The sequence below is a fragment of the Perognathus longimembris genome, chromosome 11 (genome assembly GCF_023159225.1).
Source record: "Perognathus longimembris pacificus isolate PPM17 chromosome 11, ASM2315922v1, whole genome shotgun sequence".
In the NCBI taxonomy this organism is placed as follows: Eukaryota; Metazoa; Chordata; class Mammalia; order Rodentia; family Heteromyidae; genus Perognathus; species Perognathus longimembris.
This window is the reverse complement of record NC_063171.1, coordinates 38,093,477-38,236,866: the sequence shown is the minus strand read 5'-3', so window position 1 is coordinate 38,236,866 and position 143,390 is coordinate 38,093,477. Positions and strand designations below refer to the sequence as shown.

The following is a 143,390-nucleotide window of genomic DNA, read 5'->3' as shown; positions in this document are numbered from 1 at the left end:
TGTTGTCTGAAGCAAAGTCCAGAGGCAGGTGGGGGATGTCTTCATGGGGGACAAAGCACTCTGCCATGGTTAAGAACAAGTGTCTTGCTATCTTTTTTTTTAATGAGCTCTGACTTTTATGTGTGGTGCCAAAAATCTCAGAACAACCTCTGAGTCTGTTTCTCCTCCTGCACATCCCTAGGAAAGTTGGGGCACAGTTTTTGGCTGCTGGCACAATGGTGATTGAATTCCTAGAGGTGCTAGCTAAGGGCACCCCTGGTGCACTCCCTGTCTAGAATTCCATCATCCCATGGCTTTCAAGGCATGATACTGTCTATCTCATATTTGGTTCACTTCCAGCTACCTTGGAAGAGAGACACAGCCCCAGACAAACAGCAACCTCTCCTGCATTTGATCAGCCAGTGACCCACTTGTGGGCATGCAGGCACTGGAAGCCACCAGCCAGAACTTGTTAACTGCACAGTTGCATAAGCTCTGTTGTCCATACACACTGGCCATGACGCTTCTGCAGAAAAGACTAACATTCGTCCAGTCTCTGTCAGAGGATGTGAACAGTGCTCCCTCGAGGGGATCTAAAAGGACTGTCATGTAGGTTCTGATGTCCAAGAGCTCCAGAAAAATCTGAATTCCCTTCTTCCTTAAGTGCGCACTTGGAAACCTTGGCTCCCTTTGGACTGTGCCATTCTGCCTCAGTGGCGAAGACTGAAAAGTCCAGGTCATGAGACTTCTCTGACCTTCCTTCACATCCATCCCACCACGTGTCCCATTCTTCGGTTTCTGAATCCTATTCCCCTGTCTCAGTCCATGCTGCTAGCTCATTCACAGCTGCAGGGCTAAGAGGAGGTCATCTAAAGCCTGTCTAACACTCTTCCTCACCTTTATTTCATACTCACCTAGCTTTAGGTTCCTCTCCTTGACCTCCAGGCTGGGGTTTGTTCCCTGGGCTGGATCTTGGAGCTTACTGCTCTGCTCCCACTACACCCAGAAAATCTTGGTTCTGTGAGTCTTAACCTTGCTCATAGCCCCAATTTCATAAACAGGCTTATTTATTTATTTATTTATTTTTGCCAGTCCTGGGGCTTGGACTCAGGCCTGAGCACTGTCCCTGGCTTCTTCTTGCTCAAGGCTAGCACTCTGCCACTTGAGCCACAGTGCCACTTCTGGCCATTTTCTGTATATGTGGTGCTGGGGAATCAAACCTAGGGCCTCATGTATACGAGGCAAGCACTCTAGCCACTAGGCCATATCCCCAGCCCCATAAACAGGCTTATTAATAACCAGTTCTAAATGAGGCCTTCCACAGTGAGGAGAGCAACAGAGACATCACCATAACTACCCCTAGAAATGGGTGCCAAACACTTCTGCCCACTGCATTGTGGGACCAAGTGTTACAAATGCCCGTGTCCGGTGCTTCCAGGGATGCAGAACACACTTATACAAGGAACACGAAGCAGGTACATTAGATATTAACAGGCAGTGAAGGACCAAAGAAGCCTTTTCTATTTGGAGCTGGTCCTCCAAGGCTCAAGAAAGCTGCTTCCATGGACAGATGGAGTTTTGCCTGCACATGTCTCTCTTGTACCACAGCTGGGGAATGCTAAAAGGCATCCAGGATTATTTCCTCAGGGCAATGTGACTCACTGGCACTGGGAAATGCTTTGAGGATGCCCTGCTTCTAGGGGAATAGAGGGATGAGCGCCAGGATGTCTTAGTCAGTTCTCCCTAGCTCAAGATACTAGATTTAATAGGAAAGACAGGAAGTAGGTGTAGGCTGCTTCAGCATTTCCTTTAGGGCTTAGAATACTGCATTCTCAGCACAGTCTTTTTTTTTTTCTTTTTGCTTAATGCTAGGTCTCTATCACTTAATCCCTAGCTCCATTTCTGGCTTTTTTGGGGGGGTAATTAATTGGAGGTAAGAGTCTCATTGACTTTTCTACCTGGGCTAGCTTCAAACTGTGACTCTCAGATCTCAGCCTCCTGAGTAGCTAGGATTACAGGTGTGCCCAGCTTCTTCTACAGTTATTCTTGAGAATTAGAAACAAGAGAGAATGGCTATTTGGAATGAACCCAGACCACCAGGAGAACTGTGCTAACAATGTAGAAGTATCACTAAAAGGTGGGAAGTCCAATTTGGGGAGGGGGGAGCTGGTGGCTCACACCTTTAATTCTACCTACTCAGGAAGCTGAGATCTGAGAATTGTGGTTTACACAGGAAAGCCCATGAGACCCTTATCTCCAATGATAATCACCAAAAGCTGGAGGTGCAGCTGTGGCAACACCCACGTCCACACTTGAAACCTCAGTACCAGTGCAAAAATATAAAGGAAAAAGACATACAAGGTCATTTCTGTCTAAACCAACCATACCCCAATAGTCTACATTCTATCTACACACGACGTAAATAGGAAATGGTGTGAGATGACAATGCAAAGGGAATTTACAAGGCCATGCGCCCTCAGCCAAGGGAGCAAATGTTATGCCTTTTGTCCTCCAAGTGACAGGTTCTCAAGAGAAACACTCAGAAGTTAGTGGGTTGGCAAGGGGAGACCGACATCTCAGTCTCTGGTTGGCTATCTGCTGATGAGCTTGTGGATCTAGTCTCTGTGATCACTGGAGCAGGGAGAGTGGGCTGACAGGGAAAGGATCATCATTCCTTCCCTTTGGTCTAGCAAGGATGTGTGAGGCAAATAAACAGTGGAAATTAGTATGAGTTTCTTGTGAGTCAAATAATAGGATTTGAGCTATTATATTGGTACTTCCCACTCCCCCTCCCACTGAAAAAAATCCTTTCGAAGCCAAGGGAGACTAGTTATACTGTCAAGGTCAGGAAGTTAAGAAAAAAGTTAACCTGGAGCATATTAACCATCAGGAGATTGTGCACTGGGGAGAGCTAACTAACTGGGGAGAGGAAACTAACTCATCTGCCTAGAAGCAGGAGTATTTGAAGACTTTAGAGACTGAAGATATGTATCCATGACCTGTCGGCCTTTCCCTGAGAAGCAGAGACCAACGGATTACTGCAATTACAAGTGCAGTTAGACAAAACGATTTTTCTTTCTTTAAAAAAAAAAACAAAGTAAGCTTCCTCACTCTTCCTAATTCTTCTCCCAGTCTCAACACAGTATTTTAGAAGAAAAAGGAGACTTCTATTAAACTTTCATAATTAAAGAATACCCTTTAATTAAAGGATAGAACACATCACACATCTAAATCAATCTCACTGCTTAAGTCGCCTGGTGCTAAGGGGAAAGAAGCGTAAAGCTGGATATGAGATTGAAGTTTTAAAGTGGATCACACTAGATTGGACCCCTAATAATTAACTAGACAGAAAACTATAGAATCTCTCAGGATTGGGAAGGGAGAACCGAGAGCTTGGTGAAGGCACTAATTAATACCACAGCAAGATCACGTACAGCTGACTTTAGAATATTCATTAAATTGTTTTTAATATGCAAAAGGCCCTCAAGGTAAGAGGCAGTCTGGTGTATTAAAAGAACAAAGGATTGGATAGTATCTGCAGATGATAGAGGGAAAGGAAGGAAGGCTGGAGGACAAGAAAGAGGTTAGGCAATGACAGCTTAGTTAAGGGGTTTGGATTTTATTCTGGGGGCAAAGGGAAGTTATGGTATGTTTTAATGACCAAATTAGCATTTTACAAAGACCAATTACAGGTTGAGGGAGAGGCCAGACATGGAATTTAATCAAGCAAACTGGCCTGTGAATGGCTGATGAGACACGTGGGAAGAATTCAGGTCATCACTAGGAATTTGAATGAGAGAAGTCAAGGGAGCTTCTCTTTCCTCATCTGTCCTTGTAGCTGTCCCCAGAAATGCTGCTCCCCTTCTTGTTCTCTTCATTCTAGCTTAAGAGTTTTGCTTCTTTGGAGCACTGTGCTTGGGGAGGCAGATTGGCCTAGAAACTGCTGCCTTGAAACCCGCTGCTGTGGGCCTCTAGAGTCCCCTTAGCAGAGGGAGGAGGCAAGAGGCACCCCCTGTAGCATGTGGCTTCACAAGTGAGGAATCTTGAACTAAAGAACTAGGAGCTTCCCCTGAGCTTTTTTGCTTAATGCCAGTGCTTTAGCATGTGAGCTACAGCTCCACTTTCATTGTTTTTTTTTTTTTTTGTTTTTTTTTTTGGTGGTTAATTGGAGACAAGATCCTCAAAAGCTTTCCTGCCTGGTCTGGCTTTGAACCATGATTCTCAGCTTCGAGCCTCCTGAACAGCTAGGATTACAGGCTTGAGCCCACAGGTGGCCTGTTAGGTCCTAACTTTTAGGTGACTTCCTTAAGACCCCACAGATGGTTTGTTACAGAGTCTGACTTTCATCCACAGCTTTTGGGCACTTTCAACAATACTTCATTGCAGCTTCCTTAAATTGACACATGGGAAGGAATATAAAGATAAGCACAGAAACAATTGGACACAGGGTGAACTAACCCAGCAGTGATACTCACTAGACACTATGTTGAAAATGAACTATAGCACTTTGGGGGGAGGGGGGAAGAGGGGTTGGGAGGGAGAAAACTGGGAGAACGAGGGAGAGGGTGACACTATTAAAAAATGAAATGTACTCATTACCTGATTTATGTCACTGTAACTTTCCTGTATATTACCTTTGTAAAAAAAAAAAGTCCTGAGAACTGAAAAATAAAAAATGAAAAAAAAAATAAAGGAAATACTTAAATACAAAGCCTAGAGCACAACAGAAGAAACGGCCAGGAAACCAAACTGTGTGCAGCTGGTGTTGCACGTGCGCACGCGCACTGGCCTAGGGGGCCTGATGCGCATGCGCTGTGTGGAGGAGCACCAGCACTTGGCAGAGGGCGCCATTGTCACTAGCTCGAGGCCCATCTTTTACGAGGAGGGAAAGAACTAAATAATTGTTTGTCGAACTAATCTGCCTACGGAACCCGCTTTTCGATTGTGGAACTCAAGCCCTCTGAAACCCTTCTTTTAGACTTAGGGAGGATGTCTTAGGGTCTCACTGTAAGCTTTGTACTTTGGAGTCCCCGAAGGAACTTGGCTAGAGAGGACAGGAAGAAGCAGGGGACCACTTGGCCAGCGCGGGGCGCTATTGGTATTGTAGTTCTTTAGCACGAGATCTAGTCTTTGGAAATTAAATATAACCTCTGTGTGTAGGCAGGGACTGTCTTTTTTTGTTTTTGTTTTTTTTTTTAAACTATTGCATTCCTTATCCCTATCATATAGTCAGTGCTAAATACATTTTTCAGTGCTGAAGAATAGTGGATGTGACATGTGTTTCTACCAAGTCCCTTTTAAACCTTGCTTCTCTTTTCTTTTATCATTTTCTCATAGCATGCTGCTGTCACCCATGAATGCATAGTTGTTGCTTAGTGAAACCTCATATACTTACTGGATATGGATGCTTCCTTTTGGTAACAGGATATATTAGAAATACCTAGCCAGCGCTGGTGTCTCACTCTTGTAATCCTAGCTACTCAGGAGGCTGAGATCTGAGGATTGTGGTTCGAAGCTAGCCTAGGTAAGGAAGTTTGTAAGACTCTTATCTCCAATTAACCACTGGGAAATTGGAAGTGGAGCAGTGGGCTCAAACTGGTAGAGCACTAGTCTTGAAGGAAAAAGCTTAGGAACAGAGCCCAGACCCTGAGTTCAAGCCCCACAACTGACAAAGAAAACATACAACAACAACAACAACAACAAAAACTATGTATTTTTTCTTTTAGCCTCATAGTAAGCCCAAAGACTATATTATTTGGGTTAATATTACATGAAGATGGAATTTCCATGGTAAAATAGTTTCTTGGTCACACTTGGTATATACATACAGTTTTTGTAAGGATGAGTGAAAAAAGAGAAGAGGCTTGATAAGAAACATCTCAAGTTGGAAGCCTTGTTTTCAGCTGATTATATGTATTGTTGTGAAGTCCTTGCATGTCAAAACACTACAGTGTGAAGTCTCAGTTCAGGAGACACTAAAAATCTTCCTCTCTTTGCTCCCTGCTCAATTTCTGTCATCTTTCCAGGTATATTAATTTTGACACACCTTCTCTAATAGATGTAGGTGCCCTGGAGCAAGACATACTACAGATCATTTCTTGTTTACGTCCATAATTCTTTGCAAAATCACATTCTCTATAATGGCCTCTATTTTTGTCAGTATCTCTTTTCCATTTTTTACATTTTCATGTCTGAAAAACTTCTGTGGGACTCAGGAACTGGAATTTAGATTCTTTATCACTAAATAGTCCCCATGATGCATTTCCTTTTCAATTGAAAAGTGAAAGGACTGAACTAGCTAAATGCTGAAGTCACTCCCAGCTTGTGTAATAATAGCTGTTAAGTCTTGCTACCTCCCTCATATTGGGAATTCCCTGGGGTTGTACATTGTATCATTCTTGAGTATTCCCAGGTGACTCACACAGCCCTATTTAAGGAAAAAAAAAACACATTTGGAAAGGAAGCTCTATAATAGAAGCAGAAGCAAAAATGAGAAGGATGGTTTTACTCAAAATGGTATTTTTAAGGTTAGTTTCCTTGTCAGATTTCCTACAGAATGTAGCCTACAATTTTTTCTTGTGGATTATTCCCACCCTCCTTCCTTTAGGCTAAGTGATTCTTTGCGGGGGGGGGGGTGGTGGAATGGATTATTAGCATTTCTGGTACACTTGCTGAGACCCTCACTGATGCAACATGAAGATGGCTAACAGGGAGCCACCTGCCAAGTGAGCACTATGCTGGTTGCCAGTGGCTCCAGTCTGTAATCCTAGCTACTCAGGAGCTGGAGATCAGGAGGATAGCAATTCAAGGTCATTTGGGACAAAAAGTTTGCAAGACCCTATCTCAACCAAAACTGGGGTGCCCCAGCTATAAAGTGGTAGAGCACTAGCCTTGAGCAAAAGAGCTCAGGGACAGTGCCCCGGCTCTGAGTTCAAGCCCCACAAAACAAAACAAAACAAAAAACCCGAGTAGAGCAAAATGAGCTGGAGGCATGTATCACAGGATAAATCGAAACTTCCCACTTTGCCCTGACTGTGCCTTCTTTGTCTTGGTGCCTCCTTGCTGTGAGGATGCTATGGTGAGAACTTTGCTGTTGGGCCTGGGATGTCTAAGTTATCATGATCAAGGACAATAAGACCACAGCAAAGGGTCCCCAAATTTCTGCTTTGCTTGACTACAAGGGGGAGGGTTCTCATACCTTACCCCCTTTCATAGTTAATCATTTGCAAGAGCAGGGTTCTGATGGAGAAGATGGAGTGGACCACGCTGACCTCCGGGAGATGAAACATTCTCTAGGTTAAGAGAAACACAGTGCAGAGCCACTGAGGTGGAAGCTCCATTAGCATTTTGAAGGGCAGTGAAGAGTCAAGTGATAGTTACCACATGAGTGGGAAAAAAAGGGGGTGGTTAGGGACCAGATTGCACAGAGCACAGTGAGGGCTGTACACTTTACTTATGGTGGAGGTCTGATCCTTTCGGAGGTTTTTCTGGATGATGTGATGTGATGTGATGTGTGTGTGTGTGTGTGTGTGTGTGTCTGTGTGTGTGTGTGTGTGTGTGATGTGATATATTTTAAAGTTCTTTCATTGGCTGTTAAGATTAAAGGCAATATGCTGGGCATTGGTAATCATGCCTGTAATCCTAGCTACTCAGGAGGCTGAGAACTGATCATTGAAGTTTGAAGCTAGTCTGGGCAGAAAAGTCCCAGTGAGACTTGTTTCCTCAATTAACCACTCAAAAACTGGAATTGGCGCTGTGGCTAAAAGTGGCAGAGCACTAGCCTTGAGCACAAGAGGTCAGGGACAGTGCCTAGGCCATGAGTTCAAGCCCCACAACCAAAAAAAAAAATAAGGCAACGCAGAGACTGCCTAGTGAAGAGGCTATTGCAGTAGGCTGAGTGAAAATGTCCAGAAGACTGATACTGATATAGACCAAGGAAGTGATGAGAGATGTAAGATGGTGATGGATAGTTTTTTTTCCCTTTAATTTACCGGTCCTGGGGCTTGAGTTCAGGGCCTGGGCACTGTCCCTGAGCTTCTTTTGCTCAAGGCTAGCGCTCTACCACTTGAGCCACAGCACTACTTCTGGCTTTTTCTGTGTATGTGGTGCTGAGGAATTGAACCCAGGGCTTTATGCAGGCTAGGCAAGCACTCTACCACTAAGCCACATAGCCAGCCCAATGTTGGATAGAGTTTAAATGCAAGGAGCTGATGGGTTTCCTGATGAGCTGAAATGGAGGTTGAAGAAGAGGATGCTGGCAAAATTTTTGTCCTGAGCAGTCGTAACAATGGAGATGGCAGTGATTCCAATGAGAAAATTGGTATAGGGTAGGTCTGAGGATTGGGGGAGGATTCAGAAACTTTAGTATGGATATGTTGGGTACTTTCTTATTTATTTTTGTTTATTTATTTATTTATTTTGGCCAGTCCTGGGGCTTGGACTCAGGGCCTGAGCACTGTCCCTGGCTTTTTTTTACTCAAGGCTAGCACTCTGCCACTTGAGCCACAGCATCACTTCGGGCTGTTTTCTGTATATGTGGTGCTGGAGAATGTATATACAAAGCAAGCACTCTTGCCACTAGGCCATATCTCCAACCCCTTGTTGGGTACTTTCGACCAGTACAGGTACCAAACATATGCACCACCATGATCAATCTGAACATCTCTATGAGGAGGAATGAATCGTCTCTACTTCCAGAAAAGGAAATTGAGATGCAGGGAATTCAAGAGGCTTGTACAATTTAACACAGTCTGAGAGAGCATTGGTGTTGAGACATGGACTTTCTAGGTGGCTATGTATATTCTGTCTTTGTGTGTGCGGGTGTGACACGCTGGTATCTGGACTTGAACTCAGCGCCTTGTACTGTCACTTGGCTTTTGCACTCAAGGCGGGTGCTCTACAATTTGGGCCATAGCACTACTTCTGGTGTTTTGGTGGCTAATTGGAGGTAAGAGCCTTACGGACTTTCTTGCCTGGATTGACTTTGAACTGAGATTCTTAGATTTCAGCCTCTTGACTAGGATTATAGGCCTTCCCCTTCCCCACCCTCCAGGTTTAATCTCTTTGTTCTCAGCTTTCCCACAGTTTGTAGTAAAGCAAAAGAGCCAGAAAAATAGAGACAGGCTTCATTGCTCATCAATGTGCATGTGTAATACACTTTAAAATATATATAGTTTTTTTTTTTTTGGCTAGTCCTGGGGCTTAAACTCAGGGCCTGAGCACTGTCCCTGGCTTCTTTTTGCTCAAGGCTAGCACTCTACCACTTGAGCCACAGCGCCACTTCTGGATTTTTTCTGTTTATGTGGTGCTGAGGAATCAAACCCAGGACTTCACCCATGCTAGGCAAGCACTCTACTGCTAAGCCACATTCCCAACCCCACATGTAGGGCTTTTATATTCATATATTGCCTTGGAATATATTGCCTTCTGACAATCTTGAAAAAGGTGGGGAAAAAACCCTCAGTTAATGTGTGTGTATATCGTACGTATCCTCCTAGACCTTTTGTATTCACATGAAAGTGCTAGTCGTTTTTTTAATCATTCTGTTACTTCATTGAATTAACCTTACATTATGAAACTTAAAAAAATATATCAGATGCTAAAAATTTATACTAGGTGATAATTCATGATTAGAAGAAAAGATTAGCCACTGTGCTAATTCTTTGATAGGAAATTATTTTCCTACAGATGAGTGTTTGATAACAGATTCTTAGAAACCAGACAGAAAAGTCATTAGGCAACATAACCCAAAGAGAAAATGAAGTTCTGCCACTAAAGGTCAATCAGAAAGGCCGGCTTCCTGAAATGACAGTGTGAGGGGATGAGAGGCAATACCCAAGCTCATTAAACTTTCCGTAGCTAAGACTCCCTAGTCAATGAAGTAGACTTGTTCCTAAGCACTACTGCATTCAGCTGTTCTCTCATTCAATAGTACTAGGTATTGTGCTGAGTACTGGATGATAGAAGAGTAAAGAAAACTGATCGCTGTCTCCATAGAGAGTAATCTCTAAGGAGAAGTAAAATGTACAGTAAAGATTTAGAGTCAAGAGCTGCTAAGTCCAGACAAAGAAAGACTTATTTGACAATGGTTGGGATTCTGTGGTAGGAAATGAAGAACCATGCTAAGGGCACAGAAGTGTTAAAATTAGTTGTTGAGACAGAGTATGAAGGTGGAAGAGGCAGTCTCTGGGGTTGGAGAGAGGAAGTGTTTACCTTGAGAACCTTGTTCAGTGGGAAACAGAACTTAAGATCTGTCTAGTGAATTGAGAAAAGTTAATTTCATTTTCTATGCCTAGAGAACTTACTTTTTTTCATTGTATTAAGGACTTAAATAAAATTCTGCAGGAAGACAGAATCTTGAGCATTTTGGAGGGCACTTTTGTTACAGTGAGGAGGCTGTTTACAGACAACACATATGGGGAACAGATGCATGAATACTCTTCGAATTGAGAGGGATAGATTTCAGGTGCTTCTGGCAGTCTAAGAACACTTGATCACAACTGATCGATTCTAAGATCTGTTTCTCTGGACTGGCTTTGAGCTTCAATCTTCAGATCTATCCCAGTCTCCTAAGTAGCTAGGATTATAGGTGTGAGACAGTGACTCCTGGTCAGATTCATCACTCTAAAAAGTATTGTAGGGAGTCATTTCAATCTTTTTGCCTAATTTTACGTAATGTCATTGTGAATAATAAAATTCAGGCATTATTGTTTGCATGGTTGCCTGGCCTCACTTGAATATTGCAGCCCATTCCTGCTCCTCCAAGCACACCCTGGATGGGAAGGAGGAGGAGCTAAGGCCCCTTTCCCACAGTCCCCTGCCGGAGTGGAATGATGTATTGGCTAGTACCTAACAACTTGGGCTCTGGGCTCAAATCCTGCTAGTCTAACTGTACAACCTTGGCAAGTTACTTTGCACTTATAAGACTTGATTTTCTTATCTGGAAATGGGGCTAAAAAAGTAGTTATCTGAATGTGAAGAGCTTAGTGAAGTGCTTCCCCACAGAAAAGTATGAACTATGAATCATTACAGCTTTATACCAGGAGACAATTTGGTTCCTTACAGCTCAACTTGCACTCTTTGATCTGTGACATGGATGACATCTCACCTCTTTTGAAACCCGCACTGTGATTGCAGGCTCTGGGTGAAACAGGAATGGACCACAGGGGTCAGGGTCAGAGCAGGGTTAGAGCTCTGTTAGAGGAACCTGGGCAGAAAAATCAGTTTCTACACTACTGGGCAGAGAGAGCTTTTAGTTCCTGTAAGAATGCAGGCCTATTTCCATGTGGGGTATGAGTGAGTACCCTGGTCAGGAGCTGGAGCAGAAGGGCAGGATGAAATAGTGAATTGAGGAGGAGGAGGGGACAAGATTATCGGAGAAGGAAGGAGGAATGTGATGAGCAGCTGGCATATGTGGATACTGATGTAGGGCAGGGTTAATTGCCTGTCTCCGACTTACCACTACATCTCAGTTATAAACTTAGATTTCTAGGCTCCCCAAGGTCCAGATCATGAAAGATAGGTCCATGGGATTAAAATTTTGTCATCATACCACAGTGTGTAAGAATTGGAAGACCCATTCTAAGCAACCATCTTCTTAGCTTTACAAATGGCAGTTGACCATACAAATCCAAATAAGGGCATCCCTATTTGTGTGTGTGTGTGTGTGTGTGTGTGTGTGTGTGTGTGAGAGAGAGAGAGAGAGAGAGAGAGAGCACAGTTCATAAAACATCAGATAATCCTTTATTGGACAACTCTAACAAAGATGCCAATTTCTTATTCTGTGTTGAACTGAAATTTGTCTTTGGGCCTTTGAAAAATAATTTTGTATAAACCTAGGTAACTGTAACTGGAGGTACACTTTCTGGCTTCATATTGGTTGGAAAACAAACAAACCAAATCAAACCAAACAATCTACCCCAGCTCCTGCCTGTAAGTCTGAAAATAATGTTAGTATTAGAAAACGCTAAGATGCAGAAGAAAGAAACAGAAGGGCTCATCATTTTTAAAGCAAGCTTGGAAATTAAGAATGCAGTTAAACACTGGATCGTGACTTATAGAACCACTTCTCTTTTTTTACTTCTATCTTTAGAATTTCCTTCCCATCCATGATTTGGACAATTTAGTCTTCGAATCTGATTGCTCCACCCCTCGTTTTTAACCAAAATAAGATTTCTGTGGTATTTCAAACTCTTTTGGGGGGACTCTAAGTGCAATAAGGTAAAATGGGTTTAGGGCTGCCTTTAAGATCCCAGTCTAGAGCAAGAAGCAGGAACTTATTCTTCACGACACTTACTATAATGCAGTGTCAGGGAAGGCAAGCGTTAATGTTAGCAGAATGGGAGGAACCAATACCAGGAAAGTGATTCTTACCTTTTGGGGCTCCTGCAGCCGGTTGAAGGGAAGGTACCAAGGGAGACAGATGAGTGAATTTTTCTGTACTTTCACTATGTGCTGGGAGGAGAGGTTCCCCAAGCTAGCTGTGAGCAATGAGTGGAGATGGAGACTGGCCTAGCTCCATTGGTTTGCATGGCCAGGAAAGACTCCCCTGAAAAAATGATCTTAGATCCTGAGGTCTGAGCAGAAATAACTAAGAGGTTAAGGGCAGGAGAAAGGCAAGCAGAGAGAACAGTTGGTGCAAAGTCCTTGAGTGAGAAGAAGCTGTGTGTAGTTGATTTGGGGGACTGAAAGCATATCAGCATTTAAAGTACAGAGTCAGTGACACTGGGGTGCTAGACAATGCTCAAAGGTAGGCTAGTGCAGGGCTGGTAGGATCATCTGGGTCATGCAAATTATTTTCTCCTCCCTAAGAAGAACATTTCCAGAGCAAAGGCACAAGTTGGGGTTGTTGTGGAGGTAGAAATGTAGAGAGAAGGATCCATTTAAGCGATGTGAAAAAAGAAAGTGCAGTAGATACAAATTGGTGATGGAATGGAGAAAAGCAATGTGGGGATGTGGAGAGGTGATCTCACTTGCCAAGGAGGAGCTCTTTCTCACGCTGACCCAAGGCTTGGAACCACTGTCCTAGGCACTGTTTGCTTTCAGTGGGACAAATCTTATTATTTCTGTTCTTTCAGACAGCAGCTACTATTTGGAGAGTGAATGGGTAAGCAGAGGGGAAAGTGGGCAGGCAGAGAAGCAAGGTGGAAGAAGTGACAGGTGGAAGGAAGGGATATAAGGGTCCAGGCATACATCCTGCTTATTTCCATTCATATTCCAGACCATTGCAATGACATGAATATTGCCACAGAGCTAGTAACACGACTATTTAGTTTCTCAGTCCACATGCAAGTTATGTTTACTACTATTCTGTAGTCCAGTAAATGTACAGTCACATCTTGGTGAAGAAAAAATATATGCATTAACTGAAATATTTATGGCAAAAACATATCAATGAACATTTGAGCTACTGGGGAAATGCTGAAGATAGATTTTTCTTCACGTAGTGTTGCTACAGATTTCCAATTTGTACAAAATACAGTACCTGCAAAGCCTAACAAAGTGAAGTGCAGTAAAATGAAGTTTGATTGATCTCCTCAAAAAACTGGGTCAGGCCAGGCATTGGTGGTTCATACCTGTAATCCTTGTTACTCAGAGGCTGAGATCTGAGGATCCTGGCTCAAAACCAGCCTGGGCAAGAAGGTCTGTGAGACTCTGAACTCCAATTAACAACAACAACAGCAACAAAATCTGAAAGTGGAGTTGTTGCTCAAGCAGTAGAATGTTAGCTTTGAGCTTAGGAACAGTGCCTAGGCCCTGAGTTGAGGTCCAAGTCCAGCACACACACACACACACACACACACACACACACACACGCATGTGTGCACATGACTCTTTTAAACAATTTTATTGTCAAGATGATGTACAGTGGAGTTACAGTTACATACATAATGTCGTGAGTACATTTCTTGTCCAACTTGTTACCTCCTCCCTCATTTTTCTCCCACTTTCCCTTCTCCCCAAACCCCCTATGAATCTTAACCCATTGTCCAATCATCTCCATGTATCACTGAGTAAACTACTTTCAACGCTTTTATTATAAATGCTATACTTACATTGGCAGAGATTTGGGAAAACAAAACAAATGACTTCACACATTGCCTTTCCACTTGGTCTTCACTACCAAGCCAAAGGGATGCTTTTTTTTTTTTTTTTCAAATTTTTATTATCAAAATGATGTTCAGAGAGGTTACAGTTTAATACGTTAGGCATTGGATACATTTCTTGTACTGTTTGTTACCTTGTCCATCATACCCCCCCAAAGGGATTCTTGTTTTTTCCTTTCCTTTATTTTTATTTATATTTTTGGGCTTGAATGCTGGACCCCTGCACTGTCCCTGAATTTTTTTTTTCTCCCAAGGCCAGAACTCTACCACTTGAGCCAAAACTCCATTTCTGGGCTTTTTTGTAGGTTAATTGGAGATAGGGTCTCACAGGCTGGCTTGGAACTACAGTCTTCAGCACTCACTATTCCTGAGTAGCTAGGATTTCAGGTCTGGGCCATCAGCACCAGGCTTCCTTTATGTTTTTGTCTTTTAATTATCTTTAAGGAGTTGTACAAAGGAGTTGCCATTTGATAAAGCTTATGAATACAATACAGCTTGATCCCACTTTATGTCCTGCTTTCAATGGTGGTCCTGCATGCATGCCCGCGGCCATCCTCAGACCCTTGCTTCTTGGAAATAGTGGGCGGAGACAAGTTGGCTGCGAGAAACATGCAGTTGGAGCTGTGGCCCCAGGACTTGGGGCTCGAGACTGCAGCCCTGTTCGGCTGGAATAGCTGAGAGGGAGATGCCAGCCAGCCAGAGCAGCGGTGCTGCCTGGGGTGGGCAGGGCGGGCGGGCGAGGGCGGGGACCCGAGCCCTGAGGTCAGAGCCCGGGTCTGGGCGGAGCTCCGAGAGGTTCCCAGGGCCATAGTCATGGGGTCCCTGCGGTGCTGGCTGCTCTGGGTGCTTCCCCAGGTTTGGGGAAATTCTAAGGGTGAGTGGAAGGAGGGATAGAGAAGAGGGAGCGGGGCTGGGAGTGAAGAGGTTGGGGGGATGCGGACTGGGGTGCGCGGGGTTTGGGCTCAGCTCCAGAGCCGGGCGCGCGCTGCTCCACCAGAGCCACGGCCACCACCCATTCGCACCCCGCGCCCCTCTCCCCAGCTCATCTGCTGATTCCTTCCCTTCCCTTCTTCCTTCTCGGGTGCTCTTGGCGCTCTTTGGTACTCGCTACCTCACGGTTCCCCGCGCCCCAGTCCTGGAAAGCGGGCTCCCCTTCCGCATCCTGCAGATCTCCTCCTTCGTCAACAGCAGCTGGCAGCGCACCGACTGCTCGGCCTGGCTCGGGGATCTGCAGACGCACCGCTGGGACAACGCCTCGGACGCCGTCGAATTTCTGAAGCCCTGGGCTCGAGGCAAACTGAGCCATCAGGAGTTGGAGGAGCTACAACAGATATACAGGGTTTATCGAAGCAGCTTCACCAGGGACATATGGGAATTTGGCAAAATGCTACAATTCGACTGTGAGTGGAGAGATGGGACGCCTGGGCAGGCACTCAGGGGGAGAGAGTGGACCCAGAACCCTGCGGGGAGACCCTCTACTCCCCACCCCGTGAGAGAGTCTTACTTTCTTCGCTTCTGCCTGGAGAGGTTCCATTTTTGACTTTTGAAAATAACCCTGTTTCTGTCTGGGATGATTCTCCTCAACCATGGGTTGCACTAAAACCCATCTGCCCATTTCTTTACTTTCCTTCCAGAGTTTTTATTGCTTTTGTCCTCCTCTCTCATCTTTTTCTCTCTCTCTCTTTTGTCTCCTTCCTTCCCTCCCTTGTGTGTGTGTGCTGGTAGTAGGGCTTGAACTATCCCTTAGCTTTTTTTTGTTCAAGGCTGGCACTCCATCATTTAAGCAATACTTCCATTTGAAGCTTTTTGGTGGTTAACTGGAGATACGAACCACATGGATTAACCTGCCTGGGTTGGCTTCTAACAGCCATCCTTAGGTCTCAGCCCTAATAGCACGAGCTATAATAGGCACGAGCGCCTTCCTTTCCTTTCCTTCTCCTTCCTTCCTTCCTTCCTTCCTTCCTTCCTTCCTTCCTTTCTTTTTTTTTTTTTTTTTTTTTTTTGGCCAGTCCTGGGCCTTGGACCCAGGGCCTGAGCACTGTCCCTGGCTTCTTCCCGCTCAAGGCTAGCACTCCGCCACTTGAGCCACAGCGCCGCTTCTGGCCGTTTTCTGTATATGTGGTGCTGGGGAATCGAACCTAGGGCCTCGTGTATCCGAGGCAGGCACTCTTGCCACTAGGCTATATCCCCAGCCCTCCTTTCTTTTTCTTTCTTTCTTTCTTTCTTTCTTTCTTTCTTTCTTTCTTTCTTTCTTTCTTTCTTTCTTTCTTTCTTTCTTTCTTTCTTTCTTTCTTTCTTTCTTCTTATAAATCTATGTCCATTCCTCTCTGCAGACCCTGCTGATATCCAGGCCTCTGCTGGCTGCGATGTGTACCCTGGGAATGCCTCAAAAAGCTTTCTGCAAGTAGCATATGAAGGAAAATATATTGTGGGCTTCCAGGAATCTTCTTGGGAGGCAGCCCCAGATGCCCCGGCTTGGGTCAAGTTGGTCATCAAAGTGCTCAATGAAGACCAAGGAACAAAAGAAACAGTGCAGAAGCTCCTCAAAGACTGTCCCCACCAAGTCAGAGGCCTCCTAGAGACAGGAAAGTCAGAACTGGAGCAGCAAGGTCAGTCTGCCATTTTTACCCCACGCTCTACACTGAGGGTCCATCTAGGCTTTTCAGCACACAGATTCTCATCCCTTTCAGCAAAAGAAGGGGATAGATTCGGCATGAGGGTATATTCAGTTTTCTGGCTATCACAGGGAACCACTTGGGTTCTGTGAATGGAACTAAAGCACTGGGGACAGAACTGAAGCCAGGTCTTTGAAGGATGCATACAGAGCAGGGACAACGGGATCAGAGAAGGAGGGGAAGGAGTATCAGGGAAGGCTCTTCTGGCAAAGGTGACAAAATGAATGAAACCTGCCAGGAATTTTCATCTCCAGAAATAGACACGGGGGAAATATGAGCCTGCAGGGAAGCCTGGTCCTCACTTGAAGATTTCCCCATTCCTTTGTTGGGAACAGTGAAGCCCAAGGCCTGGCTGTCCAGTGGCCCCAGTGCTGGGCCTGGGCATCAGCAGCTGGTGTGCCATGTCTCTGGCTTCTACCCAAAGCCCGTGTGGGTGATGTGGATGCGAGGTGAGCAGGAGCAGCCGGACACTCAGCACAGTGACGTCATGCCCAGTGCGGATGAGACCTGGTATCTGCGAGCAACCCTGGATGTGGCTGCTGAGGGGGTAGCGGACCTGGCTTGTCGAGTGAAGCACAGCAGTCTGGAAGGGCAAGACATTGTCCTCCACTGGGGTAAGAATAAAAGGGAGTAGGGAGTGCTCCAGTGTAGAAGTAGGGAGGGATGCGGTTGTCACGGCTCGTTTCAGAGATGAAGCCTTTACTAAAGAAGGCTAGAAAGACAGAATTCCATAGATAGGAAAGAGGAAACAGATCAGAAACTCAAAATGGTTTGAGATAAGGTGTTCTGGATACAAGAAGAAATGAGACCCAAAATGACACAAGTAGCTGGCAAATACAGAATTCCAGGATGATTCAACTCCCAGCAGAGAGGGACTAGAGACTTTAGGGAGGCAGGTGAACAAAGGCAGTGGTTTATCAAATGCTTCCTGTGTGGGGGCTCATCTTTACTACTCAACCTTTGAAGCAAGAACAATTAGTCTTTATTTTACAGATGAGGAAGTGGAAGCTAAGACAGTCATGAGGAAGCCACTGTTAAAATGTCCAAAGTTCTATTGAAAAAGCAAGAGCAGGATATAGATAGGGATTCCAGTCTGCCTTGCTACTAAGTTTTACCTCTACGGGACACAGTTGTCTGCTGGAGTGAGCTGATTGCCATGATGCTGAGAAAAAGAATATTCTAATGAGGAATGGAAACAGATGCTTTAAGTGGCAACCTCAAGCACGCTTAGACCCGGGGACTTGACACTGGGAGGAGTCCTCTGCTAGGAGACATCTTTTCTATTTTCTCTCAAAGCAGATATAAGCCACACATCTGTGACCTCGATTGTCTTGGCAGTATTGGCATTTCTGGTCCTCCTTGGGGTCCTTCTAGGCTTAATCTTGTGGTTTAGGAGACATCGGTAAGTCTCCCCTTTTAATTTGCTTCTTCCCTACACTTTTCTCCTCCACCCCCCTGGCTTCTGTTTTCTTAATGGCTTCTTCCTTTTTGATTGTCTCCTAGCTTGTATCAGGATATACTGTGATTCTTCTGGCCATGCCTGCAATTCAGGAGACCTCCATTTCCCAGGACTTCATTCAGGAATTGAGGATGAAGAAGTGAAGAATTCTCATTACATCCTTTAAACCCAAGGCATAAAAGAATTGAAGTTCTTTTTTGACTGTGGAAGTTTATAGGCCTAAGTGGTTTTGTACAAACAGAAGTGCAAACTTAGATGCCTACCAGAAACAAGTAGACAATGGCTAGAGTGTAAGTGCCTGTGGTTATTGTTTGAGTAGAGGAATCTGAACTGAGCTGAAAAGCACACATCCTGTCCCAGTAGCTGCCGTGGTTTGTTGAAAGTGCAGTCAGACCCTGGTTTGGCTGTAACCTGCATTTGTCAAGAAAATAAGCTGGATTTTTTTTTTTCTGACATAGCCACATTAAAGTTGAAAGCTGAACTCAAATTTACTGTGTGTGAGACATCTCACAGATAAACCTGCTGGCGGATGCCCATAGGAATTTCCAGCTTGTGCCTCTTTTATAGGTATTCCCCCCGCCCCTGATGATTTATTGGCAGTATTAGGAATGTTTCTAGTGTAAATTTGGATTTACGACTATTCCCTACTGTCTTTCTTTCTCTCTTTATACTAGGGCTAAAAATCAGGGTTTCAAGTTCTCCCTCAGCTTTTCCTGATTAAAGCTGCTGCGCTACCACTTGAGCCACACAATTCTACTTCCAACTTTTTTTCTGGTTAATTGGAGATCAGAATCTTGTGGTCTTTCTTGTCCAGGCTGGCTTTGAACAGTGATCCTCAGATCTCAGCCTCCTGAGTAGTTAAGATTAAAGGCGTGAGCTATCCATGCTCTTAAAACAAAACAAAACTAGGGTGTAAGAGACAGACATGTTTTGAACTTTTACATGGCATGACTTTATTAAAAGAGGAGAAATTAGACTGTATATATATATCCTATATATATACACACACATACATACATACATATATATATATATCCTATTAGAAAAACTGCTCTCCTTGGGATTTTTCTCTCATACATGGCAATAGTTTGGGTGTGAGCTGTGACCCCAAGGCTCATGTATTGCAGCCATAGCTCTACTTCTGACTCTTCTTGGGTGGTTTATCAAAGTCTCATGGACTTTTCTGCTGGGATTAGCTTTGAACTTTGATCCTCAGATCTTAGCCTCCTGAGTAGCCCAGGGTTATAAGTGAGAGCCATCTGCGTCCAGCTAGAGTATTTTTGAAGGTATTTAGTAAGTGAGCATGAAAGCAAGTGCCTCCTTTCTCTTCATAGTCTAATTTGCTAATCAAGTTTACAGCAGACTTCCTTTGTCAAACAGACAGTGCTGCCAATGCTGTTTATTTTTAGTGGCTTGTGTTCAGAGCATAAGGTACACATTTACAAACTTCCTTGTTCTGCTTGGCTGAAAGGAAAACAAACTGGTGGCTTGTTTCCATGATTCCAGGTCTGAGTCTGGTGGAAGGAGTTAGGAGATGGGAAGATGAACATATAAGGAGTGTATTGATGGAGTATGTTCTAGTCTATGTGGAGCAGTAGTGAAAGCCTGAGAGACCAGGTCAGCTCTCTGTAAGAGACTCAGCTCTGTAGAAGTAACAACAGTCTGATTTGCAAATGAAAATGAAAGACAAGGGAAAAAAGGCAAACAACAACAAACAAACAAAGCAAAGATGCCTGAGAATAAAAACTTGCTAAAGAGCACTGGAATGTTATGCAATTTGTTTTTGTTTTTGTTTTTCTGTTCCTGGGGCTTGAACTCAGGGCCTGAGCTTTTTTGCTCAAAGCTAGCACTTTATCCTTTGAGTCACAGCTCTACTTCTGGATTTTTGATGGGTACTGGAGGTAAGAGTTCCACAGACTTTCCTGATTAGACTGGCTTTGAGCCCAAATCCTCAGATTTCAGCCTCTTGAGTAGCTAGGATTACTGGCCTGAGCTACCAGTGCCAAGCATAATTATGTATTTTTAAAACTATTTAAAGAAGTATTGTAATCTTTTATACATACTCATCTGGTTATTTAATATTTAGTGCTTTAATTGTTAAACTCTTTGAATATTGTTCTTTTATTATTCTTTGCATATTATTCTTTGCAAGGCAGTATATACATTCTTTTTTTTTTTTTTTTTTGCCAGTCCTGCGGCTTGATCTCAGGGCCTGAGCACTGTCCCTAGCTTCCTTTTGCTTAAGGCTAGAACTCTGCCAACTTGAGCCACAGTGCCACTTCCGGCTTTTTTCTGTTTATGTGGTGCTGAGGAATCAAACCCAGGACTTCATGCATGCTAGGCAAGTACTCTACCACAAAGCCACATTCCACTTCTAGTCTAAAATGTGCATTTATTACTGAGTGTGTTTTGTGTGGAAGTATTGAACATCACAATGTAGACACCTTTTTAAAAAAAATGCCAATATTGGGGGCTTGAACTCAGGACATGGGTGCTGTCCCTTGCCTCTTTACTCAAAGCTAGTGCTCTACCAGTTGAGCCATAATTCCACCTCTGACTTTTTGGTAGTTAATTGGAGATAAGAGTTTTATGGACTTTCCTGCCCAGACTGGCTTTGTACCTTGATCCTCAGCTTTCTGAGTAGGTAGGATTATAGGTGTAAGCCATTGGCACTCGGCACAGAGCATACTGCAGGCTGTATAAATGCAAGCCTCCAACATAGGAGCCAGTGTGTTCTGAGACAATTGTTGTGATTGTGTGGGAAAGTTAATTTGAAGCCTTGAGATGGGCTTTGCATTTAATACTGACTACAATAATTATTGTGGACTACAATGAGCTTGGTTTGAATGACAATGGAAGAGTGATTTGTTGTCCCTAAATTGGACATACAGTAGCTGGAAGAACCAGAAGGTAAAAGCAGCCTTGCTGGAACTTTCTGAAATTCATTGCTGTTAGTTTTAGGATGTTATAGATGTAGGCAGTGTCTTAGCAACTACAGTTTAGCCATAGCAGCACAGTTACCACAGCACATCCCCTTAGCATCTTCTTGGGGGAGGATAGAGAACTGGACTGGAGAGATTTCACCTTGAAAGTGTGAATCTGACTCATAGTGAAGTGTGTGGTAAGGGAAAAATTACATCTTACTCTGCAGGTCAAACTCTCAAAAGACGAAAGCTCAGAAAGGAGAGGCAGCAAGGAATGTTGGTTTCTTTTGCCATGATTGGGAGGGGTGGGAGACGGGGATCTGACCCAGATCCTGTAAATTTTGTGACACAGTCATGGGCCAGGTGAGCTGGTTACAGAAATGTGACAGTTGAAATATCCTACTGACTTTGAAGCCTCTGGGGAGCCAAGAGACGCACTCTTCTGTTGGGCTTGAGAGCCAGCTGCAGTCACAGAGTGACTTGCATGCCACACACGTGGGAAAGGAAGAGGGGAAGAGGCAACCAGCTGTGTTCACAGATGATGTGACTGAACACAAGTAACGGCGCTTGAAGGAAAGCAAATCACTAGAATTGATAGGGGTTTAGTCAGGTAGAAACGATAAAATCTATACCCTGTGTTAACTATGACCAACTAGAAAGAGAAATGGGAATAAATAGTCCATTCAAAGAATGACAAAAAATAAAAAGTACTTTCAAATATGGCGTAGTCCTATACAAAGAAAAGTATTTAGTTCTCTGAAGGAGTAAAAAACAATTAAATTAGTGCAAATACATACTCTATTCTTAGAACATTTAATATAATGAAATAGTAATTAGCCACAAATCTGTAAATTAAATACAATTTTAAGTTACATTAAAAGGTTTCCAAAAAAAGAAAAACTTTGGAGATGGAGGAGCTTCCATATTAAATGTTAAACCCAGAGCCACTCTTATAAAACACTATGGTAATAAGATAGAAATTGTCAAATGGAAGAATTGGAGAATGAAAAGCTAAGAAATAGATTTTAGCATATGTGTGTGTGTATATATATATATATACACATATATATATATATACACACACACGTAGGCACTGCTCTTCCTTCCTTCTCTCCTTCCCTCCCTTCCTCCCTCCCTCCCTCACTCCTTTATAGCTACCACTTCAGTCTCCAATCCAGTCCAGTGAGATGAAAATCTCTTTTCCTCACTTGTAAATGGAGTGTGCATGTGTAAGAATTTTCTGTATCAGTGTTTTGGCTACCATGATGTACATTTGTTTGGTGAGAGACAGCAATTGAGGTTAGCAAGTGGTAGCAAAACTGTTGGCCTGCAGTCCGGGTCCCTGGATTAGAGCCACCACTGTGCTTGGTTATGAATTCAGTAGTTCTGGTGAAGGTACCAGAGATAGTAGCCTAATGAACCTACTATCCAACAAGGCAAATCCACAATGACTAGTACCCAATCAAAAGTAAAACTTGCCAGGTGCCATGGCTATAAGCTTTACATATCCAGGAGGTAGAGAGCAGGATGATCAAACTTTGAGGCTCTAGACCTCATCTCAATAAGTTTGACTCTCAGAGATAGCAGTAAACTTTTCAGAATTGCTGCTAGTGAGTGTGTGTTTGCCAATAGATTCCCCATGGTACACTTGTCAACAAGTAAATGTCTATTGCACACCAGCTCCCCTCCCCCCACTTGGTAGGTGCACACCCTTACTAGGAGGGAGGGAGTGGACTCCTCATCTACATAGACTTTATATTTATAGTAATTTCCTTTTTTTTTTTTTTTTTTTTTTTGCCAGTCCTGGGGTTTAGACTCAGGGCCTGAGCACTGTCTTGGCTTCTTTTTGCTCAAGACTAGCACTCTACTTCTTTTTTTTTTTTTTTTGGCCAGTCCTAGGCTGTGAACTCAGGGCTTGAGCACTGTCCCTGGCTTCTTTTTTGCTCAAGGCTAGCACTCTGCCACTTGAGCCACAGCGCCACTTCTGGCCATTTTCTGTATATGTGGTGCTGAGGAATCGAACCCAGGGCCTCATGTATATGAGGCAAGCACTCTTGCCACTAGGCCATATCCCCAGCCCCAGCACTCTACTTCTTGAGCCACAGCACCACTTCCAGCTTTTTTGTTTATGTGGTGCTGAGGAATCGAACCCAGGGCTTCATGCATTCTAGACAAGCACTCTACCCCTACGCCGCATTCCCAGCCCAGTAATTTCCCTTTTTATATGTCAAGTAAATATTTGTAAAAGTCATATGCACACAAATAAAATTATAACAATTAATATATTTTTTCCATGTTTCATTGTCTGAGTAAAAATTATTTACCACTACAAAACAGTAAGTTCAGTGTGGTGGTGCATGCCTGTGATCCTATATCCATGGTGGTAGGTAGCAGGATTGCCTGAGGCTGAAAAATAAAACAAAATGCGGGGTACTGGGGTGGCTCACACCTGTAATCCTAGCTACTCAGGTGTCTGAGATCTGAGGATCACAGTTTGAAGCCAAACTAGCAGGGAAGTCTATGAGACTCTTATTTCCAATAAACTACTTAAAAAAGGCCAGAAGTGGTACTGTGGCTCTTGTGGTAGAGTGTTAGCCTTCAGCAAAAGAAGCTCAGGGACAGTGCCTAGGCCCTGAGTTCAAGACCCAGGACCAGCAAAAACAAAAATAAACAAAAAACCCAAAACAAGAAAAGGTTTTGGGTGTGATTCAAGTGGTAGTGCACCTGACTAGAAAGTTTGAGGCAAGAGTTCAAACTCTAGTACTGTCAAGAAGAAAAGAAAAGAAAGGAAAATAGCATAATGAACCCACTGTGAGTCATTTTTAGGTATTATGAAGGTCAGCTATATATTTTTTTTCTTTTTTCTTTTCTTTGCCAGTCCTGAGGCTTGAACTCAGGGCCTGAGCACTGTGCCTGGATTTTGTTTTCTTTCTCAAGGCTAGTTCTCTACCACTTGAGCCACAGAACCACTTCTGATTTTTCTATATATATGGTACTGAGGAATCAAACCCAGGGCTTCATATGTGCAAGGCAAGCACTCTACCACTAGGCCATATTCCCAGCCATTATTTTCTATTATTAAGATGTTTAAGCATCTTAAGAATCTTGCTGTTGAGAGACTGTACTTCTCTGGGGCAACTAATTTCTAAATACAGCAAAGGACTGCTTTGTGAGCACAACTTTCATATACAAACCATACAATTGAAACCCTATCTCCCCAATCTCAGATACCAAGTCATTGTTTCCTCTGTCCTTGAGCACCACAGGGCCAGGAAGTGATCAGTGAAAGTCTATCCTTGTAGCCCAGATCCTATGAAAAGCCATCCAGAATAGCTGCTCACCCTGTTTGACTTTTCCCATGAAAACTAAAGCAAAGGCTTTGGATATTTCCCCTCATTGCTCCTCTGAATTATCTTAGTAAGTGGCTCTGGGTAATAGGACATGACCATTTATCTAGGAAACTATAAGTTCCTTGTCTGTGACTGTTTTCCCAAATCTGAAAAAAAAAAAATCCTGGGTGTCATTTAGTTATTTTCACCCAGGCTCTTTTTCCCTTTGGCTTTCCACAACTGTGTAACACTGTAGTCAATGCATTAAATCCTTTTGCATAAACTATGTTGTTTTCTCTTTATTCACTGGGAAGGTACATGAGGGAGGCCTTGGAGGAAAATATTTTCAAACTGTTCAAGGTTAATAGGCAGAACACTAAATGGTGAAGGAGGTTGATGTTTTTACAGCATGGGGGAGGGACATGAAAACCTCACTGGTGGAGGTAACTGGAGACTGTCACTCAGGTGACCTGTGATAGTATTGCAATATGGACTTGGAGGAATACCTGATATAGATGCTGTGAAGAATCATAGCCTTTGTTGGGGATGGTGGCACATGCCTGTAATCCTTGCTACTCACAAGGCTGAGGCTCAAGGGTAAAGGCCTGTCTGTGCAGTTTGTGAGACTCTTTTCTCCAATTAACCACTACAAACTGCATTGGTAGAAATGCCAACAGGTTCTGAGAAAAGAGAGAGGGAAAAGAAGAGAAGAAGGAGAAGAAGAAGGAGGAAGATAGGGAGAAGATGGAGGAGGAGGAGAGGAGGAGGAGACAAGGTAAAGGAGAACAAGAGATGAAGGAGAAGAAGAGCCAAAGGAGAAGGAGGAGGAGAAAGTAGAGGAGGAGGAGGAGGAGGAGGAGGAGGAGGAGGAGGAGGAGGAGGAGGAGGAGGAGGAGGAGGAGGAGGAGGAGGAAGTAGAGGAGGAGGAGGAGGAGGAGGAGGAGGAGGAGGAGGAGGAGGAGGAGGAGGAGGAGGAACTTTTTTCAAAGGAATGCTTCCTGTAACCTACTTCCTCTAACTAGGACACTCTCCCTGAAGTTTCTACCATTTCCATTCAGCTATGAACTCATGGAAGAGTTAAACCATTAATAAAATTAGCATACTTATGATTCAGTCGCCTTTCATAGGGCTGCCAGTTGGAGTTTAAGCCTTCAATACAGGAGGAATTTTGGAGGATACATCACCTTCCTATCACAGCAGTAATGTCAAGGATAATTTCCTGCTTAAATGGCAAGGACATTTTCTTGTTTCAATCATTCACTTAGTAACATTCATACTTATTATCCACTCCCATTCCTAATTTTATTCTTAGATGACCATTATAAAGTAATGATGGGTAACTTTTTGTTTATGTATACCCCTCCAAGTTATTTTGTGTGCATGCATTTTAGGGAATATGAATATATGTGATTGTATGCACATGCATGGCTATATCTATATCACTTCTTCCTAAATATGTAACCATTTATTCTGTTGCCACAAGTACATATAACCTGTCCTTTCTCACTGATGCATTATAAGATTTGTGTCAACCACATAATACTTATTACTTTTCCTGTTGAGGGGCCCAGTTACAGTCACTAGCTAGCAATGAGATTCTTCTCATGCTTGTTACTTTCTCAAAGTGTGTAAGTATTTTCGCCACATATCACAAGTTGTTGAATTCTGGGTCATGGATTTCTACTTGACTTGATCTAGACATCTATACCACCTATATTTTCCAAAATGGTGCCTGTGTACCCCATGTCCACATCAAATCCTGCAGTCTAGTATTTCCTACACAGATACATCGAATTTTATTGCCACCTTAACTTTCTATCCTCAATAAGTAATTATTGAGCAACTCTTCATGTGCTTGTTCTTTTCTTCTTTAAATCGACTGTTAATAACTTTTGCTATTTTTTTCTTTGATAGTTGCTTTCTTTTTCTTTCTTTTTTTTTTTGCCAGTCCTGGGGCTTGAACTCAGAGCCTGAGTACTGTCCCTGGCTTCTTTTTGCTCAAGGCTAGCACTCTACCACTTGAGCCACAGCACCATTTGCGGCTTTTTCTATATATGTGGTGCTAAGGAATCGAACCCAGGGCTTCATGTATATGAGGCAAGCGTTTTTACCACTAGGCCATATTCCCAGCCCCCCTTTTCCTTTTGATTTGCTGGAAATCATCTGTATTTTGTTGAATGTATCACCCTTCATCATGTTCTGGGGTTGTGAGTCCCTGATGCCCTGATGCTGACCTTCTTGGTCCTCCCTTGTAGTGGCTCCAGGCACAGCTTTAAAAAAAAAGATAATTAGTTTACTTTGTTGTTGCTATGGAGGCGATGGACAAAGGGATTACAATAACGTGCGTCAGGGAAGAGCACATTTCCCTTTGTACAGCGTCTCCTGTTCCCTCACTCTCTCCCAGTTCCTCCCTCCCACCTCCACCCATGGTTGTGGAGTTCACTTTCATCAGTGGCCAATGAGCACCACTGCTGTACTTTTTCACCCTTTTTCCATCCTCCCTCACAAAGATATACATGTGAATACACCATACATAAAGAAGGAAGGAAGAAGGAAGACAGAATTAACCGAGAGATAGAGAGAGGGGGGGAGAGAGAGAGCGAGAGAGCGAGAGAGAGAGAGAGAGCACTTGTGTTCCTGGCACAGCTTTTATTTGTTTATTTTTCATTAGTTCCTTAGTTTTGTCTGTCTGTTTCTAAGGAGTGAATTTGGTGATCTATCACTTATAAGTCAAGCAAAATCCTAGAGAATGCATTCCATCTGTGTTCTGTCTGTGCAATAGGAGCTCCTAGGCTCATGGCAGAAATACAGAACCTTAGACTGCAGAGTTTTAGAGATAACAACATTAAAAAAAATGATCATTTTACCCAGCAGGGAATAATTGCAAGAAAGACAAGATTGTTCATAGACAAAATATTTATAAAACCCTATAATTTTCTTCACAATTTGGCTACAGTTCAATACAAGCAATTTTCTGGCTAGGATGGGAAAGGATGAGAAAGACATCTACTCTCTCATGGTAAATGAGAAAAGTCCTTGAGATATTATAAAATCCATGGCTGACCACGAAATTGCTGCAGTGTGGAGGCAAGGAAAGCTCAGAGAGACTGGGCTTTAGGCAAGGAGCCCTTTATACATGACCACTAAGAAGTGGCAGGTCTTATAGGCAAAGGTAAAGGAGAAAGGTTGGCAAAGACTGAGATGGGAGGGTATTGGCAGTATTGGTGAAAAGGCAAAGAGAATGGAGTCTAGCACACTTCCAAATGTAGATGGACAACTTCTGGGGAATACATTGTAGGAACCATTCAATCTAGGAACATGACAATGATTGCAGAAGAGAACACACAAATCCCCAACCCTTGTCAGTAGATCACATAATCTGATGCATCAATTTGCTTTTTTTTTTTTTTTTTGGCCAGTCCTGGGCCTTGGACTCAGGGCCTGAGCACTGTCCCTGGCTTCTTCCCACTCAAGGCTAGCACTCCGCCACTTGAGCCACAGTGCCGCTTCTGGCCGTTTTCTGTATATGTGGTGCTGGGGAATTGAACCTAGGGCCTCGTGTATCCGAGGCAGGCACTCTTGCCACTAGGCTATATCCCCAGCCCATCAATTTGCTTTTTAACCATGTCTAATTTTTTTGCCAGTCCTGAGGTTTGAACTCAGGGTCTGGGAACTGTCCATGAGCTTCTTTTCCTCAAAACTAGCACTCTACCACTTGAGCCACAGCACCACTTCCAGCTTTTCCTATTTATGTGGTACTGAGGAATTGAACTCAGGGCTTGGTGCATGGTAGGCAGTCACTCTAAGACTAAGCTACATTCCCAACCCCACCACGTCTAATTTTTCTTGTGAAGATTAATTGGTCACAACAAATACATAGACTTTTCACCCAACATAAAATAAAACTGGGAAAGAAAAAAATTAGTTAGCTAAGCTTTTAGAGGAATGGAGTTCACTTTGCTCAGTGGAATTCATTTGGTGTGTTTTCTCAGACACCCTAATTTGGAGGATTAAATGGAAAGTTGAGTTCCTAGGAGAGAATTAGAATTATTTATATTTTAAGTGTAGTGTGGAGATCTCATTTAAGGCTGACTATAATTATGAGACAAAATATGGGGAAGTCACCCTGAGGCAGATAAAAGCCTTCATTTACATCCAAATTTCACCTGTAAAGCTCCTTGTAAGCTGAAACACCTACAAAGCTCCTTGTAGCTCCATTGATTGTATGAACATCAATACAGTTTATTTAAAAGTACCAAATTGAGTTTTCTTGCTTCTCTTAAAGTAGTTGGTTAAGAGTCCTGACTGATAAACAGCTGTGCTTGCAGGTTATTTGGGACACCAGGCAATGAAATTTCAATTTAGAAAATTCAGTAAACTGAGAAAATTTCCTCTTCCACTTCCCATTGACTTTTATGAATGTCTACATCTCACCAGTAGGTGGCGAGGGTGAGCTAAACAGTTACGACTCCTGGGTTCTCAAGACTTGTTCATGATTCCTCAAAACAATAAAAGCCATATACAACAGACCAACTGCTAACATCATATTAAATGGGGAGAAATTAAAATCATTCCCCCTAAACTCAGGAACAAGACAAGGATGCCCACTCTCCCCTCTTCTTTTCAATATAGTGCTGGAATCCCTAGCCATAGCAATAAGACAAGAGGAGGACATCAAAGGGATCCACATCGACAAGGAAGAAATCAAGCTATCCCTATTCGCAGATGACATGATCTTATATCTGAAGGACCCAAAAAACTCAGTCCCCAAACTCCTACACCTAATAAACCATTTTTGGCAAAGTAGCAGGCTACAAAATCAATCCACAAAAGTCAGCAGCTTTTCTGTACACCAGCAATATACAAGCAGAAAAGGAAATTATGGAAATAATTCCTTTTACAGTAGCCAAAAAAAAAAAAAATAAAGTACCTAGGGATCAACCTAACCAAAGACGTGACGGACCTATTTAACGAGAACTATAAAAATCTAATAAAGGAAATCAAAGAAGACACAAGGAGATGGAAAGACCTCCCATGCTCATGGGTAGGCAGAATCAATATAGTGAAAATGGCCATATTGCCCAAATTGTTATACAAATTCAATGCAATCCCCATCAAAATCCCAGCTACATTCTTCACTGAAATAGAGAAAGCAATCCATAAATTCATATGGGACAGCAAAAGACCTAGAATAGCCAAAGCAGTTCTAGGCAAAAAAAAGCAGAGCAGGAGGTATCACAATACCAGACTTCAAGCCCTACTATAGAGCCATCATAACAAAAACAGCCTGGTATTGGTATAAAAACAGACCTGAAGACCAGTGGAATAGAATTGAAGACCCAGAAATAAAACCGCACTCTTACAGTCAGCTGATATTCGACAAAGGAGCTAAAGACATACAATGGAATAAACATAGCCTCTTCAACTACTGGTGCTGGGAGAACTGGGCAGCCATATGCAGAAAACTCAAAGTAGACCCAAGCCTATCACCATGCACCAAGATCAACTCAAAATGGATCAAGGACCTCAATATCAGACCTGAAACCCTGAAACTACTGAAGGACAGAGTAGGAAAGATGCTAGAACTCATAGGTACAGGAAGGAACTTCCTGAATAGAGTCCCAGGTGCACAACAAATAGGGGAGAGACTCGACAAATGGGACTACTACAAATTAAAAAGTTTCTGCACAGCTAAGGACATAGCCACCAAAACAGAAAGACAGCCAACGATATGGGAAAGGATATTTACCAGCACAGCAACAGACAAAGGCCTAATATCTGTCATCTACAGAGAACTCAAAAAACTAAGCCCCTCCAAGCCCAGTAAACCAATTAGGAAATGGGCAAAGGAGCTAAAGAGAGACTTCACAAGAGAAGAGATAAAAATGGCAAAGAAACATATGAGGAATTGTTCAACATCCCTGGTAGTGAAGGAAATGCAAATAAAAACAACCCTGAGATACCACCTCACCCCAGTTAGAATGGCCTATACTCTGAACTCAGGCAACAACAAATGCTGGAGGGGGTGTGGGGAAAGAGGAACCCTCCTCCATTGTTGGTGGGATTGCAAATTAGTACAACCACTTTGGAGAACAATATGGAGGTTTCTGAAAAAGCTCAACATAGACCTACCCTATGACCCAGCCATACCACTCCTAGGCATCTATCCTGAACAAGAGGTCCCAAGATATCAAAAAGACATCTGCACTTCCATGTTTATCCCTGCACAATTCACAATAGCCAAAATATGAAAACAACCTAGATGCCCCTCCACAGACGAATGGATCCAAAAAATATGGTACCTATATACAATGGAATACTGCATAGCGACTAGAAATTGTGAAATATTGTTATTCGTAGGGAAATGGTCAGAACTTGAACAAATAATGTTGAGTAAGACAAGCACCTGCTCTTTGGCCCTGACTTTTCTCACAATGTGACAGGGACACCTATGAGGAACAACTCAGAATGTGTGAATACTCCAGACTGCAGGTGTGATTGACTTAAGCCCTTTGAGATGATCCTGGACTATTAAGGGATATGAATTATGGGTGTGTGCTCCTCTTATAAGTCTCAGGTGAACAACTGAGAAGAATGATTGGAAAGCTTTGTTGAGATCCTGTGTTTCCATAGCAAGCCTGACAATACCATAGTATTGGCTTTCTATCCTTTCTTGTTTTACCCCGTGTGTGTGTGTGTGTGTGTGTGTGTGTGTGTGTGTTACACAAATCACTTTATAGATGCCCATATATGTGTACGAAAATTTCTACCAAACAATTCTCCATATCCTTTGTGGTCCATGCTATAGGTTTAACTAAGATGGCATGTCATAGATTTACTGGGAGAAGGCCACTTCCTGGGTGGTTGAACATGGGTGCTTACAGGTGTTGTAGGCTGGCAGCTGTCAAGCTCATAGACTTCCCAGTGGGAGGAGCCACCATGTAGCTGTCTGTATAGGTGTGGTAAGCTAGCCATCTATGCAGCAAGCTCACCAGTGGAGCAGATCTACTGCCTTGGTGATTAGTGGGCCAGACTGAAGTACATGGGAGCTGATGGCCATTAAGCTGTGTATCAGACTCATTTAAAGGGGAGAGGCAGGCCTACTGTTGAGGTGACCAATGGGCTAGCCTCAGATACATGTGGCACGGGGGGGGGGGGCGTGGCGGGAGGGCTCATCTGGCTATACAGCAGCAATGATAGGTACAGTGATTTTTGCTTGGCTGGCTTTGGCTAGGCTCCGGTGCATAGAGGTTCTTCAGGCCATCTGTCTGTATGGAGGGCAGCCCCGTGGGCTGAGGTCACTGCCTGGCTGGTTGTTGGGATGATCTCTGGCACATGCAGTCACTGTGGGCCAGCTGGCTGTGTGGCAGGCTCACTGAGGGAGGAACTCAATGCTTTGCATCATGTTGGTGCAGATACATTTGCTTGATGGATGTCTATTAGTTCTCTTTCTCTCTGCGCAGGTTTACATGTTCCCTGGGTTATAGGGTACTATGTAGGTTTGGAAACCTAAGTCTTGGTTTGTTTGCTGGGCTTAGGCTGCAAGCATCTGGGAGGGAAGGTGGTATTACACAAATGCACTATGATCATGGTGAACTGGAGGTCCATTCTCAGGCATGGCTGTGGTTACTAGTTCTTGGGGTGAGATGTATTCTAAGAGTGTGTTCAGTTTCAAGATCGTTCTCATCTGGAGCCGTTTGCCTCATGGAGGTTGTGGGGTATGCAGTATGGTCTTCCTACTCTGTGTGAAACATCCCGGGAAACTCTCCAAATTGTGTTTGGGTTTTGAGGTTAGTGGCAATCTCTGTGTAGCATTTTGCTCCAGTCAGAGGAACACTGGGGATCTCCCACTTACCTTTTCCCAATAAAGGGAAGTCAGCCTTGGTTTTGAGCTGATCGAAAAGTGTGGGAGTGCAAGGTGCCTTATTCTTTTCTCTATGGTGCTACCTTTGATTTTCTTTTTATTCCACAGGTATATTGCCACTTCCTTGCTACTCCTCAGTCACTCCATTCCGAATATATTTGTTAATTTTTTTTTGGTTATAGTTACTTTTTGTGGAGAAGATCTGTGATGTTACACTCTATTTGTCCACCATACACCAAATTTTAGTTATTAAAAATGGCAGTCAACCAATACCCTTGATACATTTCACTAATTTTGCTATTATTTAAAGACATATATACTTCTGTACTTCTTGTTACTTTATTGGTTCTACCTATCTATTCTTGGGTTGGTGCAACCTAGTCTGCTATTTTAGATTTATGATAATTTTTTTGAGATAGTATCTCATTTTTTATCCTAGGATGATCTTAACACTTTAGCTATTCTGTATCCTTTTCCTACAGCTGTCCTATCTATCTATCTATCTATCTATCTATCTATCTATCTATCTATCTATCTATCTACCTGTCTGTCTGTTGATCTTTCATCTATCCATCTATGTTTCTACCTATCATCAATCTGTCTATCCATCTTTCTACCTATCTCTCTCCCTTCCTTCCTTCCTTCCTTCCTTCCTTCCTTCCTTCCTTCCTTCCTTCCTTCCTTCCTTCCTTCCTTCCTTCCTTCCTTCCTTCCCTTTCCTTTCCTTCCTTCCCTTTCTTTCTTTCTTTCTTTCTTTCTTTCTTTCTTTCTTTCTTTCTTTCTTTCTTTCTTTCTTTCTTTCTTCTTCCTTCCTTCCTTCCTTCCTTCCTTTCTTCCTTTCTTTCTTCCTTTCTTTCTTGCTTTCTCTCATCTACCTAACTACCTAGCTAGCTATTATTTTAGGAAAAATAAAGGTTTATTAGGATGCCATTACAGAAAAATAGTGGACCCTTAGGCAAAAGGACATAGTGTTGCCATTGTAGCTGCTTCATATCAGGTTGAGGATAAGCTTTTGGGAGGTTAGTAAGGATTTTGCTAATTGGCTACATCCCTTTTGGTGGACACCACTGGTTGGCTGTTTCATTTTCAGACCATGGTTTGAATGGAGGCCATTATGAATAGAATTCCTCTGCCAATTTTTTCCCAGCCTCTTTATTTTTTTTTACTTTAATAATTTATTTTATTATTAAAATAGTAAATGACATGAAATTCAGTTATACATTTTTCCAAAGATGTTTGGGCTCAGTTATTAATACTCAAGAATATTGTTGAGTGTTGGTAGCTCCCATCTACAATCCTTGCTACTCAAGCCACAGAATCTCTGTTTGAAGCCAGCCAGGACAGAAAAGACTTCATTTATAAAATAACCAGGAACAAGCAGGTCTTAAAGTGAACTCATGTAGTAATGCGCCAGCCCATCAAGCAAGCCAAGCAGGTGCAGAGACCCTGAGTTCAAACCTCAGTACTTGTACCCAAACACAACAAAATCAAAACACCCTCTTCCACCCAAAAAGAAATATTGGTGAGTAGCACTGGGACTGTATATTGTGAGGAAAAAGAAAGTGGAAATGGGAAAAAAAATTGAAGGCAGACAGACATCTTTTAGGTAAAATACTCAGTAGATGAATCTAACTTCTAAACTTAACCTAATTATAGTCAAGATAAAACGATGCTTATTAAAATACCAAATATTGCATACTTTTTTTTTTTTTGCCAGTTCTGGGGCTTGAACCAAGGGCCCGAGCACTGTCCCTGGCTTCTTTTTGCTCAAGGCTAGCACCCTGCCACTTGAGCCACAGTGCCACTTCTGGCCTTTTCTGTTTATGTGATGCTGAGGAATCCAACCCAGGACTTCATGCATACTAGCCAAGCACTTTACCACTAGGCAACATTCCCAGCCCCTGCATACTTTTTTTTTTTTTAAGGTGGGATTTTGCTATATGCTCAGTCTGGTTTCAAATGTATGAGTTTAAATAGTTCTTTATCCTCATCCCCTTGAGTAGGTTTTACAAGCAGGAGTTGTTATTCTCAGGTCCAAATTATGAATCCTTAAAAAAAAGAAAATTTATTTCCTAAAACACCTCTCTACCTCCTCTCCCCTTTTGCCATGGTTTTAAGGAATCTTAGGGTCAGCAAAAGAAAGATAAATGATTTTCAGTTTTATTATTTTTTTAAAGACCATTGCTAGCAACTGTTGGAGATTTAGTAGCTATATAATGAGATGATCATTGTTCTCTAGGAATTTGCAGTTTTCGTGGAGAGCCCAAACTAATTTATATACACCAGAATAAAATGTATTTTTAAAAAATGTCATGTAAAATGAGGGAGGAGGTAACAAATTGTACAAGAAATGTACCCACTGCCTTACGTATGAAACTGAAACCCCTCTGTACATCACTTTGACAAAAAATAAGTAATTATTTAGAAAAAAAACACTCCAAAACAAAAAAGTCATGTAAAATGAGGGAGGAGGTAACAAATTGTACAAGAAGTGTACCCACTGCCTTATGTATGAAAATGTAACCCCTCTGTACATCACTTTGACAATAAATGAGTAATTATTAAAAAAAATGTCATGTAAAGTGCTGTAGAACTCCAGAAGCCACCAAAAGGGAAGATAAGCAAACTGCTAATATATAAAATGTGTAGAAGTGTTTATTTCCTGTTATGGGAAGGATTCTTGAAAGAGATATGATGTGAGCTGTGTATTTATGATTTGGGCTATGCTTTGGATGATGGCACCCTCCAAAAAAAATTGAAATTGAGTAGATTGTTCAGGAAGTGCTAGGTTTAGGCCTTTAATCTAGATTCATTCCTTAGAGATTTTACCCTTTCTACTATACCAGTATGATGGTCAGAATATGTGTATATACACACATTTGTTTTCCACAATACTTACAGGTTTAAAAATAACAAGTAATGCTGAAGAGGGTAGAAAGAGGGAAGACGTTGGTAATGCAAAACAAAGCTTGAAATTGAATTGTTTTATATATTTACTTCTATCTCTAGGTGCCCAGCTATGAGAAACTTCCAACAGTCTTTGTAATTATTCTTTCAAATGTAGAGATTTCCTTTTTTTGTTGTTGTTGCAAGGTAATTTAAATATACATAGGTTAAAAAATACAATAGGCTCTACTTTTTCTTCCAGAACAAAAAACACTTTCTGCATGTTTTTATTTTTGCTTTCCATTCACAAAGGCAGAAGCAGAGTGTTGTGATTTTTCAGTGGTGGGGTTGCTGATAAGACTGGGGGGGGGGTCACATGGCCCACTTGTATTTTTTACTATACAAGTCTTACAGAGATAATTACTATGTAAACAAAGCAAAGAAAATGGTTAGAGTCTCTGATAATGATTTTTTTCCTAGTGCACATCATTTTATTTTATTTTTTTATTTTTTAAATTTAATTTATTTATTAATTGAACACAAATTTTTTGGACAGGGTGTTGTGCAAAAAGGGTACAGTTACATAGTAGGGGAGTGTGTACATTTCTTGTGATATCTTACGCCCTGTTTTTCTTTCCCTTCTCTAGGTCAGGTAGACATATATACAATATACAATGTATCAAGAACATATACAGTAGCCACGTGGCCGCGCCCAAGAAAATTCGCCTAGGGCTTTAAATGCAATGTCGATATTAGACAATATGTCGACAATAGTCTTATATGAACGTACATACATAGATTTTGAGCTATTGTATTCCACTGAGAGGTCAATTTTTGACCTTTATGTGTTGAGTAATTGTTTGGCTTTAGTTACATACTGTTGGGTCATTGCCCCAATCCTGTGGGAAATACTATTTGACAAGCAGTTTTTGGTTTCACAGACTTGGTCTCTACTGTCTCTCCATCTCCCTTTCTTAACAGTCATATATCAGGGAGATCATGCCCCTTTGTTTTCTGTGTTCTAGGCTTGTCTCGCTCAACATTATTTGTTCGAGTTCTGACCATTTCCCTGCGAATAACAATATTTCACCATTCCTAATCCCTATGTAGTATTCCATTGTAGGTACCATATTTTTTGGATCCATTCATCTGTGGAGGGGCATCTGGGTTGTTTCCATATTTTGGCTATTGTGAATTGTGTTGCGATAAACATGGAAGTACAAATGTCTTTTTGATATCTTGGGGTTTGCTGTTTAGGATAGATGCCTAGAAGTGGTATGGCTGGGTCATAGGGTAGTTATATTGAGCTTTTTGAGAAACCTCCATATTGTTCTCCAAATGGTTGTACTAATTTGCACTCCCACCAACAATGGAGAAGGATTCCTCTTTCCACGCACCCCCTCCAGTATTTGTTGTTGCCTGAGTTCAGAGTATAGGCCATTCTAACTGGGTTGAGGTGGTATCTCAGGGTTGTTTTTATTTGCGTTTCCTTTACTACCAGGGATGTTGAACAATTCCTCATATGTTTCTTTGCCATTTTTATTTCTTCTCTTGTGAAGTCTCTCTTTAGCTCCTTTGCCCATTTCCTAATTGGTTTATTGGGCTTGGAGGGGCTTAGTTTTTTGAGTTCTCTGTAGATGACAGATATTAGGCCTTTGTCTGTTGCTGTGCTGATAAATATCCTTTCCCATATCGTTGGCTGTCTTTCTGTTTTGGTGGCTATGTCCTTAGCTGTGCAGAAACTTTTTAATTTGTAGTAGTCCCATTTGTCGAGTCTCTCCCCTATTTGCTGTGCACCTGGGACTCTATTCAGGAAGTTCCTTCCTGTGCCTATAAGTTCTAGTGTCTTTCCTACTCTGTCCTTCAGTAGTTTCAGGGTTTCAGGTCTGATATTGAGGTCCTTGATCCATTTTGAGTTGATCTTGGTGCATGGTGATAGGCTTGGGTCTACTTTGAGTTTTCTGCATATGGCTGCCCAGTTCTCCCAGCACCAGTAGTTGAAGAGGCTATGTTTATTCCATTGTATGTCTTTAGCTCCTTTGTCGAATATCAGCTGACTGTAAGAGTGCGGTTTTATTTCTGGGTCTTCAATTCTATTCCACTGGTCTTCAGGTCTGTTTTTATACCAATACCAGGCTGTTTTTGTTATGATGGCTCTATAGTAGAGCTTGAAGTCTAGTATTGTGATATCTCCTGCTCTGCTTTTTATGCCTAGAATTGCTTTGGCTATTCTAGGTCTTTTGCTGTCCCATATGAATTTATGGATTGCTTTCTCTATTTCAGCGAAGAATGTGGCTGGGATTTTGATGGGGATTGCATTGAATTTGTATAACAATTTGGGCAATATGGCCATTTTCACTATATTGATTCTGCCTACCCATGAGCATGGGAGGTCTTTCCATCTCCTTGTGTCTTCTTTGATTTCCCTTATTAGATTTTTATAGTTTTCATTAAATAGGTCTGTCACGTCCTTGGTTAAGTTGATCCCTAGGTACTTTATTCTTTTTTTGGCTACTGTAAAAGGAATTGTTTCCATAATTTCCTTTTCTGTTTGTATATTGCTGGTGTACAGAAAAGCTGCTGACTTTTGTGGATTGATTTTGTGTCCTGCTACTTTGCCAAAAATGGTTTATTAGGTGTAGGAGTTTGGGGACTGAGTTTTTTGGGTCCTTCAGATATAAGATCATGTCGTCTGCGAATAGGGATAACTTGATTTCTTCCTTGCCGATGTAGATCCCTTTGATGTCCTCCTCTTGCCTTATTGCTATGGCTAGGGATTCCAGCACTATGTTGAAAAGAAGTGGGGAGCGTGGGCATCCTTATCTTGTTCCTGAATTTAGGGGGAATGATTTAAGTTTCTCTCCATTTAATATGATATTAGCAGTTGGTCTGTTGTATATGGCTTTTATTGTTTTGAGGAATGTTCCATCTATTCCTGTTCTCTCCAAAGCTTTTAATAAGTATGGATGTTGTATTTTGTCAAAGGCTTTTTGGGCATCGACTGAGATAACAATGTGATTCTTGATTTTAGTTCTGTTTATGTGGTGAATTACGTTGATTGATTTACGGATGTTGAACCATCCCTGTGACTGTGGGATGAAGCCTACTTGGTCATGATGTATAATTTTCTTGATCAGTTTCTTGATCCTGTTACCTAGTATTTTATTGAGGAGCTTTGCGTCTGTGTTCATTAGTGATATTGGTCTGTAGTTCTCTATTTGTGTTGGGTCTTTGCCTGGTTTGGGAATGAGTATGATATTAGCTTCATAGAATGGGTTTGGGATTTCTCCCTCTGTTTCTATTTCGCGGAAGAGTTTGAGGAGTATTGGTATTAGCTCCTCACTAAAGGTTTTGTAGAATTCATTGGTGAATCCATCTGGGCCTGGGCTTTTCTTTGTTGGGAGGTTCTTGATTACCTCCTGTATCTCACTGTAAGTTATTGGTTTATTTAGTTGATTTATTTCTTCTTTGTTCAGTTTGGCAGTTTAAATTTCTCTAAGAATTGATCCATTTCTGTAAAATTATTGTTTTTTACTGAGTAGAGGTTCTGGAAATAGCTTCTTATCATTGTTTGAATATTGTGTGTACTTGTAATTTTTCCAGTAGAGTCCCTGATTTTACGTATATGAGTCTCTTCTTTTTTTTGTAAGTCTTGCGAGGGGTCTGTCAATTTTATTAATTTTCTCAAAGAACCAGCTTTTAGTCTTATTTATTTGTTGAATGGTCTTTCTATTTTCAATCAGATTTATCTCTTCTTTAATCTTTGTGATCTCTCTCCTCCTAGTCGATTTAGATTCAGTCATTTCTTGTTTCTCCAGTTGTTTTAGTTTCATCGTGAGGTTATTCACCTACTCTGCTTCCATTCTTTTAATGTGAGTGCTGAGGGCAATGATCTTGCCCCTCAGTACTGCCTTAGCTGTGTCCCATAGGTTTCTTTGTGATGTATTTTCATTGTCATTGTGGCTTATGAATTCGTTGATTTCATCTTTAATTTGGTCTGTGGCCCAAGTGTTGGATAACAGTGTGGGGTTTAGCCTCCAAGAATGTGTATAGCCTCTGTGGTAACCGTTGTTATTGAGGGTTACCTTTAATCCACTGTGATCAGATATAATACATGGGATGACATCAATACTTTTGTATTTGCTGAGGTTCGTTGTGTGGGCTATGACATGGTCTATTTTTTTTCCCAATTTTTTTTTTTTATCAAACTGATGTACAGAGAGCTTACAGTTTCATACGTTAGGCATTGGGTACATTTCTTGTACTGTTTGTTACCTTGTCCCTCTTACCCCCCTCCCCCCTCCCCCTTATCCTTCCCCCGCCCCCGAGGTGTTCAGTTCACTTACACCAAACGGTTTTGCAAGTATTGCTATTGTAGTTGTTTGTCTTTTTTTACCCTGTGTCTCTCAATTTTGGTATTCCCTTTTCAATTTCCTAGTTCCAATACCAGTATACACGGTTTCCAATATACTCAGATAATATTACAGAGATAGTGTAGGTACAACCACAGGAAGGTGATACAAGAACATTATCAATAGTAGAAGCTACAGATACACATGGGATGTTGAAAGTAGCTACAACTGTGATATAACAATTGTCTCCATAACATGGAGTTCATTTCACTTAGCATCGTCTTAGTTGTTCATAAGGGTATAGCTATTGGGCCTTGTGATGCTCTGCTATGAGTTGCCTAAACCTGTGCTAATTATTCCCAATAAGGGAGACCATAGGGTCCATGTTTCTTTGGATGACATGGTCTATTTTGGAGTATGATCCATGGGCTGCTGAGAAGAAGGTGTATTGGGTCTCTGTAGGGTGGAAGATTCTGTATAGGTCTGTCAGATCCATTTGGGATATGGTGTTACTTAGGTCCTCAGCTCCCCTGCTGATCCTCTGGGTGTTGGATCTGTCTCTTGGAGAGAGTGGGGTATTAAAGTCACCCACTATGATTGTGTTTGTATCTATCTTGTTCTGTAATTCTGTGAGAATTTGCTTGACATATGTAGGGCCTCTTTTGTTCGGTGAGTATACATTTTTCACCGTGATGTCTTGATTCTGGATTTTTCCTTGTATTAAAATGTAGTGTCCTTCTTTGTCTTTTTGAGTTGATTTTAATGAAAAGTCCAGCTTGTCTGAGATCAGGATGGCTACACCTGCCGTTTTGGTAGGTGCGTTTGCTTGGAAGATCTTGCTCCATCCTTTCATTCGGAGCCTGTTTTTGTCCCTTGCTGTAAGGTGTGTCTCTTGTAGACAACAGATATCAACTTTTTGTTTGCGGATCCATTCTGCCAGTCTGCTCCTCTTTATCGGAGAGTTTAAACCATTTATATTCAAAGAGATCAAGGATAAGAGTGTTTTTTTCTCCTTCCATTTTCTTGTTGGGCTGTTTTTTCCTCTTTTTTTTTTTTCCTTGTCTTTAGTGAGCTGTTGTTTCTGTTGGGCTTTGGCTATTGTAGTTTCTTTCTGTTTCTGTCTGTGTCTCTTGTACGATCTCTGTTAGGTGGGTTTCCCCTCTTAGAATTTGCTTTAGGGCTGTTTTTTTATTCACATACTCCTTTATATCCTCTTTTGTATGGAAAGATCTGGTTTTCCCTTCGAATGTGAACTCCAATTTTGCTGGATATTTGATCCAAGGTTGCAATTGTTAGCCTGTAGTACTTGGATGGTGTTCTTCCACTCACTTTGCGCTTGGTAGGTTTGTGTGGACAGGTCTGCTGTTATTTGAATCCTCTTCCCATTGTAGAAAATTTCTTTCTTCGCTTTGGCTGCATTCAGAATTTGCTCTTTATTCTTGAGATCTGAAGTCTTGAATATTATGTGCCTTGGGGTGGCTTTTCTGGGGTCTGGCCTGCCAGATGTCCTATAGGCTTCGGTTACCTGGATGGGGTCCCCTGTGAGATTGGGGAAGTTTTCTGCAATAACTTTATTGATAATATGATGAAGCCCTCTGCTCTGGTATTTGGCTCCTTCTTCTATTCCAATTATGTGCAGATTATATCTCTTGTCTTTGTCCATTAGTTCCTGGATTAGTCTTCCCTGAAGCTTCACCATTTCTTGGAGTGTGGTAATTTTCTGGTTGTTGTCGGCTGCTTCATCGTCCAAGCGAGAGATTCTGGATTCCATATGGTCGATTTTTTGTGCTGTGGATTCAATTGCGGAGTTTATTAATGCCAGAGAGCTATTTATGGTTGTCAGATCAGCTCTGATCGTGGAAATTTCTTCCTTTAAAGAGTTGTATTTTAAATCTATTTTTTCATGCATTTCACTTCTCAGGATGTTAAGGTCTTCTTTAAAGAAGGTTTGCATTGTATCCATTTTTGCTTCCATTTCTTTCTTGGCTTTCTGGATGTCCTTCAAGCCTTCCCCTCTAAACTCCTGGAATTGTTTTCTGATTTCGATTCTGACAATTTCCCTTATTTCTGTTAACATGGCCTCATTTGCTTTTTTATTCTCCATCTCCTCTTCAGTCGTGCTGCTTTTTGGAGCTGGCGAGTTGGCTTGCTCTTTAATGAACTGTGTTATATTTCTTTGTGATTTGCACATCTGGGGATCTGTGGGTGGCTTCTCTGGTTTGGTTTTGTGTTGTTTCCTGCTGGCCCGCCGGTGGGAGCCTTGTGTCCTGGTGTCCTGGCTCTGGGTTTGGGTTTGTCTGTTGCACCTTGCTTCCCAATGGGTGAGCGTGACCTTCTCAGTTGTTGCTGAGGTGGTCACTCTCCCTGCTCTTGGGGGCTGGTAGGTTCTGTGTCTTTCTCTGCAGGACCGTGTCCTGGTACTGTGCTGTGCTGACCCTAGCGTGCCCCTGTTGGGGGTTTGCTGGTCACTGATTCAGCGTGGTGTGGAGGCTTATCTCTTCTTTGGTTCTTTTTTCCACTCTGTATCTTGGTCAGAGGAGTTCACCTCTCAGGCAGTTCTCCTTCCTGTGTGGACTGCTCTGGGGCAGGTGTTGTTGAGGGGCGGCCCACCCACTTGTGCAGAATGCGCCAAACTGAGTGGGCATGGGCCGATGGACAGCTCTGCCCTCCTGTGTATTAGCGCCTACCAGAGCAGGTGCTGTCGCCGGGGGCCCCGCCCACCTGTGCACTGCCGCTGCGGCCCCGTCCACCTGAGCTGGGTACGCCTACCAGAGCCAGCCCCAGGTTGTTGGGTTGTGCTTGTGCCCTCCTGCGAGTCCGCTGTGGGGGCCAGTATGTGTGGGGCCCAGTGGGATCAACTGTCGGTGCACGGGTTAGCGCCCTCAGACTGCGCCTCCGCTGTGAGGGGGGCGCGTGAGCAGGTCCAGGTGTCCCTGCTGTGCTGGTATTGCCCACCAGCGCCTGTGATTTTAGTTGTAAAAGTCCGCCAGGTCCAGGCGCCTCAGGTGGGGCTTGCACTGCCAACTGTCCCCCGGCCCCTGTTGGGAAGGGGGCAGGGCCGGTTCGGCCAGTTCCAGCTCCTGGGCAGCCTTGGGGCTGCTCCGCCCTTCCCCTGCTAAACTCCTGTGACTTCCCAGCACCTGATGGGAGCTTCCCACCTGATTTGGGGGTTCTTTGTTCCCTCCAGGTGGTGAGGGGGAGGGAGGGAGATCTAGCTTCTTTGTAGGGCTTGGGTCTCTGATAGCTGATCTCCCGTTGGGGGAGGGGGTAATGGGGAACTCACTGGTCCTGGATTGTGTGTGTGTCCTGTGCCGCTGTTGGTCCTTTGGGTGTGGCGAAAGGTCATGGTGGCATACCCGGCTCTCTCCTTCTGCACCGCTAGGTTCCCCAGCCGCTTATGCCCATCCATTCCCGGTGTGGGCCCGAACTTCCCGTCGCTGCCGTGGCCATATGTCTTGGTCCGCACTCTCCCTAGCGTCCGTGGAGTCCCGCTGTCTGGACTCTGTGCTCCCAGCAGTCGGTCTGCCGATCGCTGGGTCCCCTTTCCCAGCCTGGCCCTGTTTGGTCCAGGGTCAGCTGGTGGGGGGAGGGTGCCCTGGAGATTCTCCGGCTCCGTGTAGGTTTTTGGCTCTTCTTTTTTACTCCTTTTTGTTTTCCTGCGTTTCTCCACTGCTTCTGGCTCCTGGTTTTTCTGGATTCTTGATGGGGTGTTGGGTGCTGGAGTTCCCAGCTCGCTATTCAGTTGGAGCGAGTTGGGGTGCCTCCCTACTGTGGCGACGCCATCTTCCTCTCTCCAGCCTCTTTATTTTCGATGTAGAGCAAAGCTACTGAATTTTGCATGTCGATTTGATCACATCCACTCCTCCTTTGCTCATTTTTGCTTAAGTTTATTATGCATTTTATTTCAGAATTATGTAAGTAGGTATTTCTGCAGCCCCAAACCAGACCAATAATAAGTGATTATTAGGATGAGAAAAAGATAAACAGCAAAACCAACCAGTATTTAATGAATACACAGACAAGCTTCCTTTCCTGTATTTTTGTCAGACTTTCTAATTTATTCCATTTCAGAAGGCAGAGTAGTACATCTGAAGACTCATTGCTGCTCTGACCCTGTTTTTCCTAGTCTTAGAACCTTCCATTCCACACATGAGGGAAAGCATGCAACCTTTGTCTCTCTGGGCCTGTTTTACTTCACTGAACATAACTTGAAGCACGATGGGAGGAGCATGGGAAGCAGGTATCTGACATGTGACTGGGAGACTCAGTGGCTTTCTCTGGGAGGGAAGTTGAAGTTTTTGTTGGTGAAGTAGAGGAAGTTGGACAAAGGTGTGTAGGGAGTGAGGTCAAATATAGGTTCTGAGGGAGGGATATATAGGCATAAAACATATCATATCTGTATATGATATATCTATATATGACACACCATATATCTAAATCTCTGTATATGTCTACGTGATAGTGAGGTTTGGCAGCATACTAGAGTTCACCTCTCTGAAGCACACTGTGGTGGATGCTCCCCAAGGGATGAACTCTCTTAAGAAGAGAATGCTGAAAGAAATACATCATATATGAAGTACAGTACACTGTCATTTGTTGCAACCAAAGTTGTACATCAAATGCAACAAAACATTTTAGGACACACAGAATCAAAAGTGGACAACTGACTATGTTAGAAACTGGGGAAGAGGAAAAAAATGGGGATAGGGAATTAATCAGTCCAATAGTTGGATCTATCCGAAGCTTGTTTAGACCAAATGACAACCGTGAGACCTAAACAGTGGAGAATGATTATTTCAACAATCTACATTTTAAGATTCCAAGAATAGAACACAGCACACAAAAACTGGAAAACAGTTACCCTTTATAGAATAGAGCTGAGTTAGGATAATCTTTTCTACCATGAGTAATTTTTTTCCACAGAAAAGTCACAAGATATATGGCATTATATAAAATACTATGACTAAGTACAAAATAAAAATATTTGCAATACCAAAACCCATTGGTTAAAAATGTTAGCGCTTTCATAGTTATTTCTTAGTTGTGATCCATAGGCAGAGTGGCTGGATTTCTTTACTTTACCATGAGGTGGCAGTAGAGATTAAAACAAAGTTTTAACGTCCTCACTTAAAAATTTGAAGCCTGAAGACCATCAAATTTACAATCCCATCTTTTATCTTTTTTCCTTCCCTTCCTTTTCATTCTTTGTTTTCATTTCTTCTCTTTCCCTTTTTCTCCATTGCCCCTTCTCTCTTTTCCTTTCCTTCCTTCTCTTCGTTCTTTCCTTCCTCCCTCCCTTCTTTCCTCCCTCCCTTCTTTCCTCCCTCCCTCCCTTACTCTTTCTCCCCCCTCCCTCTCCCTCTCCCTCTCCCTCTCCCTCTCCCTCTCCCTCTCCCTCTCCCTCTCCCTCTCCCTCTCCCTCTTCCTCTCCCTTCCCTTCCCTTCCCTTTCCTTCCTTTCCTTCCTTCCTCCCCCATCCCAACTTCTCTCTTCTTCATTTTCTAATTCAGGGATTCCAACTGTGATTTTATTTTTATTTTATCTTGTGCTGGTCCTTGGGCTTGAATTCAGGACCTGGCTGCTGTTCCTGAGTGTTTTTTGCTCAAGGCTAGTGCTTTTCCACTTGAGCCACAGCTCTATTTCTGTTTTTCCTTAGTAGTTTATTGGAGATACATGTTAGCTTAACCCCCTCCACTTTAGGAGCCACTCTGCTATCTTAGGCCCTGCTGTAAAGCATGGCTTTCTCCCCAAATCCGGTGACTCAGGCCTTATCGGGTGACCCAGGCAGCTGCAGCCATACCCTTAGCCCCTCCACAACAAAATCCCCCGCTCTCATGTACCTCACAAACTACTCCCAGGCCCTAGTAAAATTCTCCACCCTCAGCCCCCTAGCCATAGAAACCCCCTTGCTCAAGGACCCATGCTGTCCCTAGACAAGGGGATCATCCTGTCAGCTTGCTGACAATGAACTTTGCTGTATATGACTTGATGTTTATGTGGTCTCCTGGGCTGGGGCTTCCATAAGAGTCTTATAGACTCTCCTGCCTGGGGCTGGCTGCAAATTGCAGTCCTTAGATCTCAGCTTCCCGAGTAGCTAAGATTACCAGTGTGGTGAGAGCCACATCTGCTGGGCTCAAACTTGCTATTATAACACCTGAACCGCAAACACAGTCCTGTTCTTTTTTTCCTTTCTCTCCCTCCCTCCCTCCCTCCTCCCATCTCCCCTCCCTCCTCCCTCCTCTCTCTCTCTCTCTCTCTCTCTCTCTCTCTCTCTCTCTCTGGTGCCATCCTAAGGCTTGAACTCAGGCCCTTAACTTTTTGCTTAAGGCCATTGCTTACCACTTGAACCAGCGATTCTGGCTTAAAAAAAAGGTTAATTGGAAATAAAGAGTCTTATAGACTTTCCTGCCCAGGCTGGTTTTGAACTGAGATCCTCAGATCTCAGCCTTCTGAGTAGCTAGGATTACAGAGATGAGCTGGAGTCTAGTGGCTCCAGTCCTATTCTTAAGATGGCCCAATGACTTACTTTGAAAACACTCTTCTCAATTTGTTCAAACTCGGATGTGAGGGCGATCTGGCTGCGACATCTGTCACCCCATTGATATCCAGGGTTGATTTGGCTCATCTGGCTGGCGAGGCGCGGGTCCCCTTCCTCCCTCACCGCTCCACGTGTGTCCCTCCCAAAGCTGTGTGCTCCTCGGTAGAAGAGGACGACCATCCCCAATAGACCGGTCTTCAGTCAAGGGCATATGAGTAGCTGCACTCCCCTGCTAGAACCTCCAAACAAGCTCTCAATTTGTTCAAACTCAATTAGTTCAAAAGTGCTGACACGGGGCTGGGGATATAGCCTAGTGGCAAGAGTGCCTGCCTCGGATACACGAGGCCCTAGGTTCGATTCCCCAGCACCACATATACAGAAAACGGCCAGAAGCAGCGCTGTGGCTCAAGTGGCAGAGTGCTAGCCTTGAGCGGGAAGAAGCCAGGGACAGTGCTCAGGCCCTGAGTCCAAGGCCCAGGACTGGCCAAAAAAAAAAAAAAAAAAAAAAAAAGTGCTGACACGGTTTATTTGGAAAAATGTGTTCAGAAATACGGATTTTTTTTTGGAGGGGAGTAGAGTATGCTGTTTTTCTCTTCTGTCATTCTATAAATTCTGTTACACACACGCACTAAATATATTTGCATATGTATGCACATATACACTTATATTTATACATACACATATATACTTTTAAATATATAAGGGTCTAAGGATGTAGGTGATAGAAACAATATGAATATGAATTCTTATCATAGTATTTAAGCAAGTGACACTGGATTACCTTGAAAGGTTTTTTGTTTTTTGTTTTTTGCCAGTCCTGGGGTTTGAACTCAGGGTCTGAGCACTGTCCATGGCTTCTTTTTGCTCAAGGCCAGTACTCTACCACTTGAGTCACAGTGCCACTTCAGGCTTTTTCTATCTATGTGGTGCTGAGGAATTGAACCTGGCTTCACGCATGTTAAACAAGCACTCTACCACTAGGCCATATTCCAAGATCCCCTGAAAGGTTTTTATTTATTTTTTATTTTTTGCTTTTTTTGTGGCAGTCTTGGGGCTTGAACTCAGAGTCTGGGTGCTGTCCTTGAGCTCCTTTTACTCAAGTCTCTCCTACTTATGCCACAGCACCATTTCCTGCTTTTTCTGGGTAGTTTATTAGAGATAAGAGTCTTATGGACTTCCTGCCCAGGCTGGCTTTGAACCTCAATCCTCAGATCTCAGCATCCTGAGTAGCTAGGATTATAGGCATGAGCCACCTGCACCTAGTTTACCATGAAAGGTTTTTTGCTTTTTTTTTTTTTTTGCCAGTCTTGGGGCTTGGACTCAGGGCCTGAGCACTGTCTCTGGCTTCTTTTTGCTCAAGGCTAGCACTCTACCACTTGAGCCACAGTGCTACTCTGGCTTTTTCTGTACATGTGGTGCTGAGGAATTGAACCCAGGGCTTCATGTATACAAGGTGAGCACTCTACCACTAGGCTATACCCAGACCCTACTCTGAAAGTTTTATAAGTAAACTTAAGACAATGGACATTCTCAATAATGTGTGAAAATCCATTAAGTTCCCAATTTGGCCCAAATTCAAAGCTAACCTAATTCTGATATTTAAAATATGGCTGTCCATCTTGAGCTAGAATGAAATCACAAGCTCTTCCAGTTAACAGACATTTAAACCTAATTTGATTATTAATCAAAATTGTCATGGAGGGAGAGAAATACCGTTCTCAACATTATCAATTTGATGTTTATGGTGACTCCCAATCTTGTAATCACAAGCTAACTACTAAATAATGCAAGTGTTTGATTTATTCCTGGTCAAGGTTTTATTCTACTGGAGGAAAAGAGGAGCCGGGTATTGGATTTCAGTTTTGTGAGATGGAGTGTTTGACATCTGTTTTCCATCAGCCTATTGCTGAACTGCCCACTTAGAAATAGTTAAGATGATAAATTGTATGTTATGTGTTTTTGTACAAGAAGAATACAAAACTATTCCAAAAGTCAATTTTTACACCAATTATGATTATAAAACATTTATATACACTGAGAGGAAAAGTGCTTTTCTTTTTGGATTAAAAACAAAACAACTAAGCTACATTAAAGTCTATAATTTACAAAGCAGCTGTCAAATTGTAGCAAAACCTGGCTGAAAGCTCGTTTTTATTCACATAAATGTACTCCCTCCAATAATGCTTCAATGAAATTTAGCTAACCTTTTTTCTCTACAATCAGATACTGACTTTTCTGTTTTCTGCCTGTCATAATCTTAGTATCCCTGATTCTCTTAGTTCTCAGATTTAACTAATTTCTAGTCTATAAGGTGTCTGTAATTAAACAAACAAACACACAAACAATAGGAATTGAGCCATACATAATCAGATAGGATATTTCTACTGTGTAAAAAGAACCCAGAAGTCTTTGCAAGTTAACCTGGATAAATCTTAAGCAGCAGGCAATACAATATTCTAAAATGAGCTTGAAGCCTAAAGCCAACAAATTCATTCATTTCATGCCTCAGTAGCAAGCTGGTTCATTTGCAAAGTTTTGAATTACAAATATCTTAATGGTTTGAATGGTGCATGCTTGTAATTCCAGGATTCCAGGATTGTAAGTTTGAGGTACACCTGGGAAACATAATGAGGTTCTGTCTCAAAGCAAATTTATAGATATGCTAAACCAAATCCTCCTCTAATATAATCGTCTTATATTAATAAGAAATGATCTGCTCTTGAAAACCTCAATCCCAATAAAATCAAATCAAATGCGTATGTAGTATAAGCTGTAAGAATGGTAACTTTTGTGAGCAGATACAATTGGAAATGGCATCATCCACAAGAGGAGATGGCTCAGTTCAGTGAACTCACAACACAAACACAAGCATTGTGTGTTTTCTCTCACTTGGGGAAGCTGAAATGTGTGAGGAAGAAACAAAAATAACAGTAAAAATTGGCTCATGAAAATAGAATGGGGACTGCCCAAGGAGATGGATGGGAAAGGGAAACCATGCAGGGTTGGGGAGATGGGAGGGAGTAAAGGAGGGGAGAATACAATTGAAGTACATTGAATATATGTATAGGAATGTCTTAAAACTTCTTACTGTATACAGTTCACACCCCACTCTGTGCCCCACATAGTACAGCTTTCCAAGTCCTGTGTTTTGATAGTCTATAAAGAAGGACAATGATGGATGGGATGACTGATCGAGGTGTACTGAACACCTAATTGGACATATTAAATTATAACCCCCCTGAACAACCATTTGAAGATTAAAAAAGTTTTATGTTGGAAAATTCTGCTCCATAACTAAGGAAAAAGAATTTAGTATATGGCCAGAATCAATTCATCCATCCAGTAAATGTTCCAAATCACTGCCAATTGCATTATAACTCCCCCCCCCCCCCCACCACCACTGAAGTTAAGATTCCGATGGGGCAAACATTACTTTAGGGTTACCACTTTAAAAAAAATAGTGTTCTGCTGGGCACTGGTAGCTCATGCATGTAATCATAGCTACTCAGAAAGCTGAGATCTGAGGATTGTGGTTGGAAGCAAGCCTGGGGCTGGAAAGACCCTGAGATACTGCAGTTAACCACAGGAAGCAGAGCTGTGGCTCAAGTGGTAGAGCTCCTGGTTCAGACACAGGTGCACAAACCCCATATTGTCTCAAGTAGGATTAAAAAAATACAGTTGATTGATCATAACACAATCCAGAAAACTCAAACTTAATCAGCCTGGGTATAAATGTTTTTCTCCTCATAAAGACTCAGTGTTCCTTGAAAAAAACGAACGCATGATCATCCATTGCACATTCATAATTGTGTCAGGATTCTTGGTTCCAGGTAGGTGTTAAGTGACTGTTGGGCACATGTGTATCAATGAAAGGGAACAGAGGGAGGTTTCCTTTGCATGTTTCACTGTACTTGTGGTTTGTTCCATGGCTACCAGTGCTTCTCAAAGATTAGCAGAAAACTGGAGGGAGTTTATGCGGTTCTACAGGGCAGTCATAAAGGATTCTGAAACATCCAATAGAGCCACAGGTGGCTGTGGTGGAATGGTGTGGGGGTGAAGGAGGAAAGAGAATACTCTTGGGGGGGGTATTGAAGAGTAACAGAAAGTGGCACCTCCTAGCTTAATTTTCCAACACTTCCTAAAGACATCCCCCAAAGAGTTGCAATGATAAGTTGTCTTTTCAATGCCACACAAGATATTTTCCAAAGCAGTTAAAAAGAACAGGATGGAAATTGGGACACAGAGGAGCAGGAAGCCTGAGAGCAGAATCTGAACCAGAGGAGAAATGAGAAACGGAATGTTTTGGGAAGGAGCAGGTTATCGTTGTAGGCAGAGGAAGTCTTCCTGCTCTTTAGAGAAGGAAGTCAGGGAGATTAAGTGTGGTCAGACTGTGTAGAACAGAAATCCAAGGCCAACTTCTCTGAGAGAAAGATAGAATGCCTGTGAGCACCACGCTGACCCTGCTGCTTCCATCCCTAGCTGCTCTCATCCTAGGCAGGGCAGTGAAGTAGGTAAGCACTCTGGTACCTGACCAGTGGTGTGCATGAAGGTGTGTGAGTGTGTGTGTGTGTGTTTGCTGTTTCTTCCTTGAATATACCTAGAAACAAAGACTACCATTTCCAGTTCCATTCTGAGTTGCCCAAAGTCTAGATTCTCTTTCCTTCCTTCCTTCCTTCCTTCCTTCCTTCCTTCCTTCCTTCCTTCCTTCCTTCCTTCCTTCCTTCCTTCCTTTCTTCCTTCCTTCCTTCTGTGCAGGTACTGGGGCTTGAACTCAGGGCCTTTTTGCTCTCACTTGGCTCTTACTGAAGCTCTACCATTTGAGCCACAGCTCCACTTCCAGCTTTTTGATGGTTAATTGGACATAAAGGTTGTATGGACTTCTCTGCCCATACTAGCTTCCAGCTGTGGCCTTGAGATTTCATTCTCTTGAGTAGCTCAGATTACAGGTGTGAGTCAACAGTGCCCAGATCCTGGGCTCTTTTGAAAGGTGACCTTCTTCCAGGCAAATTCTGCTAACATAATCATAGCCGTTGCTTATCTTGGATTCTGAGTTCACCATTCACTCAGAGAGGCGACTTCCTGCCCAATGCTGATGGGCTGTGGTATCTGTGAGCAACCCTGGATGTGGTGGCTGAGGAGGCCACAGGACTGACTTGTCGAGTGAAGCACAGCAGTCAAGGGGGACAGGACATTGTCCTCTATTGGGGTGAGAGAGAAATGGAGGCTGGGGTGGGAATGGGAGGGAGACCCAGATGATCAACTTGGAAGCGTTCAATACAATGGATCAGTAGATGCAGGAGGATTTTCTGTGTTGGATGAAGGAAAAAAAGGATAATGGTGAGGTAGCTACTTAAATGAACCAGGTTAATGCAGTCAACTTTCTTTTTTGGTCAGTGGTGGGACTTGAACTCAGGGCCTGGGCACTGTTCCTGACTCTTTTGCTCAAGGCTAGCACTCTACCACTTTGAGCTACTTCTGGGTTTCTGGAGTTTTTGGAGATAAGAGTCTCATGAACTTTCCTGTCTGGGTTGGCTTTGAACCACTATCCTCAGATTGCAGTCACCTGAGTATTTAGGATTTACAAGCGTGAGCCACCAGCACTTTTGCCCAGCAGTTCTGCAATCTTGAGAGTAGAGTATATGCCTTTTGTACTATGTACCCATGGCAAAACGTCTTGCCTGCATGTAGCATCTTCTCAACAAAATTTGGTGTTGGATTTATGTGAAAGAGGTAGCCTTTTAAAACTGTCTCCTTTCCTGACACCTGTAGTTTAGTTGAGGCAGCTTTTGACACTCTTTTAAGTAAGTCTACTCACATGGCCAAGAGACATCACATTTCACTAGGTCTATTGCCTTTTATTTTTTTGCCTTCTGAATCTCCGACAAGAAATCAAATTTTGACTCTTCCCACTTGTATTACTCAAGTGTAGGCGGGTATCAGAGAGGAATTGTTCCAGCGATCCCAAAGTAAGAGTAGAGGGCAGGATGTTGGCCTTTGCTAGTCTGTGCATTTCAGGGCTAAGTAACAGAAGTATCATGTTGCATGTTACATATGTGGAATATGGGTGCCTGATCTCACCAGGTCCTATATTGTATGCAATTTTTATTTTAGCAAAATCAAGAGATTCACAGGAGGATCAGAATGTGAATGGTTATTAATTGAGATGGCATCCGAAATGTGGTTCCTTTGTGCCACTGAAGAGAAAAAGATCAACAAAAGAGAATAAGAGAGAGCTCTGCAGAATTGATGTAGGGGCAAATTAATTTATATGTGGCCCATTTGTCATTTCATGATAGTTACATTCTATATACCTGTTCTACACACTGCATTACTGGACATCTGACAATATTACTAAGGGAAATAAAAGGTTAAATTGCTCCAAGCTTCTATTTATGACATTTTAAAAATTAGTATACATTAATTGTACAAAGGGTTTTCATTATAGTTTCACATATGCATGTATTATTCACAACATTTTTTTTTTTTGTTGTTGTTTTTTGGGGGCCAGTCCTGGGGCTTGGACTCAGGGCCTGAGCACTGTCCCTGGCTTCTTTTTGCTCAAGGCTAGCACTCTGCCTCTTGAGCCACAGCGCCACTTCTGGCCATTTTCTGTATATGTGGTGCTGAGGAATCGAACCCAGGGCCTCATGTATATGAGGCAAGCGCTCTTGCCACTAGGCCATATCCCCAGCCCTATTCACAACATTTTTGGTTTTTATTATAAAACTGATGTACAGAGAGGTTACAGTTTCACACGTTAGGCATTGGATACATTTCTTGTACTGTTTGTTACCTTGTCCCTCATACCCCCCTCCCCCTCCCCCTGTCCCCCCCTGAGGTGTTCAGTTCACTTAGACCAAACAGTTTTGCAAGTATTGCTTTTGTTGTTGTTTCTCGTATTTTACCCTTTGTCTCTCAATTTTGGTATTCCCTTTGAATTTCCTAATTCTAATACCAGTACACACTGTTTCCCATACACTCAGATAAGATTACAGAGATAGTGTAGATACAATCACAAGAAGGTGATACAGGAACATCATCAATAGTAGAAACTACAGATACACATGGGATGTTGAAAGTAGTTTCAACTCTGATATAACAATCATTTTCATAAAATGGAGTTCATTTCACTTAGCATCATCTTATGGGATCATAAGGGTATAGCTATTGGGCTCTTGTGATCCTCTGTTGTGACTTGCCTAAACCTGTGCTAATTAGTCCCAATAAGGGAGACCATAGAGTCCATGTTTCTTTGGGTCTGGCTCACTTCACTTAGTATAATTTTTTCCAAGTCCTTCCATTTCCTTACAAATGGGGCAATGTCATTCTTTCTGATAGAGGCATAAAATTCCATTGTGTATATGTACCACATTTTCCTGATCCATTCGTCTACGGAGGAGCATCTGGGTTGGTTCCAGATTCTCACTATGACAAATTGCGCTGCAATGAACCTTGTTGTGCTGGTGGCTTTACTTTGATTTTGTTTGTAGTTTTTTGGATAAATACCCAAAAGTGGGGTTGCTGGGTCATAGGGGAGTTCTACATTTAGCCTTCTGAGGAATTTCCATACTGCTCGCCAGAGTGGCTGAACCAGTTTACATTCCCACCAACAATGAAGTAGGGTTCCCTTTTGGCCACATCCCCTCCAACAACTGTTATTGTTAGTTTTCTTGATATATGACAACAAATTGTGCTGGAAAAACTGGCTCAACACATGCAACAAACTAAAACTAGATCCTTATATATCACCCTGCACCAAAATCAATTCCAAGTGGATTAAAGACCTCGAAATCAAAACAGACACCCTGAAAACACTAAAGGAAGAAGTACGAGAAACACTTGGGCTCCTTGGCACAGGACGGAACTTCCTGAACAAAGACCCAGAAAGGCTACAAATCAAAGAAAGGTTGGACAAATGGGACTGCATCAAACTGCAGAGCTTCTGCACGGCAAAGGACATAGCTTGCAAGATAAACAGAAAGCCCACAGACTGGGAGAAGATCTTTACCGGCCATTCAATGGACAAAGGCCTCATATCTAAAATATATGCAGAACTAAAAAAATTACTTTCCTCCAAAACAAAACCGCAAAGAACTAATAGCCCACTCATCAAGTGGGCTAAAGACCTACAAAGAGACTTCTCTGATGAGGAAATGAGAATGGCCAAGAGACATATGAAAAAGTGCTCTACATCACTGGCCATAAAGGAAATGCAAATCAAAACAACATTGAGATTCCATCTCACCCCAGTAAGAATGTCTTATGTGTGCTTTTATAAAACTGTCTAATTTAATATACATTCTTATAAAAATTTACCACCTGCAGTATTTCTTTATACTGCAACATTACATGAGAAGTGCCTTTCCTAAATGTACAGCATTGTTGGCCTGCTAATTTTGAATTCATAAGAACACCATAACTCTAACACACAGTTATCCACCACAGTTTTCTCCACCACAGTTTTCATGAGTTTAAGAACACGAGATCACACTTCCATAGTACGTTATTGGGCCATTTTAATGGGTGAAATCTCTAACAATGAACACAAATATTGGCAAACATGGCACCAAATACATCAAGATAAAAGGATATTGGGGGGGGGGAGGTAAAATAAGAAGGTAGAGCATCACCTTTTATGACCTTCATTGAGAAAGTGTTCTTCATGTCAAGTTTCATGTATTCTTCATGTACCCATGAATAACTGTAAAAAGTTGCTGTGGGTATTGGCTGTGGGGTGACTAAGAAATTAACAAGTAGACATATGAGCAAATACAGAGCTTGCACTTAATAGAGATCCACCTGTGATCCTAATGGTAGTGTTAGTCCAGATACCCACCACCATCATCCTTTTTCTCTTCATGTGACTATTCTCAATATATTCAGCTGCACAAAAGTCTAGACATGGATAACTTGGATTAAGTATGATTCATTCTAAGTGACCTAGGCTCCAGTCTGCTCCTCATGTGCACAGCATCCATGTTTTATTATTTTTTTTCTTGTTGTTAGTTGACTGTACCCTTATGGACACTGATTAGCCTGAGACACTCACTAGAACCTGCCCATCACAATGTAACAGGCTGGTGTGATGAAACAGACATATAAACTGAAATTTCACATAGTGGAATTGGCTGTATTCGAATTCTAGGCAAACCATGGAATCAAATAAGTAACTGACAATAAAGTAGCTCCACTTTTGAAGACATGCGAAGAGGTGGGTTTGGTGCTACATTCCAACCATTTCTGTCCTTTGTTTATTTGATGTAAAGTAGCTTGTTCAAGATGAATGATGAGGTGCGTAAACTATGAAATGGTATTGAACAATAAAAGTGTGTGTTGGTATTTGATATGCTTTTCTAAGTAGTCCTCAACTTGTGCTCTAAAACTGTCATTGGCATGTTAGAATTTTCTTGGAAGGAAATATACACATAACTTGACAGTTACACTATAGTAGTCAGCTTTGCAAATGAATGATTTGACAGACCACTGAAACAACAAAGTGTACACTGAACAAATAGTGAGGGGCCATTTGAGAAATGTTTGATATTTGAAATGATGATATACATGATGTATTCATATATACAGAATATATTGTATTATAATATAATTACATAATATGTATATAACACAATTGTATCTGTACTAGATATTAAATACAATATAATATATAATATAGACTTATATATGTACTATATGCAACTCTAAATTTTTAAAAGAACAAAACTCACAAAATAAACAAACTCCATGATAGCTATACACAGGATGTTCCAAAGTGCTAATAAGGACATGAATTATACGTAATGTACTAGGTTGAGAAATTCAAGTTAAGAAATGTGTCATTGTACATCACCTTACTGGTAAAATTGGTATTTGTAGGGAGTGAGATATTGGGAATCCTCATGCACTGGTGATGGAAAATAATTCTAGAGATATTGTACCTAATTATGTACATGCTGGCTTTATAATCTCACTCTTGGACACAGCTGATAGCCGATGTTTACACAGCTTCATGAGAAGATACCTATCTGTCTGTCTATCGTCTATCTATATATTGATCTACCTATCTAGCTGTCTGCCTGTCTATCTATGTGTATCACACATGTTTGTAGTACTGAGATTTGGAAGTGTACTAGAGTTCACCTGTCTGAACACATAGTGGTAGATATACCCAGTCAGTGGGTTCTTGGGCAGTAGGCAGAAACAGACCAGACACAGATAGATACAGGGAAGACTTAAGAAGAGTGCTGAATGGAATGCATTATGTATGAAGTACAGTACACTGTCTTTCGTAGTAGACAAAGTTGCATACCAAGTGCAACTCTACATTTTAGAATATATAGAAAGAGACTCAGGCACAGTAATACATGATGAAGTGAACAAAATCAGGATAATTAGTCAATCAAATAGTTTAATCTGTCAAATAAGGGAAGAATGATTAGACCAAATAACACTTATGAACCATAAATAGAGAAGGAATGTGCCCTGAAGATTTCAAAGGCAACATATCATATACAATTGAAAAATAATTATCCTTCATAGATTACTGAGTTGGAATAATGCCTTGTGCCATGAGTACTTTCTAACAGAGAAATTATTTTTTTTTCTCAAATTTTTATTATCAAACTGACGTACAGAGAGGTTACAGTATCATACGTTGGGCATTGGATACATTTCTTGTACTGTTTGTTGCCTTGTCCCTCATGCCCCCTCCCTCCCCCCTTTTCCCTCCCCCCCAGGTGTTCAGTTCACTTACACCAAACAGTTTTGCAAGTATTGCTTTTGTAGTTATTTCTCTTTTTTTACCCTGTGTCTCTCGAATTTGGTATTCCCTTTGAATTTCCTACTTCCAATACCAGTAAACACGGTTTCCAATATACTCAGATAAGATTACAGAGATAGTGTAGGTACAAACATAGGAAGGTGATACAAAACATCATCAATAATAGAAACTACACATACACATAGGACGTTGAAAGTAGTTACAACTGTGATATATCACTTGTTTCCATAACATGGAGTTCATTTCACTTAGCATCATCTTACGTGTTTCTAAGGGTATAGCTATTGGGCCTTGTGATGCTCTGCTATGGCTTGCCTAAACCTGTACTAATTATTCCCAATAAGGGAGGCCATAGAGTCCATGTTTCTTTGGGTCTGGCTCACTTCACTTAGTATAACTTTTTCCAAGTCCTTCCATTTCCTTACAAATGGAACAATGTCATTCTTTCTGATAGAGGCATAAAATTCCATTGTGTAAATGTAGCACATTTTCCTGATCCATTCATCTATGGAGGGGCATCTGGGTTGGTTCCAGCTTCTCGCTATGACAAATTGTGCTGCGATGAACATTGTTGTGCTGGTGGCATTACTGTGATTTTGTTTGTGGGCTTTTGGATAGATACCCAACAGTGGGGCTGCTGGGTCATAGGGGAGTTCTATATTGAGCCTTCTGAGGAATCTCCATACTGCTTGCCAGAGTGGCTGAACCAGTTTACATTCCCACCAACAATGAAGTAGGGTTCCCTTTTGGCCACATCCCCTCCAACAATTGTTATTATTAGTTTTCTTGATATATGACATTCTTGCTGGGGTGAGATGGAATCTCAATGTTGTTTTGATTTGCATTTCCTTTATGGCCAGTGATGTAGAGCATTTTTTCATATGTCTATTGGCCATTCTCATTTCCTCATCAGAGAAGTTTCTTTGTAAGTCTTTAGCCCACTTGATGAGGGGGCTATTGGTTCTTTGCAGTTTTGTTTTGGAAGAAGGTAATTTTTTTAGTTCTGCATATATTTTAGAGATGAGGCCTTTGTCTGTTGAATGTCTGGTAAAGATCTTCTCCCAGTCTGTGGGCTTTCTGTTTATCTTGAGAGCTATGTCCTTTGCCGTGCAGAAGCTCTGGAGTTTGATGCAGTCCCATTTGTCCAACCTTTCTTTGATTTGTAGCCTTTCAGGGTCTTTGTTAAGGAAGTTCTGTCCTGTGCCAAGGAGCCCAAGTGTTTCTCCTACTCCTTCCTTTAGTGTCTTCAGGGTGCCTGTTTTGATTTCAAGGTCTTTAATCCACTTGGAATTGATTTTGGTGCAGGGTGATATATAAGGATCTAGTTTTAGTTTGTTGCATGTGTTGAGCCAGTTTTGCCAGCACCACTTGTTAAAGAGGCTATCTTTCTTCCATACTATTGTTTTAGCTCCTTTATCAAAGATTAAGTAGGCATAGTTCTGTGGGTTTAATTCTGGGTCTTCAATTCCGTTCCATTGGTCTTCAGGCCTGTTCCGGTGCCAATACCAAGCTGTTTTTATTACTATAGCTTTATAGTACAGCTTGAAGTTGGGTATTGTAATTCATCCAGCACTGTTCTTTCTGCTTAGGAGTGTTTTTGCTATTCTAGGTCTTTTATTGTTCCATATGAATTTCTGGATTGCTTCCTCTATTTCATTAAAGAATGGTGTTGGGATATTAATGGGTATTGCATTGAATTTGTAGATAGCCTTTGGCAATATTGCCATTTTGATTACATTAATCCTCCCAATCCAGGAGCATGGGAGGTTTTTCCATTTTCTTAGTTCTGACTTAATTTCATTTTTCAAGCTTTTAAAGTTCTCTTCAAAGAGGTCTTTCACTTCTTTGGTTAAGGTTATTCCTAGGTATTTTATGTTTTTGGGGGCTATTGCAAAAGGAGTTGCTTTCCTGATTTCAGCCTTGGTCTTCGGGTTGTTAGCATAGAGAAAGGCCGTTGATTTTTGAAGGTTTATTTTATATCCTGCAACTTTGCCAAAGTTTTGTATCAGCTCTAGTAGCTTGGGTAGAGTCTATGGGATTCTTTAGGTATAGGATCATGTCATCTGCGAAGAGAGAAAGTTTAACTTCATCTTTTCCTATTTGGATCCCCTTTATATTCTCTTCTTGCCTAACTGCTCTGGCTAGGAATTCTAGTACTATGTTGAAGAGCAGGGGAGAGAGTGGACATCCCTGCCTTGTTCCTGATTTTAAAGGGAATGGCTTTAGTTTTTCACCATTTAGAGTTATGCTTGCTGTTGGTTTGTCATAAACTGCCTTGATTATATTCAGGAATGTTCCCTGGAATCCCAGTTTTTCCAGGGCTTTTAGCATAAATGGGTGCTGGATTTTATCGAACGCTTTTTCCGCATCCAGCGATAAAACCATGTGATTCTTTACCTTGCTCCGGTTGATGTGGTGGATTACATTAATTGACTTGCGTATATTAAACCAGCTTTGCATCCCTGGGATGAATCCAGTTTGATCGTGGTGTATGATTTTTTTGATGACCTGTTGAAGTCGATTGGCCAGAATTTTGTTGAGAATTTTTGCATCTATGTTCATCAGGGAGATTGGTCTGTAGTCCTCTTTCCGTGATGAGTCTCTGCCTGGTTTTGGGATGAGGGTTATACTGGCTTCATAAAATGAGTCTGGCAGTGAACGTTCTCTTTCAATTTCATTGAAGAGTTTGAGAAATATTGGAGTGAGTTCTGTTTTGAAGGCCTTGTAGAATTCTGCGGTGAATCCATCTGGACCTGGGCTTTTCTTGGATGGGAGATCATTTATTGCTGTTTCTATTTCAATACTGGATATGGGTCTGTTTAGAAGGTTTAAGTCTTCATAGATGAGTTTGGGGGTATCAATTTTTTCTAGGAAATCATCCATTTCTTCCAAGTTCTTGAATTTGTTGGCATAAAGGTTTGCAAAATAGTCCCTTATTATTTTCTGAATTTCGGTTATTTCTGTGGTGATGCTACCTGTTTCATCTCTTATCTTGTTTATTTGAGTGTGCTGCCTTCGTTCTTTGATCAGGTTTGCCAGGGGTCTGTCTATCTTGTTGATTTTTTCAAAGAACCAACTCTTTGTTTTGTTGATTCTTTCGATGGTTTTTTTCGTCTCTAATTGATTTAATTCTGATTTGATTTTAATTATTTGCTTCCATCTATTGACTTGGGGTTTGGCTTGCTGTTCTCTCTCCAGAAAATTAAGGTGCTTCCTTAAATTACTGAGTTGCTGTTTCTCCAGTTTGTTGATGTATGTACTCAGAGATATAAATTTTCCTCTGAGTACTGCCTTTGCTGTGTCCCAAAGGAGCTGGTACTTTGTGCCCTCAACTTGGTTGAAGTCCATAAACATTTGAATTTCTGTTTTAATTTCTTCAATGATCCACTGATGGTTCAGCAGTGTGTTCTTTAGTCTCCATGAATTGTGGGATTTTCTGTGGTGGCTGAATGAGTTGAGCTCTAATTTTATTCCATTGTGGTCTGAAAGAATGCAGGGAATGATTTTGATACTTCTGAATTTGTACAGATTTTCTTTGTGCCCTAAGATGTGATCTATTTTGGAGAATGTTCCGTGTGCTGCCGAAAAGAATGTGTATTCTGTCCTTGCTGGGTGGAATATTCTGTAGATGTCGATTAAGTCTAGTTGGTCTATGCAATTGTTTAGTTCTGTGGTTTCTTTGTTCAGTTTTTGGCGTGTTGATCTGTCCAGAGGTGATAGTGGAGTGTTAAAGTCCCCCACTATCATTGTGTTTGGGTCTATGAATGTTTTTAGAGCCAGTAGTGTTTGTTTGATGAAGTTGGGTGCTCCTGCATTTGGCGTGTAGATATTTAGGATGGTTATTTCTTCCTGTTGGAGAGATCCTTTTACTAGTATGTAGTAACCTTCTTTGTCTCTTCTTACCTTTTTTAATTTGAAGTCAATTTTGTCTGATACTAGGATTGCAACTCCAGCCTGCTTATGGGGGCCATTTGCTTGATAGATTTGTTTCCAGCCTTTCACTTTTAGAAGATGTTTACTTTTGCTGGATAGATGTGTCTCTTGGAGGCAGCAGAAAGATGGATCTTGATTTTTGATCCAAGTTATGAGCCTATGTTGTTTGATTGGAGAATTAAGTCCATTAATGTTGACAGTTAGGATTGAGAGGTGATCGTTTGTTCCTTTCATTATCACTGTCTTGTTTAAAGCTGTGTCTTCCCATTTCTTGATCTAGTGTTTACTAATTAGGGTTCATTTCTCTGTCTGTGTTGGGATCTTGATTATTTTCCCTGTATAGTACATCTTTAAGGATTTTGTGTAAAGCTGGTTTGGTGGAGATATATTGTTTCAGTTTTTCCTTATTGTGGAAGACTTTTATTTGACCTTCGGCTATGAAGGAGAGTTTGGCGGGGTACAGAATTCTTGGTTGGTAGTTATTTTTATTTAGAGTTTGGTATACTTCATTCCAGGCTCTCCTTGCTTTCATGGTCTCTGCTGAGAAGTCTGGGGTAATTCTGATTGCTTTTCCTTTATATGTGATTGTTTTCTTTGCCCTAACAGCTTTGAGTATTTTTTCCTTGCACTCTGCTGAAGCTGTTTTGATCACAATGTGTCGGTGGGAAGTCCTATTCTGGTCTGGTCGATTTGGGGTTCTAAATGCTTCTTGTATCTGTATAGGCCTTTCCTTCTGGATGTTTGGGAAGTTCTCAGCTAATATTCTGTTAAATAGGTTGCCTATCCTATTAACCTCTTTCTCCAAGTTTTCCTCAATACCTATTATCCTTAAATTGGGCTTCCTGATTGTGTCTTGAATCTCCTGTAGCGATCTGTTTTGTTGCTTGGACTGGATTTGTATTGATTTTTGATCTTTCTCCATAGAATCTAAGGAATCTTCAGCTCCTGAGATTCGATCCTCTGCTTCAGTTAGTCGGGACTGTAGGCTAGCTACTTGATTTCGAATCTCTTTTCCTTCTGACTGGTCTTTCCTGATGATTTCCATGTCATTTCTTAGGTCCTGTATGGACTTCTTTACTTCATTAACTTCATTACTTTGGTTTTGAGTGTTGTCTCTCAAATCTTTAAGTTGGGTAGCTATCTTTTCATTTGACTCTTGAAGCTCACTTATCTTTCTATTTGTGGATATGAAATTCTCCATTAATTTTTGCTTTGCCTCCTCACGCTCTAACATAATTGACTGAAGAGATTCAAACTTTTCATTTATCATGTTTATCAGTAAACTTTGTAGAGCATTTTTGGGGTTTTCTTCTATGTTTTTGATTGACTGCTCTGCTTCCTGCTTGTTTTGGGTGGGGGATAAGACTTCATTATTTGCCATCTTTCTTGTGTTTCTTCTGCCCATTTGAATTGGGAATGCCAGTCTACCAGCACCTGTGAGCACTGTTTAAGATCCAAAGCAGCCCTTACCAAGCACTGTTGTGTAAATCTTACAATTTCACAATTATATACAGATAACTTGTATACCTGTCTATAAAGTTAGATTTGGTGTTCCTAAAGAATACAATTTCAATATAACATCTGATCCTGGGCCCTGTATTCAGTAGTTACTTATTTACTGTTACAACCTTATACGCAATTCTTGTTTTTATATTAAGTTCTTTTAGGACTGGCTTTCTCTATGAACCCCTTTGATTCACTCGTATTAAGCTGGGATATCCTCTATCCAATAACCAGGAGTCAATGTAACCTGGAGGTCCAGGCAGTAAGTCAGGAGGGTAAGTTGGAGGCAGTAAAGAGAATAGAGTAAAGTGTATTGGGGGGGTGGTGGTGATTTTGGTTTAGTTTCAGTGACGTGGAAATGTGGAGAAGAGTAGAATCAGTAGAAAGAACAATGATAAAATGACAGACACTGGAGAGTTAGCAGAAAAGGGTGTAGGTGTTATTTATAGGAAAGTAATTTTTAAAGGAAGAGGACGCAACGAGAGAAATGAAGTAAAAATACTGGAAGACAGATACACAAAACAGAGAAAAATTATTTAACAAGGAAGCATAAGTAAATAAAAAGGAAAATAACAGAAAAGGAACAACCCAAGCAAATAAACAAACACAAAAAAAAACTTGATAAAACAAACCAGTAAAAATGGAAAACAAACAAAAACAACAACAACAAAAAAAAAACAGCCAATGATGTTTCAGGTGTGAAAAAACTAAAAAGAAAATTTAAAAGAAAAGTTAAAAAAAAATGTTTGAAAAGAAAAAGAAACCAGTCTCTGGTTTCCCTGCAATGGACTGCAGTCTATTTTCCTGTTTGGCTGGTTTGACTTGATTTCAGTTGGCAAGGGGTGGTTCTGTTCTGACCTTCTCCCCTGTTGGTGCAATCGTGGGTCTCTGAGGTTCGCACAGCTTGCAGGCAGGCCTTGGGCGTCCTCTGTCGATGGGGACGTGGGCAGTCACAGGAACTGTGGCTCCTCTGTCTGCTGTGGGGCCGCTGCCTTTGATGCCTGGACTTGACTAGACTGTGAACTCAGCAGAGCGTGGCGCCTCCGGCCTGTTTTGCTCCACTAAGAGTTGCTTGCCTGAGGGAGGCGGCCTCCTTGGCATAGGTAGCTATGGAATGCAGCTCTGTTTTGGGCTGGGAATTAGTTTCCTCTGTGACGGGACCGTTTAGCTGTCCCCGGAACTGTTTGTTCCTCCGTCTGTTGTTTCCGTGCCCCTGGTAGCTGCTCGCAGCTTTTGCTTTAAGTTTAGAAGTTCCGGCGGGCAGGGCGGGGCATCTCTGGCTAAGCCCCGGACTCGCCTCCCACCAGGGCAGGGGGTGTTCTTCTGGGCGGAGCTGGTTCTCACTGATTCCGCCCCTCCTGCCCTTTTCAAAGATGGCTTTTTGACCTCGCTTTCCCCAGGCCTGCTTCAGTTCCAGTCTGGTCTGACCCTATGCCAGTGGCAAAGATGGCGCTTTGCTCTGGCGGTGGGGACAGGGATGCCTTCCAGAAGCTGGACTGTGGGCACAAGCGAGAATAATTTTTTTTTTTTTGCGGGGTACTCACGCTGTCTCTGCGATGTCAGGTCCTCCGTGCTCGGCTGCCGTCTGGAGTATTTCTCGCTTTAGCTGCGCGGAGTGCGGGGGGCTGTGCCCGGCACAGTGCCGGAGCCGGCGCTGGCGCCGCAGCGGGACGCCGCCCGGAGCTCAAAACTGTGTTTTCAGACCAGCAAAGTCGATTTTTCCTTCCTGTTCAGAATCCCTGTACTGTTAGAACTTACTTTGGCTGTCTTTCTCGGAGAAACAGTTTCTATGAGGTGAGAAAACTACGATATGGGAGGGAGCTCTGCAGGGCTCAGCCGCTCCTCCGCCGTCTTCCCACAATCCGCTCCAGAGAAATTATTAAAATAAATGTATTTTATAAATTACTTAGATTTTAAAGGTACCAAATACAAACATCTACAACATCAAAATCCTTTGGTTGAAATGTAAAGGTTTCATAGTCGTATTGAAGGCTATAGGAAGGGATAAAATTTGAAATTTTACCATGAGGTGGCAGTAGAGATTAAAACTAAGTTTCTGAATTCTTATTGCTTAAACATTTGAAGCCTGAGGTCCCCTAATCATGGAGCAACTTACAAACCCATATTTCAATTCACAATAACTACTTGGCTCTAAAAGTAATTTAAAATGACTTTAAAAACATTCACACAATTTAAAAGATATATGTATAATAATATTAGAGTACAGTTCAAGGAGAGTATACGACCAATAAAAGGAGAATATATGACCAATAAAATGGGGTGAATTTGATCCAATGGATCTCATATTCATGTTATATCACTGTGAAACTCTTTGTGCAATTAATTTATTCTAGTAAACATTTAAAGAACAGAAGCCAATGATATACCTTGTGTATGTGTATGCATGTATGTGTGCATGTGTGCAGGGACCAAGGCTAGAACTCTGGACCTCACACTTTTGCTTGGCTTTTTTGCTCTAAGCTAGAGTTCTACCACTTTGAGCCACACTTCCACCTCCAGCTTTTTGGTGGTTAATTGGAGATAAGAGTCTTATAGACTTCGATAGCGGGGCTGTCTTGGAATGGGATCTTCAGTTGGCAGCCTTTTGAGTAGCTAGGATTACAGTACTGAGTCATCAGCACCTGGCTAAGAATGTTGCACACTTAAAAAAAAGTGCCTCATGAAGCTGGGCTCTGGTAACTCACGTCTGTAATCCTAGCTACCTAGGAGGCTGAGATCTGAGGTTCACGGTCTAAAGCCAGTCTGGGCAGGAAAATCCATGATACTCTTTACTTGGATTAGACATCTACCCCTTGAGCCACAGCTTTACTTCCAGATTTTTGGTGGTTAATTGGAGATAAAAGTCTCATGGACTTTCCTGCCTGGCTGGCTTCAAACTGGGATCCTTTGATCTAAGCCTGAGTAGCTAGGGTTATAGGTGTAAGCAACCAGCCTCTGGCTTAAATTATGTCTTAACATTAAAAAAATATTGAAGCAGGTATGAAGCCAATATGGATAAAAAAGACCCTGAAAAACCTTCTCATGAATTTTTGAGTTATTTCCAGATAGATGATTTAAGTGAAACTGGGCATTAATTCGATATCTACATACTTACGTGGATATATGACTGGACATGCAATTATAGAGCAGAAAAGTGAAATCACCACTCACCTTATTTGTTAGCTGGGCAAAGTAAAGCCTACTGTTTTCAGTTTAATCAATCAAGTCAGCTAGTTGTGACCACATGATTGCCCCTCATCTTCTGCACAGTGCATCTGACACCCTGGGAGGTCTCTTTCTCTCCTCCTGGTTGCTGGTGGAGAAGGCACTTTAAAACTATCCTCCATTCATAGCACCTGGGGGTTTCAGTGTGATCATTGCACTGCATGTATCCAGTATTCAGAACAATAGTGAAGTAGCTTTGATTGGAAGGAAGTCTGGTAATCACCTCCAAACAGGGGGTGGGCGACCTTTGGGATGAGAACTAAGAATGGTAAAGAGGAAGCAAAACAAACTAACAGACAAAAAATAAAAACTCCTCCAAAGCAAAAGAGGATTCTGAGAGCTAAGCTCCCAAGTACTTTGGAAGGTCACAACAACCTGGACCTTGTCTACTTCCAGTCTTTTTTTTTCTTTTACAAGACAGACACAACCATGGATTTTTAGCTTCATTTTTTAACATTTTGCAGCCCAAATCAGTCCTAACAAACCCACAATGTCAGTTGAATATCAACTAAATATTGATAGCTTTGTTCTATGAAGTATCTATTCACAGCTCTCTGTTTTTCTCATTGTAGTGATCTCTCATGGGCTACTTATTTTGCTGAGGCTAGGTTAGATTTTTGACAACCATACCCAATATCTTTATATAAGTTCACTTTTATTTGTACATATTTTTAAGGCAGGGAAGTAAAATGTTAGCAGTTAGTCTAAAATGTATACGAAAAGGTATATGACAGATATTCAAGAATGTTTGGGAAAATAGAATAGGCCATAACTCATTCCCACCCAGCTGGAGATAGTAGCTTTATCTGTATTAAGTCTGGGAAAGCTACAACTTCAACAAAAAACCAGGATGCTTTGTAAGTTATAATAAAAGTTGTAACAAAAAGTTAGCATGCCTTTCCCCTAATCTTGAGTGATGAAAGAACAATGACTGCAGCTTAGGAGACTGTGTTCAATTCAGGAGAATCAATGACTATTCAATTTGGGAGAATCAGTGAGGGCCACTAAGCCTTTGTTCAAAGACAATGGTAAAAGGTAAGGTGTGAGTTATGATAACATTATCACAGAATATTTGTACAGAACACTAACATTAACACCAGGTAACAGCATACTTTATTTAGGGTATGAAGCACTAAAGAAACCATTAGGATTACTGAAGATAGGGCATATCAAATAATTTTAAACAAGGTAAGAAATGTGAATAGTTTCCACGATGCTTTGATGGCATAGCCTCAAGTCAAGTGAGACATATTGCTATTCCCATATAAAACACTTTGTGTATTACAGAATTTTCAAGTGTATGAAATGACTGTAAAAGACTGAGAAAAAACCAGAGGCTGAATGTAAACAATGCCTTGAGGATTCAGATATGTGACAAGGCCCCTGTGCATGGAGAATATAAGGACAAGTATCTGAAAATGGTTGAAAAATACAAGCATTATACTTTCTTTTATCTGTGCGTTTTACATTTTAAATGGTTATAAAACATATTGTAGATCTGGAAACGTGGCTTTGTGGTAGAGTTCTTGCCAGCATGTATGAAGCCCTGGGTTTGATTCCTCAGTACCATATAAACAGAAAATGCTTGAAGTGGTGCTGTGGCTCAAGTGGTAGAGTGCTAGCCTTGAGCAAAAAGAAGCTCAGGGAACCATTCCCAGGCCCTGAGTTCAAGCCCCAGGACTGGCTATATATATATATATATATATATATATATATATATATATAAATAATATATATATATATATATATATATATATAATAGCTATCTCAAAGTAGATCTTAAAAGTATCCTGAAAGGGGTGACATTAATCAAGATGCATTTTACTCACAAACTGACATGTTGAATTGTATCCCTTCTAAGTTCAACTACTCAAACATAATAAAATATAATTTAAAGAAGCATCATGAAAGAATAGGAATTCTTTTTAGTTTTAATAAAATATTGGGCTGAAGATATAAATATGCATAAATTTGAAATCATTATTGAATTCACAATGACAGTATTAATCTGTTTCTCAGAATTCAATTTGTGGTTTTCTGCAATACTATTTTAGACATTTTCAAAATAGCATAACTACTCCCTTAATTCATAGGGGCTATATTTGAAAGACCTGCAAAGTAGGTGTGTCTGAAATTTCAGATAATATTAAAACCTGTATCTGAAATATCTTCCTATATATGCATGACTATCTTAACATTGAATTCATAAATTTGGCACAGGAAGAAGACAACAGCAATACCTACTAAAACAATAGAACAGTTATAGCAATCGTACATGATCTCTGTCCCCAAATACCTTACTGCCAGTAAAAGTCCAGTCACTTTACAATGAGGGCTTACTGATGTTAGTGAGCAAGTGGTCCAGGCAGGAATTCTCCTTGCCCTCAGCTGGGACCAATCCACTGGGGCAGATGTGAGAGGACCCAAGATAGAGGCTAGAGACAGGGACGGTTGCTAGAAAGGAAAGGAGGAAAGAACTTGAAGCAGAGAGGAGGGGAAAATGAAAGGTCTTGAAAGAGGTCTGTGGATGGGGGAGACTAAGGAACTTCTCTGGTAGAGAAGTGGGCATAGGGTGATTTCTGCTTCTGGGGAAGGATATGAGAAAGCACTGTGTGATACCACCTGGGATGAGGACATGGCCTCAGAGTCCTGTGGAAAGGCTCTCTCTTTCTTCCCCATGCCCTCCGTGTGTGTGTGTGTGTGTGTGTGTGTGTGTGTGTGTGTGAAAAGCCATCTCCCAGGATAGCCTTAGGGAAATGCCTGATGGTGGGTCTAGGCAAGGGTGAATATGAGGGTGCCTGTGACTTGAGTACCTGCAAGATTGAGGTAGAAATGTGGGGAAGCTGGTGATCAAGAAAGAGCTCTAGGTTTCCTGGGGGTGATCAAAATCCTCTGTGATTTCTTCATTCTAATCAGAGTAAGGCTCATTCTTCTCAGATTCTTCTTTTTTTTTTTTTTTTGCCAGTCCTGGGCCTTGGACTCAGGGCCTGAGCACTGTCCTTGGCTTCTTCCCGCTCAAGGCTAGCACTCCGCCACTTGAGCCACAGCGCCGCTTCTGGCCGTTTTCTGTATATGTGGTGCTGGGGAATCGAACCTAGGGCCTCGTGTATCCGAGGCAGGCACTCTTGCCACTAGGCTATATCCCCAGCCCTCAGATTATTCTTTGAAGATCTTGGGTATCTGGAAAGTTACACAACAACCTTCTCTTCCCTTCAGTTTCATACAAATTTGAGATTCCTGGATTTTGAAGACTCTGGAAGTTTCCCTTCTTATACAGCATCCTTCCTTCTTTTGAGGGAATTAGCACACAAGGGGCTTTGTGTATAAAACTGGCATGCTTAGGAGTTTAGGTTGTTTTCAGGAAATATATTGAAGTATTTTAAGTGTAAGGGTGATTTAATCAAATCACACTTCACTTCTTATCTAGTAACTGAAGCAGTGGAATAGGTAGAGGAGATTTGCAGTGATGGCAGAAGTCAACCAGGTGACACAGATATAAAGCGAATCAAGTGTCAGGGAATCTGGAGAGGAGCAGGTAGAGCCTAGAGATGGAGAGAGATCACATGATGACTGAGAGTAAAGAAGGAGGTGTTTCCACAGGGAGCATGTTTCTAAGTTACAGTTTTCTTGATTTTATGTGTCTTTCCATGACAGGGCTGAGGGTGTGACCTATTTTGCTAGTTTCTTTGAGGGAGAATATTCCCTAAAGGTTATTTGTTTCTTATTTTGTTCCATTGTATCTCCTATGAGCTTAGAGTAAATTATCTCCTTGGCAAATCCCGGGAAGAAACTGAGAATTTGTATTTTGGCACCATTTCTCTACCTTTGCTTATGGAACCAGGTTGAATTTTTAGGATGATATATATTTGATGCTACTTCTGGGATTTCAACTTAGGGCCTGCTGTTTCTAAGCTTTTTAATGCTCAAGCTTACTGCTCTACCACTTGATCCATATCTATACTTCTGGTGTTTGGGTGGTTAATAGGAGATAAGAGTCTCTGAATCTCTTGCTCGTGCTGGCTTTGAACTGCAATCCTCAGATGTCAGCCTCCTAAGTAGCTAGGATTCCAGACATGATCCATTGGCTCCTGGCTGGACAATATATTTTGGAAAAATTTAACTTAAGTATGGATGATAGTTTTCCCTTCAATGTTGCCTTTTGTCCTCTGTGATCACACAAGAAATTAGCCCTCACGTGGAAATACATACTGCCCCACTAGGATCTTAATTAGGCTCATCAGGAAGTCAAAACACATTTCTGGGCAGTCAAAATGTAGCTCAAGAAAATATTCGAAAAAAAACCCCACTGGTTAGTAGCTGGGATTCCATGTGTGGAAATGTTAATCACCAGCATATATTTTAGTCCTACACTTCCTCATACAGGTGGAAGTGAAGTGAGTGATGAGATTATACTGTCAATCTCCATAGGCTCCATAGGTAAGACATGTATTCATAGGTATTTTGGTGATTAACTATATAGATTTGATTCAATAGAAGGGCTTGTTTATATTTTTATAGTCTTGTGCACTCAGGATGACTGCATTTCATCACTAAGGCAATGGTGGGTGCCTGGAACAGTCACAGGGGATGTGAGAACCCCAAATCTCCAATTTACAAAAGAACCAGGTAGTCTTAAGAAATGAGAAAAGATGAATAAGGGGTGAAAGGGAGTAGAGGTGAGTTTCAGGACATCTAAAATTAGGATGGAAGCCTGGATTGATCAGAATAAGAGACATGATTAATGTAGAGGCACAGTTATGAATAGAAACTGGAAAACAAGCAGGAGCAGGGCAACCATACAGCTTCTCCTTTAAAATTTTATGGCTAGATGAAGCAACCTTTCAATGTCACCTACCACTTGGAAGAGGAACAGCTGAGGAAGACAGTTACATGGGGGTAGAATTTAGTGAAAAGGAGAGTGGAAATCAGAAAGGAGGGAATGATTTAAACTCAGATTGGAGAGGAAATGAGAGATTGAATAGGAAGGTGAGGTTGAGAAAACAAAAAGGTTTTTATTGTCAGTTGCTGTTGGAAAACATTGTCTGTTGGTGGGAGAAGGAAGTCAGAAGAGAGTTGAGGGAGAGTTGAGCTTTTTGGTAGCAGACAACAAAGACTGTCTTTGTTTAGAGAAAGAAACACACATCTGTGTAGGCTATGCTGTTTCTTCAACTTCTGCTGGCTGTTGTCCTCCCAGGCAGCTTCAATGCAGAGGGTAAGGACATTTCTGTTAGTTGCTCACTAGGGTGGATCGGAGTGGACTTTAGTGGGCTTTCCAAGATGCTTCACTGTGAATGCCAAGATGCTTATAGACTGTACTTCTGTCTCTAAGTGCAGTTGATTGTTTTTGAGGATAGTGCTAGAGCACCAGGGGCTCTAAGTAAGGAAAATATTGATAAACTTTTTTTTTGTTGTTGTTCTTTCTCTAGTAGCTGATCTCTTTTCTATCTTCTCTCTGTTTTACTTATCTTTTCCCTATGCTACTGGACTTTCATCCATCCATAGTGATCCATGGCTATACCGCATTTCGTCTCATCCAAATCTCACACTATGCCAATGAATCATGGACACAAACTCAGTGCTCTGCTTGGCTGGATGAAGCACAGACTCATAGTTGGGAAAGCGAATCAGGAACTATAATTTTCCTGCATACTTGGTCGAAAGGAAACTTCAGCAATGAAGAGTTGACAGACCTGGAGCTGCTTTTCCACGTGTATATAATTGGGTTAGCGCAGGAGATTCACACCTATGCCAAAGACTTGGGATTTAAGTGTAAGTTAAACCAATTAGGAGAATTCTTCATAGGTTTCTTGGTAATCCGAACTATTCTCTACTCTGTTCTATGACATTTCTCATAATCTCATCTCCCCATAAAAGTCTACATGCACAAATGTCAGGGTATATCCTGAACAAAATTTCCTAGAAATTTTCCACTTCTGCACTCTTTTCCTTTGTGCTTTGTTGTGTTTTTCTTGTGATTATTATCTGTGGCTGAAGTTTGTAGGGAGAGAATTGTCTTATCTTGTGCTTGATTCTTTTAAAATATGATCCCTTCTGCTATTTCTTCAATTCCCTTAGACATTTCTATTCATTGTCTGGGATTCGTGGCGATGACTCCATGCCTTATGAGATTTTGGCTCCTGTCTCTCCCAAGTTGCTAGTCTATATTATGTTAATGTCACCTCTCATTGTCCCTGAGCTTTTCTTTGGTCTATCTCCTTCTAGTCCTCATTTGTTCCTCATCTCCTTCCTTCTCATCTCTAGAAAATATTTTCTCTTCCTTGTTTTGGATTGATTATATCTTTGGCTCATTCTCCTACCTATGGAAGGCCCTTCTTTCTACTCTCCCTTTCATACCAAGTCTCTTAAATTCTAATCTTGCTTTCATTTTCATTTATTTGAACTCTTTATCTCATTCTGCCCTTTTTTCAAGATCCTTTTGAATTACAAGTGAAAATTGGCTGTGACTTGTCATCTAATGAGAGCTTCAAAGGCTTCATGCAGGCAGCTTTGGAAGGATCAGAGTTTCTGAGTTTCCAAAACACATCCTGGGTGCCATCTCCAGGAGGTGGGAATCTGGCCCAGAAGGCGTGTGATCTCCTCAATCAGTACGAAGGCATCAAGGAGACAGTGGAGAGCCTCATGAGCAAAACCTGTCCCCGGTTTCTGTTGGGCATCCTGGATGCAGGAAAGATGTATCTTCAGAGACAAGGTCAGTTCAGCCCCTCCCTCTAAGCTGTTCCCTTCATATTTTTCCCTTCTTCTCCTCCTGTTTGAAATCAGGACAGGGAAAGGGTTGCAGGGTGAACGTTCCCCATGGTGACAAAAGATTATTGTGAACATTAGGTGGTTATCTTTGTATGGAAGCCATGTGTTAGGTGCACATCTGTCCTCATCTGACTCCCTCTCTTACTCTCTACAGTGAGACCAGAGGCCTGGCTGTCAAGCTCCTCTATCCTTGGGTCTGGCAGACTCGTGTTGGTTTGCCATGTCTCTGGTTTCTATCCAATGCCAATCTGGGTGATGTGGATGAGGGGTGAGCAAGAGCAAGTGGACAGCAAGCGTGATGATGTTCTTCCCAATGCCGACGGGACTTGGTATGTTCGTGCGATCCTGGAGGTGAAAGCTGAGGATGCTGCTGGTTTGTCTTGTCGTGTGAAACACAGCAGTCTAGGAGACCAGGACCTCATCCTCTACTGGGGTAAGGTTCGAGGTTGGGCATGTGAGTGGGTTTTCACTGAGACTTAACACAGAAGCAAGGGAATGTTTGGTTATGTCAGATGCAGGTGAGGGATATCAGGAAGAAATGTATACAGAAAACCATGAATAATTCATGGAATGAAGAACGTGAAGGACATATGGGTCTAAGAAATTTGAGGGGAAAATTCTCAGGTGAGTTGGGCACTGTTGTGCTCACATGTGTAATCCTAGCTAAGTGGAAGGCTGAGATCTGAGACTCATGGTTCAAAGTCAGCTAGAACAGGAAAGTCTGTGAGACCCTTATGAAATAGTCGAGCACTCACCTAGAGTAGAAGGTCAGGGACAGTGCCCAGGCCTGGACAATACCCAGGCAATGCCAGCCCCAGAACCAGCATATACACACAAAAAATTCTACAGGTTAGTATGGAAATAGAGTGAAACAAATTGATATGATTTATGCCCAATACACATGTGAAGTCACCAATCAAGGGATGGGGTAGGCTCCTTTGTGGGTTTCAGATGGTGTCTGGATGTCTTCCATATCTACAGAACTCAGTCTCTCCATGAACTTGATCTTCTTGGCACTGATTGTGCCCTTGATCCTTTTGATAGTCCTCGTGTTATGGTTTAAGAAGCATTGGTGAGTTCTGTGTTTTCTTACGTTTTCAATTATTTATTATGTAGTCTATATTCTCTGTTACCTAGCTTGGCTTTTTTTCTCCTGCTAACACCTTACCTTCAATCACTCCCTTCCTCTGACCCAGTTTCTGTTTCTTCTGTCTTGTTACAGGTCCTATTGGGATATTACATGAGATGTCTCACCATGCTTCCCACATTGTAATAGGAAGCCAGCGGTCCTGGAACTCAGGACAACCCAGCGATGCCATCCTTTCTATCTTTCATTCCAGTAGGTTCTCTATTTGTGTTTGAATCACTCACTGGTATTAGCCAATTTGGTTTCTGTAACTCTCTATGGATTGGCCCCTGAGTTTTTGGTAGTGGTGAAATGGCAAAGCCCATTTCTGATGTTTCTTTGGTGATCTTCCATGTCCTCTTAGCAGGAAACCAGAGATTTCTTTTCGTACGGTTTGCTGCATGTGTCATTTATTGCTTGTATTGCTATTACTTGAGCCTTTCTTCTCCTTACCCTAAAGGGGGTAAGGAACATTGCAAAGTATCTTTCTTCTACATAATAGTGCATGTTGAAAAATTAAACAAAACATTCAAAGAAGTACCATGTCTAAATTGGATTACCTCATGTTGGTAGATTTTTAAAAAATCTTAACACTGTGACACTTGAAATATTCATGCCTCTCTTTGTTTGAATGCTGACATAGCTGAGAAATTCCAGCATCCTTTAGCTCTTCTCCTTTTGGATAAATTGCAAACAAATAATGCAGCTAAGCTTCTCCACACATTAATTTGTGAAATTCTATGGGGCTTAAAGTAGATGCATTTCCAGGAAATTTTCTGTCAACAATAATGATTGATTTTACGATTTGGAATTGGAAATAATTGTGTGTATTTATATAATAAAATGTTGTTTTAGAGTGCACATACATACTGTGGAAGGATTAAATCGATGTAAATGATTAGATCAGAACCACCAAAATATCCATTACCTTTAATTTTGAATCTTGGCAATAAAATTTGAAATCAGACAGTATGATGCTTTCATCTTTATTTTTCTTTCTGAGCATCATTGCAGTTATTCTGGGTCTTTTGTGGTTTCCAGTGAATTTTAAATTTTTTTCTATTCTTATTTTATTTAAAAAGAGCCAGTAGGATCTTTATGAAAACACTAAATTATTCTGGAGTCTGAAGATTATTTTTGTTTTGGATAGAATGTATATGTGAACACTATCAAATTTCCAATCAATGAACATTGGATTTTCTCCCCATTTAGTTTTATTTCCCAGATCAATGCATTGCAGTTTTCTATGTACTAGTTTCAAATCTCTTTAGGTGTTTTTCCTAATGATTTCATTCTTTTTCATGCTATCATAAGCAGGATTATTTCTTTTTTTTCCCAACAGATAAGAAAATATTCTTTATTTGCTTGTAACTACTAGAATTTTGAACATAAGTCTTTATTCTTCCAATTTAAACAAAGTAAATTATTTTTCAGTGCTTTAAATTATTTGTAAATTATGGCATTTTGAAAGCACAATCTGTTCTTATTCTAACAGCTCAGTTTTGTGTCCTAATCAATAGGGTTTAGGAAACATTAAAAAGTGCTTTCTAGTTCTATAAAATAGTTTATTGTTCTATTCATATAACGACAATTACATAATAAGAAAATCTTTGCCCTTCTACAGTCTGTAGATTGCTGCATTCCCAGGGATATTATTGGGACTACTGACCACCTCTAAGTGATACTGGTGCTTTATTGTTTTGCAATTTATAAACATTAATGTGTCCGTTATATACTGGTGCAAGTAAAGCAAGATAGCTATTATTAAACCTTCCATTTAGGAAAAGCCCTGTAGATGTAACTGATCACCCATATAGTGATCTGGTGGATGGGAGTGAAGGTTAATGACAGGACCAACATCATTTTGTTGTCCAATTCTCTCCCCCTCACCTTCGTACTAAAATGACTTCTGAAATAACTTGGATTCAGTGGATTCAGCCAGGAAGTGACCATTGGTAACATTTTCTATGCTATTTCTGAGCCAGGAATTGTGGGGTGCAGAAAGACAGACACAAGATGGGGGTGGGGTATGAGGTATTCAAATACATTAACATAGGATTGATTGCCAGTACTCTCTTGAGTCCACTATAGACATACCAGACTTTTTCTCTTCTGTTAATACACATGCCATGTCACCAAAGTTGGCTGCCTTGCTAATCCTGTTTGCTAAGAACATACCACAGACTTTACTGGATAATGTCGACTCTCAGGTCTTAACAAACAGCCTATGTCATTTTTGTTTGTTCATCAATCCTAGGTGAGTCATAAAATACTGTACATATGCACGCATATACATATGTATATACAGCATATCCTGGAGGGAAAAGAACTGAATTAGTCATCTAAAAATTCTTCTTCACTTCTGTTATAATGCAGCAATTTATCATCTAACCCATAGTGGTCAATTAATTGAGTAAGGCTTAGTTTCTTGTTCTCATCAGACATAGCTGACTGCAGTTCATAAAGTAACAGCTGACTACAGTTTTCCACTTCTTTATCAACAACTGTAACTGAGCCAGGTCATCCTTTGATCGATACATTTTGACTAGTTTTAGTCTCCAGAGAAGTTCTTCTTTCTCCTGAATCTGCTTCACCAATTGTGCTTTTTCTTTCTTTAATTCTTGCTTAGGATTCTCATTCCCAAAGTCATTTTGGAGAGCAATGTACGATCTTGTATCAAATGATTTAGATTTACACTCATGGATATTCTTTTGAAGGTATTTTCCAAAAAACATATTTTCTTCAGATTCACTGTCAATGTGTTTAAGAGAGTTTTCTCCTGCTGAAGATGCTTGGTTTTCTAGAACAGCCTCATCATTTTCTTCATTCTCTTCTTTAAGACATTTGGCCACACTGCAATAGGAACTAAATGAAGACCTTGTTTTCCTTAATCTTTCTTTAAGTGTTGCACTCATAGGTTGTTTTCATAAACAATTTGTATGGGGAGATGGTGGAACCCCACAGGCCTGAGGACTGCTAGGTAAAAATCACAGGTGAGTCTGATGGACTTTCCATCTTGATAGGGAAATCTTGGTTTATTTAAAAAGCGCACGACAGCGTCTGCAAAGCAACTGGGACCGCCCCCGAGGGCTGGCCACGCCAGGATTATTTCTTAATTTCCTTTTTTTTTTTTTTGGTCTCTACCACTTGAGCCACAACATCACTTCTAGCTTTTTGTGGTTAATTGGAGATGAGTCTTTTGGACTTTCCTGTCCAGGCTGGCTTCCAACAATGATCCTCAGATCTCAGCCTACTGAGTAGCTAGGATTATAGGTATGAGCCTGTGGTACCAGGCTTTAATTTTTAAATACAACTGCTATTTTATGTTGATTTTTTTATTTTGCAATTTTACTGAATTTGATTTACTAAGTCATCACAGCAATAACACAATATATTCTGTTTTTTTTTTTTTTTGCATATCAGCAAGATGAAGCTCAACTATGCCATCAAGACTTCTGAGCTAAAAATAAAATGTATGAGTTCATGCCCAAGTTCAGGATGAGATGAGATGTTGTAGGTGTAGATGAGGTGAGCTGAAGTAAGTGTGTATATACAGCTGGTACTAGGTATATACCAGTTAATACATGAATAAATGAATGTGTGTATAAATCAGCATGCAAAGCAAAACTATGCTTGTTATAAAATATTAAACATGTTAAATTATATGAAAACATACTTGTCCTATGATGACTATTATTACTTGATAATTTAAAAAATGTGATACAATAATGCATTTCTTTCTGTTTCCTCTGTATAGTCTAGTATTTTGTTTTGTTTTTGTTTTTGCCAGTCTTGGGGCTTGAACTCAGGGCCTGGGCACTGTCTCTGAGCCTCTTTGTGTTCAAGGTTAGTGCTCTACCATTTGAACCAGAGTGTCACTTCTGGCTTTTCCAGAGTCCGTTATTGAATATGAGTCTCCTAGACTTTCCTGCAAACCTCAGATCTCAATTTCCTCAGTAGCAAGGATTACAGATGTTAACCACCAGCACCTAGCTTGTTTGTATACAATTTAATGGTCACCAACATATTATGAAAATTGCCCCTTCAACGGAACTTATAGGACATAATAAATAGAAAACTTTCTGCTAAGGATGTGGAAACAAAGGTTCAAGGAGGTAAAATGACCTTTCAAAAATAAAAATGAGCTATGCGGAGGTCATCTGAAGGAGTTGGGGTAGGCAAAAAAGAGTAAAAGTCCAGATTGAATGGAAATGAGAGTCCAGTACGTGTCCCAGCACTTTGCAAGGGACGGTGTTTTCTCTGATATGCAATTTGTATGAAGAGATTTGTTGGCTAGAAGAGACAGGAAGTCACTAGAGGAATGAGCAGAAATGTTGCTGAATCAGAGATCAAACACAAGCTCTTAGTATTTGAAGTGATCTCAGGGAGATGCTGCTCCTGTGACTTGTGTTGAGCTGTTCTCTTCCCAGGTTGGGAGAATAGGATGGTAAGAGTCACTCTGGCATGTCTCTGCACTGTCACAAAGGGTCTGTACTGAGCCAGGTATGCTTGGCCACTAAGGCTCTGAGCCCTCCTGTCTCCAGCTCTCTTTCATCATTCTGGAAGTTGGGGCTGGAAGGAAGCCTGAGGCTCTCAAATAGGCTTGTCCTCACGGGTTGCACAGTCTGGGATCTTGCTCTCTACATCTTTTCAGGATCCACATCTTCTTCCCCACTCATATTTCTTCCTTTTTCTTCACCATGTTTCCTTTCTTTCAGAACCTTCCTGGGATCAACCTCTTTTCATGTCATCCAAATCTCATCTTTTGCCATCAGCACCTCGACACAATATCAAGGCTCAGGGTGGCTAGGTGAGCTGTAGATTCATGGGCTGAGATAGTGACTCAGGCACTGCCACATCACTGAAGGCCTGGTCCAAGGGCAACTTCAGTGAGGAGATGGCTGAGCTGGTGAGCTAAGCTCTTTCGGATCCTTCTTCACTCTTACTTGAGAACTGCAAGCCAGCATTATTGAATTCAGACCAGGGAGGATCCAGGCACTTTTCTATCTTTGGTTCAGGGCATTCTCTCCCTCTGCTTTCTCCTCCCCTATCCTCTCTCCCTTCCCCTTCCTTCTCCTCCCCCTCCAGTTTATTCAGAATAACCAGAATGAAAGTATTAAAGGAAAAGAGATGGGGTAGCAGTTGAATTATGTGCTTCATTTTCTTTATTATTTTAGTTTACTGTTATTTAATATTCATATTTCCTTCTAGTTTCTGGGTCCAGGTGCTCAGTGAAGATTTTCCTTGTATCTTTCACTTGAATGGACATTTACATGGTCTCTAGTTTTTGGTGAAAGAAATATTTGAATCCTTGATCTCACTCAGGCTAATTTTTCTGGACCCCTGTCTCACTTTTCATACAATGTGGGGGCCTCTGAGGACCCCTTTTCCCCTAGCTCCTGGGGAAAATGCCTGAACCCCAAAACTATGAGAGACTCAGCCCTACCCCGCCCACCAGCAGAAGGAATAGGGCGTATCTTTGTGGACTTTGCTGAGTTGAGGAGAAATGCCGAAATCCCCTTCCCCACCAGCCCCCCTCACGTGTCTGACGCAGGAAGAGAATCCCGGGGAGACAGCTTGATGGTTGAACGGGGCTCACCCGCCTAGGGGGCGGGCAGAAGAATTTATTACGGTGACAAAGGCGGAAGGGGAGGGACTTGGGTGATTAACTGATTGGATGAGCTGGGCTGCCCATCAGGGGATGTCATGCACCTTCCTCTGTGGGCAGGGACTACAGCACCCCCCACGGGCCAGGCCCGCCATTAGACATGTGGCCAAGCTGGGAGGCCAAGCCGGGCTTACTTCTCTTCCGGTTGAGGCTGGAAGGTGAGAGGGGCTCCCTCCCACACTGCCCCAGGGCTGGTTGAAGGGCAGTGAGAATCCCCAACAATACAATGCAGATTTTTTTTCTCAATATGAAATTCGTTTCTGCCCTCTCAATCATCTCAAGTTTCCCAGCTTACTATCACCTCCAGGTAGTGACTTTTCCAGGTTAGTCTCAGTGCAGTGCCATACCTCACCACAGTCACATTTTATTCCAACATTCTTATTTTGAATACTCTGTTTTCAGAGTACTTTATTTATTTATTTTTACATATTTTTACTGTTGTCATTTAAAATATGAGCCTCTATGACTCTAAATTTAATCTATCTTGTTCTAGTTGTATCCTTCTGCCTAAATGATAGCCTGATTTAATTTAGTGTGTATTTAAATATATATGTAAAAATACAAATCTGTTTGAATGAATAAAAGACCCTGAATTTTGACTTATTGTAGGGCTTTTATTGGCACCAGTCTGTCTCTGAAGGCTCTAGATCTCAGTGTACTTGTTTCACTAAAAGATTCCGACAATATAGATACAGTATAATTTTACTCATTCATCATGAAGATGATATTATGTCATTTTCTGGGAAGTGGATGGACCTGAAAAACATTATACTTAGTGTAGTAAGTCAGGATCCAAGAGACGAGGGAAGTTATCACTCATGTGGAAGTTCTATCTAAAATATATATGTTATATATATATTATATATATATATATAGAGAGAGAGAGGGTCATATACATATACACAAACATATTAACTAAAGTATAGTATATACAGGGGAAGATTCCAATGGTGCAACTCATTTCAACTTGCAATTTAGCAAAATGAATACCAGGAAATTGGAGCATATCGTGTGTGTGTGTGTGTGTGTGTGTGTGTGTGTGTGTGTAAAACACATGGATGGCGAGTGGAAGGGTGGGCAAATGCAGTCATAGTATTCAATGTACTTATGTAAAAATGGATCCAGGTTACTTGAGGGGATCGATGGGGTTAGAAGAGATGGGGGGAAATGATGAAAGGCAGGGCATTGATCAAGGTATTTTGTACTTGCAAACTGACATGTTGAATTGAAACCCCTTTGTGTCACTACTTGCAAAGAATGAAAGATAAAGATGCAGGTGGATGATTGGCAGTTTACAAAGATGGTAAAATGTTGGCTCTCGGTGTGCTCCTTCAGGTTCACACAAGGTGAGATGTAGACACACACATGGAACATAGAACACACATGGGAAGGCGAAAAGGGAACCTAGAGAACGTTTTTGGAGTGCTCTGTACTGTGAGTGGCAAGGGTAGTGACCCATCAAGTGCTTCTCTGGGTTTCTCTTCTGGTTTACTTTGGTGATTCCCTGGGGACTCTCCCAGAGAAAGATGACTCTTGTGTACAGTGACATTTTTGGGGAATGTCAACATGCCTGAATAAGATAACTGAGTGCATTCTAGTTCTCCTGGAAAGATACTGGCTTTAGAGATCTTTCTAATATTCTTCCATTTGGAAAGTGGGGGGCGGGGTAAGTTGATAATAAGGAGAGCGTTTTGTAAATGGAGCAGTCTAGGCTGAAATAGTGGATCTGAAATGTGGCTCTCTGAAAATATTACCTGCAGATAAACAAAGATAGGTATGCTGCACCTAATTTTGGGCCTCTATTCAAATGAGGAAGAAAGCTTTAGGTATTGCTTCTCCAGTGTACCCACAGAAGCTACCTAGAGATTTTTTTCTACTTCCATTTTATCTATATTAAATTAAAGCAGATCATTATCTTTCCTCATTAACCATTTTATTTCCATTGTCACTTTCTTTTATAAATGATCCCATTATTTTATTAGTTTATCAAGATGAGACTTTCTTCTAGTTTCCTGATCGTTTTTGTTGACTAGCCAGACACTCGAGCCTCCTTTATAGTCTATTGAACTTTACATTCCCTCTTCCATAATCCTGACCCAGGTGTGAGCAACATAGGCAAAAATGCAACACACATTACTAATTACTTATTATGACTGATAATATAATAATGATCACTTATTGAATGTTACTGTGACTTAAATCCCATTACCAGCATGAAAAGGGAAAAGTACCCAACTTAAAGTTGAAGCTAATTGGATAACGAAAGTAATTTGAATGAAAAATAGAGGAAAACAAAATAAGAGAGAAAAATAATTTGAATGACATCTCTTTAGAGAAGACAAAATTTGACACACTTTATACATACTTAAGCATCTAATCCTCATAAGAATCCTGACCAGTTACTATGATTATCCTTCTACAGATGAGACAGCAGTCACTTAACTAATGAGTAATGTAGACAGTAATGTTCCAGATTTTCTGCTTTAAATAACAAACCACTCATGCAGTGAATAATGATTGGAAGTCTTTTGCTTTCATCTGATTTCTATTACTATATAAAAATACTTGAGGCAATTGTCTTTATTTTTCTTTCTTCTATTTTGTAGTAACAGTGATGTGCATAGGCATTACAGTTACACAAGTAAGGTATTGAGTACATTTCTTTTTTTTTTAGTACATTTCTTGTCAAACGTTGTTACCTCCTTTCTCATTTTTTTCCACTTTACCTTCCCCTCAACCCCCCTGCCCTGGTTGTAGAGTTCATTTCCAACTTAGAATCTTCTGTGTATTGTTGTATTAGTTCACCCCTTGTCCTTTGTTTCTCTATTTTGTTATTCCCCTTACCCAAATCAGTTAAACATCTATACAAGACACAGGGACCCGAATTAAACACAGTGACTACAGGGGATAAACCAAAGGGAAAATAAAAAAAAGTTGAAAAGAAAATAAAGAAAAAAAGAAAGGCTTTCAGTACGGTACTTTAACGTTATCATCATCATCATCATCATCATCATCATCATCATCATCAATAACAACAATAAGAACAACAAAACCTCTTGTTCCATATCTTGGAGTTCATTTTGATTGGTGTCAGTTTATATGGTCATATGAACATACCTATTGTGCTATTGTGGGCTGTCCTAGTCATATACTAATTGTTGATACAAATGAGAGAAACCATGGAGCCTATGTTTCTTTGGGACTGCCTTCAGTGTTCAACATCATTGGACATGAAAAAATGCAGATCAAAACCACATTGAGATTCCACCTCATCCCAGTTGGAATGGCCATTATTAAGAAAACAATCAATAATAGGTGGTGGCAGAGATATGGCCAAAAGGAAACACTACTACACTATTGGTGGGAATGTAAACTGGTACAACCACTCTGGAGAGCAGTAAGGAGGTTACCCAAAAGACTGAACATAGAGCTCCCCTATGATCCACAATCCCATGTCTGGGCATTTACCCAAATATCACAAACAAAGATACACTAAAGCTACCAGCACAACTATGCTCATTGCAGCATTATTTACCATATCTAAGATATGGAATCAACCCAGATGCCCTTAAGTAAATGAATGGATCAAGAAAGTGTGGTGTATATACACAATGGAATTCTATACTTCCATCAGAAAGAATGACATTGCCCCATTTGTAAGGATATAGAAAGAGGCATTCATCTTAAAGAGGAAAGTTTTATTTTGGTTTATTGTTTTTGATGCTTCAGTCCTGATCAGTTTATCTCTGATATCTGTATCTAATCTATCTATCTATCTATCTATCTATCTATCTATCTATCTATCTATCTATCTATCTGTCTGTCTATCTATCTATATTTATCACCTATGCAGCAGCTGAAAAGTGAATAGAGAAGGGGGAGGCGGGAGGGAGGGAAGAAGAGAGAGAGAGAGAAAGAGAAAGAGAGAGAGGACCAATATTTCACAGCTTTGTTTAAGGGCATGATTTTTTTATGACTTATGATCTCCCAGTAGGTAGCAGCTACTTCCTCCTCCTCCTTGTTGTCTTCTTCCTCCTTCTCCTTTTCTTTCTTTACTCCGTCTCCAGATTGTAATACAGATTTAAATTTTGCTAGGAAGGCAGGTTTTATGTGAAGTGCTCTTAACACACTCTCTCTCATACACAAAGTAGGACAGGATGAAACTTTAGGAGGTGATGGATATATGATTGTGCTTGATTGTGCTTATGATTTATGAGTGTATCTGTATGACCAAACTCACTGATTTACATATATTAAACATGTAGAGCTTCTTATATGCTAATTATACCTAAATAAAGTGATTAAGAGAATTGGTGAAGCACAAATGCCACTGTCTCACTAACTGTGATTACAAAATAAGAAATGATTATATCTACATCCAAATTACAGTGAACTCAATCTGCTCACCTGCACTAGTATAAAATGAGCCCACTGAATGTAGGCCTCACCTGCAGGAGGCTCACAATGCAACCTCTGAGCATCAGTTACAGAACTGCACCTGCTTTGTTGCATCCTCTCCAGCGCACACTTCCGTTAGTCAACTGTCTGCTGCCCACAGCACCACTCAAAGCAGCATCCTGGCTGGGAAAATGGTATCTTGTCAAGAGTGCTGCCACCTGTTTTTCTCAGTGCTCTGAGTGATCTTTGGATGCCTTTATGGAAAGTTGTTCCACAGAGAGGCTGGACATACACACAGACCTCCCAGCTCCTTGTCACATTTGGTAGCCAATTCCAGGAGTGGCTTTGCCTGTGTGTGGTCTCTTGAAACCCCTTGTGTGAAATAGCATCAGCTCCTGACTCACAATGTCTCTTGGGATTCAAGAAAGTATTTCTGTGCTGCTTTTTCTTTTCAGGTTGAGTAGTCTGGCAATAAATGAAATCACACAGGTCTCAAAGGATTTATGCAAAGCCAGTTTGAACTCAGAATGCTGAAACACCCAAAATGTATTTATTTGTTTATTTATTTATTTACTTATTTTTGTAGTCTTGGGGCTTTAACTCAGGGCCTGGGTTCTGTTTCTGAGCTTCTCTGGGCTCAAGACTAGTGTTGTACCACTTCAACTACAGCTCTAGTTTTGGCTTTTTCTGAGTAGTTTGTTGGAGATAAGAGTCTCATGGACCTTCCTGTTAAGCTGGCTTTGAACCATAATCCTCAAATCTCAGCCTCCTGAATAGCTAGGATTACAGGCCTGAGCCACGGGCACCCATCTTAAAATGTATTTTCAGTGCCTGTCATTGTTAAAATTATCTCTTTAAACACTAGGACATTCACCTTAGCATGCCAATACCATCTATATGTGTGGTCCTAGCACTTATATTTTACATTGAAAGCAAAAAGAGAATTTTGAGGGTGGGGCAGATTTGGTTCCATTTTCATTGCAAAAAAAACAAACAAACTAGGCTCCTAGAATTCATGTGAAAAACAACAAGGACTCAGAATATCTGCAATAAAAGCATTAGTCTGAAAGGAAAAGATAGCAGAATATTATACATAGTACATGTCTATTTTGATTATTTTTAATAAACAAGTTTATATACATACCATTCTATTACTGTAGGTTTATTCAGATGCATGTTTCTGTGTGTATTCAGGAAGGACAAAATGGCAAATAATCCAAGTCAACACAAAGTATACTTTAAGTAATACACATTAGTTGCCGTTTGCAAGATAATCAAATGACCCTCAAAGGGTTTAATGGGGCAAGTGCTGGTAGCTCATGCTTGTAATCCTAGTTACTAAGGAGGCTGAGATCCAAGGATCTCAGTTCAAAGTCAGCCTAAGGAAGTACATGTGACTCTGCTCTCCCAATAACACCAGAAAGCCAGAAGTAGAGCTTAAAGAAATAGAGTGCTAGACTTGAGCAAAAGAGTTCAGGGACAGTGCTCAGGCTCTGAGTTCAAGCCCTAGGACTGACCAAAAAAATAAAATAAAATACAGGATCCTATAGTTAATAATTATTGTTGGTAACATGAAGTAGAACATGACACATCAGTTACCAATGCCAGGGAGAAACCCAGCTACAGGGAAGATGGCAAAAATCACCCCTATGCCAGCAACCATGAATACAAGTTCAAATATTTCTGTCCAGTGTATCTGGGTACCAGCATTGCCAGTTGAGGACTGGAGAAAACAATGATTTCCTTTCATGGAGATCTAAAGGAAGATCAGCTTCAACAGGTGGCTCAGTCCCCATGGTCAGAGGTCTGCTATCAAATTAACACAATAATTTTCATTCATACTCTCAACTTGAGTGGCAACAGAGGTGGCTCCGTCCTCTCCCACTTGGAGCCTGAAATACTGAAAGCTGGAGGTAGCTTGAAGGCCATTGATACATGTGCCTTAATACAACAAAAGAACTATATTTGAATTTGCAACAGGGAAAAACTCTCCCACATAAGACAAGAAGCCTAGCAGAGGTTGTATAAACGATGTACCACATGAAAAGGAGTAACAGATCCAAACCAATTGATTGGATAAGTGGTAGTAAACCAAAACTCAACTAAATTTGCTTGAAAACTTTGGGTTGCCTATCAGCTTCTTTATAATATTTTTGTTCCTCTTCTTGTGAAATGAGTGTCTTTGGATATGGAGACCTGATATGAGAAGAGAATTGCTCATTGCTCATTGGGAAACATGATCAGTGAAAAGAAACCTCTATGATTTGACAGAGGTTCAGTCAAATTAGCATTACTCTTAAGTGTAAAATGGGAATCAAAATAGCACAAAACCCTTTATGCAAATATTTTTGGATCAAAGTGACCCAAACTACTCTTTTCTTTCTTTTTCGTGCATTGGTGGTGTGAAACTCTAGTAAACATAAGCCTAACAGAAACCAACTTAAGAGAGGGACACAGTCCAAGAGAGTAGCATGAGACTATCCTAGAAATCATAGGAATGAAACCATCTGCTTACTATCAACTGCTTATCAACAAAGCTACCCAACACATACATAATACCATGGGTAATGTTTTATTTGTTTAAATAGAATCTGAAGAATGCAGATTCCAGCACAGATTGGAACAAAGGATTCTAATTGCATTTAGCCACTTGGTGATAGGTTCTCTTTCTCCTGTTTTCTTCCCTTCTCTCTCAAGTACTCATTCTGTGTTAACTAGTTTCTATGTACTGGTCTTGGGCTGACAATAGAAGAAAATGAAGATCTAGGAAAAAAACCAACATTCCTTCTACCACTGAAGTGCTTAAAATTGGAAAAGAAAAATAAAACAACAATAGTTAAGAGACAATAGCAAATCAGTTAAGAGACAACAAATAGAGAATGCTTCTTAATTCTCAAGGTTTCTAATGTTTTCTTTTTGGCCTTTGAGTTTTGTATACTATAATAACCACTATCCTACCATGATTTAATTGTGTATATTAAAGATTTTTATGCTTAAACGAACTGAAAATGTTTTGAGCTCATAGATTCATATTTATTTCTTTATATTTGGTTTGGTTAATAAATAAAGAAAATAAGCTTTTTCTTCTGGATTTTCAGTTGTCTGGTTCTACTTTTGCCACTAGGACCTTGGCAAGTTGTCTTCCTCCCCCACACCTCCCCAGTTTTAATGGGAAATTCTGGGCAGTTTGATGAAGTAGAAGAGAAGAAATGAAAACAGAAAACCAGAACTAAGAACATAGGATTAGAAACACTAGACAAGGGGATAGAACGGGAAATGGAGATGTGGATAAGAGTAGGAAAAGCGTCATGACATGAAGAGAGAAGGCAGAGCAGTGGGAGGGATGGAGGAGGAATTGGGTGCATACACCAAAATATCCTTCCAGGTTTCAGCAGGGTGAAGCTGGCAGCTGTTTCGCATTCCCCTGCATTTTATAGATATGTCATCACAGCTCAGAGAGGTTAAGAACCTTGAAGAGTCACACCGGGGATTTTCTTTCTTTCTCCCTCCCTCCCTCCCTCCCTCCCTCCCTCCCTCCCTCCCTCCCTCCCTCCCTCCCTCCCTTCCTTCCTTTCTTTCTTTTTTTTTGTCATCTGATGAAAATGGAGACATGGAGAGAAGCTGGAAGCCAAAGAAAGAAGAGAGAGGGAAGTGAAACCTGGAGGGGATAGGCTGTGCAAGGAAGACATTTTCCTCTGTGATATGTAATTCACAGGGAGCGATTTGTCAGGTGGGGGAGACAGGAAGTCTGTACAGAGTACTGAGCAGCAGTGTTGCTGAACACCTGAGGTGCTCTCAGGGCGATGCTGCTCCTGCCACTTGAGTTGTTGGCTGTTCTCTTCCCAGCTGGTTACAGTCAGGATGGTAAGAGTCTCTGTGGTGGCAGCCTGCACTGTGGCAGAGGGTCTGGGTAAAGGCAGGCTACACTTAGCCTGGTAAGCTTGTTCAGTGGGCTCGGAGCCCCCCTGTCTTGAGTGTCTTGACCATTCTGGAAGTTGGGGCTGAAGCCTGAGACCGATAGCTCTCAAAGAGACAGTTCTCAAGGGTTGCACAGATTCTGACTTTGTGTTTTTTGCATCTTCTCCATGTCCATGCTTTTATCCCAACATCCAATTCTTTCCTTTCTCTTCACCATGTTCAACTCATTTATCCACAGCCTTCCAGGAGCCAATCCGTCTACATTTAAATCAAATCTCATCATTTGCCAACAGCACCTGGGCACAAATTCAGCTTTCAGCTGCCTGGATGATTTGCATGATTTCATGCCTGGGTGGGTGAGTCAGCCACTCCTGTATTCCTGAAGCCTTGGTCCAAGGGGAATTTCACCCATGATGGAGTAACAGTGCTGCTGGAGCTATTTCCAGTGTACTACTTGGGATTCAGTGAGGAAGTGCAAACACAAGCCAATGAATTCCAGTTGGAATTCGAGTCCTGTTTCCTCTCTCCTCCCTTCCCCTCCCTTCCTCTCCTCTTTTCTTCCCTCCCCTCTCCTCCCTTACCGTCATGCACACCTTTCTCTAGAACAATCTCCACATCTCTTTAAGTATTCCAGGTGAGGCCTGTTTTTACTTTGGTCTCTGATGGAGGCAATCACTTTCTTTGTGACCAAGGCCTGGTTGTTCTTGTGAGAAGTATGTCCTGACTTCCCTTTCTCATGCTTGAATGCACTAAAATGTGACTTCCTCGGAATTGATGGTTGTAACTTAGTCCTTCCTGATTTCTCCTCTCTAAGTGCTTATCTTATATACCTCAGGATGCTGAAGTTTTGACTCCATCTCACTGCTCTTTACTCTACCTCTTCTCTCTCTTGTTTCCCATCACACATTCTACTCTGGCCCATTCATGACATGCCTCCCCCTTCCCAATGTGCTTCTTTCTGAGAGCCTCTAAATATTCTAAATTGTTTCAACTCATCATTTCACAATCCAGATTTGTAATGCTCATCCAAATCTGAACTCCTGGGTCTTTCCCATATCTCTTTCTTTCTGGCTTGCTGTTTAGTAACCTAACTTTAATCTGGTTTCCTCCTACTCAGATCCCTTTGAGATCCAGGGCACAGCAGGCTGTGAGCTGCATTCTGGGGGCACCATGACAAGTTTCCTGAGAGGAGCATTAGGAAAAGTGGATTTCCTAAGCCTCAAAAACCACTCCTGTGTACCTACACCAGAAGGTAGAAGTCAAGCTCAAAAGTTCTGTTCATCAGTCAGTCAGTACAAAGGTACCTGTGTTACTGTGAACAGTCTCCTCTATGAAACCTGCCCTGTATATCTCCTGAGCCTTCTTGAAGCAGGAAAGGAGGATCTGCAGAAATAAGGTTTGTCCTGCTCTGTTTCTCTTTTGGCCACCTTCTTTAAACCTAAGAGAGCAGGAGGGTGCCCAAAAAGGAGTGGGATTCCATCAGTCATTGATTTTGTTACCAAAAGAGTGGAGGGTAAATGCCCAAACATTTGGACTTTGAAGTCCATATGCTCCAGGTTAGAGTTATTTTCTAATATTGTCTCTGCCTCTTCCTGCTCCAGTGAAGCCCAAAGCCTGGCTGTCCAGTGGCCCCAGTCCTGAGCCTGGCCATCTGAGGCTGGCATGTCATGTCTCTGGCTTCTACCCAAAGCCTGTGTGGGTGATGTGGATGCAGGGTGAGCAGGAGCAGCCAGACACTCAGAGAGGCGACTTCCTGCCCAATGCTGATGGGCTGTGGTATCTGTGAGCAACCGTGGATGTGGCGGCTGAGGAGACCGCAGGCCTGACTTGTCGAGTGAAGCACAGCAGTCTAGGGGGACAGGACATTGTCCTCTATTGGGGTGAGAGAGAGCTGGAGCCCTGGCTGGGAGTAGGAGCAGGTGTTTCTTAAGTATAGAGGGAGGGAAGGAGTCTGAGGATCAGGGAAAGGTGAGGAGGAAGGGGTACAAGATATTCGGTGGGAGAAAGGGGAGAGGAGCCAGGCAGAATGGGTGGGTATGAAGGAGAAGAAGATGAAAGAAAATTTGGAAAGATACTGAGCTGGGCATGAGATCATCTCCGTGTAATCCCAGTACTAGTGAGTTTGAGACACAGGATGACAAGTTAATGGCCAAAGTGGATTCTATAGGGAGACACTGTCTGAAAAGTGGTGATAGAAACATGTTTTTGCATGTGTTAACTCTCATTACATTGTCCACACTTAAATATATGCAGTTCTTAGCTGGGTGATAATGGGACCATGCCTGTAATCCTAGATCCTCAGGAGGCTGATATCTGAGGATTGAAGTTTGAAGCTAACCCAGGCAGACAAATCCCTGGGACTCTTATCTCCAGTTAACCAGACAAAAGGAAAAAAATGGAGGTGTGACTCAAGTGGTCAAGCACCAGAATAGAGCCAAAAAGTCATGGGAGAGTTTAAGAGTCCGAGTTCAAACTCCAGTACTGACAATACCTTTATATATCAACTACATCTCAGTAAAGCTGTTAACCAGAGAATCCCCCAAAATGGGGAAGAAAGGAAGATGCTTAACTAGGCAAAGGAAGACCAGGGAATGGTGTGAATACAATTTGAAGTGACATCTTAATCTTCTTCCAATCATAGGATACCCCGTCTCTGTTGATGGAATCATTCCTGCTATAATAGTGCCTTGCTTGATCCTTTTACTGTGCTTTGCATTGTGGTTTTGGAAGCTCTGGTAAGTCTTCTTTTTAATCTTTCTTTCCTGTCTATTCCATGCTTTTTAAATCTTTCCTTTACTTATTGTCCTCTTTCTACCAAAGCTTTCCTCTTAATCTCCATGTCTGGGTAGAGCCAATTGAAAGAATTTTGGTGAAATACATATAACATAGTACTTGCCCTCATTAGTGCTTCTAACAATATTAAGAACATTCATGATGTTTTGTTTTTTCCTCCGTGTAACGTGAAACTCTCCTCACTTTTGAAACAATGTGCCTTTCCCTACCTTCCACAGGCCCTGGGATAGTGACTCTTTTACTTCCCCTTTCTGTTGATGGGATTGGAATCATGCAGTATTTGTCCTGTGACTGGCCTCTTACACTTAGCCACCTGTCCTTAGAATGTATCTAGATAGCATCTATGTCAGAATCGCTGCCTTCTTTGGGCTTAGTCCTTTTCCACTGCATGTCTAAATGCCACAAGAAGCACGTGAGCTGCTTCTACCATGGGCTACTGTGAAGAATACTATTAGATGATTGCGTTCATATCTTTTACATAGATTTTTAAAAACTTATTTTCTTGACAGGTCATATGATGATATTCCGTGAACCCCCAACCTTTCTTCTCTCTTGTGGAGTAAGTACCAAGACTCCCAGAAACCTGTCAACTCAAGAGACAGTTTTGTTACATAAATAATCATAGTTTTGGCAGAAACACATGTGTTTCATATTATTTACTGTGTTAAGATGTGTCACAATGACTGATGGTTCATATGGTAAAACAAAACTATAATGTTGCAGCTGTCCTACTCGATGGGAATGTACACATTTAGATTTAGTTTGGAAATCCTTGGTTAGGGTTTTTCATTGATCTGTATTTGTTTCCAGCCATATCCTTGTTAGGACTTGGTATTTAGGAGTTTTTGACCTCATAAGATGAGTTGAGATATATTTCCTGTCTTATTCTCCAGAGTGTCAGGCTGCATGGTTGAGTTGGTTTGTGAAGAGTTGGATGAGTTCACTTGTTAGGTCTTCTATGTTGGGAAATATTTTGTAAGAAAAGTTTTAAATTTAATGGTCAGATTTTAACTTTCTGGGTACTGGTGTCTCATGCCTGTAATCCTATCTATTCAGAAGTGTGAGATCTAAGGATCCAGGTTTGAAGCCAGCCAAGGCAGGAAAGTCCATGAGACCCTTTTCTCAGATTAACCACCAAAAAAGCTGGAAATGTTGTTGTGGCTCAATGTGTGTGTGACACACACACACACACACACACACACACACACACACACACACAGAGTAACTCTGTCTTCATCCAGATTGAGTATTTAGGTTTCTCCTTTGATGTGTGGTGGTGAAAAGTTGTGTTTGCAAACATTTTATACCAGTTATCCAACTTGCCTAATATATTAGCAATAGAAAGACTTAATTTTCATCATGCAGGTTAGTAGAATATCTGTGATAATTGCCATGTACATTAAGAATTGGTTATGTTGGGGGGGAAAGGGTAAGGGGGAGGGGGGAGGAGGAATGAGGGAGGAGTAACAAACAGTACAAGAAATGTATCCAATGCCTAACGTACGAAACTGTAACCTCTCTGTATATCAGTTTGACAATAAAAATTTTTAAAAAAGAATTGGTTATGTTCATCCAGCATGTTTTTTTTCCATTCAGACTTTTAAAATTCTCCCATTCCCTTCCCATCTACTCACCTTGCCCATCAGTTTTCTTAATCCCTACTAAACCATTTTCTACATTTGAGTTATATATATGTATATATATATTCATTATTTATAGTTGTTATTTAGGAGACATGCCATACTTGTGTTTCTGTGTCTGGCTTATTTCACTTAAGAAGATATCCTCCAGTTTTGCTCATCTTGATGCAAATAACAGAAAATTTTGCTATTACTTATGGATGGATAATACTCTATTACACACACACACACACACACACACACACTTTCCCTTATTTGTTCATCTGTTGATTGACACCTAAGCTTTTAGGGACAATGACCGTATAGAATAGGGATGCAACTTCCAGGCTTTCCTTCAGAATATTGGTGAAACACCACAACCCTTTAATTCTTCATGTTTGCAAAACCAGCATTCCATACATGGGGCCCAGGCCTATCACTGGCAAAGGCTATACATGGGGGCATTTAAACAATTGTTGAATCAGCCTTGCAGTACTTTGCCAGTTGAATACAGGGCAGCAAATCCCCTGAGTTTGTTGAAATGATTCTGCCTTAGGAAAATTTAAACACTGATATTTCTCCTTGTTTGCTGCAGTTAGGACGAGAGGGATGGCCTTGCACATTTTTGAGACATCTTCTATCCTGATATTTCCATTAGGATTTTTACTAGCACCTATCTCTACCAACTCTACTATCCTTGGCTGTACTTTACATACACTCCTTTTGTTAGTTAGGCTATGAGTTTTTAAAAATCTTTCTTCGTTGTTCTTTATTTCCATAATATATTTGACTAAAAGTAACCAGTCAAACCATACAGTAACCTAAATGCCCCGTGGCTTTGAAATCCCCTCTGTTAAACAAACTAGTCCATACTCTTTCAGTGCAGCTTTCCTGAATATTTCAGGGTGTGAACAAAGTGTAGATAAATTCCTTGACATAATGTAATAAAGGTGATGTCTAATCTAGATCCCAGGAGAGCCCTCATTTCTATCTAAAATCTGTCAGTATAGCCTTTACCTGTCCATATATCTACAGACACTCTGATCCTTTAAAATGATTAATTAGTTGTAGAAAGAGGTTGCAATTCCATTAAGTCATGTTATGAGTATAAAACATCTTGGTCAATGTCACTACTTCCATTGTTGTCACCCATTATTCCCCCTTTCATCCCTACTTCAAGTTACATAGTTCAATATTTGCACAGTGTACATTGAATATAATGACTACATTTTCTTACTTTCTCATCCTCCATTCCTGTAATCCCTCTTTATTTCCCTCCCCCCAAACATGTTTACAGATCTTAGTTTTCAATTTGTTAAACCTTCTGGTCTTTGAGCCTTCACAGAAAACTTCCCACTTACAGTGTCCTAGGTTTTCTGTACCTTGTTGCCCCTGACTCTTCCATTCTACTCTCTCAAACTATTCTCCTACATTTTAAGATTTAGTTAGAGTGATGGCCCAACTCCCAGGATGAATTTTGTCTGTTATTTACTTTTCCATTATTATAATGAAATAGCTCAAAACCTAGGAAGAATAAATGATTATTTAGCTCATGTTTCTGGAGTTTTGAGTTCAAAGTTGGGCAGTTCTATTGTTTTGGGTCTTCAGCTAGAGTGCCATATGACAAGGATAAAAGTGTGTCTCAGAGTGAACCACTGACAACATGAATGAGGAAGCAGAGAAAGAGAGAGTGAGAGCCAGAGTGAGAGTGAGGGTGAACGAGCGAGGAAGAGACAGAGAGAGCGAGAGAGAGAGAAAGAGAGAGAGAAAGAGAGAGACACACACACACACACAGAGGTCTGTAACACTTCCAATTCATACCAGTGAGTAAGGTCATTCCATTTGGGGGATGATAAGAATAAGACCCTATGTAACACATACTTGAGGCAAATAATCCAGCAGCACTGTCAGAAGCATAGATTTTTTAATCTTAAAAAAAAAATCTCATATGGGTTTGAATTCGGGGAGGGGAAAAAGAGCTTCTTAAAGAATTTCTATAAAATTAGCCATTACACCAGAATGCTAGAGGTAGAATTATATTGAGTTTTAGCTGTAGACCCTTAGAGAAGTTATAGTTCTCATTTGGCAGGCTTCATGCAGATTGGGAAGCCTTCCCCCATCTCCCATGGGAAGGTGGTACCCCTGGGGCAGGCTTAAATGTTTAGACTTACATGGGGCTCATTTCTCCAGAATTCCACATTCTGTTCAGAATGCAACCTCATAGTTCTCACCCAAGTATAAGAGCACAGGAGAATTGTATTTCTCCTGTACATGTACTCTCAGGGCAAAAGAAAGTGACAAACGTCTGGCTTTCTATTGCTATTGCTTTCTAACTGTCCAAAGTGAGATCTTGCTGCAAGGGAGGGCAAAGTTTTGCACTAGTGAGTAATGTGGGAAAGCTTCACACAAGGATCAGTGTAAACCATGTTTGTAGTTCATGGACGCTGGCAGTTACCCCTGGCAGTAATAGGAAAAGCTCATTGAGTGGCCATCCAACCCCTTCATTAATGTAGACAAATATGAGATTCAGAGTGGCATATGTTGCACATTGAATATATACAGTAAAAATAGACATATAAAATGAAATAAAATTTATACATTTGCTTGTTCAAAAATGAAGAACTGCTCCTCTACCTTCAATGAATGTTAATTTAGGGACATTATCATAATAGATATATTTCCTGGGGTCTAAAAATGATGGTATGTTCATATGTTGAGATACAACATTAACAGTAATAGAATTACTAACAAGCCACAAAGTAGCTCTCATAATTTACCTATATAAATTCAATATTGATAAATGTCAATATTGATAAATGTCTTTTTAGTGTGATGTATACTTGCTGCTGGTCTGGGGTTTGATTTAGGGCCTTTGATCTCAAAGATTTTCATTGCTCAAGCATAGTGCTCTACCAATTGAGCCACATCTCCACTTCTGGTGTTTTGGTATTAATAGGAGATAAGAATCTTTGACTCTCTTGTTCATGCTGACTTTGAACTGCTATTCTCAGATGTCAGCATCCTAAGTAGCTATGATTCCAGGTATGACTATTGGCTCCTGGCTGGACGATATATTTTGGCAAAATTACAATTTAACTTAAATATAAATAATGGTTTTCCCTTCAATGCTGCCATCACACAAGAAGTTAACCCTCATGGCGAAATGCATACTGCTCCACTAGGATCTTAATTAGTTTCATCAGGAAGTCAAAATGCATTCCTGGGCAGTCAAAACGTTGCTCAAGAAAATATTAGAAAAAAACCCCACTAGGTTTTTAGCTGGGATTCCATGCGTGGAAATGTTAATCACCAGTGTGCATTTTAGTCCTAAACTTCATTGCACAGTGGGAAGTGCTGTGACTGATGAGATTATCCTGTTAATTTCCATGTGCTCACATGCCTGGTAAGATTCTTATGTATTGATAGGTATTTTGGTGATTAATTATATGGATTGGCTATATAAAAAGGGCTTATTTATATTTTTATAATCATGTGTACTGAGAATGGTTGAAATCTCATCACTAGGGCAATGGTGCCTGGAGCAGTCATAGGATATGTGAGAACACAAATTTTCTAATTTACAAAAGAAGCAAAGAGTCTCAAGAGAAGAGAAAAGATGAGGAATAAAGGGTGAACCAGGACAGAGACAAATTTCAGAAAATCTGTAATTGGATGGAAGCCTGGATTGATCAGAATAAGAGACATGATTGATATGGAGGCATAACCATGTATAGAAACTGGAAAACAAGCATGAGCAGAGCAACTATACAGCTTCTGGTTTTCTAATTTTATGGCTAGATGAAGTGACCTTTCAATGTGAGGAAGAGAATTACATGGGGGTAGAACTCAGTGAAGAAGAGTGGCTAGAAATCAGAGAGAAGGGAATGACTTGAGCTCAGACTGGAGAGGAAATGAGAGATTGAGTGGGAAGGTGAGGTTGAGAAAACACAGAGGTTTTTTTTTTTATTGTCAGCTGCTGTTGGAAAACATTGTCTGTTGGTGGGAGAAGGAAGTCAGAAGAGAGTTGAGGAAGGGTAGCTTAGTTATTAGCAGGCATCAAAGACCAGCTTTGTTTATAGAAAGAAACACACACCTGTGTAGGCTATGCTATTTCTTCAACTTCTCCTGCTTTCTGTTGTCCTCCCAGGAAGCTTCAATGCAGAGGGTAAGAACATCTCTGTTTGTTGCTCAGCAGGGTGGATCAGAGTGGACTAAAGTCTGGGCTTTCCAAGATACTTCACTGAGAATTCCAAGATATTTATAGTTTGCATCTCTGTTTCCAAGTGAAGTTGATTGTTTCTGAGGATGGTGCTAGAGCACCAGGGACTCTAAGTAAGGAAAATATTATTGATAACCTAGTTATTATGCTTCTTTCTCAAGTAACTGATTTCTTTTCTATCTTCTCTCTGTTTTGCTTATCTTATCCCTTATGCTACTGGACCTTCATCAATCCATAGTGATCCATGGATATACCACATTTCGTCTCATCCAGATCTCACACTATGCTAACGAATCCTGGGCACAAACTTGGGGCTCTGGTTGGCTAGATGAATTACAGACTCATGGCTGGGACAGTGAATCAGGAACAATAATTTTTCTGCACACTTGGTCCAAGGGAAACTTCAGCAATGAGGAGTTGACTGACCTGGAGCTGCTTATCCGTGTGTATCTAATTGGGGTAACTCAGGAGATTCACACGTATACCAAAGACCTGGGGTTTAAGTGTAAGTTAAACCAATTGGGAGAATTCTTCATAAGGTTCTTGTAACTGCCATCTATTCTCCTTTCTATGACGTTTCTCATTACCTCATTTCACTTTAAAATTCTTCATGCATAAATCTCTTGAAGTGTATCATGAACATAAAGTTAAAATTTCCTAGAATTTAGTTACTCCAGCAATTTTTCCTCTCTTGCCTTGTGGTTTTCTTGTCATCTTCTTCTGTGGCTTAAATTTGGAGGTGGAGAATTGTCTTATCCTGTGCGTGATTCTCTTAAAACGTGATTCAATCTCTTATTTATTCAATTCCTCTAGACATTTCTATTCATTATCTAGCACTTGTGATGATGACTTGGTACATCATGAGATTTGGGCTCCTGTCTCTCCCAAGTTCTTTCCTAACCATCTGGTCTATATTATGTCATTGTCACCTCTCATTTTCCCTGAGCTTTTCTTTGGTCAATCTCCTTTCAGTTTAAGAACTTTGTCCCTTATTTCCTTCTTCCTCATCTCCAAAGTATGTTAGATCTCTCTTGTTTATGATTGTATGTATCATTCATTCTTCTACCTTTGTAAGACTCTTGTTTCCACTCTCCATTTCCAGACAAGTCTCCTCCTAGATTCTACCATTGTTTCTATATTTGTTTATTTGAACTCTTCATTTCATTCTGCTCTTTTTCAAGATCCCTTTGAATTACAAGTAACATTTGGCTGTGAGCTGTCCTCCAGAGAGAGCTTCAAAGGCTTCACACAGGCAGCTGTGGAAGGATCAGATTTTCTGAGTTTACAAAACACATCCTGGGTGCCATCTCCAGGAGGTGGGAATCTGGCCCAGAAGGCGTGTGATCTCCTCAATCAGTATGAAGGCATCAAGGAGACAGTGGAGAGCCTCATGAGCAAAACCTGTCCCCGGTTTCTGTTGGGCATCCTGGATGCAGGAAAGATGTATCTTCAGAGACAAGGTCAGTTCAGCCCTTCCCTCTATGATAGTCTCCTCACATCTTCCTCTTGCCATCCTCCTGCTTGAAATCAGGAGAGAGAGGAGGACAAGAGAGAGAGGGGTTTCAGGGTGAGAGTTCCCAAGTGGAGACAAAAGACTCTTTGCAGATTAGGTGGTATCTATGTACTAAAGGCATGTGTTGAGTTCATTTCCATCCTCATCTGACTCCCCTTTGTACTCTACAGTGAGGCCAGAGGCCTGGCTGTCAAGCTCCTCTATCGTTGGGTCTGGCAGACTCGTGTTGGTTTGCCATGTCTCTGGCTTCTACCCAAAGCCAATCTGGGTGATGTGGATGAGGGGTGAGCAAGAGCAAGTGGACAGCAAGCGTGATGATGTTCTTCCCAATGCCGATGGGACTTGGTATGTTCGTGTGATCCTGGAGGTGAAAGCTGAGGATGCTGCTGGTTTGTCTTGTCGTGTGAAACACAGCAGTCTAGGAGACCAGGACCTCATCCTCTACTGGGGTAAGGTTCGAGGTTGGGCATGTGAGTGGGTTTTCATTGAGACTTAACACAGAAGCAAGGGAAAGTTTGGTTATGTCAATACAGATGAAGGATACCAGCAAGAAATGTGTACAAAAAGCTAGGAATGAGTGGAACAGGAATGACATATGGGTCCAAGAAATTTGGGGGGAAGTTAAATTCTAGTGTGACTGGGCACTGTTGTGCTCACAGGTGTAATCCTAGCTAAGTGGGAGGCTGAAATCTGAGACTCATGGTTCAAAGTCAGCTGGAGCAGGAAAGTCTGTGAGACTCTTATATCCAATAAATCACCCCCAAATCTGGAAGTGGAGCTGTGGCTCAAGTGGTACAGTACTATGTTTGAGCAAAAGAAACTCAGGGACAAGGCCCAGGCTAGGATAATGTTTAGACTCAGACAATGCCAGACCCAGAACCAGCACATACCAATAAAAAAATTCTACAGGTAAGTATAGAAATAGAGTGAAACAGATAGATTGAAGTGACTTATACCCAATGCACACATGAAGTCAGGCAGTCAAGGGATGGGGTAGTTGGGTTTCAGTGGGTTTCAGTTGGTGTCTGGATGTCTTCCATATCTACAGAACACAGTCTCTCCATGAACTTGATCTTGGCACTGATCATGCCCTTGATCCTTTTGATAGTACTTGTGTTATGGTGTAAGAAGCGTTGGTGAGTTCTTGTGTTTTCTTATGTTTTCAGTTTCTTATTCCATACTTTTATATTGTCCAGTAACTGCCTTAGCTTTTCTCTCCCGACAATACCTTATCTTCAATAATCCCCTCCTCCTGACCCAGGTTTCTGTCTCTTCTGTTTTGTCACAGGTCCTATCGATATATTCCATGAGATGCCTCACCGAGCTTCCCACATTGCAATGAGAAGCCAGCTGTGTGAGAACTCAGAACAATTCAGTGATGCCATCCTTCCTACTGTCCATTTTAATAGTCTTCTTTTTTTTCTCTGAGAATCTCTTGCTGGTATCAGCCAATGTGATTTCTGGAACTCTTTATGAAATGGCACCTGCATTTTCAGTAGTGGTTAAATGACAAAGCCCGGTTGTGAGATGTCTTTAGAGATCTTCCATGGCCTCTTAGCAGGAAAGCAGGTTCTCCTTCTCATTTGGTTTGCTGCATGTGTCATTTCCTGCTGGTTACTTGGGTGTTTCTTCTCCTTTTTATATTTAAGTCTCTAGGGGGTAAGGAACATTGCAAAGTACCTTTCTTCTATATAATAGTGCTTGTTGAAAAATTAAACAAAATACTCAAAGAAGTACCGTGTCCAAGTTGGATTAACTCATGTTGGTAGATTTTTTAAATCCTAACATTCCTTCTTAACACTGTGACATTTGAAATTTTCATGCCTCTTTTTGTTTGGATATTATCATAGCTGAGAAATTCCAGCATCCTTTAGCTCCCTCTCCTTTGAGATAAATCTGTAAGCAAATAGTGCAGCTAACCTCCTTCACACATTAATTTGTGAAATTCTATGGGGCTTAAGGTAGATGCATTTCCTGGAAATTTTCTACCAACAATTCAGATTGACTTTATAATTTGGAATTGGAAATGATTGTGAGTATTTATATCATATAATATGGTGTTATATTATATATATATTTAAAATAGAGAATATAACACATATACTCTAATCTTGTGGAAAGATTATATTGATGTAAAAGATTAGATCAGAGCCACTGACATGTCCATTATTATAAATTTTGAATCTTGGCAACAAAATTTGAAATCAGGCAGTATGATGCTTTCAGTTTTATTCTTTCTAAGCATCATTTTTGTTTTCTGGATGTTTTCGGATTTTGTGTGGATTTTAGATTTTTTTTCTGTTCTTGTTTTATTTAAAAAGGGACACTGTGCTTTTTTATGAGGACATCAAATTTATCAGGAATCTGTAGATTATTTTAGATAGAATAGCTATTTAAAAATTTTTCCAATCAATGATCACTGGATTCCTCCCTCATTTATTTTATCTTCCCAGATCAATTCACTGTAGTTTTCTGTGTATTAGTTTTGAACCTCCTTGGTTGTTGATGTCTAATTATTTTATTATTTTTAACTGCCTCAAGTTGTTTAATAATTTTTTTAAAAAGGAGGATAATGCACACATATAAACCTCCCTCCACTACCCCTTCCTGTACTTGTAACAAGATCCAAAATATAATAACTTCCCTTGTCCCATCTGGAGATAAATGCTCATCTTTATTCCCAGAGAAACAAAAGAATAAGCACTATGCAGGTGCCCACCCACCCCAAAGTAAATTCTCTCAGTACCCTCAGAGGAGGAGGCAGTATATTTTATGTTTTTCATGCTATCATAAGCAGGATTATTTCTTCATTACCTGGGTATCTAGCTCAGTGAATGTAGGCCTTACCCGCGGAGACTCATGACTCAGCCTGTGAGCATCAGTTACGAAATTGCACCTGCTTTGTTGCATCTTCTCCAGTGCTCGCTCGCGTTAGTCAACTGTCTGTTGCCCACAGCACCACTCAAAGCAGCATCCTGGCTGGGAAAATGGTATCTTGTCAAGAGTGCTGCCACCTGTTTTTCTCAGTGCTCTGAGTGATCGTTGGACGCCTTTATGGAAAGTTGTTCCACAGAGAGGCTGGACATACACACAGACCTCCCAGCTCCTTGTCACATATGGTAGCCAATTCCAGGAATAGCTTTGCCTGTGTGTGGTCTCCTGAAACCTCTTGTGTGAAATAGCATCAGCTCCTGACTCACAATGTCTCTTGGGATTCAAGAAAGTATTTCTGTGTTGCTTTTTCTTCAGGTTGAATAGTCTGGTAATAAATGAAATCACACAGGTCTCAAAGGATTTATGTAAAGTCAGTTTGAACTCAGCATGCTAAAAACCTAAAGTGTGTGTGTGTGTGTGTGTGTGTGTGTGTGTGTGTGTGTATGTCTGTGTATGTAGTTTTGCCATTCCTAGGGCTTGAACTCAGGGTCTTGGTGCTTTCTCTCAGCCTGCGCGTGCTCAGGGCTAGTGCTTTAACAATTGAACTAGGTTTCCCTGACCTTCCTGCCCAGGCTGGCTTGGAACTGCAATCCTCAAATCTCAGCCTCCTGAGTAGCTAGGATTATAATCCGGAGCCACTGTTGCCCAGCTTAAACTGTGTTTTCAATGCCTCATATTAAAATTATCCCTTCAAACACTAGGAGATTCCCCTTAGCATGCCAGTACAGTCCATATATGTTTCCCCAGTGGTCATATTCTACTTTCAAATCAAAAAGAGAATTTTCATTGGGAAGAGGGGCAGATGGTTTGGTTCCATTCTTATTTTAAAAACTAGGCTACTAGAATTCATGTGAAAACAACAAGAACTCAGAAAATATGAAATAAAAACATTAGTTTCAAAGGAAAAGATACTAAGATACTAGAATATGATATATTTATTGTACTTTTGTATTTTTGATCAGTTTTTTTTAAACACAAGGCAAATGTAAACACAAGGATCATGGGGATCTCTCACACAAGGGGGAGAAGGTAAGGGAGCCACCCATTTGGCAGGTGAAGCCAAGGCCTTAACCAGTTAATCTCACCTAACAGTTTTGTAGCTCCACCAAAGTATAGGTGCCATCAAATCAAATTATATTATATCATTTAACCTTACCAGCAGGTGGAATAGAGCACAAATGAATAACAATCAAGAGGGCAAAGGGTCAGGACAATGTTCAGCTTCTTCCATCCTGAATCAGCAGGCCTTGTTAGTCATGTGTGATGGAGGCAGGCAGGAGAGATGGGTTGGACATCTCCTGCTGGGTTGCCTGCAAATTTCTACACAGACTGGTTAAAGATATTAGTGGGGGGCTGGGGATATGGCCTAGTGGCGAGAGAGCTTGCCTCTTATACATGAGGCCCTGGGTTCGATTCCCCAGCACCACATATACAGAAAATGGCCAGAAGTGGCGCTGTGGCTCAAGTGGCAGAGTGCTAGCCTTGAGCAAAAAGGAAGCCAGGGACAGTGCTCAGGCCCTGAGTCCAAGGCCCAGGACTGGCCAAAAAAAAAAAAGAAAAAGATATTAGTTTGGGAGCAGACTGTGGAGGCAGCTTCACGGACTGCCACAGTCTACGCAGCTAGCACACATGTCGACCTGCATCGTATAAAGCAAATATCAATCCTGGATTAGGAAAATCGAGCTTAGTAGCCACATTTGTGCACTTGTTCCAAAATGACTCTGGTCCCTTGATCCTATAGAGTTTATGAGAGCACAGGAGAGAAAAATGGACAAGTAGATAGATTGTCTTGGAGTCTGGTGATAAGAGTCAGGATTGGCTCCAGGCTGTTTACTGTGACCCCAACCACAGGCTGCAAAGATCAGTTTAACATAAGACTTAAAGTAAGTTAAAATAGTAGTTAAAAAGGCAAGTAATTTTTGGGGCTGGGTATATGGCCTAGTGGCAAGAGTGCTTGCCTCCCATACCTGAAGCCCTAGGTTCGATTCCCCAGCACCACGTATATAGAAAATGGCCAGAAGTGGCGCTGTGGCTCAAGTGGCAGAGTGCTAGTTTTGAGCAAAAAGAAGCCAGGGTCAGTGCTCAAGCCCTGAATCCAAGGCCCAGGACTGTCTAAAAAAAAAAAAAAAAAAAAAGGCAAGTAATTTTAAAACCATGATGCTAGTTTTTACATGTTTTACCAACAGACAGACAGACAGACAGTTGTGCACAAGCTTTGGGGCACGCTTAGAAAATTTTTTTTTTTAATTGGCCATGTAAGTTTTCTGGAATTCCAGTGGCAAAATGATATTCTTTTGCCCATATTTTAGAACCACGAGGTCAGTTAGAAAACAAAAACTTTTTCAGCAAACAAAAATTTTCACAGATTATCCAGTGAGGAAATGAAGAAGCCACATTTTGAGAAACCAGTTCAGCTCCAATGGGGGCTGAAGTGGGATGTTATGACCAGAGAAGGTCCAGGAGATGGAAGACAAGATATGAACAGAACACAGACACAATGGTGGTGGAGCTGGTCAGAGCCTAAGCAGGCTCAGAGCAAGACACCTTCGCCTTCCAGCATTTGAGTTGCAAGGCACATTTGAATTGCAAGATACATTGAATTGTAAGGCCATAGTTGCAGACTTTAGGGTGGGGGGCAGGGTTACCTGGAGCTGGAGTCTCCATATCCCTGCCCAGCCTCCAGGAATTTGGCATGCCCATTACCTGGGGCATGGGTGGGAGGCGCTTGCTAAAATCCATTCTATTGTACACCACGAGGTCAATGCTAGGGAAAACTTAGGATTTAGCCAACAACAAGCAGAATTTAACTGAACCTCCAAACTTAGCAAACATCAATAAGAACAGAAAACCTTTAAAGCAGATGTTAAGCAAATAAGCCCTTCTCCTCCTGGGCAGCCAGGGGGCTGTCTCCTCTCCATCCAAGAATGGTGAGGAGCGAGAATCTTAAAAGGGCCTTTACTGTCTCCAGGCGTTGGGGGGGCCTGGGGAGAAACAGGCCTTGAGGGGGGATAGGGTCGGGTAAACTCTGAGAGGGGACGGGTTCCCAAGTAGCCCAGTTGAAAAGATTGGCGGCCACCAGCCAGGGCGCGGCGCGCGTCAAGGTCTCCCAGACCATTTTGGCCTGGGAGTCTGAGATGTCTAAACCTATGCTTTGAAGCATGAACCTCAGCACCCTAAGTGCCAGATCATCTTGCTGTGTTTGAGATTGCCCCATCTTTTCTGGGGATACCCTTACCTCTTGGAACTCGCTGACTTGGCTCGCTGATAGCTTCACTTTTAAACCTATGCTTCCTCATGCCCCACGTTGGGCTGGTGTCGGGGACTTTAGCCCCCAGCATTCTCCTGACCTTCGGGAGAGATGGGGAAGCTTGCCCCAACTGGGGCGGGCCAAGAAAGGAGAAGGGTCGATGGACCGCCCGCACCCAGCCCCTCCTCACCAGAGGACAATCAGACGTGTCCGGGAGAATGTCTGCGCACGTCTCCTTTTTATTTTTTTAAATCAGTTTTTTTTTTTTTTGGGCCAGTCCTGGGCCTTGGACTCAGGGCCTGAGCACTGTCCCTGGCTTCTTCCCGCTCAAGGCTAGCACTCTGCCACTTGAGCCACAGCGCCGCTTCTGGCCGTTTTCTGTATATGTGGTGCTGGGGAATCGAACCTAGGGCCTCGTGTATCCGAGGCAGGCACTCTTGCCACTAGGCTATATCCCCAGCCCCAATTAAATCAGTTTTAATAAACAACCTTATATACATCCCAGTCTGTTACTGTAGGTTAATTCAGATGCATTGTTATGCCAAGTCGCAAAACGACCACCAAGAAGGCCACCGAGACTCAGACGTTCCAAAGTGCAAAAGCAAGGCAAGACTTTATTCAGGCAAGCTGCAACTTGGGCTTTGTCCTACCCACAGACACAGCAGAGGTTAGGAGGAAGCCCCGAGCTGCGATTGCACAGGGCTTATAAAGGCAAAAAACAAAGTTACAGCCATCAGGTGTTCAAGCAAAGACAAAAAACAAAGTTACAGCCATCCGGTGTTCAAGCAAGACAAAAAGAAAGCAAAGTTACAGCAATCAGGTGTTCAAGCAAGCAAGATTAGGACACAGGTACAAATCTGATTGGCTCAGGGCTCAAGGCACAGGGCTCAAGACATTCTGGGGGCAGTTAGAGTTAAGCATCCCCAGCGGTTAGAGTTCTTGACCGGCTGGGCCCTAATAAGTTTGTCCTGGGCTTCACAGGGCCTGCTTATCTCAGGTTCACATGGTAAAGTGGGGTTCGCGTGGTAAAGTGGGGCCTGACTTCAAAGTGTGGCTCTTCAGCATATTTCTCTGTGTAGGTAGGCAGGACTAAATGGGGGAAATAAGCGAGGTAATCACAAATACAGTATACATTGAGTGATGCACATTTGTTCCTGTCTACAAGATAATCATGACCCTCAAAGGATCCCATGGGCTAGGCTCTAGTGGCTCACAGGTCGAATCCTAGCTATTCAGGAGACTGAGATTTGAGTACTGGGGTTCATTGCCTGCCTGAATAAGAAAGTCTATGAGACTCCTAGGTTCAATAGCCACCAGAGAACTGGAATTGGAGCTGTGGTCAAAGTGTTAGAGTGCCATCCTTGAGCAAAAGGTCTTAGGGATAGTGCCCTGGCCCTGAGTTCAAGCTCCACAAGTGACAAAAGAAAAGCATCCTATGGTTAATCATTATTGAAGGGTATTGTGGAACAGAACATGGCATACCTGCTACCAATATGAGAGAGAGATCCAACTACAAGAAAGAGGGAAAAGATCCTCATCATGCCAGCCACCATGAATATTTTGAATATTTCTGTCCAGTGTATCCTGGTTCTTGTGTTGCCAAGGAAAACACAACCCAGCTGAACACTGGAGAGAATAATGTTTTCCTTTCCTGGAGAAGATCCAAAGTCAGATCAGCTTCAACAGGTGGCTCCGTCCCCCACAGCCAATGGTCTGCTCTCAAGTTAACACTGAGTAAATGGCCTGCATCTGTCATCTTGTGTGGAAACAGGTGGCTCAGTCCTCTCCCTCTTGGAGCCAGAAATACTGAAAGCTGGAGGTGAGTTTGAAGGCCATTGATACATATGCTTAAATAAAACAAAAGAACTACATTTGAATTTGCAACAAGGAAATACATCCCCACAAGACTAGAAGCACAGCAGAAGTTGTATAAACAATGTATCCCATGAAAAGGAGGAGGAACAGGCCCAGACTTAAGTGGACAAGTGGTGGCAAACTTAAACAAATTTGTTTTAAAAAACTTTCAGGAGCCAATCTACTTTTTTAACCACCATCCTACTGTGATTAAATTGCGGATATTAAAGATTTTTTATGCTTTGGAATGAAAATGTTTCAAGCTCATAGATTCATATTTATTTCTTTATATTTGGTTTGGTTAACAAATAAAGAAAATAAGGTTTTTCTTCTGGATTTTCAGTTGTCTGGTTCTACTTTTGCCACTAGGACCTTGGCAAGTTGTCTTCCTCCCCCACACCTCCACGGTTTTAATGGGAAATTCTGGGCAGTTTGATGAAGTATAAGAGAAGAAATGAAAACAGAAAACCAGAACCAAGAACATAGGATTAGAAACACCAGACAAGGGGATAGAATGGGAAATGGAGATGTGGATAAGAGTAGGAAAAGCGTCATGACATGAAGAGAGAAGGCAGAGCAGTGGGAGGGATGGAGGAGGAATTGGGTGCATACACCAAAATATCCTTCCAGGTTTCAGCAGGGTGAAGCTGGCAGCTGTTTCGCATTCCCCTGCATTTTATAGATATGTCATCACGGCTCAGAGAGGTTAAGAATCTTGAAGAGTCACACCGGGGATTTTCTTTTCCCTTCTTCTTCTTCTCCTTCTTCTTCTTCTTCTTCTTCTTCTTCTTCTTCTTCTTCTTCTTCTTCTTCTTCTTCTTCTTCTTCTTCTTCTTCTTCTTCTTCTTCTGTCATCTGATGAAAGTGGAGACATGGAGAGAAGCTGGAAGCCAAAGAAAGAAGAGAGAGGGAAGTGAAACCTGGAGGGGACATTTTCCTCTGTGATATGCAATTCACAGGGAGCGATTTGTCAGGTGGGGGAGACAGGAAGTCTGTACAGAGTACTGAGCAGCAGTGTTGCTGAGCACCTGAGGTGCTCTCAGGGCGATGCTACTCCTGCCACTTGTGCTGCTGGCTGTTCTCTTCCCAGGTGGTGACAGCCAAGATGGTAAGAGTCTCTGTGGTGGCAGCCTGCACTGTGGCAGAGGGTCTGGGTAAAGGCAGGCTGCACTTAGCCTGGCAAGCTTGGCCAGTAAGCTCGGAGCTCTCCTGTCTCCAGTGTCTTGACCATTCTGGAAGTTGGGGCTGAAGCGTGAAGCTTCCTGATTCATAGTTTCATGATTCACAGATTCAAGGCTGAGACCCCGTGTCAGTCATTGCCGTATTCCTGAATTCTTGGTCCTAGGGGAATTTCACTGTTGATGGAGTGACAGAGCTGTTGACGCTATTCTGAACGTACTACTTTGGATTTATTGGGGAAGCCTTTGGAGCCCTGCCCCAAAACTTCCCACTTACAGTGTCCCAGGTTTTCTGTACCTTGCTCCCCATGACCCTTCCATTCTACTCCTTTGAACTTTCTATATTTTTAGATCTAGTTAGAGGGATGGACCAACTGCCAGGATGAATTTTGTCTGTTATTCTCTTTTCCATTATTGTAATGATGTAGCTCAGATGTAACTTTAGAAAGAGTAAATGTTTATTTGGCTCACATTTCTGGATTTCTAGTCCAAAGTTGGGCAGTTCCATTGTTTTGGGTCTTTAGCAAGAATGACAGATGTTAAGGATGAGGGTGTGTCTCAGAGTGAACCATTGACAACACGAGTGAGGAAGCAGAGACAGGTGGGGGGGGGCAGGGAAAGCGTTTCGTTTGGGTTCTGTAATCTTTTGTGGGTATATATTCCCAGTGACTCAAGGATGTCAATATGATCTCCCCTTAGAGGTTCCTAGTATGCCATTCTTTCTTTCTTTTTTTTTTTTTTTTTTGCCAGTCCTGGGGCTTGAACTCAGGGCCTGAGCACTGTCCCTGGCTTCTTTTTTGCTCAAGGCTAGCACTCTGCCACTTGAGCCATAGCACCACACCTGGCCTTCTCTCTCTCTCTCTCTCTCTCTCTATATATATATATATATATATATATATATATAATGTATATATATATGTGTGTGTGTGTGTGTGTGTGTGTGTGTGTGTTGCTGAGGGATCAAATCCAGGGCTTCACGTATGCAAGGCAAGCACGCTACCACTAGGCCATATTCCCAGCCCCCTAGTGTGTCATTCTGTGAACCAACCAAATACATCTAGACTCAAACCATAGCAAACATGGGGACTTATTTTCCAAGGTTAAATTAAAGTGAGTTATATGAAATTCTGCATTAGTTAATACAGAATAGAAGACTGTCCATCATGCAAATAATTGTATTAGGTAGCACTGCTCTACAATATGTGTGAAAAACTTCTTGTCTACATAACAAACCCTTGAAAGAAAGTTCTAGTCAGTTGTAGCATCTTTATTTTTATGTATTGTCTTTGTTGCTGAAAGGTGGATTTTATAAATTGTAGAGAGATCTCCCTCCATCAGTGCTGTTGATCTGTGTGTTTGTTTGGTGTGTCTCCGGCACTAGTGCTGCATAGAATGACACTCTGTACTATGTGTTTGGTATGGTGTTTAAGATCCTTGCTTGTGCTCTTCACTTTGACTTTCTCTGGCAGCACAGTTTAGTGCTTACCCTAAGTGGTCAGAGTTTGTGCACAAATTTTTTAAGAGATAAGACTTGTGCCTTTTGCCAAGGAATGCCTGTGTTAGGAAGTGTGTTCCAAGTTCAAGAAGTTTGCTACTCTACCATAATTTATTTTTTCGGCTAATTTTTAAAATCTCCAGAATATGCATATGCAATGCCATCTATTGTTCAAGGCCTTGCAGGAAGCTGTCGTTTCTGGTCTCTGTGGAGTGGGTATGCAGCCGTATACAGCTGGGCTTCCTTACTGACTCAGGAACATGTGGAAACTAATCAAGGCCCCCAAGACCATCTTATTCATAGAGTCTCCTGCCAGGTTTTCTGTCTAGTCGGCAGGTTTCTTCTTTTCTCCATCTGGCGTTGAAGCCTCAGGACAGCTAGGAAACTAACTTATCCCCACCCCCCTTTTTTGTCATGGATCCTGCTGCTGCTTTTCATGATGCTCCTGGGTGTGTTATTTGTCTTCTTCTTCTTGTCTAAATCAAATTAGCTACATGCTAATGACCTCCCATGCATTGATAAAATAGAGTGAGGGTACAGGGTATAGAAAGGATATGTGCTTACAGCCAAGCTTGTTTATGCAGGTTCAATAGCTTTCTTTCTTTTTTTTTTTTTTGAAAGAAACATTTCTCAATTTGTTTTGTGTCTCTGATTCCTTTCTTCCCTCTCCTCCCATTCCCTCTCCCCCGTCCTCTCCTCTTCTTGTCCATTTTTTTCTTTCTACCTTCTCTCTCTTCTTTTCCCTTTTATCATCTCTCCTTTTATCTCCTTTCATTTCTTCTCTCTCTCTCTCTCTCCTCTTTTTATCTCCTCTCCTCTCCTTCCTTTTCTTTCTCTTTCCTTCTCTTTATTGTATAGTGTTGGGGATTGAACTCAGGGACTTGTGCTCTTCCTTGACTTTTTCCTTCAAGACTGCTCCTCTCCTCTCCTCTCCCTTCCCTCCCCTCCCCTCCCCTCCCCTCCCCTCCCCTTCTGTCATCATGGCAAGGAGAAGGCTGTCATTCTGAAAGCACTGGCTGACAATACATGGCTACCAGGTTACACAGTGCAGCTTGTGAAGAATATCAGTTGCTGCAGACAAATGTGGGTAGAGGGTGTCAATGCCAGACAATGTCTTCTGAACTGGTCTAAATATGAACATGAGAGAACTTTTACTAGAGTGTGCGATGGAAGTCAGTGGATGATCATGGCCAAAATTATCCCTTGCCTGTTTTATCAAAGAAAGAATTTCAGTAACAAATGAGACAGTTTGTTGTGAAACATAGTTAATTTGGGCCTTTTTTTTTTTAGTTCCTCACCTGGAAGACAGTATTTACTGGGTCTTTACTAGTACTGTGTTCCCTCACTGCTCCAAGTTAGCTCTTTGGCCCTGAGGCTTGAACTCAGAGTCTGGGTGCTGTCCCTGAGCTTTTATTTTTATTTTTTTGCCAGTCCTGGGAGTGGACTCAGGGCCTGAGCACTGTCCCTGGCTTCTTTTTGCTCAAGGCTAGTACTCTACCACTTGAGTTACAGTGCCACTTCTGGCTTTTTCTATATATGTGGTGCTGAGGAATCAAATCCAGGGCTTCACGTATCAAGCACTCTGCCACTAGGCCATATCCCCAGTCCTGTCCCTGAGCTTTCTGACTCAAGGTAGTGCTCTCCCTCTTGAGCCACAGCTTGACTTCTGGATTTTTTGATGGCTAGTTGGAGATACAAATTTCATCATAGATTTTCCTACCTGGACTGGTTTTGAACTGTGAGTCTCAGGTCTTAACCTCCTGAAGAGCCAGGATTATAGGTGTGAGCCATCAGCATCTGGCTTCTATGTTAGCTCTTAATCTTCCTCCAGAACTCATTTCTGTCATTATAGTGTGGGAGCCTTTCCTTAGCAATGTGACCCCCATCTGTCCTTCTTATCATTTTTTATGATGTCACTGTGTACTTTTAAATCCAGCATTTATGACAATGGTGAACACACACACATTTGTATTTTTTCTTGAAATATACAGCTATTTAAAAACTGTTTAAAGTAGAAAAAAACATGTTAGGAAATACCAGGTGGAAAATGGGTTTCCAATAAAAAGGACTTTTTGGGCAACAAAGTCTCAAAGGCCACAAAAGGGAAACAGCACCACTGTCCTTTCAACAATGTCTGGCTACTTGCATTTTTGGTGTTGTTAGTCAATGGAGCTGTGTTTCCCTCTGAATTCCACTCAAAGCATGCACTACACAACAATTGTATCATAAAATACCTTGATTTCTCCACACAGTTTAGGACAAGCTACCACCAGAAACAAATCAATACAAACACATCAGGGACTGAATTATCTCAGTAATGGGTGAAATACATTTTGCAGAATTCTGCCCAACAAAGGGACTGACTAGGCTATGGGCAAAGCAAATGAGGGAGAAGGAATGAAATCTTTCAAATACTAATAATTAATTCAGACACAGTACTGTATTTTCTGCAAAAGAAAATTGACATTTAGTTAACACACTAGTGAATTTTATCTCCAAAGAGATTAGTGCACTGGCAGAGCATCCGGATAACAGTGGGGAGCTGTGAAGAGCAGATGTGGAAAACACCCCAGCCTTGGAGAGCTCAAGGTAACGATGGACATCAATGATCACTCCCTGTGCTAGAGGTCTTGCAAGAACGTAGCATTGGTACCTGCCTGTTGGACTTCCAACAGGAAGCAGCAAACTGAAGGAGCCAAAGAGGAGCCCCCAGTGGACAAAGGGAGAAGAGAAGAGAAACATGTTCAATATAAACTTAAAAAAACAACACACACAGTAAAATGGGACACAGCTCCTATTTGAATACCAGAGATGTGGGCAAGTTCCCAAACGTAGTTGTTAGGTTAAAAAAAAAAACACCAAAACAAAACTGGGCACGTCTTATTTCCCAAAAAGCACAATACAAAGTGATTTCAAGAATAATTGGAAAAACAACAACAGAATACTGATCAATGAAAATCTAGGTCTTCACTTCAAACCATCTCAGGGCTGAAACACACTATTCACCCAGGCAACCATGCCACTTGGTTATAGCAGGGATGCATCTGGCTGATGGTACCAAATGGCCTTACCGAGCAATTTTTTAGACTTCACTTTGGGGCCAAAGATGTGGCCTGTGAGGATTCAAGCAGTCCTGTAAGGCCTGAGGCAGCAGGCTCCAAATGTTCCCAAAGTCTGGCCCCTCCTTCCCAGACACAAAGTCAGACACATGATATCTCCTTGTCACATTACATTTTCTATTTTGAAATATGGAAGCATACTTTAAATACTCTGAAGGCATTTATTTATTAAAACATTCTTTGCCAGGATTTCACATTAGCTTAAAATTCAATTCAGTCTTTACATGTCTCTACTGAGGCTGCCACCTCAGTGTTACATCAAACACCTTCTTGGGCAATCAGTGTGACCAGTACCCACACGCTGAGCCCCATGGTCAGCCTCTCTGTTCCCAGGTGAACCAACTAGATGTTAATACTGCTTCTGCTATCAGCTCCTAACTCAAACTTATTGGAAAAGGAATGAAACTTCTGCAACATTCCCTTTTAAGAAGAGGTACTTTTTGCTTATGCAAAGAAAATAAAAGGGAGTATTTTACAGTTAAGCACATGATTTTGGAGTGGAGAATTCAATGTTGATGTGCTGGTCCAGGCTGTTAATACTCTTCTTGCTCTTCCTGTGGGCCCGCTTTATCAGGTATCCCAAAGCCTTCATCTGTGGCATAGAGAATGTCTACAATCCTCTGCAATACAGGGTCTTTCCTCCCTCATTCTCCTGGCAAATCAATTGAAAGTTCTTTCGCTTTCTGAAGTAGAAATCTCTCCTGCCGCATCGATTTGGCTGCTTCCTTATCTCTGTTGCCCACACCAGGATTCTTTCGCACCACCCCCGGGCCAACCTTAGGAGTCGCAGTAGTTCTCTGTGTTGAAATGGGGACCTTGGTAGAACTGCACCGCTAGAGCCAAGAGGTTTCTTGGGTTTATTCAAAGCTGGGGCAGCAAGGGTGGGAGCCACTACAGTTTCTTAATCTTGTCTGGCAGCTGTAGGGTCATCTTTTCCATCATAGTTCACATCAAGAATTTTCTTGAACCACTGAACAAATTCAAAATTGTCCTGAAACTTTCCTTTTACTAATTTATCCACGGGAATTATTTTGTCAACACTCCATCTCCTAAAACCTGTTGTATTTTGAAGTTCTGGATATATTCAAGTTCTAGCTTAGCTTGGAATTTCACTTTCTTCAAGGCAATAGAGCCAGGGAATAGCATGTCCATAAAGTGATAAAAGGCAGCACCTGAGCACAACTGTTCACTCTTTGTCAGATTCAACTGTAGAGATTCATTGATCCAGGCCAGCAAGTCATGTCTACTGAGGTTATCACTGGTTCCTGATGTTGAGTATACATTTAGTGCCATCTTCAGCTCTCAGCAGAGTCAGGTCCACTACCTGAGCCCAGATCAGATTCTTTCTTCATCTCTTTCTAACCGTCTGGCCTACTTATCTTCTTCTCTATTCTTTTTTTTTTTTTTTTTTTTGGCCAGTCCTGGGCCTTGGACTCAGGGCCTGAGCACTGTCCCTGGCTTCTTCCCACTCAAGGCTAGCACTCTGCCGCTTGAGTCACAGCGCCGCTTCTGGCCGTTTTCTGTATATGTGGTGCTGGGGAATCGAACCTAGGGCCTCGTGTATCCGAGGCAGGCACTCTTGCCACTAGGCTATATCCCCAGCCCCTTCTTCTCTATTCTTAATTTGAAATTCCATCACATTCTCAGGTTTTAGTAAGATCTCTGGCATAGATTTGGAGGCAAATAAATGTTTATTTAATGATTGAAAGAAGGAACTAATGATGACTCTTCAATATCCTTTAGTATTTCCTGAAGTAAAGATGACATTATCATCACCTTAACTTACAATGTAATTTGAAGGCGATGGGGAATTTTTGTAGAAGTTTATACTTCTTTCTGTGTCATCATGTGCTTGGAAGGTCTAGGTTCACAACACCCCTTGTCATGAATCATCCAGATTCTTCCATCTGACACTATAGTCTCAACACGGCTCATGTTAAATTATGCATCTACATCCTCCCTGTCCTGTGTTGTCTCCCTTCATGAATGGCTCAGATTTTCTCCTACCATGCACAGTTCTTTGCTAGATGATGGCTGACCTCCATATTGTTTTTCCCTTTCCCACTTTAACATGAACCTGCTCAGTAAGAAAAGTAGAGGTTTTGGGTGGGATTTTTATTTCATTTTATTGAAAGGCCTTTTATCTCTGGATTCTTAGTGTCTCTTTCATATATATATGTATATATATATACATATATATACATATATATATATTTAGAACTACATGGGCTGCAAATTAATGCTACTTGGATAAAATTAGGAAAACCAAGCAGAGGAATGAAATATTGACTGCCTAAGGCTTTCATTACTAATACCAAAGAACAAATGTCAAGCCATGGTATGGCAATTAATTCTTCCAAGAATACTCTAGTTCCATAGAGTCACTTGTTTAACCAGACCCTACCATGGAGTCACCAGTGCTTGTAGCCACAATAATGGATAGGAAGCCTTCATGCCTGCCATTCATCTTTCTTCATACCTCTGTGTGGCTAGCCCATACTCTCTATGTATGCTCGTGATATTTCGTTTAGGTAGAATAGGGCACCCAAGGACCCTGTTTATTTCCCTCAGACCATCTCTACAATATAGGTGGAAATCTCCCTGCCCTGCAGCTCACCACTTCCAGGTGAAATGACCCCCACTCAAGGACACCTTCAACAGTGGTATTTAATTTCACTGAGGAAACTGAACAAAAGACCATTTCTTTAAAGTATCAGAAAGTATCAATTAATTAGTCATCTCTACTCCTTTCTTGCTATGGACAATGGAGATTTGCCTGCAGATTGTAAGCCACATGGGGGATGTTTAGTGCCTTCTCTGAATGACTCTGATAAGAACAGAATGAAGTGACTGAGGAGAGGTTGAGGGGACAGGGAAGATACATGTGACAAGTGAGATGAGCCAAAGTTGACTCAGAGGCAAAAGTGATGGGTTCATAGATAAAGATGGGAAGACCAAGAGACAGAGGAAGATTGGAAGACAGGAAAAGAAGCAGACTGCCAGCATATACACAGTGAGGATTCTACTAGAAGTTTCAGTGGGTGAATTTTGAGTGGCTTCCACTGCTCCTTTTCATCCATGAAAACATTGAGAACCCAAGCATGGACTTGATTGCTAAAGTGCCTGATTTCTTTCAACCAGATGGCAGACTGTAGACATGACCAAGTGACAGATTTCTACAACAGTTGGTTGTCAGGAGGATACAGACAGGGCATGGTGAAAGCCAGTAGTGGGAGAAGTAGACAGGAAATGAGAGGCTCTGTGGAGCTTTGCGGCTGAGGGAAGCAATGAGGTTATCTCACAGGGAAGTGGGCAGAGGGAGCGGGTGGTATGTGCTGCAAAGGAAAACAGAGAGGAGTATGAGAGAGAGAGCAGGGAGGGAGCTGATATCTGAATTCCAAGGGCCATTATCTGGCCAAGACATCAAAGGTTCAATGCTGTTCCTGTTCCTTCTGTTCTTCAGGGGACTTGTCTGGAATGGAGAAAGCACTGCTGGTAAGGAAAGCTCATGTGTAAAGATGTCTGTGGTGGGCACAGGAGGAGAGAAAGTTCTTGGGGGAGAACCTGGCTTTAAATAACACCAATCTTTCCTACGAGATGTATTCTAGGAGACTGTATTCCAGGATCATTGCAGGGAGAGAATTCTGCCTGCCGTCTACTTCTGTCTCTGGTTTTGGAGAGAGGAACTTGTCTCAGGCAAATTGAAGCTCAGGGAAATGTGCATTCTGTAATTATTTCTATTCTGGACTCCTATTTTTCCTGCAAAATCTCTTCTCTCATACTTTGGTCCTCTCTCTCTCTCTCTCTTTCTCTCTCTCTCTCTCCAGCATCCCAGCCTATGGAATGGCATTATCCAGCAGCAGCAGAGCCCCTGTCCTTCAGAATAGCCCACACCTCCTCCTTTGTCAACCACAGCTTGGCATACACCCAATGCTCAGGCTGGCTAGGTGAGCTACAGACTTACCGCTGGGACCAAGTCTCGGACACCATTCGCTTTGTGAAGCCCTGGTCCCATGGGAATTTCAGCAAGGAACAGTGGCAGAAGCTGCAGGCACTGTTCCTGTTGTTTATCCATGGCTTCACCCTGGAAGTGCAGAACTTTGCCAGTCAGTTCCAGTTTGAATGTGAGTTTGTCTTTCCATGGTAATTGTCTGTCTGAGGTCTCTAACCAGCTCCCAAGGCATGAAAGTTTTGGCTATCTTCCTACCCTTCTAAGCTTATTCTCTCTCTTCCATTGCCTCACACAAGGTTCTCCATCTTCTACTACTATGCTACCCTACCACAGACAGAGGAGAGCGTGCATGGGCATTTTCTCTTCATGTCTCTGAATGCAGCATTATGTCTGCCCTCTTCTCTCCTTGCTGGAATGCCCACATGGCCTACCTGTACTTCAATACTCCTATTTGAGTTTCTCCAGACAAATCTTCTGCCTTCTTGACAGCCTTTCCATCTATGACTTCCCTATTAATTACTTCAAGGGATCTTTACTGTCTTCAGAGTTTTCTTCCCACAAATTGCCTTCCCATTGCCCATCTCAACTTTAGTCTTTCATGTATGATTATCCTGGTATTTTTCTTCACTTTTCTGGCTGGGCTGGCTTCTGGAGTGTTTATATTCCATCCTTGTCATTTCCACATTGATTGTCTTTTCTGTCTACCCTCAGATCCGTTTGAGCTCCAGATATCTGGTGGGTGCACCACGCAAACTGGGAAAGCCTACGAGAGGTTCTTAAATGGAGCCTACCAGGGATTAGATCTCCTGAGTTTTCAAGGAGGTTCCTGGGAGCCAGCTCCAGGTGCAGGAAAGCAGGCTCAGAACATCTGCAGAGTGCTCAACCAATATCTGATCGTTAAGAAAATAGTGCAGAGCCTTCTCAGTGACTTCTGCCCTCCGCTTCTGGCAAGTCTTCGTGAAGCAGGGAAGTCGGAACTGGAGCAGCAAAGTGAGCCCAACCCTCTTGTCTACTATGCATGCTTACTGCTTGGTTTTAACTGGTCACTTCTCATCATTATTTTGAAATATGAAATGACAGGCTACAGGGAGAGATATCTGGTTTGTTTACTAGATAAGAGAAAGCAATGATGACTCAGACGGCAGAGGCATCCAGGTTCCTGAGCTGTGGCTTGGGATGCTCCCCCTAAAGTCCCATTTCTTCTCATCTTCTTGTGCAGTGAAGCCTGAAGTCTGGCTGTCCAGTGGCCCCAGTCCTGGGCCTGGCCATCTGCGGCTGGTGTGTCATGTCTCTGGCTTCCATCCAAAGCCTGTGTGGGTGATGTGGATGCGAGGTAACCAAGAGCAAGCAGGCACTCGGCAAGGTGATGTCCTTCCCAACGCAGATGAGACCTGGTACCTGCGAGCAACCCTGGATGTAGCGGCTGGGCAGGCAGCTGGACTGTCTTGTCGAGTGAAGCACAGCAGTCTGGGAGGGCATGACATAGTCATCCCCTGGGGTGAGAAGGGCTTGGGGCCTAGGCGGGAAGGATAGGAGATTGTCCTGGAGATTCAGAGTGAGGAATGATAGGCACAAGAATGATAAAAATGGGAGTATCTAGTAATAAAACACTTGAGAATGACAGCAGTTAAATGAGAAGAAACTAGAAGTAGGGAATGAAAGGTGCCAAAGGGAAAAGAAGGTGGGAATTTTTCCTTTGGCGAGGAGACAAGGAGCACAGATCAAGTGGAGCTGAGTGAGATCTCTAGAAAACACAGATGAGAACTCCTGGAAAACTTCTACCCCCAACAGCATGAGCAACTCTAGACATCCTTCATGGGCTGACACGCTTCTCTTGCCCCAAGCAGGTGGGCACTCCATCCTCATAACATTGCTGTGTCTGACTGTCATAGTTGCCCTGGTCATGGTCATACTGCATGCGTGCTGGAGAAAGCAAAGGTACTCCTTTTGTTATTCTTCTCTGTTTACCCAGTGTCTTCTGCTTTATTCTTTCTTGAATCTTCCTTTTTCTTTCTACCTGTCTCCCCAAGTCCTTTTCTTTGAGACTGAGATCCTCTTCTTGTTCACAGTTCAAATCAGAGTGTCCATTCTCCCCATATGTCCAACTCTGCCTTTCCTACGGAAACCAAGGCCCAGGACCCCAGGGATCCAACCCATCAGCTCTACTTGGCACAAGAATCATGGATCAAAAACAGAATCCTGGCATGGAAAAGAAGCTTGAATCAGTGTTGGTGACACGAGTTTAACCTTATTCACAAAATTCTTGTTTGAGTCTTAAATATGGCATGTGGCTACTAAAGAAAATAGAATTTTATGTAAACTGCTTGTTCTGACAGAGACATGGAAGCCAATTGAGGAGGAAAACCCATACTTTTCATCTTTTACAAGGATTTTTTTTTTCTGATTTTATCACAAGTTCTTCAACAGTGATTCCTCAGGATTGAACTCAGATGTTTCTTTTTCATGGACACTGCCCAGAATTGTCCAATTAGAAGCTCCCGTTTTAAAATTAGACAGATCTTCCTCAACATTATCTCAATGTTCTCTAACCAGTGGGATAGTAGGTTCATACTCTTCTCTTCCTCTCAGATACTTGAAAGTAGGAGTTGCATGTTTGTACCTGTGCAGGCAGGCAGAGACACGTACACTGGGTACACACCTAGTTTTAATGCTCCACTGTGCTCCTCTTGTGCTGCATCATTTTCTTTCTTTTTTCCTTTTTCTTTTTCCCAGTCATGGGTCTTGAACTCAGGTTCTGGGCACTGTCCTTGAGCTTCTTTTGATCAAGGCTAGCTCTCTACCACTTGAACCACAGTGCCACTGCCAGCTTTTTCTGTGTATGTGGTACTGAGGAATTGAACCCAGGGCTTCAAGCATGCTAGGCAAGCACTCTACCGCTAAGCCACAGTCAGCCCAACTTCATCATTTTCTAATAAGTGATGGTGCATTATGGTTTTGCACCAGTTCCATAAATTGTGGTGTTGATTCTGCCTGAATGTAATAGATTTCAATAAATGCTGACAGAATTCTGTGTATCATTAAAGTGACAGTTTACTCTGCCTCATTTGAATGAACTCTTAATAAAATGGTTCCTCTCTTCTTTCATGTCTCACCAGGGGTGAAGTGTCAGATTAAGTGTCTCAGGCTCCATGGTTACTGGATGGCTAATGTGTCCTCATAATGTGTAAATAAAATAATAACATATGGGATCTCACACATATCAAGTGATGATAGATTTGGACTAGCACATCTACGTCCAAGAGATTGTGTCTTTGTTGATGTAATGTACTGAGAGGTCAAGTCCACATTTTGAACAGTTAGAAAGAGAATACTGGCTTTGAGGATTCCTTAATTGTATCCATCTCCATCGTGTACCTTCTTGCCTAGATTATAGTTTGATATAGTAGATGCTCTTAAACATGTTTATTAATTGAATAAATGATATTGAACTTTGACTTACTACAAGAGATTTTTAGTGGCACCAATTTCTCTCTGATCAGCCACAGACATTGATATTTCTTCAAAGTGCTGGGGTCAATAGAAGATGTGGTAGACAACTGCTATTATTCAAAGCTGCCAATGAGCAAGATACAGTGTTACATTTCTGATATCACAGTACTTTTGAGGCTGAGGCAGGAAGACTGTGGCTTTCAGGACAGCCACAGTAAGTTAGATGTTACATGTTGAGAACTTACTTAGGGGAAAAATGCAAGAGACAAAAAGAAAATCAGAAAGAAAAAGCAAGAAGATGCTAAAGTGTTAACTCTTGGTCCTATCTGTTCTTCAGGTTACTCTTTTGTATACATAGCAAGAAGCTAAGAGACAGATATGCAATGAGGAAGGAGGGGGAAGATTCCAGGGTATTATTATTATTACTATTATTATTGTTGGCACTCTGGGTTTATTGGTGATCCCATGGGAAATTCCCAGGGAATTTCCTAGGGAAGAATGGCTACCATATACAATGATTTTCAGAAAGTTCAGGGGTTCTTGAGTTAAATAGCTTACTGATTTTTACTTCTCTGCCTGACAGTGGACTGTAGTTTAGAAGTGGGCATAGATTTTGATGAAGTAAAAGGGTAAGAATTCTCCTGTTTCATGAAATTACCAGGGCTCAATTAAAGATTGGATAAAAAACTGATCAGGGACATCTGATTATTTTACAAGAAACACAATAGAATTTGAGATAGTTTTAAACATCAGTCTATGATATTGTCAGAAAAGTTCTATCTCATGCCTGTATTATAGTCCTTTGGGCTGAATAATTCTGTCAAAGCGGTGCATGAAAATCTGGTACCAAAAGACCAGGTATGCCACTTAATCACAGTGGGAGAAGGCTGACTAGCGGTATCATTTTGTTAGAACTCTGCAGCATAGAACTTGCTGGATTTTTTTTGCTTTATTTCCCCAGTAGCTATCTCTCTAGATAGAAAACCAAGAAGGTGATGCGATTTTGCTGACGTTACTATGTTCTGTTGAGAACACAGAATATAAGAAATGAAAAGCAGAAGTCTAGGAAAAGAGGTCGAGGGTTAGTCACTGACAATTTCTCTAGGAATAAATTAATTTTGGGAGAGAATTTGCAGGACTGGTGGAATTAGAATATAATGGCCCAAAGTTTGCTCAGAAGGGTGCAGTCACTGTGTTCTGTCAGTAAGCTATGGTTGGTGTTGGAGGAAGCCTGTCTCATATCTTTTGGCCTCATGGAGAAGATAAGCAGAAGACCCAAAAGACTTAAGTGGAGCAACATAAACAGAAAAGGGGGCTGTCTGGCCTCCAAACTTTTCACCTGCAGATGAATAAAGGTAAGTATGTGACATCTGCTCTGTAGCCTTGCATTTAAAGGATGGCGAAAGCACAGGACAGCTTCTTCAGGTTGCCAACACAAGGTAGGTAGAGCCTTTTGGAACACAGCTATTACCCTGAAGGAAGTAAAACCAGTTCATCACCTTGCCTCAGGAGCTATTTCCCCATTATCAGGTTTCTCCTGTTGAATTGTTCCATCCTTTACTAGTTATTGTTCCACCATCAAAACTTGCTTTTCTGTCTGGACCAGTCTTCTAAACATCCAAGCCCCCAAGCCTCTTTGATAAGGTGTCACATCCTGTTCCATTTTGTATGATCTCAATGCAAGTGCAACATCATTGCCAAAGGTGTAATACAGATACGGATTCCATTGTCAATAATTGTGATTCTATATTGGCAATCACCTAAAATACTATAACAAATGAGAGAAATACCTCCTTTATAGTTGAAATTGGTTGAACAATAAAAGGTAACTTGAGAACTGGGTGTTGGTGGCTCACGCCTGTAATCCTAGCTACTTAGGAGGCTAAGATCTGAGGACCAGGGTTCAAATTCAGCCCAGCCAGGAAAGTCTGTGAGATATAGACAGCAAAAATCTAGAAGTGGAGCTGTGGCTCAAGTGGTAGAGAACTAGCCTCGAGCCAAAAAGCTCAGGGACAGTGCCCAGGCCCCGAGTTCAAGCCCCAGTACTGCGTGTACCCCCTACATCCAGTTGACTATAGCATGGTAGAACATGGGTAGGTCAGATGCACTATGCATCCTATATTCATGTTGGCCATGTAGTACTTATAGAAATTTTGAGCAGATACTATTATTTAAACTTTACTGGTGAGGAGACAAAGGCAAGTACTAGCAAGTACTGTAGGTCACATTGCTCCCAGATCACTGCAATCATCACTATACTACATATTCAACACATAATTATAGGAGTCTAACTACGTAATAGGTATTATAGGTAATGAAATACAGCAGGGACACAGAAACAAAATGCTCTGTCCTCACATTACTTACATTGTTTGTGGAGGGTTTGGGGAGACAGACAATACATACAGATGATGATTTCTAGTACAATTAAAAACTGATTCAGGAAAGGAAATGAGAGAGAAGTTAAGGCAAAGATCATGACCAGATTGGGTGCATTGAGCAGACAGCATTAGAGGAGACTTCAAGCAAGCACAAGAAACAAACTTTGTGTCTCTGGAGGAAGAGGGTTCCAGGCAAAAGAAACAGAATCTATCATTTTACTGGGTGTTTTCTAAAAGCTGTGAGAATTGTAATGTAGCTGGGTTGGAATAAGCAATGGACCAGGCTAGAGAACTAGAGTTAGGTCATTAGGGACCTTATGGGCTCTCATACAGGGATCAAAAGTCATTGTAGAATTTAAATAAGTGTATTCCAGCTAGGACAAAGGATATGAGTTCTTAGAAGCAGGAGGAGGCAATGGAGAAGTGATATTCACAGGGCATAAAGTTTCAGTTATCAGAAAATATGAGATTGGGAGTATACTATGCATCATGGTATCTATTATACAGAATTCTGATACACACTTGTAATTTGTTGGAGATAGACCTTATGAGAAGTGCTTTCAACACACACACAGAGGACCCTACGACTAGTAAGAATGGAGGAGAAAAGAAACTTGATGAATATGTGTTGGACATTGATGATGGTGCTGAGTTTATGAGTGCATGCTTACCCACAAATTCACTGAGGTTTACACAAGACATAAGTCTTTTGTCCAATCATACCTCAATAAAGTGGCTAAAAATCCAGGCTCTCTATCTGAGATTATAAAATGGGGACATGATAGTATCTATACCAAAAATTACAGTGACCCCAATCTGCTCACCTGGGCTAGTGTAAACAGCCCACTTGAATGTAGGCCTCACCTGCAGGAGGTTCACACACAGCCTTTGCACATCAACGATCAAACTGCACATGCTTGTTGCATCCTCTCCAGTGCATGCTTCCATTTGTCAACTGTCTTCTGTCCACAGCATCACTTACAGCTGCCACAGAGAATTGGCATCTGGGGTGGGAAAGTGTTATTGCATGAAGGGTGCTGCTACCTGTTTCTCTCAGTGCCCCTGGCTGATCTTCAGATGGCTTTATGGAAGGATGTTCCACCCAGTAGCTCGGGGTATGCATAGCCTCCCCTGTTCCTTCTCTCTTTTAGTGGTCATTTCCAGAAGCTATTTTGCCTGTGTTTAGTCCCCCAAAGCCTGGTATGTGCAATACCACCAGCTCTCGACTCTCACCTGTCCCTTGGAAAATTAATAAAGACCTTCTCATCCACTCTTCTTTCTAGCCAGTTGGTTGTTTAAATTAGGGAGTTAATTCAGAGCAGGAAATGAGATCAATAGGGTGGAAAATGTTCACAAAGTAAATTTGAAATCAATATGTTAAAAATCCTAAAATGTATTTTCCATTTCTGACACCATTTAAAATACAGTACTAGGGCCTAACTACTCAGAAGGTTGAGATCTGAAGACCATGGTTCAAAGGTAGCCCAGGTAGGAAAGTCCATAAGACTCTTATCGCCAATAAACTACTCAAAAGAAGCTGGAAGTGGACCTGTAGCTCAAGTGGTAGAGTGCTAACCTTGAGCAAAAGAAGCTTCAGGACAGTGCTCAGGCCCTGAGTTCAAGTTCCAGAACTGGCATGTGCGCGCGTGCGCGCGCACAGCGCGCGCGCGCACACACACACACACACACACACACACACCCCATAACAGCCGAATGTTTTGTTTGCCATTAAATACAGGAAGTATGAGTCTTGTCTCTGAAATTCTGAAATCATACATTTAAAAGAAAAGGAGAAAGGTCTTTAGGTGAAGGAGTTGGTCTATTTTCTATGTTTTTATTCAGAAACATCTTGTCTTCTCAGAGTCTTCAAATGAACACACGATTCTCAAGATACGAAGTAAAAAGTATTTAGTTTCTAGGCAAAAGATGCTTGAGTTTGGCGTTAGTTAATATTTTTCAATTTTAATGGGTATTTTGCAGATAACACTTCAGGTTTGTTTGTATGCAGGCTTATTTGTATAAGCAGGAAAGACTAAATAAGGGGAATAATAAAACAAGTAGTCACATGAAAGTATATGTAGAATCAAATACAGGAAATATGTTGCCACTGATAATTATCTGTGTTGTAACCAAGTAAAAGAAAGAAAATTAATGGAGCAAGGAATTCTTGTTTAACCCTTGTTGAGTAGAAGGCTAGGGAAAGTTAAATCATAAAGATGTTAATCAAGACAACAGTGCATACATACTAGCTACCAGCACCAGGAAGGATCCAACTGTATGGAGGAGAGCAAAGATTGTCACCACACCATCCACCACAAACAGAAGTCTAGCCACGTCTCCCACTGAAGCTTAGGATCAGCATTCCCAAGGAAAACATAGCCCAGCCATGCCCTGGATAGAAGAACAATTATGTCTTTACAGGGAGAAGACAAAGATTTTCATCAGCTTGGTTTCCAATTATTCCTGAATTTTAATGCATCCACAGTAAAGAATATTAGCAAGAACACAACATCACCATCTGTTCTGCCAGCAGATGGCTGAGGGCTACTCAGTGATCCATTAGTACTTTTGCTAATGGTTTTAGTGACTCATGTTGGTCTTGGAGCACTTAGGGACAGTGCTCAGGCTCTGAGTTCAAGCCCCAGGACTGGCAAAAAATGTTTATTAAAATTTTGTTAGCATAAAATTTGTATCTAGAGGCTTTATTTTGATATCTACAATGTGCATATAATATATTTTCATCAAGCTTACCCCATCTAATATAATTGTTTCTTAGCCCCTTTCCTGCCTCACACTTCCTTTTAAAGCTTTTTGTTGAGTTTCATTGTGCTATTTTTATGTGTACATACATACGTACAATATGTACTTGTGTTCTATTCACTCTTGCCATATCATCCTCTCCTTTTCCTTATCCTTACCCATTGGTTTACCCTCCCCAAACTGTCCCAGTGTTGCCATTATATCTTAGTATTATTTTCAAGTTCTGCGCATGAGCAAAACATTCATTAATTTGTTTTTCAGAATTTGGCTTATGCTGATCAATGTGATGATCTCTAGTTCCATCCATTTTTATGCAAAGTACATGATTTCATTGTATGCCTGTCCTGGGGCTTGAAGTTGGGCCTGAACACTGTCCACGAGCTTCTTTTGCTCAAAGCTAGCACTCTACTACTTGAGCCACAGCTCCACTTCTTTTTTTTTTTTTGGTGATTAGTTGGAGACAAAAGTCTCAAGGATGTTGCTTCCCTAGCCGGTTTTGAACTGTAATCCTCAAATCTTAGGTTCCAGAGTAGCTAGGTTTGTAGGCATGAGCCACCAGCATCCGGTACTGCACAGGCTTTTGTGTGTCATGATATGTTCTATTGATGCGATCTCAAGTGTAGAAAGTTTCTAAAACACTAAATAATATTCTTAGAAAAATTAACCTTAACAATGTGTCAAAATTTACTAACATTTTAACAAGGGAATCAGCAAAGTGATGAAAATTTAAAAGGAAAATTTAGAAGTAAAAATGTCTGGGACTGGAATCGGTATGGAACTGAAGCAGGGATAGATTAGTGAAACGACACAGATCAATGATCCTAATTTTATTTCTAAAAGTTCCTAAGAGCATCATTGCCAAGGAATTATTTCTTACACAGAGTATATCAAGAAGAATGATCTGAGGTGGCAGGTGTTTTGACATTAGGCAATAAATAAGTTGAAAAGTAAAGCAAGGGTCAAGTTGCAAATGCTTCTGAAACTGAAATGTCATCTTTCCCCTCCCCAAACTAACATAAAAGCATGAAACTTTGTGAAACAGAGACTTGAAAGAGCACAAGTTCTGGTTTTAAACATGCCATCATCAGGGGAATTTCTTCTGTGCAGAGATATAATGACAAAATCTACTTATTTCTTCTTTTAGTGATATTTTATGTTAGTTTTCGGCTAGAGGAGTTTTTTTGTAGGACTATAATGTTTTCATCATAGAGATGCATCTGGACTTGTAGTGCAGAAGGGCATGCTAAAGATATCGATAGAGGCACATAAATAGTTATCAGGGTGCAAATTGAGAAAGGACTGAATTAGAAAAACATCAATTAAATAAAAAATAGATTTTTAAGTAGATAAAATACCCAATATAAACCTCCAACTGCACTGAGAGTGAAATTGCTAATATCAAGAGAGAGAAAGCAGCACTATTACTACTAATACAGAACTGATAAAGACAAGGGAATAATATAATTTTATGTCAAGAAGTTTGACAAGTTAGATTAATTGAACATATCCCTAAAATAATTTAGCAGAATTCAGCATTCAACATTAAGATCATTGGTATATGTTCCATTATGTTAAATTTTAATTATAATTTTACTTTTTCACTAGATATAAAACTATAGAACGTGTTTTTTTTTTTAAGTAAGTCATTTAAAGCTTTTTATTTCACCTCTACTGGTATTTGAATCAGGACTTGTCTTGCTTGACTTGCTTGCTCAGCTGGTACTCTAGCACTGAAAACTGCAATATAAATGGTAAGCAATCCAGAGTTTAATTTATCAAAGAATCACACAAATAATTATTGTTGGACAAGAGTACCTTAAGTTGAAAAACATGGTTTATGTTTTTAATGTCTGTGTTTAATAGTATAAAGTCAGAAATTTCCCCCAGATTTCAAGTTACTAGTGTACATGAACATGACGGACTGCGTCTGGGTATGTGTGTATATGTTAATTGAAGTAGTAACCATTATTTGAAAAAGAAAGATGCTGAGCAGAAAGTTATCTTCTAAGGTATCTGACATACTAAAATTACTTAGCAGTATACAAAGGTAGTGGGATAATGGACAGGGGAGAACATGAGCAACTTGTGACTTATTCTGTGAAGTGACATCCTATCCTATCATACCCTACCTTACCATACCCTACCGTACCATATCCTATCCTACTCTACCCTATCCTATTCTATCCTCTCCTCTCCTCTCCTCTCCTCTCCTCTCCTCTCCTCTCCTCTCCTCTCCTCTCCTCTCCTCTCTTCTCCTCTCCTCTCCTCTCCTCTCCTCTCCTCTCCTATCCTATCCTAACGTGAACCTGTGAAATAAGTCCTGCTTAATTTCCTATCACTTGACTATATTTGTAGAGAGATCTTCTAAAGAATGTTCTAGACTCACAGGAAGGGTACATAGCTTAGTATTTTTGGTATTTATTTATTGTAACTGTAAAGGTAATGTACATAAGGGTTACAGTTATATAAGTCAGGTAATGAGTACATTTCCTTTTGAACAGTGTTACCCTTTCCCCCCTCTCTTTCCTAGTTTTTTTTAAAATATATTTTTATTATCAAACTGAATTACAGAGAGGTTACAGTTTCATACATTAGGCATTGGATACATTTCTTGTACTGTTTGTTACCTCGTCCCTCATTCCTTCCTCCCCCCTCCCTCTTTCCCTTTCCCCTCCCCCCATGAGTTGTTCAGTTGTTCAGTTCATTTTCACCAAACAGTTTGTAAGTACTGCTTTTGTAGTTGTTTGCCTTTTTTTTTTTTTTTTTTTTACCCTGTGTCTCTCGATTTTGGTATTCCCTTCCAATTTCCTGGTTCTAATACACTGGTTTCCAATATACTCAGATAAGATATAGAGATAGTGTAGGTACAACCACAGGAAGGTGATACAGGAATATCATCAATAATAGAGGCTACAGTTACATATGGCACGTTGAAAGTATTTACAACTGTGATATAACAATTGTTTCTATAACATGGAGTTCATTTCACTTAGGATTATCTTATGTGTTCATAAGGGCTCCTGTAAAAATATGGAATGCTTCACGAATTTGCGTGTCATCCTTGCACAGGGGCCATGCTAATCTTCTCTGTATTGTTCCAATTTTAGTATATGTGCTGCTGAAGCGAGCACTCTTTCCCAGTGTTTACACTCTTGTCCTCCCCACAAGTTTTGTAGTTCATTTCAACACTGCTACATTTGTTCACCCTTAGTCCCTCCATTTCTGTCTTCTCTCCTTACCCTTCCTCAGACAAACTTACAAACAAGAAAGATACAGAAAATAAAACAGCTACAAAGGGGAAAAAAACAAACCTTGGAGTTCATTTAGACAAATATCACTTTATATGATCATATTTCCATAGCTATTGAGCCTTTGTGGTCCTCTCCTAAGAATATTCTCCTTTGGTCTCATTGTGTGAATGTCTAGAGACCTGTATAATTTATCATGTCCAAGTGTACTTTTTGTCTTTGCCATCCAATGTGTCTACTAGCAAATTTATAGGCACATTCTAGTTACTACATATGAAGGAAGCCATGCAACTTATGTTTCTTTGGGTATGACTTACTTTGCTTAATATAATTTTTCCAATTCTTTCCATTTACTTATGGAAATGTAATATCATATACCAATATCAGATATAATATAATACAGAGTACATCATGTCAAATATAACATTTCTTCATGATGGAAGTGTAGAATTCCATTGTGTATATATACCACATTTTCTTGGTCCATTCAGGGGACATAACTTAGTGGTACAATAATTTGCTAGCATGTATGAGGTCCTGAGTTTGATCTGTAGTACTATATATACATCAATAACAACATTCAAATGGGCTTTGGAATTAAATTTGTGGGTAAAATAAACAAAAATCTTTGGGTATGAGTCTTTCAAATTTTATAGTTTGCAGGTCAGACTTGAATATAGATTTTGGTAAAAAATTAACAGATGATATATAAAAATATTCATATGTCCACATGCAGTGAGCCCTAACAACCTTCCATAACTACAAAGTGTTTCTTTCCTTCCTTTCTTCTTTCCTTCCTTCCTTCCTTCCCTTCCCTCATTCCCTTCCTTCCTTCCTTCCTTCCTTTCTTCCTTCCTTTCCCTCTTTCTTTCTTTCTTTCTTTCTTTCTTTCTTTCTTTCTTTCTTTCTTTCTTTCTTTCTTTCTTCTTTCTCTTTCTTTCTTTCTTTCTTTCTTTCTTTCTTTCTTTCTTTCTTTCTTTCTTTCTTTCTTTCTTTCTTTCTTTCTTTCTTTCTTTCTCTCTTTCTTTCTTTCTTTCTTTCTTTCATTTTTCTGCTAGGCTTGAACTCAGGGCCTGGCCTGAGCACTGTCCTTCAGCTTCTTTTCCTCAAGGCAAGTACTCTACCACTTGAGGCATGGCACCACTTCTGGACTTTCCTGCCTAGACTGGCTTCTCACTGTGATCCTCAGATCTCAGGCTCCTGAGTAGCTAGGGTTACAAGTGTGAGCCACCAGAGCCCAGCAAATGTTTCTTCTTCTTCTTCTTCTTCTTCTTCTTCTTCTTCTTCTTCTTCTTCTTCTTCTTCTTCTTCTTCTTCTTCTTCTTCTTTTTGGTTAATTTTAATGAGATGAGTATTTTGCTTATTTTCTGAGAGATATGTGATAAAATCTTAGTGAAGTTGCATGTACTCCTGCTTGTGTACATCACTCTCCCACTTTCAAAGATAAGAATGGTTGTGCCTAACTTTGTGCTACAAGAAATTAGAGGAGTAAACTAAGCCCAAAAGTAAAAGAAAGGGAAAATGAAGATTTGGTTAAAAACAATGAATGAGAGAATAGAAAAAATAGAAAAGAATTTTTTGAGGAGATCACCAAAATTGATAAACCTTAAGTTTAACTAAGGAAAAAAGAGAGGAGACTCAAATAATAAAATTAGAAACAAAGGTGGCATTTCACACCATAGAACTACAAAGTATCACAAGAGGCTGCTATATACAATTATAGGCTAGCCAGTTCATCAACCCAGAACAGGTGAACACATTTCTTAGAGACTACAACCAGCCCTGACTGAATCATAAATAGAAAATCAGACTAGGCCAATTATGAGTGAAATGATAGCAATAATAAAAAATGTCCCAAGAAAGAAAAGCCAAATACCAGATGGCTACATTGCTAAATTAGACCAAACATTTACAGAATTAACACTAATCCTTTTCATTCATCAAACAGGGAATTTTTCCAAGCTCATTTTATGAGGCCCAAATCACATTCATAACAAAGCTAGACAAACATAGGCCAATATTCCTCATGAATACAAATACAAAAATCTTCAACAAAACACTAGCAAATCCAGTTTTAATAGCATTTCAAAGGACCAGGAATCATGATCAAGTGAATTTTACCCAATGGATGTAAAATATACTTCAACATAGACCAATAAATTAATATGAAACACCATGATACAATGAAGGATAAAAAATCGCACCATCACCTTAATAACCACGGATAAAGCATTTGGTGAAATTAAACTCACTTTCAGTATGTAAGCTCTCAACCAACTTGGAATAGGAGGGAATTATTTTTCTATACTAATGGCCAAACATGAGATGCCCACAGCTAGCGTTATACTCAATGGCAAAAACTAGGAGTAGGAACAAAGCCAGCATGTCACTCTCACTTCCACTTCAATTCAGTGCTGGTAACCCTAATCCACAAAATTATGCAAGAAAAAAATAAGACATTCAACTTGGAATGGAAGAAGTTAACTATCTCTGTTCACCAATGATATGTATATAGAAGGCCCTAAAGCTTACATTAAAATTTTTTTCAGAGTAATAAATAAACTCATTCAGTTGCAGAATATGAAATGAGTCTAAAATTTCCCTCCTATACATCAAGAATGAATAACATAAAAGGGAAATTATAAAAAAGATTATTAACAACATCAAATAATTAGGTACAACTTTAACCAAGGAAGTAAATATTCATACATGGGAAGCTACAAAACATCAAGTAAAGAAATTTAAAGGCTTAAATAAATTGAAAACCATCCTATGTTCATGTATTAATATTAATGAAAGTGATCTAAAAATTCAATATAACTTGAAGGTGGAACTCCACTAAAATATTGTAAGAAATCTGTTCATTTAATATAAGCTCTTAAACTTCTTGAGATAGTCATTTATATTATTTGTTTGTCTTTATTAAGTCTACTTAATAATAATAATGCCTACCTTTTCACGCTTGTGACTTCTCAGTCCATGTTGAGGTTTACCTGTTATATCATTATTACTTTCTCTCATTTTATTCCTACTGTTGAGGAAATGTAGGTACATATTGTTAGAGGTTGCTATAACAAAATTCCCCCCAAAATGATAACATAGGAAAAAGGTAGAGAAATAACATTCCTTAAGACCTTGCTATGGGAGCCCTATGTACAGCTCAGTGGTAGTGTTTGCCTAGCATTCACAAATCCCTAGGTTAGATAAAAATACTATAAAATATAATGATTCTACTATGTCTCAGATGCTTAAATGTTATGATATTCTTATAAGATCCTTTTTTGGGGGGAAGGACCTGGGACTTGAACACAGGACCCTAGCACTTCACCATTTCTAAGCTTTTGTGCTCAAATGCTTTACCACTGAGCCACAGCTCCACTTCCGGATATTTTGGTAGTTCATTGGAAATGAAAGTCTCATGGATTTTCCTGCCTGGGCTGACTTTGAACCTGGATTCTTCGTTCTGAGCCTCTTGAGTAGCTAGGATTACAAGTGTGAGCCACTGGCACCTAGCGTTCCAAGAATCTTTGAAGTAGGTACTATAGCACCATTTTCAGAGCTAAGAAAGTTAGATACAATATATTTCACTTTCTTTATGTCTCACAAGTATGTTGGGTGCTATGCAACAATATATAAATGTACTAGTTGAAATATGGTAGATTCAAGGGAGAACTCAAATGGTGTAATTCCTTAGAAAGGCAAAGTAAATATTCAACAAAATAAATACTAGGAAGTGAGTACTCAAAAAGGGTAAGGGGTAGGGGAAAGGTATAGACAAATGAAGTGGAGAAGAGGGGGAGAATGGCAGTCAAGAGTCCAACGTATAGCCTACAAAATTAAGAACAGTACAAGAGGGGCTGGGTAGAGGAGGGATGGGTGAGAATGTTGAAAGGAGTGACATTAATCAAGATGTATTGTATTCATAAACGACTTTGCTAAATGGCAACTCCTTTGTACAACTATTAAAAGATGATGTTACACAAGAGTGGAAGGTTTTATTTAGGGGTATTGCAATAAAGCAGGAAGATTAGAACTCAGCCTAGTTGGGCAACTTCACCCACACAGGGTCAATTAAAAAAAAGAAAAGAAAAAAAAGGAAGATGAAAAAGGAAGAAGATAGGAAAGTGCTAGAGGATCCTGGCCATCCATGATTATTAAATTCCTTTATAAAAAGGTAAAATAGGTTTCATGTCATTACAACATGTGATAGTCTGCAAGGTACCTACTGAAACTAGGCCTTTACTCTGACTCAGAAAAATGGGAGCTAAGGATGCTTGCTACTTTGACAGTTGTATTTGGAAAGAATGACTCCCAGGTTCTTGGGGAAGACATTCTTGGGTTCTACAGTCAAGGGGTATTTACAAATGTTTGTATCTCAGATGGACAGTGGGAAAAATGTAGTTATTAGTGTTATTAATAGTATATTCTCTGAGAAAAGTGAGAACAGGAGATTTGAGCCAGGAAGTAACCTATCTAAAGTCCAGCCAGACTGAGCTGCTGTAGTGGCCCATGCTCTAGCTCTTCTCTGGCAGTGCACACAACTGGATCACCACATCAGGTGACTGCTGTCACCCAGCCCTTTATGTTCCCTTGTGGGAACTGGGATTGGACATAGATTTGGTACTATAGCTCCTGGTCTTAATGGAAGGGGTAAGCTATTCTTTATCTTTGGCCCTGGGGTCCTCTAGGCATTCATAAAATCATAGCTTGCTGGTTTTCAACTACTGCAAAATTTCTTTTTATAAAGTCCTCAATGTTAACCTAATGGACTTCTGTAAGTAATAATGGAACTTTTAGGATAGCCCCAAATAGTTCATGCTCCTGGACAATAAACATAAGAACTAGATTATTGGGTTATGTAAAGAAAACAGAATAATGCTTAAAGAAAAATCTCAGCTGTGGAATCTTGCTAATCATCTCTTTAGGGACTTACTGTTGGAGGATTTCCAATCACCATTTCTCTGTTTCTTCGCAAGAGTTTGAATCCTGGGTGAGAGAAAATGGTTTTCCTCCCTGAGTTTTGCTCAAATCTGTGGTCAAGGTGATTAATGCCTGTAGTGTAGTCCCCTAATTAGTCTACATGGAATCAAGAGAAAATTCCCTGAAAGAGAGATGCTGCATAAACAAACCCCACAGATTCCCATTAGAGTTTTTACTTCTGGCCTTTAGAACATGTCCATGTTTGGGTTAGTGAGGACATAGTTTTGTGTCTACCTGCATCAGATACTTAATGGAAGACTCTATCAAAGAACTTAATAAAACAAATTTAAAACATTCAAATAAACCACTTATTAAAAAGAACAATGATAGTATTCAGACATATATTAGACATATGTACCATGAAATTTTTCCTTTATTATGCTTTTTTATCTTATTTTCTACTCACAAAACAATTAACTAACATTACTACACAGAGGAGAATGATGTAAAAAAAAGCCCATAAAAATACATGTACTTTGGGGCCAGAATTCAAAAGAATCTTTTACAGTTCAACTACACAATCACCATCTTATTACATTTTATTATATATTATATACCTATCCTTGATCTTGATGAAATAAAAAGGATGGCTCATATACTAAAAATGCTTTGCTATAGCCTAAAATGTGTTCATTGATAGCTTCATTTATGAATAAGGCTTTTAATTTTTGTATTAGACTACCTGATAAGAGGTATTTAGAATTCTTTCGTATTTTTTTTTTTTTTTTTTTTTTTTTTTGCCAGTCCTGGGCCTTGGACTCAGGGCCTGAGCACTGTCCCTGGCTTCTTCCCGCTCAAGGCTAGCACTCTGCCACTTGAGCCACAGCGCCGCTTCTGGCCGTTTTCTGTATATGTGGTGCTGGGGAATCGAACCTAGGGCCTCGTGTATCCGAGGCAGGCACTCTTGCCGCTAGGCTATATCCCCAGCCCCATTAGAATTCTTTCATCATAACTCCACTCACATACTTTATCTATATCCTGATGTATGTATGTATGTATGTATGTATGTATGTATGTATGTATGTATGTATGTATGATGTATGTGTGTTTGTGTGTATGTATGTATGTAGGTATGTATGTATTGATGAGGGTTGACCCTATGGTCATATACATGCTATACAAGCATGTATACAACTTAGCAGCATCACCAGCCAGATTAAAGGTGAGCAAGAATTTAGAGACATTTGCAAAATAATGCAAATATATGATACTTTTAGAGTTTTATGATTTTCTATTTTTGATGTAATTTAGCATTTCCGAAACACTTGCCTTATCTCAGTTAAAAACCAATAGTTAGGTTTTATAATCATACCTCACCATGGTATAGTATTAAGAAATTATACCTCACAAGCAGAATAAGTAGAATAATAAACACAACAAACAACTTTTTTCTTTTTGAGAACCAACACATGATATAACTTTCTAAGGCTACTGCATTAGATATGAATGCTCATTTTGCCATGGGAATTCAAGGTACTTAAGGGAAATAACATTCTGTCAATCAGTTACACAAAGAATCTCTTACTTATATGTCATTTTCAGTCTCTCAGTCAAAATATAATGGAGATTTCTATTTGTGTGCTGTGACATGATGTTAAAAATTCAAAAAAATTGTTTTTTTTTTTTTTAAAGAAATTCTAGTATGTGTTGGATTGTTGGGCAGGAAGGAAGGAAACCCCAATAGTAACCAACTTTCACAACTGAAAGACAAAGGACAATAACATTACTAACTCAGAAAAGGGGAAAAATGGAGAAATCGCAAGAAGATTCCCCAAAGTTCCAAGTTCATTAGCTTCCACGGTTTTTTTTTTTGGCCAGTCCTGGGCCTTGGACTCAGGGCCTGAGCACTGTCCCTGGCTTCTTTTTGCTCAAGGCTAGCACTCTGCCACTTGAGCCACAGCGCCGCTTCTGGCCATTTTCTGTATATGTGGTGCTGGGGAATGGAACTTAGGGCCTCGTGTATCCGAGGCAGGCACTCTTGCCACTAGGCTATATCCCCAGCCCATGCTTCCACGGTTTTAAAGAACATGTATAATACACAGCTTGTAAACATTGGAGTTAGGATTTAAAATCAATTCTGTTTAGTGTTTATAATAGAACTTATCACAAGAAGGTATAGGATTCACTTAAGTGTATTATTTCCATCATAGGGACAGTAAGTTAAAAGATTAGGGTGGGTTTTGCCTCCCTGGGGCTATGCACATGGTAGCATCAAGTAAGTGTTGTCATTCATCCTTAGAAATACTTAAACACATTGGTGTTGGAGGTGAGGTGTGGTACAGGTGATAGAGTGCCAGCCAACAAGCAAAAGCATCAAATACCAAGTGGTCTTGCACACACACACACACACACACACAGAAGAATGCATTACCACGCAAAGTGAAACTACAAACATAAACTGAAGTGATTACTTCATACTTAATTTAATAACAGTTTAAAAATTTGACCTTCACAATTTTGGTAATATTAAATAATGTTTTTCATCAGTTAAAATTCGTTCCTTAGTATTGATAGCTTGTTCTCCATTTAAGTTGCATTTCAGATTTCTCTCTCTTGTTTTCCTCCTCATGCCAAACCCTTTCTTTTTCTCAGAAAGCATAAATATTCATTATCAAAAAGAGCTCTCACAACCTTTATCTATATCCTTCCAGCAAATCCGGTTATCTGTGTCTTCTCCCAAGAAGCTTTCATCCTTGTCTATTTTTTATATTTTGGTCAAGTATGAGATGTCTTCTCTTTTTTCTAGCCAGGCACTGGACAATGTAGATTGACTTGTACATTTTTTTTATTTTTATTATCAAACTGATGTACAGAGAGGTTACAGTTTCATACATTAGGCATTGGATACATTTCTTGTACTGTTTGTTACCTCATCCCTCATTCCCCCTTCCCCCCTTCCCTTTTCCCTTCCCCCCCATAAGTTGTTCAGTTCATTTATACCAGTTTTGCAAGTATTGCTTTTGTAGTTGTTTATCTTTTTTTACCCTGTGACTTGTACATTCTTCTGGGATAGGAAACACTGTCTACGTAGTGGTGTCTAACATGTCAGAGATCCCAATAAGTCTTTGATTTCTCATTTTTGAAGTCTTGATTTTAAGTCTGAATTTCCTAGTTGAGTTTAAGAAATGTTCTTAACTCCTCTTGGTAGTGATGGGCATTCCCATCACTCTTTTCAGTGCAGTCTTTACCTCCTGGTTCCTCAGACTGTAGACAAGAGGATTGAGTAGGGGAGTGACCACTGTGTAGGTCACTGCCACCAGCTGATCCTTGTCTGAGGCAGACTTGGACTTGGGCCGGAGGTAGATGATGGATGCGCAGCCATAGTGGACGAAGACCACTGTGAGGTGAGAAGCACAGGTAGCGAAGGCCTTCCTCTTGCCCTCGGCTGAGGGGATCATCAGGATGGTGTTGACTATGAAGCCGTAGGATATGAGGATCATCAGGAAAGGCACCATGATCACCAGGATGCTGAGGCTGAACAGAGCCAGCTCTTTGACATGGGTGTCCGTGCAGGCTAATTTGATAACAGGTGCCATATCACAGAAATAGTGGTTGACCTTGTTGGGGCCACAGAAAGGCATGTCACAGATGAGGTTTGTGGCCACCAAAGCAATTAGGAAACCGGTGAATCCTGACAGAGAAACCAACCCTAATCCCAGCCTTTTGTTCATGATGAGCGTGTACCTCAGGGGGTGACAGATGGCTGCATAGCGGTCATAGCCCATCACTGCAATGAGAAAGCAGTTGGTGCAAGCAAAGCCCAGGAAGAAGAAGAGCTGGGTGGCACAGGCCACAAAGGAGATGGTCTTGGTGGCTGAGAGCAGGTGGGCCAGCAGCTGAGGGATGATGACAAAAGTGTAGCAGGATTCAGAAAATGAAAGGATGAACAAGAAAGCATACATGGGAGTGTGCAGTGTGCGGCTGAAGCGGATAACTGCCATGATGGTCATATTGGCCATCAGGATTGTTAAGTATAGGAGAAGAAAGACGGCAAACAGCAGAAGCTGCAGCTCCCCGAGGCTGGAGAAGCCCACCAGGATGAACTGTGTAACCACGGTGGTTCTGTTGAAGCTTCGCATCTGGAATTTGGAGAGAAAAAAATTATCATTATTGTAACAGAAACATTTTCATGAAATAAATTTCCAGTCTTAAGAATATTTGTTACTGTCTCTCAATCCATCTAGGTATGTCCTTCCTTCCTTCCTTCCTTCCTTCCTTCCTTTTCTTTCTTTCTTTCTTTCTTTCTTTCTTTCTTTCTTTCTTTCTTTCTTTCTTTCTTTCTTTCTTTCTTTCTTTCTTTCTTTCTTTCTTTCTTTCTTTCTTTCTTTCTTTGTATGGAATTGTTAATCTGGCTGTGTTCTGGTTCATGCCTGTAATTCAGGAAGGAGACTGAAATCTGAGGATTCCAGTTTGAAGTCACTAGGGACAGACAAATCAGAAAGAATTTTTTTTTAAGATTTGTTTTACTTTTAGTCTATTTTTATTGTATTTTTTAAAATGCAAGCTATGCTTCATTTTTTCTCTTTCTCTTAAAATTTTTTTGTGCAGTTTATATACAGAGGGGTTACAGTTACATGAATAAGGTACAGACTTGTAATCATCAGAAAGTTAGGAGTGAAGGTATGGCTCAAAATGATAGAGTGGTGAGCCTTAAGTAGAAAAGCCGAGTGTGTGAGTATGTGAGGTCCTACCTCAAGTTCAAGTCCCAGTACTGGAATTAAAAAGATAAAAGGAAAAGAAGAAATTGTTTATCTGTGTTTTTTTTACCTTAAAAAAACTTATTTTTTATTGTCAAAGTGATATTCGGGGGGGGGGTTACAGCTTCATACATAAGGCAGTGAGTACATTTTTTATCAAATTTGTGGGAGAAAAATGAGGGAAGAAGTAACAAGTTTATCTGTGTTTTTAAGAAACAAATACCTTGATCTCACAGATTAAAAATGAAGATACTAAAAATCATTTAATGCAATGGGAAAATTCCCCAGATCAAGAACATTATCTTCAGTAAGGAAAAGAACATTTAATTTCCTTATGTGCTCTTGAATGTCTGGGCTGTACTGTGTGTTGGTTTCTTTCATAGTGACCACAGTTCATTTCATTAATATTATTATAAAGACATTAAAATGCTGGGCCTTGGAGCATGGACATAGGAAATAGAATATGAGTTTGAATCTTGCCTTTGACATTAAAGTTTAATAACTTTGTCATAATTCATGTTTTTCATCTGTAAAACATAAATTATAATAGATGAATACAAGATTGGTAAGAGAATTATGTAAGATAATTTATGTAAAATGTTTGAAATGGACTTAGCAGATATTACCTGCTGTTTATGTGTTGTTTTTGCCTTTGTCTCAAATACTCAAGGATTTGAAAGACATCACATGCTCAGAATTTGACATGAGTAAAGCCTGAAACATTAAATAATACTCTTAAGTACTGGAATTTAAATCTTTTTTATTTACTATCTATTTTATCCCTACAACCACTCTTCACCTTGACAGATTTCCTGTCCATATCACATTCCCAATGAACTAAAACATAGTTCCAAGTGCTGCCTGTTTATGCAAAACTAACTTATCATTTCTGCATTTTCTGGAATAATTCCATTGTAATGACTCAAATTTTAAGTACTATCCAATCTTACAATAGATATCTGCTTTATTCTTTCTAAATCTAAAGCTCATGAGATACAAAAAAGTGACCAGAGGGTAGGAAAATAGGAAAGTCAAAGACATATTTGGCTTGGTGAATGTACTCAAAGGTAGGGAGGATCACAAGGACTTAGCTTATGTTCTATCACAGTTTTATGAGTCCTTTCAATATTCCCCTAAATCATTAGTTTTGTTTTCTGTGTGTGACTCTAACCAAAATTTGATTATATGCATAGATATTTTATTTTATTTTATTTGTTGGTCTTGGGGCTTGATCTCTGGACCTAGGCACTGTCCCAGAGCTCTTCAACTCAAGACTAGCACTCTACCACTTGAGCCACAGTGTCACTTACTGTTTTTTGATGGTTAATTGGAGATAAGAGTCTCACAGATTTTTCCTGCCTGGCATGACTTTGAACCACAATCCTCAGATCTCAGCCTTCTAAGTAGCTAGGATTACAGGTGTGAGCCACTGGTGCCTGGCTTGCATAGATATTTTGAAAGAGTTCATAGGCATACGTAACTATGAATATAAATATAGAAGGTATTTTATACCCTTTTAATGCTGTTTTGTGTGAAACACAAACATATAAACATGTGTCTCAAACAATCTCCTTCATAACCATGTTTGCCAATAAAACTTCCAGGACCCCTGAATCCCACCTGGAAGCTCTTTCTCTTCAAAAGACCTAGAAATCTTAAAATTATACACATTTGGGTAGTAGGCTAGACTACCTTGCACTATTTTATAGTTAACTTATCGATGTAGGATATCCTTAAAGAGATGCAGGATTGATAACAATATATTATAGATGCTATGCAGTTCTCACAGCAATATTGAGCACATAAGAGACTCTAAGAGAATACTTAATAAATGGTGGTATTAATTATCCTGATTTTTTTCATATGCTATGACATTTTCTAAACTAGGTTTTTATGGTTTTCTGCTAATGTCCATATCATTTCTAACCTTTAAAAATTTCTCAAAGTCCTCTTTAATTTCAAAAGAGGAATCTGTGCTAAGGCTTTCTGCCACTCATTTACTTCTATTTCTTGATTTCTTAGCATTTGTATTGTATATATTCAAATATGGCATGTGCAGACATGTGCCTGTATTTTTGTGTGTGTATTTAACCAGAGTCAAAGGTCCTTTCATTGCAAGAATAGAACAAATACAGCTTACCTTTAGTGCAGAACCCTTTCCATAACAATCAAAATGATGCCAATATACTCAAATTGAAAATCTTAGTAGGAAATGTTTCTTGCTTCAGAGGGCTATTAACAAAGAAAATACACTTAAACACTTACCTCCAAAAGATCAAGAAAGTTGGCATGTGACTTTGAGCTTGGTAACTTTGTCTGGTTGGTAGGTCTTGTGAATGTTGAAAGAGGAAGCAGAACGTCAGTTGCAAAGCAATGCCATCTGCTCTGAAAGATTAAATGATGGGAAGGAAATGCACTAATACATCTCCTAAGGGATTTCTTTGGATGTTTCAATGTTTAAATATCCAAGTTTTAAATACAAGGCTGAAAATAGCCCAGTCTATATTCATATATCAGTTTGGGTTCTATAATTGGATTGGACAATATTTATAGCCTTCTGGGATTCTAAGGACTAGGGGCCTCTGAGATTTAAACAGCTAAAGAGAAGAGAAATTAAATGACTACATTTGGACAAGGATAGCATATTTAATACTAGAAGAGATATTCAGATTTTTAAAAATCAAATTAAAATTTACTGTTAAGGTGATGTACAGAGGGGTTACAGTTACATACATAAGGTAGTGAGTACAGTTCTTGTCAAACTTGTTGCCTCCTGCCTCATTTTTTGCCTACTTTCCTTCCCGTTCAAGTTGTACAGCTAGTTTCCAACATATTGTCTTATGAGTATCACTGCTGCACTGAGATATTCAGATTTGACAAAATATCTAGACAAAATAAATATACTCTTCATATCTGCAAAGCACTTGACAGTAGATATTCTTTCAGCTCGGGGAGTTTACTTGTTTAGTTAGTTTTGTCAGCTCTTACAAAAGGTAGCTGCCAAGGAAACCAAGCTGACTAACAGGGAGCTTTATAGGGCTGGCTTGGTAAATACAGAAATCCTGGGCCTGTTGAAGAATTATACAGGTTGTCCCTGTCTTACCTTCTATACACGAAACCTGCATAAAAACTCAGATAACTGGATTTCTAATTCCCTCTGTGGAATTCTCGAGAGGGAATGATTTCTATTCAGCACTCATTCACTGTGTGGTTTTGGTAGTATTACATTAGGCGTTATAATGATAGGAAGAGAAATATGAATTGAGATGATCTGGTGGGGAAGACAGAAGCAACACCAACAAGCAGAATGAAGAAGGTGCCAACAGACCTAGGGCAGCAGAAACACGACTACCTACAATAAATATTTTATTTAATACCTACCTTCAGGGGTGAGGGTTCAACCAATGACTTAAAAAATATAAAAAACATTGTAGAATAATCAAGACAAGAAGAATGGAAAGCATTAGGAATAAAAAAAGTCATTACTGTGTGTTTTGTGCATAGGATACTCAAGAGAGAATGGAAAGAGGAAGAAGGATATGGGTTCTTGAGTGTGTGTGTGTGTGTGTGTGTGTGTGTGTGTGTGTGTGAGTGTGTGTTTCTGGTGTTTGAACTCAGGACCTGGGCCCTGTCCCTAGGCTTCGCCGCCCCCCCCCCTGCCCCCCAGGGCTAGTGCTCTACCACTTGAACTTCCAGCTTTTTATTCTTTTTTCTTTTTGATTAATTGGAGATAAGACTCTCACAGACTTTCCTTCCTGGTCTGGCTTCAAATTGGGGTGGTCAGATCTCGACCTCCTGAGTAGATAGGGTAACAAGCAAGAACCACTAGCATGCTTCTGAAAACTTTTTTTTTTAATTGCAAAGGTCATGTGCACAGGGGTTACAGTTACATAAGTTAAGTACTAAGTACATTTCTTTGGAACAGTGTCACCCCTTCCCTCATCTTCTCCCAGATTTTCCCCTCCCAACACTCCTCTCCCCTAAGTTGTATTAGTTCATTTCCAATATAGTATATAGTGAGTGCCACTGTTGAATTAGTTCCCCCTTCTCCCCATCATTTCTGTGCTTCCCTTTTCCCTCCCCAAATTTGATAAACTTACATACAAAAGTTCAGAAATCAAATACAGTGACAAAAGGGAAAAAATAGAAAAGAAAGAAAGAAAGAAGAGGAGGAGGAGGAGGAGGAGGAAGAGAAGGAGGGGGAAGAGGAGGAGGAACTGCAAAAAGTTAAATGAAAAACCTCTTCTTTCCACTTCTTGGAGTTCATTTTGATAAGCAACATTTTATATAATCATTTGCACATAGCTATCCAGCCCCTGTGATTCTCTCCTAAAAATAACCTCCATTGGTCTCACTGTGTGAATGTTTATTGTCCTGTTCAGTTTATCATGTCCAAGTGTAATTTTTTGCCTTTTATTATCCATCAGGTTTACTTGTAGATTTATAGGCACATTCTAATTATTACAAGTGAGGAAAACCATGCAACTTACATTCTTTTGGGACTGGGTTACTTAGCTTAATATAATTTTCCCCAAGTCTTTCCATTTCCTTATGAATGGGGCAATTCCATTCTTTCTTTTTTTTTATGAAAAAAGATGGATTTATTAGGGGAAGTTCCAGATGGACCGGTCCTAGGTTACAGAAAAACATATAAACAAAACAGGACAGTGACACAGAGACTTACTTCCAGAAGATTTATCAACAAACCAATTCAGCTCTGATGGAGAGCTGAGTTCGATGCCATGGGGACAACACAGTACCGACCGTGGAGACACATGGCATGGCATCGGCAATGCCATTCTTTCTGATGGACATACTGCTGAATTCTTATTTCTGTGAGTGGCTGGTCAGATTATTTGAGTAAACATTTCTGAAAACGATTGAAATGGTTTTAAATTTTTAAAATATTTTAAAAAATTTTCCATAAATGTATCGGGAAGGTGAAAATATAGTAAGAGTTTTCAGATCAAAATCTGAAAGACAGCATTTTTTTCTAACTAACCCTGAATGAAATTGAGTGACAGTGTTTACCAGAGACTAGACTTCTGAACACACATATAATTTCCTAAAATGCTGCTCCTTATTTTTCATTCAACTCTTCCAATGGATGATAATTAATATGGGAATGGTGAAAAGTGGAGGGAGAAATAATCTATTTTCGAGTACAATGCTTGGTTGGTTGGTCATTTCCAAAATTCCTTGGAAATGTTTCCTGTATACCTTATGCTTTGTTATTTGGAAAGATCAGGATCCAAATTAAAATTGTGGTGGGAGAATGGTTCTTCCTACAACTCTGCGAAGAGCTGACTTGAATTCTTTATTCCTAAGGCTGTAGATCATTGGGTTGAAGAGTGGAGTTAGGATAGTGTAGGACACCGATATCAGAGCATCCTGGCTTGAGGAGTAGTCAGACTTAGGCCTCAAATAGATAAAGGAGGCGCAGCCATAGTGGACAGTGACAATGATGAGGTGAGAAGCACACGTGGAGAAAGCTTTGTACCTGCCCAATGTGGAAGGAAACTGGAGGATGGCCAAGATGATGTGAATATAGGACACCAAGATCAGCAGCAGTGGGATCACAAGGACCAGTGCACAAAGCATGAAGATGGTCATCTGACTGGAGCGGGAGTGGTGGGATGCCAGCTTGAGGACAGGGGAGATGTCACAGAAGAAGTGATGGAGCTGATTGGAAGAGTGGAAGGGCAGGTGGAACACCAAGGATGTGATGACCTGTGCCACAGTGAAGCCACAGGCACAGGCCGCGGCTACCAGCCCCACGCACACCCCACGCCCCATGAGCACTGTGTAGCGCAGCGGATTGCAGATGGCCACATAGCGGTCATAGCCCATGGCTGCCAGCAGGAAGGAGTGGGAGCAGCCAAGGAAGAGGAAGGTGAACATCTGGATGGCACAGCCCAGGAAGGAGATGGTCTTCCTCTGCGCCAACAGGTCCACCAGCATCTTGGGTACAATGACGAAGGTGTAGCAAGTCTCAGAGCAGGAGAGGACAGAGAGGAAGAAGTACATGGGGGTGTGAAGGGCTCTGTCGAGCACAATGGTGGAGATGATGATGGCATTGGTGCCCAGAGTGAACAGGTAGAGGAGCAGGAAGACGGCAAAGAGCAGCAGCTGCAGCCTGGCCAGAGATGAAAAGCCCAGGAAGACAAACTCTCTCACCACTGTCTCATTGATCCTCTCCATGAACACTGCATGATCAGGTGACTGGAGCACTGAGGAGATGCAAATACCCACAGAAATAGATGAAAATCAATAAAGCCCACAGGAAACTGATAAATACAGAGCTAGCATGTGTTCTCAGATTTTAAATCTAAACACATCACTTCCTCTTCATTCCTACTTTCTTCTAAGACTTGATTTGTGTAAAAATAAGTAAGTCTGATTGCTCAGGCTTTAATCTTCACAGTAATTCTAACACCATCGCTAAAGTTATTGATAATTTTCAGACTCAACCATTCTTTTGGCTCTAGTTCCATGGTGGGATTGTTATTTAAATTCTTAGTGTTTCA

General features: G+C 41.0%; 6 protein-coding genes, 1 non-coding gene and 3 pseudogenes across 13 annotated transcripts; 5 read left to right on the top strand and 5 right to left on the bottom strand.

Moving 5' to 3' along the window:
• The first annotated feature begins 11,215 nt into the window (after nt 1-11,215).
• LOC125359786 (antigen-presenting glycoprotein CD1d-like) lies at nt 11,216-18,907 on the top strand. Of its 3 annotated transcripts, none has more exons than XM_048357671.1 (6): nt 11,216-11,274; nt 15,218-15,484; nt 16,418-16,693; nt 17,095-17,373; nt 18,056-18,161; nt 18,263-18,907. In XM_048357671.1, the coding sequence occupies exons 1-6, from the start codon at nt 11,262-11,264 to the stop codon at nt 18,282-18,284; spliced, it is 963 nt and encodes a 320-aa protein (XP_048213628.1). In that variant the 5' UTR covers nt 11,216-11,261; the 3' UTR covers nt 18,285-18,907. The 3 variants fall into 3 exon arrangements, with proteins under 3 accessions (XP_048213628.1, XP_048213627.1, XP_048213626.1); XM_048357670.1 differs by lacking the exon at nt 11,216-11,274 and adding an exon at nt 14,813-14,958 and having other exon boundaries at nt 18,059-18,161; XM_048357669.1 differs by lacking the exon at nt 11,216-11,274 and adding an exon at nt 14,813-14,958.
• A 51,796-nt stretch (nt 18,908-70,703) lies between these two features.
• Nucleotides 70,704-73,390, top strand: LOC125359223 (T-cell surface glycoprotein CD1c-like). The gene is made up of 5 exons (XM_048356835.1): nt 70,704-70,761; nt 71,052-71,318; nt 71,980-72,258; nt 72,469-72,747; nt 73,296-73,390. The coding sequence occupies exons 1-5, from the start codon at nt 70,704-70,706 to the stop codon at nt 73,388-73,390; spliced, it is 978 nt and encodes a 325-aa protein (XP_048212792.1).
• A 2,384-nt stretch (nt 73,391-75,774) lies between these two features.
• LOC125360174 lies at nt 75,775-76,470 on the bottom strand (annotated as a pseudogene).
• A 10,839-nt stretch (nt 76,471-87,309) lies between these two features.
• On the top strand, nt 87,310-90,748 carry LOC125360173 (annotated as a pseudogene).
• Nucleotides 90,749-95,940: 5,192 nt separating this feature from the next.
• Cd1c (CD1c molecule) lies at nt 95,941-98,944 on the top strand. Its single transcript, XM_048357109.1, has 6 exons — nt 95,941-96,001; nt 96,294-96,560; nt 97,237-97,515; nt 97,739-98,017; nt 98,617-98,704; nt 98,857-98,944. The coding sequence occupies exons 1-6, from the start codon at nt 95,941-95,943 to the stop codon at nt 98,876-98,878; spliced, it is 996 nt and encodes a 331-aa protein (XP_048213066.1). The 3' UTR covers nt 98,879-98,944.
• A 12,975-nt stretch (nt 98,945-111,919) lies between these two features.
• On the bottom strand, nt 111,920-112,688 carry LOC125359197 (annotated as a pseudogene).
• Nucleotides 112,689-114,829: 2,141 nt separating this feature from the next.
• On the top strand, nt 114,830-117,778 carry Cd1e (CD1e molecule). 5 transcript variants are annotated; one of them, XM_048356786.1, is made up of 6 exons: nt 114,830-114,890; nt 115,223-115,519; nt 116,059-116,337; nt 116,567-116,845; nt 117,195-117,285; nt 117,417-117,778. In XM_048356786.1, the coding sequence occupies exons 1-6, from the start codon at nt 114,830-114,832 to the stop codon at nt 117,580-117,582; spliced, it is 1,173 nt and encodes a 390-aa protein (XP_048212743.1). In that variant the 3' UTR covers nt 117,583-117,778. The 5 variants fall into 5 exon arrangements, with proteins under 5 accessions (XP_048212743.1, XP_048212745.1, XP_048212744.1 ...); XM_048356788.1 differs by lacking the exon at nt 115,223-115,519; XM_048356787.1 differs by lacking the exon at nt 116,059-116,337.
• Nucleotides 117,779-126,962: 9,184 nt separating this feature from the next.
• LOC125360312 lies at nt 126,963-127,069 on the bottom strand. The gene has a single exon (XR_007212703.1). It is a non-coding gene; the product is annotated as a U6 spliceosomal RNA (small nuclear RNA).
• An 8,114-nt stretch (nt 127,070-135,183) lies between these two features.
• Nucleotides 135,184-136,260, bottom strand: LOC125359738 (olfactory receptor 10T2). The gene has a single exon (XM_048357624.1). It carries the CDS (start codon nt 136,243-136,245, stop codon nt 135,298-135,300), a length of 948 nt encoding a protein of 315 aa, XP_048213581.1. The 5' UTR covers nt 136,246-136,260; the 3' UTR covers nt 135,184-135,297.
• Nucleotides 136,261-142,119: 5,859 nt separating this feature from the next.
• On the bottom strand, nt 142,120-143,064 carry LOC125360172 (olfactory receptor 10K2). Its single transcript, XM_048358206.1, has one exon. It carries the CDS (start codon nt 143,062-143,064, stop codon nt 142,120-142,122), a length of 945 nt encoding a protein of 314 aa, XP_048214163.1.
• Nucleotides 143,065-143,390: the final 326 nt, after the last annotated feature.

Coding starts and splice junctions, on each gene's coding strand:
- LOC125359223 (XM_048356835.1), top strand. CDS start 70,704: ATGCTGTTTCTTCAACTTCTGCTGGCTGTTGTCCTCCCAGGCAGCTTC. Junction 70,762..71,051: donor AGGCAGCTTCAATGCAGAGG/GTAAGGACATTT, acceptor ATCCATCCATAG/TGATCCATGGCTATACCGCA. Junction 72,748..73,295: donor GGACCTCATCCTCTACTGGG/GTAAGGTTCGAG, acceptor CCATATCTACAG/AACTCAGTCTCTCCATGAAC.
- Cd1e (XM_048356786.1), top strand. CDS start 114,830: ATGCTGTTCCTGTTCCTTCTGTTCTTCAGGGGACTTGTCTGGAATGGA. Junction 115,520..116,058: donor CAGTCAGTTCCAGTTTGAAT/GTGAGTTTGTCT, acceptor GTCTACCCTCAG/ATCCGTTTGAGCTCCAGATA. Junction 116,338..116,566: donor GTCGGAACTGGAGCAGCAAA/GTGAGCCCAACC, acceptor CTTCTTGTGCAG/TGAAGCCTGAAGTCTGGCTG.
- LOC125359786 (XM_048357669.1), top strand. CDS start 14,898: ATGGGGTCCCTGCGGTGCTGGCTGCTCTGGGTGCTTCCCCAGGTTTGG. Junction 17,374..18,055: donor AGACATTGTCCTCCACTGGG/GTAAGAATAAAA, acceptor TTTCTCTCAAAG/CAGATATAAGCCACACATCT. Junction 18,162..18,262: donor TTGTGGTTTAGGAGACATCG/GTAAGTCTCCCC, acceptor ATTGTCTCCTAG/CTTGTATCAGGATATACTGT.
- LOC125360172 (XM_048358206.1), bottom strand. CDS start 143,064: ATGGAGAGGATCAATGAGACAGTGGTGAGAGAGTTTGTCTTCCTGGGC.
- LOC125359738 (XM_048357624.1), bottom strand. CDS start 136,245: ATGCGAAGCTTCAACAGAACCACCGTGGTTACACAGTTCATCCTGGTG.
- Cd1c (XM_048357109.1), top strand. CDS start 95,941: ATGCTATTTCTTCAACTTCTCCTGCTTTCTGTTGTCCTCCCAGGAAGC. Junction 97,516..97,738: donor GATGTATCTTCAGAGACAAG/GTCAGTTCAGCC, acceptor TGTACTCTACAG/TGAGGCCAGAGGCCTGGCTG. Junction 98,018..98,616: donor GGACCTCATCCTCTACTGGG/GTAAGGTTCGAG, acceptor CCATATCTACAG/AACACAGTCTCTCCATGAAC.